The 144,179-nt window shown below is 43.3% G+C and overlaps 4 long non-coding RNA genes across 6 annotated transcripts; 2 read left to right on the top strand and 2 right to left on the bottom strand.

The window, feature by feature from the left end:
• Positions 1-52,211: 52,211 nt before the first annotated feature.
• Positions 52,212-66,193, top strand: LOC123380163. Its single transcript, XR_006585613.1, has 2 exons — positions 52,212-52,350; positions 65,721-66,193. It is a non-coding gene; the product is annotated as an uncharacterized LOC123380163 (long non-coding RNA).
• LOC109491564 lies at positions 53,274-96,399 on the bottom strand. 2 transcript variants are annotated; one of them, XR_002745490.2, is made up of 4 exons: positions 96,280-96,384; positions 80,011-80,833; positions 64,648-64,894; positions 53,274-53,952 (listed from the first exon to the last, which is right to left on the bottom strand). It is a non-coding gene; the product is annotated as an uncharacterized LOC109491564 (long non-coding RNA). The 2 variants fall into 2 exon arrangements; XR_002745489.2 differs by lacking the exons at positions 53,274-53,952; positions 64,648-64,894; positions 80,011-80,833 and adding an exon at positions 89,347-89,520 and having other exon boundaries at positions 96,280-96,399.
• A 121-nt stretch (positions 96,400-96,520) lies between these two features.
• On the top strand, positions 96,521-107,378 carry LOC123380161. 2 transcript variants are annotated; one of them, XR_006585604.1, is made up of 4 exons: positions 96,521-97,842; positions 98,469-98,555; positions 103,825-104,321; positions 106,581-107,378. It is a non-coding gene; the product is annotated as an uncharacterized LOC123380161 (long non-coding RNA). The 2 variants fall into 2 exon arrangements; XR_006585605.1 differs by lacking the exons at positions 103,825-104,321; positions 106,581-107,378 and adding an exon at positions 102,956-103,239.
• A 15-nt stretch (positions 107,379-107,393) lies between these two features.
• LOC123380162 lies at positions 107,394-113,019 on the bottom strand. The gene is made up of 3 exons (XR_006585606.1): positions 112,412-113,019; positions 111,006-111,266; positions 107,394-108,718 (listed from the first exon to the last, which is right to left on the bottom strand). It is a non-coding gene; the product is annotated as an uncharacterized LOC123380162 (long non-coding RNA).
• Between the last annotated feature and the right edge of the window lie 31,160 nt (positions 113,020-144,179).

Below are 144,179 nucleotides of genomic sequence, written 5' to 3'. Positions count from 1 at the left end.
AAAGAATAAAGCCAAAGACTGGGTCCGTGCTGTTTATTGTACATGAGGCTAGACTTGAGTGCCACTTCTAAAATAGCAAGGATGCTGCTGCTAACTGCATCCTGAGGAAGTTCTGGAGATAAGAAAGATCACCCAGAAGATTATGCCAAGCCGTGAGTAACTTCCTCAATGCTCCACCCTACCTTATGGTGTCATGTTAAGAATGCAAGCACAGTCCCTGGCATAAAGAAGGGGCTCATTCGTTGTTAACTGTTGTTCTTGTCATCATCATTATAGCCATTATTATGACTTTGACCATCAGTGTTTAGGAGCGAGGAGAGCATCATCAGATAGCCTCACCGCCCCTCTGCTTATTCTGGCTCCAGGATGTCAGAGTTGGAATGAGATCTCACAATGGTGGAGTTCTACCATCGTTCTCTGGCCTTCTCTCTTGATATGTGGAGGAACAAACGTAGCTTTCACGATCCTCAAACCAGAGGCAGATAAAGCATTATCACTCCCCCTTGCAGAAGCCTATGTGTTCAAGAGTGTTAGGACCCCCTGGGTCTGGCTCTATCAGTCAAGCACGCTAGTCTGTACTCATGCCCTTGGTATATTCTGTCACAGAGAAGTGGCTAATGGTATATCCTGACCCTTTGGTGTCTCTGAAAATTATTTCCTTACACAGCTAATATGATGGCTGCTTGACTTACAACAACATGCCTTGTTTTTCTTAATGGTGAACTCCATGTCAACATTTCTGGCTCTCTAATCTGCAGTGGGTAATGCTGACTTTGGCTCAGGAGCCAGATAAATTGCTCTAAACGATTTATACGCAGTCAGAGCAGATGCTACAATTTCATTATTTTGGACCATTATCAGCTCTACCCAGAACCCAATGCAGCCACTATCCCTTGCCAGATATGTCTCTATCTCATGGTGTCAAATTGGAGTGGCAGACACAGCTTTATTGATACTGCCTTCTGGAAATTTCCCACTTACCAATATGTTTGAGTCTTGGAAACATGATTTAGTTTATCCCAACAAAATCCCGTAACATCAAATGTGAGCAGAGGGCTTAAGATTAGGTTTTAAATGGCTCATTTCTGGTTCACTTTGAGATTGCTAAATGGATAATTCTGAAAAATTAACCATGGAAATCCATATTTTTTTTGACAAGCCAAGTTGGGAAGTCATACCCACCATATTCCCTGGTCTGTCCTATCCAAAACCATTACTTCAATGGCCACTTGTAGGCTATTCACTCCCCAAACTGTATCTCAAGCTCAGACTTCAAAGTGAACCCAAATCAGAATATGCAGCTGCATATACTATGTTTGGACTGGTCGGTGAAAGAAGAAGAAATGTAAATGTCTGATAAACATGAATATACTCAGCATCCAATGGTTAGAGAAATGCATGTCAAAATGAGATGTCATTTAAAAAAATGTATTAAAGTGATGAATATTTGTGGAAGAGTCAAGATCGAAGTCCCATATTCCTTAGCTGGTTTTGAGAATTAAAAAAAAAATGTTTATTTATTTAAGAGAAAGAGTAGACATGTGAGCAGGGGATGGGCAGAGACAGAGGGAGAAAGAATCCCAAGCAGGAGAATCCCAAGCTGTTAGCATGGAGCCTGACGCAGGGCTCGATCCCAAGAACCATGAGATCGTGACCTAAGCTGAAACCAAGAGTTGGACTTTTAACCAACTGAGCCACCCAGACACCCAGTTTTGAGAGATTTAAGCCTTGAATTACACTCTAGTGACTTGACAGAAGGTCCTAGAAGACATGGAAGTAATAGCGTATACTTTTCTGTGGGGTAAGTCCACTGGACAAGCATTGTGTTACGTGCAGGGGAGGGCGGGCAAGAGTCGTTTACGACACAATCCTTGACTTCAAGGACCTCAGAACGGAGCAACTGAATTCACAGACCAAAGGATTAGCAAACACTGAAGGTGAAACTTTGTGTCATGCTATACCTTCCGTAATGGAAGTTACGCAAAACAGATGGGATTAGATGAGATAATCAAAGGTATCTTCTTGAAGAACGGCATCCTTGAACTGGATCTTCAGTAAAGTTTGTGTAGACTTTCAGGGAGCAGAGGGGAGGCGCTGCAAGATAGGCTTCTACGTTAGCACAAGCAGAGAGGCAGGATGAGGAGAGCACGTTTGGACACGGCAAGAACAAAAGCTTAGCAAACATGGAGGCTCTTGAGAGGAAATGAAGAATAAGGTTATCCAGCTGAGGCTTGATTATGAAAACCCTCAAACGCCAGGAAGAGAAGTCCGGAATGAATAGAAGGCCATGAGCAAATGTTTTACCTCAGTAAACATATACTGCACACCTTTGTGTGTTCTCTAGAGGGTGCTGAGGAAACAGAAATGGATAGGATGTGGCCCCATCCTGAGGGGATGGACATGTAGTCTTAGCTTAGTTGGGCAGGAGTGTACAGGACGGATGAAGAATGAAAAGACCTTAATTCTACCTCATTATAAAATACCATTACAACAATCGTATCATAAATATTACATTATAAATAAATAATAGAATAAATATTACTCTAAATATCAGTAATGGTTACAATGAACTTTGATAAAACAAAGGCTGAGGCCAAATCAAACCAAAGCCAAGGGGGTGTTTAGCCACTCTTTTTAGGGATTGGGGGGAGTTTGTAACCCAATGGTTTCAGGTTTTGAGCTTCATTTGCGTCTTTGATAAAGGAGGAGAAGTTAAGGTTGCCATTATTTAGCAAATATATATTTTTGCAGTGTAAATATGTCCTGTGCAACATTTGTTGTTTATCTGAAATTCCGTCTAACTGGGCACCCTGCATTTTGTCTTGGCAAGCCAGGAAAAGTCCTGTTTAACATCCTGTTACAGTTTTAACTGCTCACTTCTTATGGCAAAGTCAGTACAAGTTGAGTGCACCAGCTGGACATTCAGCAGGGGACATGGCCAGCTTTGGTTTGAGTGTATGTGTTTGCAAAGTACTTGAAAAAGGCCCTCCACACCGCAGCAGCTGAATATCACACGAGAAAATATCTGATTGCAGAAAATACCGTTAATGGGGCAAAACTCTATATAGGAAATCTTTTACCAAATTGTAAGTTCCGATACGTGTTCTTAGCAATAGGATTGTTTTTCTGGCCCACACAGAAAGAACCAAGCGTAATAAAGAATAATCTCTGCCAGATTTGTTTATTCTATTTATTGTTCCTAAATGTCACTTATCCACTCCAATTGATGTACTTGATAGTGTATTGTTTTCATTTCCAGAGGAAAGAGGATACAGGATGTGTGTTCTTCACAATTTTCTTGTTTTGGCATCAAAGATTCCAGCCAATTGACATTTCCTATCTCTGACATCCAGCAAAATGTACTTAGCTCCCCAACTGCATGTCACAGTCAAACAAAATCATCAGAGATTCCAGAAGATGGAGAAAGGTGTGGGGGATAAGTATTAATGAGTAGTCGTGAGGGGGTCTTTGACCTCAGTTTCATCCTCCCAGTGAGTTCATGGAATTCTTCTTCTGCTTCTTTTACTACAGAGAGATTTGACTTTAGCTCTTTTTAGCTGTTTTGTTACTAACTCTTGAAACCTGGGGGTGTGATTTCTAGCCTTGTACTTTGTGTGGTAAGATTCCATAGTCACAAAACCATTTGGAGCTTGGGTCATTTGTAAGAACTGGATTTTTGTTGACATACATAATAAATGTACAAAGGTATGGTTTAACCCAGGAAAATGCAAACCACAATACAAGGACACGTGGAAGTTACATGACATCGACAGGCATCTCTTGGTGGCCAGCAACAGGAATCTTTTAAGAAAGCTCAAGTGAGAAGGGGTTTATTTCAGGGGACTCCAGAGGTATTTTGTAGGAGGTATAGCTGTTGCAACAAGAAACCTTTGAGATATTCTTCTCTTCTACCCTCTCCATCCTCCCCTGCCTCCTCCTCCTCCTCCCTCCCTCTCCTTCTCTCCCTATTTTTCTATTAATAGTGAGAGGATGCACGCACGCGCGCACACACACACACACACACACACACACCCCATATTACTGCAGCCATTTCAAAAGGAAGTCCCACCTTTGTTTACATGAACTAGAACGTTGGTATCTGAGTCTAACCTTCCATGAAAGAGACTCACCTTTTAATCAAGTGTCCATCAGTAGGATGTAGGAAGGATCTCATGGTTCCCTGTCTCCTCAGCAGGGTTCTGGGCATGGACATACACAGAGATATGGACAGAACAGCCACGTCAAGTGACATGATGACTGAGGTATTTTCTCTAGCATTTTTTCTTTTAATTACTCCTAACCTGAATGAGGGGCTGATATTGTAGCCTGATTTTGATGAACTTTTTTTTTTTTTTGTATTTTTTCTCTCAAGTTCTGAATTCACTGAGTAAATCCTTCAGAACATTTGGCTTTGTGTTTTGTTTCATGGCTTAGATTTCCGCTGGAGCTAATCATACCACAGACGATATTGGGATGGAAGTACTTCCCCTAAGATCATTTTTCAAATGTCTAAGCCTTTCTTGGATTTTCAAGGTCATTTGTTTCATATAAACTACAGACCTAATTTTTTTACAGCTGACCATTTACTGAAGGCACGGAAGGAGGGAAATATGTATTTTCTGATGTATGACTGCTTGGCCCCAGCCAAAAGGGACAATGTCACTGATATTGTCACTGGTGATTGTGGTGGCAGGGGGTGTGTCCAGCCATGGGTCAGCCATGCTGGTTGCCTCCTAGTCTCTTCTTTGAGGCAGATATGATTTAGTGGCAATTCCATTATACATCCAAGACCCCCTTCAGCCCTCGAATGCTCATATCACCAGGATAAGTTAAGACAGCACTTGATATAGCTCCACATTAAGTGGAAGAAGGAGAAATCTCTTTAAATTAAACTCGCTAATCAAAGGCTTGAGGCTTAACAAAGGACATCTCTCAGAATAATTGGTTATAGCAATTGGGTTTTCTAGAGATAATTTTTTTGGCCTTCTCTCAAGTTATATTGTGCATTGTGTAAGAATGGGAGTAGACAAGAGGGAGTAGAGATGGTCTTTTATAGGCTTCCAGTTAAGCTTTTAATTTACACTGGTTATCTATACCTGTGGATGCTCCCACATCATCATCTGGGAGACAGTGGAGGAAAAAAAATGGCATTCTATTTTCTGCACCCTCTTCTCCTTGAGATCTTGTATCTTCATTTAAAAGCAATCAGGCGGGCAGGTGAAGGGATTGGAAAAAGGATGGCTTTTAATAGCTTTTGAGACCAAGATTCCAGCTTCCTTCTTAAAGGCTGGCCCCACACTTCTGTGATACCCAATATGGTATTTTCAGTCCCACCTTGTGTGTGTTAAGAAGTTTTTTACTTTTCAGATTCAAAATGCTTTAAAGAAAGACAGCAGGGTAGCTGGAGGTGGCATAAAGAGGAGAGAATATTCTTCAAAATCCACCCAGTTCATTCTATTAGTCAGTTACAATGTAGCCCTAGACTTAGGTCCCAGTCTACAAAGTCTAGGATAAAGAGTTCCTTATGAACAGTCATCTACAGGAAGTATGCTGCCCACTTAGAAATTCTGGGTAGTTGTTTGAGTCTACCACTTCCCTGTCTTCCTCTTCCAAAGGGCCTTAGGCTGGGTGGATGCCAGGGGGCTGGAGTCTTAATCTGGAAGGTGGGCCGGTCAGAGTCATAGAGAGAAGCCAAGTGTTATACACTCAGAATACTGTGTGTAGACACCAAATCCATGGGAACAGAGGCAGGTTCAAGACAACGATGTCAGGGCCAAGATCAGAGTGGCAGAAATTAAGGCCAAAGTAAGTGGAAAACATAGAGGGAAGGGGCACAGGATGGTGTGTAGAGGTGGGATGGGCATGGTCTCAGGGAGCTGGAGTTAGGGAGCTCAGCACTTACGTGTCACATCAGAATATTCTAGGCCAGTGGTGCTCAGCTGCAGTGCCCTAATAATGTTGGCCTTTGACTCCTGGCAGCAAGCAGGATAGTGCAAGGAGCTATTAGGCATGCCCTGCGGAGGAGCCAAGAAGTTGACAGAGTCCCCTCTGCAGGGAGAGCATGGCCCTCCTTCACACTGTCCCACAATAGTTGGTTTACAAGAAAAAATTCCCTGGGATTGTGAGTGCTAGGTGTCCATGGGTTACTATACCTCTGGGATGCATCCGTGAATCTCTTCACCAGGAAAACAGAATGGGCTCCTTTTGTCTTGGCCGTGGCTCTTGGAGGCACCTATGGGGAAAGGATGGCTGAGTATCTCTGCTTTGACAGCCCTTCTTTCGCCCAGCAAAGCACACAACTGTGTGTGTCCTGAGCTGTGTGTGTCCTGCCCCAACATCATAGCCATGATTTAAGGGGACAAAAAAAAATAGTATAATGTTTCTTGAGTCTTGAGGACTCCAGAAATCATGGACGTTTATTAAAATGCCCGACTCCTCACGTCATGGGTGGGTGGAATTGGGGTGGTAACTGTGCCAGGCATGGACAACTGGGACAAAAAATTAGATTTTATGAGGCTGGTCCTACCAAAAGTAGAATGGGGGAGCAAGAAAGGAGGCCAAATCAGAGATGCCACGGGAAAGCCAAGGGCCAAACAGCAGAGATATCATACAGATCCACAAATGTGGAAGTCTAAGGAGGGACTGATGAGGTTAGGAACCAGGGAGAAGATCAGTTCATAAGTCAGAGCGAGACAAGGGTGGTGGTGGGGAAGCCAAGGGATAAGCTATCAGCTGCTAAGATAATCAGGAGTGTACTTTACTTAGTATACCATTCAGTCATTCAAGAAGCGTACATTCATACGTTTATTCAACAAATACTTAAGTGCCTGGTACGTTCCAAGTTCCATGCCTACATCTTGGAATGCAGTAGTGATGGGACCCAGACACCAACACGGTGTGATAAATACTATGACTTGGAAGAGGTTTACGAGAACATGTGGGGAGAGCACCTGCATGGTGTTTGGGGAGAAAAAGGAAAAATCTCTCCTACTGGTAGAGAAGGCTGGGCTGAGGCCAACTCCGAGGTGGAGTTGAGTGGAGGGTGCTTGCTCATTTGGGGCAAAGGGAACGGTGTATGCAAAGGCTGGGCAGCAAGAGAGAGCACAGTGCCTTGGGGAAGTCACATAATTTTTGGCCTGTTTAGAGCAGAGAGAGGGAGGGGCCGGGCGGGGGCAGGTAAGGGTTCAGGTAAAGGCAAGGGGAAGAACTCAAAGGGACTCCTAAGCCATGGTAAGGACTTTGGACCTTGGTCTAAAAGCCACGGAGAGCCACTGGAAGGGTTTGGAGCAAGACAAACGCCACCTGAGCTGTGCTGGGAAAGGCACTCTGGCTGCAGGCTGCATGATTCAGGGTCAAGATGGCAGTGTGCTGGACCTGGGAGGTGGCAGTGGAGCTGGAGAGAGGCCATGTGGAGAGGGACTTAGAATGTCAAAGAGGCAGGGCTTGTTGCCTGTCCTTGGCCCCAGATGTTAAGGGAGAGGAGGAGGCAAAGATGACTCGGAGGGGGAGGGGGTTCTGGATTGGACAGTGGAGGGCAGATGGTTACCAGTTGCCATTTGAGGCAAGTGAGAGGGGAAATGGGTGTGGCAGGGAGGGCGGGGGCTCAGTTTTGGATGTGTTGGGGTCAGGACCTGCAGTGTCTGTCCAGGTGAGTGGGAACGCTGCGCACAGGACCATGCAGGGACTCATTGTCAGTTAACGGTTCACGGGGTGATTTTTCTCTTTGGGGCGGCTGAGACATAAGGAGTCTGGGCTGGAATATGCCAGGGGGATATAGATAACCCTCAAGATCGAATCTCGAGGTACAGTCACAAGATTTAGCTTCTGAATGCCAAGAGACAAATGAGATCTACGTCTCTCAGCGCATGAATAAGAATTCCACTTGCACCAACAGATCTCGTTTGACGAATTCCTTGATATGCTTCCCTAACGAAGCAGTTGCTTCGCGCTGGCTGTGTTTCGTGGAAATGTCTGCAGGGCACGCCCAGAAAATGGTGTACTTCACAAAAGACAGGCCACCTCCCTGGGCTGGTGAACCCTTGCGCCTCTGACTTCCTTCTGCTTAGGAGGAGTTGCCCTGTTATCAGGGCGCCACCGCCCAACGCCTGCCTGCAACCCCAGAAGAGAGCCATCTGTTGAGCTGCGGAATGTTTTCAGCCACAAGTCATGGATCATTATTCTAGCCGGGGCTTGCTGCTGCTCGTAGAATTTTTTATAGGTGGGAGCCCAGCTTATGCTCTGAATTAGAGCCTCTTGTCTGCCTGTGGCAAATTGCGGCATATGGTAGTGGAACTTCCCTCCTGGGTGATACTTGAAACATTCAGGGTATTATTCGCTCAGGCATTCCACTACCCCTTTTAAACAACCCTTTCTCGATTACTTCAGCCTTCAAGTACAGAAATGTGTGTGTGTGTGTGTGTGTGTGTGTGTGTGTGTGTGTGCGCGCGCGCGTTTTGGATTGTCTCACACCAGAGGCATTTTCCGCTTTCTCATTAGAAATTTTCTCTTTGTCCAGAAGGAGAAAAACTTGTGAAGAACACACTTTATATTCAGTTAAAAAAAAAAATGACCTGTGTAGGTATGCTTTGAAGGTTGGATTCTGGCATAATATATTTGTAAGTTTAAACTGTTAAAAAGAGAGAATAGTTTTGAATTTAAGCCAGCACCAGTGATACCTGCTAAGGAATAACTCCATTTAATAGCTTCAAGTTATGTAAAAGGTCCAGCTGAAAGGGGGGGGGATAGTGAAAGGTAATGGGGGTGGTTTAGGAGAGAAACACTGTAGGAGGCAGATTAGTTTTGTGGGTTCATGCTCTAGGTGTCGAGCAATTATCGTCTTTCCTTCTAGCTCTGCATGGATCAGAAGAACTCTATTTATGGAGTCAGGAGGCAGGAAATGCTGTAGTAATGAATAGGTCGGGAGGGCTGAACATGCTAACTGGATGGGAAAGTTCTAGACATCAGGAGTTTCCTTTTCTAGACTAATTAAATTCTGTCGCAGGAGAAAAATGTTAGGAACTTTCACATGTGGTAAGACTAAGAGTTCTGGGTGGTTCTAGCAGTAAGAGAGTGGGGTGGAGTTATGCGGGCTCCTGGAAACAGAAGCGGAATTCAAATGATAGCTACTGAGGGAAGGCCTTCGAAGGTGTTCCATGAGCCTTTGGAGAAAGCCCAACCTTCTTAAAAAGACACACGAAGCTTTTATGGTTTGGCTCCTACTTGCATTTCCAGGCTTAATGCTTGCCTTCCTTGCCCATCCCTCACTCTAACACCTTATCCGTCTCCCCTTGTCCTCACCTCCGTGCTCTCACCACAACACAGTACTTGTTTTAAGAGTGACTTTCTTGGGATGCCTGGGTGGCTCAGCTGGTGAAGCGTCTGACTCTTGACTTCAGCTCTGGTCATGATCCCGGAGTTGTGGGATCGAGCCCCATGTTGGGCTCTGTGCCCAGCATGGAGCCTGCTTGGGACTCTTGCCCCTCTCTTCCCCTCACGCACTCTCGCTCTCTAAAAGAAAAAGAGAAAAGTGACTGTCTTAATCATGGGATGTCCTCAACTCTAGGACAGAACATGAGCTTCATCTTCCACTTCCTCCATGCAGGGTTAGCTCTGCCTCAGCCTCCACACCTCAGCATAGATGTCACTTTCTCTCAGAATCCCTCCTTTCCTTTGTATCCACCTTTGATCTCCTGATTTGCACCTTCTGTAGCACTGACAGTTCTGTATTGGAGTTGTATAATTACCCATCTCTCTGACAGTGTGGAAAGTTCCTTGAGGACCAGAGCCGTGTCCACCATCTTGATACTGTGTTTCCGATGTCGGGCACATAGAAGGTGCTAGAATAACCTTTGCTGAATTGAATTGTCCAGTGGACGAAACCTCTAGAGCAATGTGCTGGATTGTACAGAATCGTCCGGATTTCTTCGATGCTTGCTCCGTCAGTGTAGCCCATTCAAAGAAACTTTTGTGAAAATAATAGGCAATATTTATCCTTAGCTTTGAAAGTTAAAGTATACCATTATGAAAGAGAGAATAGAATTGAATAAAAAAACCATGTTATTTTCTGTATTTCAATGACTCATTCTAACTCACGTAAGACCAAGTCTGATTCCTGCTGACGTTGAGAAGCTTATGCTAATGAAACAAATAGGACTAGGAAATAAATGACCTTGCTGCTTTTTTGGGGGAAGTGATCTGATAGTTTGGTGACGAACCATAATTCTGGTTTTTTTTAAACCTGTAATATGAAGATATTATGACTTGCTAAATATAGTTCTTGGAAGAATCAAATGAGATAACGATTATAGAGAACTGGCTGTGACACCTGGCACATAGTCAAAACTAAATAAATAGTGACTTGTAATGTACAATGACAGATGTAGCTGCACTTGTGGTGAGTATAGCATAATGTGCAAACTCATTGAATCACTATGTTGTACGCCTGAAAGTGATATAACATTATGTGCCAACTATCCTCAAATAAAAAAATGGCGACTTCTCTGTTTATGGCACTGTCTCTAAGGGCCTGGCTTGATCCCTTCCAATAGGGGAGGTTTCTAAAGTAAAGCACGAGCTCACAACGTTCTGACTTCCTCACTCACACTTCTGAGGTTTTCTTCTGTGTGCACATGGACGGGCGTGCACGTGTGTGCACACATGTGTGTGTGTGTATGTGTGTGTACAATGCTCGTGCGTGTGCTTTCACTTCGTGGACTGTGTATAGTAGAGGTTAAACTTTCTAAAAACTTTTCCCTTGTAATTTGCATTTTCATCAACTTTCTGTTGACTTTACCATGCAGTTCAAGGCATCACTTAGGTGTTACTGACACCTTTGAGCACATCTGCTTGAAACTGTGCTCGGAGGGTTGAAAATTTTGAGGGGGTGTGCTTAATGATATAAAGCTCTAAATAATAAATTAAAAGATAGTTTAGAGCCTTCGTTACAGCCATCTGTGTTAACTTCCCATTACAAATTGAAATATCCATCTTGACACAAGTTTAATTTTTCCAAAGCACCTGTTCTAAAAGGCAATGTACTTTTTATGTAATCGGAATGACAACACTTGGAAAATATTTCACTTTAAAGTCAGTTATGTTGCAAAATAAATTTTCTCCATGGAGGGGGGAGATAGATTCCCATATGTAATGGGGAACATCAATACCCAAACAAAAACACCAGATAACATATATAGAGATCACATACAGATTTTCTTTCCTTTCCCTTTCATTATTATTATTTTTTAAATAGGCTCTATGCCCAACATGGGTCTTGAACTCATGACTCTGAGATCAAGAGTCATATGTTCTACTGACTGAGCCAGCCAGGTGCCCTGCATTGTTACGTTATTATTTTTTAAATTAGCACTGAGTCTCTTTGGTTTTCTTCTCACATTTACCAAAATCATTATTGAAGCAGAGGTGTGATCAGCTAACAACTATTAAATTCTGAAAAAAAAAAAAACCCCACAATAACAAAGCTTCCATCATAAATCTTCTACAGAAATTGGAGCAATTTCCAACACAACCTTGAGAATTAGGCAGCTTATTTGTACAATCCATTTTCTTCCACACTGGCTACCCATTTAGTAAATAATTTGTGTAGTGTGGTCGCATGATATACTGGTATTTCCTTAATTTTTCTGCCAAGCCAAATAGCGTCAGGCACGTAATGATGTAGGTTTCTTTGAAGACAGACTTCAGTACAGACTAGAATAAGAGAATTCTAGTTCATAATGGCTGTACCATTTCCTAGGCATCATTTACTGTAACTGGGTAGCAAAAGAAATACTAGTGTGTCCTTAAAATAAGACAATTTGCAGGACCTGCCACAAGAAGTAGAAAGATTTCTCTTTCTTTCTGGTTTCTTTTTAACTACCTCCATAAAACAAAGGAATTGCCAGAAACCTCTGGATGCTTCCTCTCTCTTCATGAAAAGGACTGCTTAATTGAAGTTACCGGCCTTCTTTCCTTTTCCATTCAAAGATCACCTCTTCCCCCTTGCAGGGATTTCAGGGGAAAGATTTCTGCCTTCCAGGAGCCTTAGGGAATTATAATCATCTGTCTCCATGTATTATATACTCTCCTTTGAGTACATTAAAAGGCCATAAGATGCAAAACCTATAGTATATGTACTTCACTACCTTTTAAATATAGATTCTTTGAAGACATGATGGGAGTGTTCAAGGGTGGCAACAGGAGAAGCTGGATTTAAATAAATTTTGAGCAATCCCAAGAACTCTGTAATGATGTCACTCGCACCATCTAAAGTATTGCTCTGAATGTCATGATTGCCAACTACCTTCCAACGTTTATTTCAGCTTCTCCCCCATTCTCAGGCAGTTTTTCATCCATTTAATGCCCTCCTCCTCGAAGGGGGGAAGTCCTGGAGGGCAGAGGGAGCTTGGTATTTTGCGGTGAACAAAGTTTGCTGTGGTCTGAATTTCAGATTGTTGAGTGGAGAGGTATGGGTGAGAAGAGGCTGGAAATCATGTCAACCCTGTGATCTGAAGAATGAGCCATTGAGCATTTGATGAATTAGTGATGTGTTAAGATTTTTTTTAATTTTAATTTTTTTTTATTTTTAACATTTACATCCAAATTAGTTAGCATATAGTGCAACAATGATTTCAGGAGTAGATTCCTTAATGCCCCTTACCCATTTAGCCCATCCCCCCTCCCACAACCTCTCCAGCAACCCTCTGTTCTCCATATTGAAGAGTCTCTTATGTTTTGTCCCCCTCCCTGTTTTTATATTATTTTTGCTTCCCTTCCCTTATGTTCCTCTGTTCTGTGTCTTAAAGTCTTCATATGAGTGAAATCATATGATATTTGTATTTCTCTGACTGACTAATTTTGCCAACATAATATCCTCTAGTTCCATCCATGTAGTTGCAAATGGCAAGATTTCATTCTTTTTGATTGCTGAGTAATACTCCATTGTGTATATATACACCCCATCTTCTTTATCCATTTATCCATCGATGTGTTTGGGCTCTTTCTATATTTTGGCTATTGTTGATAGTGCTGCTATAAATATTGGGGTGCATGTGCCCCTTCGAAACAGCACACCTGTATCTCCTGGATAAATACCTGTAGTGCAATTGCTGGGTCGTAGGGTGGTTCTATTTTTAATTTTATGAGGAACATCCATACTGTTTTCCAGAGTGGCTGCACCAGTTTGCGTTCTCACCAGCAGTGCAAAAGAGATCCTCTTTCTCTGTGTCCTCACCAAAATCTGTTGTTGCCTACATTGTTAATGTTAGCCATTCTGACGGGTGTCAGGTGATATCTCATTGTGGTTTTGATTTGTATTTCCCTGATGATGGGTGATGTTGAGCATTTTTTCATGTGTCAGTTGGCCATCTGGATGTCTTCTTTGGAGAAGTGTCTATTCATGTTTTTTGCTCATTTCTTCACTGGATTACTTGTAATTTGGGTGTTGAGTTTGATAAGTTCTTTATAGATTTTGGATACTAACCCTTTATCTGATCTGTCGTTTGCAAATATCTTCTCCCATTCCATCAGTTGCCTTTTAGTTTTGCTGATTGTTTCCTTCGCTGTGCAGAAGCTTTTTATTTTGATGACGTCCCAGTAGTTCATTTTTGCTTTTGTTTCCCTTGCCTCTGGAGACGTGTTGAATAAGAACTTGCCATGGCCAAGATCAAAAAGGTTTTTGCCTGCTTTCCCCTTGAGTATTTTGATGCCTTTCTGTCTTACCGTTAGGTCTTTCATCCATTTTGAGTTTATTTTTGTGGATGGTGTAAGAAAGTAAGTCCAGGTTCATTCTTCTGCATGTCGCTGTCCAGTTTTCCCAGCACCACTTGCTGAAGAGACTGTCTTTATTCCACTGGATATTCGTTCCTGCTTTGTCAAAGATTAGTTGGCCATACGTTTGTGGGTCCATTTCTTGGTTCTCTATTCTGTTCCATTGATCTGAATGTCTGTTCTTGTGCTAGTACCATACTGTCTTGATGATTACAGCTTTGTAAAACAGCTTGAAGTCCGGGATTGTGATGACTTCTGTCTGCTTTGGTTTTCTTTTTCAAGATTGCTTCGGCTATTCAGGGTCTTTTCTGGTTCCATACAAATTTTAGGATTATTTGTTCTAGCTCTATGAAGAATGCTGGTGTTATTTTGATAGGGATTGCATTGAATATGTAGATTGCTTTGGGTAGTATAGACATTTTTAACAATATTTGTTCTTCCTATCCAGGTGCATGGAATACTTTTCCATTTTTTTGTGTGTCTTCTTCAATTTCTTTCATAAGCTTTCTATAGTTGTCAGTGTATAGATTTTTCACCTCTTTGGTTAGATTTATTCCTAGGTATTTTATGGTTTTTGGTGCAATTGTAAATGGGATCGATTCCTTGATTTCTCTTTCTGTTGCTACATTGTTGGTGTATAGGAATGCAACCGATTTCTGTGCATTGATTTTATATCCTGCAACTTTGCTGAATTCATGGATCAGTTCTAGCAGTTTTTTGGTGAAATCTTTTGGGTTTTCCATATAGAGTATCATGTCATCTGTGAAGAGTGAAAGTTTGACTTCCTCCTGGACAATTTTGAGGCCTTTTATTTCTTTGTGTTGTCTGATTGCAGAGGCTAAGACTTCCAATACTGTGTTGAATAACAGTGGTGAGAGTGGACATCCCTGTCTTGTTTCTGATCTTAGGGGGAAAGCTCTCAGTTTTTCCCCATTGGGGATGATATTAGCGTTGGGTCTTTCATATATGGTTTTTATGATCTCAAGGTATGATCCTTCTATCCCTACTTTCTTGAGGGTTTTTATCAAGAAAGGATGCTGTATTGTGTCAAATGCTTTTTCTGCATCTATGGAGAAGATTATACGGTTCTTATCCTTTCTTTTATTGATGTGATGAATCACATCAATTGATTTTTTTGCAGATATTGTGGTGTTATCATTTTCATTGGTTTCCATGAGCTTTTTAATTTCCTCTTTAACTTCTTGGTTAGCCCATTCATTATTTAGTAGAATGGTCTTTAGTCTCCAAGTATTTGTTACCTTTCCAAATTTTTTCTTGTGGTTGATTTCGAGTTTCATAGTGTTGTGGTCTGAAACTATGCACAGTATGATCTCAATCTTTTTGTACTTGTTGAGGGCTGACTTGTGTCCTAGTATGTGGTCTATTCTGGAGAATGTTCCATGTGCACTGGAGAAGAATGTATATTCTGCTGCTTTAGTATGAAATGTTCTGAATGCATCTGTTAAGTCCATCTGGTCCAGTGTGTCATTCAAAGCCATTGTTTCCTTGTTGATTTTTTTATTAGATGATCTGTCCATTGCTGTGAGTGGGGTGTTGAAGTCCCCTACTATTATGGTATTATTATCAATGAGTTTATGTCTGTGATTAATTGATTTATATAATTGGGTCCTTCCACATTTGGCACATAAATATTTGCAATTGTTAGGTCTTCTTGGGGTATAGACCCCTTAATTATGATATAATGCCCTTCTTCATGTCTTGATATAGTCTTTACAGTGTAGATATTCTGATATAAGTATGGCTACTCCAGCTTTCTTTTGTTGATCATTAGCATGATAGATGGTTCTCTATTCCCTTACTTTCAATCTGAAGGTGTCTAGGTCTAAAGTGGGTCTCGTAAACAGCATATAGATGGATCTTGTTTTCTTATCCATTCTGTTACCCTATGTCTTTTGATTGGAGCATTGAGTCCATTGATGTTTAGAGTGAGTACCGAAAGATATGAATTTATTGCCATTATGTTGCTTGTCGAGTTGGAGTTTCTGGTGGTGTTCTCTGGTCCTTTCTAGTCTTTATTGCTTTTGGTCTTTATTTATTTGGGTTTTTTTCTTCATCTTTTCTCCCCTCAGGGTGTTCCCCTTAAAATTTCTTGCAGGGATGGTTTAGTGGTTAGAAACTCCTTTAATTTTTGTTTGTCTGGGAAACTTTTAATCTCTCCTTCTCTTTTGAATGACAGACTTGCTGGATAAAGAATTCTTGGCTGCATATTTTTCCAATTCAGCACATTGAATATATCCTGCCACTCCTTTCTGGCCTGCCAAAGTTCTGTGGTGGGTCTGCTGCACACCTGATCTGTCTTCCCTTGTAGCTTAGGGACTTTTTTCCCCTTGCTGCTTTCACGATTCTCTCCTTGCCTGAGTATTTTGTGAGTTTGACTTGCTGATGGTCGGCTTTTGTTGAATCTCATGGGGGTACTCTGTGCTTCCTGGATTTTCATGTCTGTGTCTTTCCCCAGGTTAGGACAGTTTTCCACTACGATTTGCTCACATAATCCTTCTACCCTTATTTCTCTCTCTTCCTTTTCTGGGACCCCTATGATTCTGATGTTGTTCCTTTTTAATGAGTCACTGATTTCTCGAATTCTTAAATCATGCTCTTTTGCCTTAGTCTCCCTTTTTTTTTCCTGCTTCATTATTCTCCATAAGTTTGTCCTCTGTATCACTATTTCTCTGTTCTGCCTCATCCACCCTTGCTGCCATGGCATCCATTTGAGATTGCAGCTCAGTTATACCATTTTTTATTTCAGCCTGACTAGCTTTTACTTCTTTTATCTCCGCAGAAAGGGATTCTGATCTTTTTGACTCCAGCTAGTATTCTTATTATTGTGATTCTAAATTCTGGTTCAGACATCTTGCTTATATCTGTTAGTTAAATCCCTGTCGTTTCTTCCTGCCCTTTCTTTTGGGGTGAATTCCTTTGTTTTGTCATTTTGAAGGGAGAAAATTAATTAATGAGGTAAAAAAATTAAAATAAAAAATTAAAATAAAAAATATTAGAATTAAAAAATTGAAAACAACCATATACAAAATCGAGTAAATGATGCTAGATCCTAGGTGTGTTTTGGTCTGGGTGTTGAGAGGGGCTTGATAGATTAGAGAAAAGAGGGGAAAGAAAGAAAAAAAAAGGAAATCATTTGAAAATTTGAAAAAATGAATACACTGAAGTAGAATAAAATGAAATGATGGAAGTAAAATAGAATTTGGAAAAATTTACACAAGTTAAAAAATATAGTTGAAAAAATTTAAAGAAAAATACTTTATTTTTATTTTTATTTTTTAACATTTATTTATTTTTTAGACAGAGAGGGAGCATGAACAGAGGAGGGTCAGAGAAAGAGGGAAACACAGAATCTGAAACAGGCTCCAGGCTCTGAGCTGTCAGCACAGAGCCCAACGCGGGGCTCGAACTCACGGAGGGTGAGATCATGACCTGATCCGAAGTCGGATGCTTAACCGACTGAGCCACCCATGCGCCCCAAGAAAAATACTTTTAATAAAAATTGAAAAAAACAGATTTTTTCTCTTTCTGTATTCAATAAAAAGAAACAAAAAAGAGAAAAAAGAAAAAAAAGAAAATTGGATAGACCAATCAGACTGAAATACGACTGAAATTTCTTCGTTTTCCCCTAGAAGTCAAACTGTGAAGCACTTTACAGTCCATAAACTAAGCAGTAGGAGAGACTTATGTTCCTGAAGAGCAAGGTTGGCCCAGTTGGGCGTGGCTTAGTGTCATGGCTCCATTTCCCACTAGATGGCGCTGCTTAGCTTACTGGGGTGGATTATTGTGGCGCTTGTAGGTGTGTATGCGCATGCGCAGGAGCAGTGAAAATGGCGGCACCCAGCTACCCAGTCTCTAGTATTGGAACTCTGTTCTCCCCACCAGCAATTGCTCACCCATCCTTTGTCTTCCCCTTCTGTCCACTCCCCGCTTTTACACCGTTTGTGACCAAGCCCCAGGCAGCACCTCTCTCCTGAGTTTTATCTCAGATGCGGCTGTGTTTCCCGACCCCTCACTTCTGAGGGACTGCGGCTTTGACCTGCTCCGCCCCTCTGGGCGGCCCCCAGCCGGCCCCACCCAGGAATGTTCCCAGAACCATGCTGCTGCTGAAGCCCAGAGACTGTGGCTGGGTGCCAGCCCCCCCCAGAGAAAGTTCCCGAGATCATGTAGCAGCAGCGGTTCAGGGATTGTGGCAAATCACAACACGCTGCTGGTGCCAGGCTTCACCCCCAGCGACCTTGTTCCAACACCAGTAAGGCTTTTAATTTTAGAAGTGTCACAGTTAATTCTGGGTAGGGGGAATACAAATGTTCTTTTTATCATTCTTTGTACGTTTCTATATTTTCAAAAGTCTAACTCAAATGAAGTAAACAGAACTTACTCTGGCTATAGAATAGAGAAAGGGTTGGAAAAGATGCACTGCCTATATCAGGTGAAAATTGGTGATGGTGATGCCTACAGGAGACAATGATATGTGTTAACTGTGGCAGTGCCCCAGTAGGCGTGGAGATTCACAAGGGGATTGAAGCACGTGTAGGAGGTAGAATTGGGATCAGATGTGGAGGGGGTGGAGTTGGGTGGGGTGAAGGAAACAGGTGTCCTTAATGTTTCTGGAAGTGTCAGCTGGGTGAGTGATGGTCCACACAGGAAGACAGGTGGAAAGTGATTATGTCCACTTGGGACAGCTTGAAGGGTCTGTCAGTTATCTCAGGAAAGACGCCTTCCAGGCATTGGATGTCTGAGTCTGCAGTGCTGGAGGAAGTCCAGATTTGGGCACCATTGGTGTGTGGATGCCACAGGAGTGCATGAGACACTAAGGGAGAATGAGGGCGGGGTGAGGGCTAAAAGTTGGGACAATTTACAGGCACGGCAGTGTTAGAGGAAAGAGACTAAGAAGAAGTGGATGGAGAGCTTGTTTGATAAAGAAACAAGTCACCAATTGTGCCAGAAAGATCAAGTGAGATAATTCTGATAAACCATCTTTGATTGAATTTAGCAATAAGAAGGTTTCTGGGGAGAACAGTGGTGGTGGGATGGCAGGGCAAGTAGGCAGATTACAACGTTTTCAAGATTTATTAATAATAACAGCGGCTCTTTTGAGAGCTTGTCCTGTGCTAAGGTCTTTCCCAATATTGCCGTATTTTATATAAATAAAAATCTAATGAGTAGTACCAATATGAACTCCATCTTCCCTGAGAAGAACATAGGTTAAATGCTGTGCCCAGGATCACACGAGTCAGGTGTCAGAAGAACATCTCTGACTCATTCCGCTTCAATCCCAAGCCTATTGAGCTTTTTGGCAAGGAGAAAGAGCGATGGGTGTAGGCTCTGCTTTCAGCAGCTGGAATATGATGTGGGAGAGAGAGGAAGAGAGAACTGGAAGGGCCAGCCCATGGAGAAGAGGGGACTTGCTTGTCTGCTTTCAAGATGGGATAACCAGAAGTATACGTAAATGACGATGGAGAGGAAACTGGCAGAAAGGGAGAAGTTGCCCATTTGAAGAGAGAAGAGTTGCTGATATGTATTGAGGAGAGTTTATCCACAGGGTGGGTGTCCTGAGAAGGTAGCACAGGGTGGGGTGGGATCTAGAATATTCCATTCTCACTAACACTTAGTGACAGCAGTAGTCGTGATCCCAGGCAGGTGTGTTGGAAATACTAGGTTGTTGAATACTAGGGCGTTCTTGCCCGATGGCTTCTATTTTCTCTGGAGGAGGAGGTAAGAAGGAAGACTTACATTCGCTGGTGCACAGAAGGGAGGGAGGGCAGATGAGGGCAATGGAGACAGGCAAGCCAATTGATGGAGGCAGGCAAGACTGCAGGCCCAGTGGGGGTGGGAGACCATGAGGCTGAAATGAAACAGATGTGGGGCAGAGGAAGGGTGAGAAAAGCCTAGCCTGGACCAGTGTTTGGGAAGCATTCGTTGAAAACAGGTAGGTAGATAGATAGATAGATGGTGTTGAGTTTACACTGACCTTGTGTCTTCCCCTGATATTAATTTATTTTTAAAATTTAATCTACCACACCAGTGAGCTGTTAGTCCTTTTCTCATAAAAGGAGAGGAAAAAAAACAAGCCCCTCATCGATGTGACTTGTGTGGAAGTTGAGATGTCAGATAAATAGAAGGCCTCTGATAAGCTTATGTTCTATATTACCTTCCTCTGCTCCTTCAGTTCTAGAAGTCTCTCGAAACTGGGGGAAAGAGATAAGCGAGAGGGAGGAGGAGGAGGAAATGAGGATGGGGGAGAGATGAGGAGAGGGGGACCCTGGTGTCGCTTTGGGGTCCTGGGACACCAGTATTATAAAGAATTCCAATATTCCTTGAGCTCGCTGGCATTTCTTTATCTGGATTTTCATTTTGTGGAAATCCTCCCGGGTCCTGGCCGGTTCACACGGTGACTTTGTAGTTCACAGCAGTGACTGACAGCTTCACAAACCAGGTCTGATGTCTGACAGACAGCTACACGTCTGCCGCTAAGTGTTGGATCTGAACTTCTGCGCGGCTTTGCAATCCCGGCATGGGGATGCCTCTTGGGCTCCTCAGTCTTTGCCTGACTCTCTTTCTTCCTGCTCTTCTCTGATTTCTGGACGGCGTTTCATGCATCATTTTCCTGACAGGACGTGTTGAAGCCCAGGTGAAAATCCAGGTGCGGTGATTGGCCTTGATTTGAATGAACTGTGTTTTAGAATCAGGGCTGGGATGGCTTTGAGGGTGACGGCTCGAATCTCTCTTCCATGGAGATCTGCCCCTGTCCCTGGGAGAACAGAATCACTTTGGTGGCCATGGACACATTACTTTTGGTGCTTTCAATCGAACACCTAATGGGTTATGTCACTATGCACAATTGGCCTTAAATCACGAGCTCTTTAACCAAGTCGCAGAGGAGCTGAAAGATGAACAAGATTTTTAGACTAAATTGCCCTTCTTTTTGGTGAATTCTCGTGAGTGAGGGATTCCAATGTCCTAACTGGAATTCTATGACACTGAGCCAGGTTTCATGATGCAAACATTTATCCTCTTTGACAGTTGCATACAAATCAGTCTTTCATGTTATTCAGTTATCAGATAGAATTGAGTGCCTACCATGTTCCAGGCACTATTGTAAAGGGACTCTTCTCGTTCATGCCTTCCGTGGTCACACCTTTCTTCCTGCGATTAAGACCAAGTACTTGGAGGGAGGAATCAGAGCCCCTATTTATTGAACACCTTCTATGCTCTACACTATCATCACGTCTAGGCTCACCAAGAACACATTGGGGTAAGAAGTGTTACATCCATTTTGCAGATCTGGAAGTTGAGGCTTAGACGTGCGAAGTAATTTACCAGCAAATGGCCGGACAAATGGCAAATTGAACTCTTGTATATCCATCTTCAAAATTCATACTCTGTCTACTAGTTGAACTGCCAGAGGAGAAAAACAGAAAGGAAGTAAAGATTTCAATTTTCAAGGACTAAGATTATTTCCTCGTACAATTGTATTTTAGCCTTGGGAGCAGCCATTTACTGTTTTATCCTAGATGGGGTCGCTCTAGGAGTTACTGTCTCAGCAGTGAGCCTGCATGTGAGGTCACAGACTGGCTATAAAAATATTTACTTGGAAAGGTAAATATGAAGACCTCATTCACAAGGCAGGGCTAACTGGAGAGACCTTTGCTGCCATGGAAAGCTATGTAGGCTATAAATCATCATTCGTTTTGTACTCATTTTCCCATCCACTTGATTATCGTTAGTTGATGTTGAACAAGGAGCCAACAGCAAGAAGGGAGGGGGATATCTTAGTTGAATGCTCCTGGGGTCCCTTTGCCTATGTCATCTGTTAAGCCTCACACTTACTCTACAAGGTAGAGATGCAGGGCAGGGGAGGGGGATGCAGGAATTTACACAAGAGAACATTCAGGATTTGGACTCAAGTGTGCTGGGCTCCAAAGTCTTTACTTGTACTGCTCTTTTACTGCAAGAAAGGGGGCATTTAAGGAATTTCTCGGGGCGGAGAAGGGAGTAAATGAGGGGCTCGATGTTGCCACAGCTGCAGACAGACCCCTTCCTCAATCTCCTGGACTTTTGCTGTCTTTCCTTTCATTTCAAAGGGGAGCTTATTTAGAACTGCGAACGCTGACTTCAGCTACATGCTACTTTCGTGAATTTCCTCAGTGGATATTGCAAGGCTCTTTAGGTCTTTCCCCAGGAACGTCAACATCTGGCAATGATACAAGGTGGAAGGAACACTGCATTGGGAGTTGGGAGGCTCAGTGGAGCCCTAGGTCTACTGAGTGGCTGTGCGTCCTTGGGAAAGACCCTCAAAGTATTTTATACAAACTTCTCAGACTCTTACTTTCTTTGCATTTTAAATGGATATCAGTGCAGATGCTGTATTCATTTACTCACTCAATCGTTTCGTCATCGGCTTATCTAATCTTTCATTCATCCATTTGTTCCTGTGCAGGACCATAGTCTAGCTGTGGGAGTTACAGAGGCACACAAGACAGACAGCATGCCTGGTCTTAAGCGGCTTACATTCTATTGAGGAGACTGACCATGAACGATAGTTCACTCTATGAATGAGACAGTTTCAGATCGTTTTAAGTACCGTAGAGAAAGGGAGAAAAAAACAAAACAAACAAACAAACAAACAAAAACTAAACAGGGTCTTCAATAGACAGGGATGGAGAGAGGAGACAGGGACAGAGAGGAGAGGAGGTTAGATTGGGTGGCTAGAGAGGGCTCTCCAAGAAGATTTCATATGAACTGGGATCATAATAAAAGAAGAGCCCAGTGGAGGTAAGGATGCCCAGGGAAGGAAGAGACCAAAGAAAAGAGAACTGGGGGCGCCTGGGTGGCTCACTTCATGAAGCATCTGACTTTTGATTTTGGCTCAGGTCATGATCTCATGGTTTGTGAGTTCTAGCCCCACACTGGGCTCTGTGCTGACAGTCCAGAGCCTGCCTGGGATCTTGCTGTCTCCTCTCTCTCTGCCCCTCCCTCCTCTCAAAATAAATGAATAAACATTAAAAATATATTTTAAAAAAAGGAAAAGGGAACTGAATGTAGTTGGAGTGTTTGAGGAACAGAGGGGACACCATGGATGACCAACCTCAGGACCCAGTGACAGAGTATGTGTGAAGATACCTCGTATATTCTAAATAATTATATGCAAACTTTTATTCCCTTTCCTCCCACTCAACTTCCTTCCCTCCCTCCCTCCCTTCCTTCTCTGTGTCTTCTATGCCAGTGCTTCCCAAACTCTGATTAAAGACAAAACAATAGCAGTCTCATTTTATTTTATTTCCAATCTGTTGTGGACTGGCACTTTTGTAAAATGTCCCAGTCCTATTAAATAATTACAGAGCTTGCTTTCTTTTCTTTTTTATTTATTGTGAGAGAGAGAGAGAGCCTGCATGAGTAGGGGCGAGGCAGAGAGAGGGGGAGAGAATCCCAAGCGGACTCCGCACTGTCCGTGCACAGTCCGACGTGGAGCTCAAACTCATGAACAGTGAGCCGAGATCAAGAGTCGGACGCTTGGCCAACAACTAAGCCCTCCAGGCTCCCCTCTAAACGCTGATCTTAACTCCTGCCCTTCCCTCTTAGCGGGATGGTGAGGGCTGGTAGTGCACGGTTCATGGACCACACCTTGAATAGCACTTTCCTACTTGGCGGGCTTTCGTGGCCCCGTCCTGCACTCACAGGCTTGGTTACTGGGGGTCGCTGACCACTGAACAAACTCTGTGACCCCATGTCATGACTGGCATTGGTGCCACGGAGCACAGAGGAGAGCGCGTTGTGTCCCGCCCAGTTGGGCCTGGCGAAGGTCCCCTGGAGGAAGGGGTGACGTTTACGAACAATTGAGTTTGAAGGTTGAGTGGGAGTTTGCCATGTAGATGAGGAAGAGAGCAGAGAAACGGCGTCCGTTACTTTGCCTATCTGTATTCTGCTACTTGTCGGTGTGTCATAGGAATAAGGAGCATTTCATTTCAGTGGGGCGTGGGGCTCAGAGGCATCCTCCAGGCACCGATGGCAGCAAATAATACTCTGGGCCTTAGCGTGTTATTCTCCGATCACGATAGACCCTCCAAACTCTCGGAGACGGGAGCCTGGAGGCCTGTGCAAAGAATCACTCTTCGTTTTTCCTGCTACTGCTATATAATAAAACAGCCCAATTAGCGCAGAGCCAGGGCGGCCCGGGGGGAGACTTCACAGGGACTCCAGGAGGAGAACAACCACAGGCGGGCATTTCCCACTAGGTCTCAATTCCTTTTACTGAGTTTGAAAAGCCAGGGGGGAAGTGTCCAACAAGGATAGGATCCTTGCCAAGGTGAATTTCAGGCCGACTCGAACAGGCTTGAGCGAGAATGGCTGAGTCTTAAGTGGGGAAAGGACAAGGTTATTAAAGCTATCAAAGCGAGCCTTGGGTTCTTTGTAACAGCCCAGGCTAGCTCCTCTGCACCCTGGAACGGAAGTGCCGAGAGTGGAGGGCCCTGTGCCCTGCCTGCTGGCATAACAGATAAATACGAGTGTCACGTTCCCAAGAGCAGTAACGTTTGTCAGCAGTGACCTAGGGATTTTTCTGATACCCCCACAGTTTGCTAGATTTTTCACCACTTGGGAAGTCTCAGTCCTGTTAGAAAGCAAAACAAAACAACTCCCCCCAAACCCCAAATCCCAGAGACTCTTGGATCCTAAGGACAGAAAATAAGTCTTGCTTTGCATTCATTTTCTGAACTACTGAAAATCAAACGGAGACTGTTGGGGAGACTTAACCAATGGAGTGTTCCTCTAGGTGAGGAAATGGGATTGCTCTGGGCTCTCTTTTGAATAGCTACTTTTGGTTTGGCAGACATAAGCTCATTATCCCTTCCTTGGATACTTTTCTTGCCCTGTGATAAAAAAAAAAAAAAAAAATTCTTGGAAATGTAAGATTTGAAAAGAGCCCAGCAGTCAATGAAAAGGGTTGTATCTTATCACTCGGTCTCAGGCTCCATGGGCACCACAAGTTTCCCTGAGCTAGAATTGTTTCCTACAGAGGAACGCCTCGTTCGTGGCAATTTGAAGCCGGGTGGTTCAGGGCTTTGGACTTTGGAGTCATAGAGACTCAGCGTTTAATTTCGACCCTGCCACTTCATCCCCGGTGGACATGATTTCATCTCTCTGAATCTCTATTCCTCAGGTGTAACACGGGATAACGGTAGCACTTAGGAAGGGTCCTTGTTAAGCTTTAAATGACGTAGGGCAAGGGGGGTCCTCAGCTCAGTATGTGATTCATGGTAGGGAATGCTTTCAATTCATGCTAGATGCTATCGGCAGGTAATTCATTATTACCTTTGTGGCGGACTCACCACAAAGAGGGGTGGGGACCTGTCACTGAGTCTCTTCTCCGCTGACACCATTGCTGCATGTGACAATCAGGCTACTTTCCTTCTGCTGATTGCCCTACTCCCCTCCATCAATCATACAACCAGTGTGTAGATGTTTTAACTCATTGGTCTGAGGCCGCCATGAGCTTATACCCTGGTGCTAGCTGCCGTGGCGGACATAGAAAATGGACTAAAAATGGCAGACCGCCGTTGATATTTACCGAACATCCGTGTCGGGCCCCCTCCACTTCACCTTACTCTGTTCTCTGCCCTGCAAAGTAGGTATATTATTCCCATTTCACAAATGAGGCAAGAGGTCCCGAGAGGTCGACCTGCCTAAGTTCACACAGCAAGTCAGAGGAAAAACTGGATTTGCACCCAGATCTTTGTACCTTCTGAAATAGCATTGTCTTATTGCACCACCCCGTTGCCTTTATTGAGCTCACCGGCTAGTTAGGTAAGAGAAAAGGCACATAATACGAGGCAGAGTGTAGACTAATAGAATGCTACAACATTTGAATTGGGAGAGCAGTGGCAGAACGCGTTGACCACTTTGCCTGCTTCATCTATGCCCTCTTGCCCGAGATTGCGTATCCATGGCTGCTGCTGGGTGAGCAGTGGGAAACGTGCCCGGGCCTAGTAGCCACAGCAGCCTAGATCAGTGGCAGGCCCTTGACCCAAGCTCAATCCATTATTTTAGGCATTAGTTGGAGTTGGGTGTTTGAATTAGGAGATCGTGTAGAGACAGGGATCATATACTAATATCCTCTTATTGTGTGACAAATTATCACAAAACTAGCAGATTCAAACAACACCCACTTAACTAGCTAGCAGTTATGTAGGTCACAAGTCCAAGCCGTGTGTGGTTGGGTTCCTACAAGGCTTACCATCTTACAGGGCTGAAACTGTTCGCTGAGCCTTCTATGGAGGCTCTGGGGGAAGAATCCACTTCCAAGTTTTTTGAGGCTGTTAGCCAAATTCAGTTTTCGTATGTGGTTGTAGAACTGAAGCTCTTGCTTCCTTGCTCATGGTTGACTGGGATTGGTTCCTGGTTCCTAGAGGCTACCTGCAATTCTTGCCATGTGGTACCGTCCACTTCCAAAGCCAGCAATGGCGAAGCTCCTTCATGTTCAATCCTTCTCGTACTTCTAATCGTTTTCTCAGGAAGAGCCCAGACCCTTTTAAGGTTCCCCTGATTAGGCTAGGTCCACCTGCATAGTACCCTTTACTTAAAGTCAACTGTGCCGTATAATATGACCTAATGATAGAGTTGAACTCTGTCACATTCATAGTCTTGGCGATTATGCAGGTATGTATGTCAGGGAGTGGAGAATCTTGGGGGTCGTGTTAGAATTTTGCCTAACAGATATGTAACTCTCATATGCAAAGAGAGTAAAAAAAAAACTGGAAGGAAAAAGAAACTGAGAGAAAGAGACAGAGACACAGAATGAAGAGACATGGAACAGCAGAGGCAGTGAGCAAAGGCAGGGCCAAAGCGGGGCCACCCTGGAAGGGCCACTCATGCATGCCATCTGGCGTCAGAGATTAGCTGTCCTTTTTTCCCCCGACACAATTCCAGTTTCCAGGCAGACCCTGGTAAATTTCAACCTCAAGCCCTTCGATTCTGTGAAAGATCCTAGTGTGCCTGTAATTAATTCTCCTTTATACTTTTTTTAAAAAAATTTTTTAATCTTTATTTATTTTTGAGAGACTGAGAGCAGGGGAGGAACAGAGAGAGAGGGAGACACAGAACCCGAAGCGGGCTCCAGGCTCCAAGCTGTCAGCACAGAGCCCGACGCGGGACTCGAACTCCCAAACCATGAGATCATGACCTGAGCTGAAGTCGGACACTTAACCGACTGAGCCACCCAGGCGCCCCAATTCTCCTTTATCCTTATCCAAACTTGAGTAAGTTTCTGTTTTCTATAACTGAGTGAATACAAATCTCTATCCATAATTAGAAACAATCTCAATCAATTCAGAGACATCTAGCTTCCTCTGGTTTTGGATACATGCTGCCTGTGCCCTTCTCAGACCAGGATAGTCTTCTCATCTCAAGATACTTGGTTACATCTACAAACTTCCTTTTGCCAGGTAAGGTACTGTATTCACAGGTTGCAGGGATTGGGACCCGAGCATCTCTGGTGGTGGTTAGGGTGATTCAGCTCACCAGAGTAGGTGTGCATTGTTGAGTCAGATGACTTGAGTTCAGATCTGGACCCTGACATTTCCTGGAGTCATGACCTCAGACAAATTAGTCTCTCTGCACCTCAACTATTAAATGGGGACAAAAATAAGAACGTATACATTGCATCATTATCATAAGGATCAAATGAGGTAATTAATGAAAAGTATTTATCCCAGAATACAGTAAACATTCAACAAATGTTGGTTACTATTGTTTACATTGATGTTATTTAGGGCCAGTTTCATCTGCTGCTAGGAGTTCTTCTGTGTTTCTCTGGGAGCTTCCTCCATCTCACCCTTTGTCCCTATGGTTTAGGTGGGGCTGAATTTACTCTTAGTCTCAGGGCTGGGTGTGGAACCTGGCCTACCTCACCAATATGATTTCCTTGCCTTGGTCCCTGGGATGAATTCAAGGATGGATATGGGAGCCAAACTGGTTCAGGCAGCATCAATCTCTGACTTTTCTAGGAATGACCAGGAAGGAAATATTTCCATGGCTTCCCTGAGAGCAGAATGTGTGAAGCACTAGCTAATGGCACTCTTTTTCTTCCTCCTCCTCCTTCTCCTCCTCTTTCTTCTTCTTCTCTATTCTTCTCTTCCTCCCTCTCCCTTCTTCTGCTTTGCCTTCTCCTCCTCCTCCTCCCTCACCCTACTCCTCTTCCTTCTTCTTCTTTTCCCTCTTCCCATTCCCCTTCTTCTTCACTTTCTCCTTCTGCTTCTTCCCCTTCTATTCCTCCTCTTCCTCATTCTCCTTCTCCTCCCTCCTCTTTCCTCCTCCTCCCCTCTTCCTCCTTCTCCTCCTTCTTCTTCCCCTTCTCCTTCCCTTTCTTCTCCTTCTTCCTCTTCTTCCCCTTCCTCCTCCTCCCCCTCCCCCACCCTCCTCCTCTTTCTCCTTTTCCTTCTTCCTTTCCTTCTTCCCATTCCCCTTCTCCTTCTTCCCCTTCCCCTTCTTTCCCTTTTCCTCCTCCTCCCCCTCTTCCCTCTCCTCCCCCTCCTCTTCTTCTCCTTCTTCCTTTTCTTCTTCCCATTTCCTTTCTTCGCCTACTCCTCCTTCTTTTCCTCCCCATTCCCCTTCTCCTTCTTCCCTTTCTCCTTCCCCTTCATCACCTTCTCCTTCCCCTTCTTCTTTTTCCCCTTCCTCCTCCTTCCTCTTCTTCTTCTTCCTCATCATCCTTCTCCTCCTCCTCCTCCATCTCTTCGTCCTCCTCCTTCTTCACTGTAGAGCCAGCCTGGAGGATGGAAAGCAGAATTAAAAAGAAGAATGTTGAAATCTGGGGTTGAGCCTCACATTCAACTGATCCTGAAACCAGTACTTTTGTGGCCTTTCCAGTTATGTGAGCCAGAAAGTCCCTTTCTTGCTGAAGCCAATTTAAATTAGGTTTTCTGTCATTTTTAATCTGAAAGATTTCCAGACAGAGTCATGGGTATTGGGGATCTTTTTTTTTCTCTTACAGGAATAGAAATTTGTTGGCCATTTGTTGATATGAGAAGACTCACAAGAACCCAGAAACCCCAGCCATTTGTCTGAGTCCCCAAAATATTCCTGGGGAATAGTGAGGGCCCCTAATGTTCTCCCTCATGATTCACCATTATGGTGATGACAATGATGGTAACTTACCAGATGCCTCCTGTATAACATCCATGAGGATAAATCATTTCTACTTCTTGCAACAATCGTGCAAGGGAAGGGTTATTTTCCAGACAAGGAAGTGGAACACAAGTAGGTAAGGTAAAATTTCCAAGGTCGAATCACTAGTGATAGGCAGAAGTAGGAGTTAAACATGGGTCCTCTGGATTCAAAGAATGTCTTCTTTATCCTCTGCTGCAATAGCTCCCAGAGGCAATCAGAGAGGAGACCCCACAATCAAGAATTAAGTGATTCTGTGGTGAGCACAGCATAAGGTGTAGATATGTTGAATCACTCTGTTGTACATCTGAAAGTAATGTAACATTGTGTGTCAGTTATACTTTGATTTTAAAAAGTTAGCGTAGATAAGTGGAAAAAAAAATAAGTGATTCTATTTGCTATAGCCACGGCCACTTGGCCTTTGTAGAGATTGGGATTCTCTTTCTCTTTTGTTATGCTCTGCTCTCAGAAGATGCCACCAACACCTGGATTCAGAGAACAACCCCACTTTGCCTGGGTTCATCCATCTCCCCTCCTTCCACATCTTCCCATGCTTCACTTAAATCTCCTTATGCACTGTATTTGTATCCAGGGGATATTTTTCAGTGTTCAAATTAGGCATTATATGGTGTTAGCATTCTTTTACCCCCTGGATTTATCATTCTTTTCTTTTTCTTACTGTATGTCTAAAGTGAGACATGAGGTATAATGTAAAGCAAACAGAAAGTAGTTACTGCTTTTTGAGTCTCTGCACCCTAATAGATAATGATAGCAATGGACCAGTGAATGACCAACGTAAAACAAACGCATCCACACGCACATAAGAATGAAATGTTGTGTTGTTATGACGAATCAAGGTTGGCCACCAGATATATCTGGATCTGAGCTTTACACCCACCGTTTTGTAACTCTGGGCAGGTTACTTAATCATCTACCTCCCAGGTTACTTAAAATTGAGAATGATAATAATTTCTCCTAGGGTCGCTGTGGAGATGGTAGTTATTATGTGGGAGGATTATAAATGTTGGGTGGCAATGATAAATGGTAAGCACTTAGCCCGGTGCCTGACTCATAATGAGAATGCACCAATATTATCTATTTTTATTAGTGTATGTATATATAAAGGAAAGTAAAATATTCATGATATATGTACATGCTAATATACACAAGATGTGGAATCAGATTTGCAAAAGAATGATAGTGGCTGAAATAGATGTGTCTGGTTATTGTGGTTTGGCCCTACAGACCAGACATCTCTTTAGAAAGGATGCTTTTCATGAGAAAAACTAAATCTAAGACATTCAGACCCGAGGGACCAGGAGCCACAGGTTTTGACATGTGGTCTCTGGATGTAATCAGGATGAAGCAGCATCTCATCAGGCCTTATTAGGACCACTCACTAACTCTCAGGGGCACCAACAGGACAGAGTCACTCTAAGAAGAGAAAGACCCATTCCTGGTCCAGGAATAAGAGCTGATGCCCAGGTGCCCCTGGTCTCAGTAAAGAGAACAAGGGAGGAAGTACTGTCATGTGTAAAGACAAAACCCACACAGATTTCACACCCACTCATTTGCTGACTTTTATGTCTCCCCTTGGTCTTTAAGATATTGGCATAATCCTGATTCTCCTTTTCTGAGAGTTGCCACTGAATTGGTGCACCCTTGAAGCCCTGTCTCTACTGACCTGGCCCCACCTCCTGGCTACCATTGATTGGACAGTGGGACCTATCAATCCTTCTCCCAGGATTATGGAATCTGGGATGTGTAGTTACTACTGAGTCTTCTGAACTGAGGACTTAGAAACTCAAGAGCTTGGAACAGCTGTATGTGGACAGTGAAGAAAACAAGGCTGGAGAGATGAGTGAGGTAGATGTAGAAAGAAGTAGAAATGAGAGACTGAGAGGCAGAGGGAAAGGGAGAGGGAGAGGGAGAGAAGAGTTCATTCCTGGCGAGTTTTCAGTGCTGGTTTCTGCTACCTCCATGCCCCCAAAAGTTCTTCAATATTTTTGAGTCCTAATAAATACTACCCCCCTTCCTCTCTCTCTCTCTCTCTCTCTCTCTCTCTCTCTCTCTCTCTCTCTCTCTTTCTCTCTCTCTCTTTCTCTCTCTTTGGCTAATACTAGTTTGAGAGCTGTTTTGTTATTTATTTTGAAAAGTATATAGAACAGATAATGCCCAACTTTCCCACTATCTCTTTATAGTTCCTTTTAAAAATGAAACTTATGGATATCATTAAGTATTTCTGTTCAATTAAGGATGCCATATACAAAGTTAACAAACACCTATCATATTGAAAGAAAATGTTTGTGGGGCACCTGGGTGGCTCAGTCGGTTAAGCATCTGACTTTGGCTTAGGTCATGATCTCACAGTTCATGAGTTTGAGCCCTGCATTAGGCTCTGTGCTGACAGCTCAGAGCCTGGAGCCTGCTTCGGATTCTGTGTCTCCCTCTCTCTCTCTCTCTGCCCCTCCCCTGCTCATGCTCTGTCTCTCTCTCTCTCCCTCTCTCTCTCACAAAAATAAATAAACATTAAAAAAATTTTTTAAAGAAAGAAAATGTTTATAATGTTTAAACTGACAAGTGACAATTTCTATACTATATAAGGAATTTACAAAATGAACCAGAAGAAACCCAATGCTCCCGTTAAAAAAAATAAGCAAAAGATATGAACAGGCAATTTATAGAAGAGGAAAATCCAAATGTCTATGAAGGCTATGAAGAATACTCAAACCCATTAGTAATCAAAGCAAGTAAAAGTTATTACTTGATGCCTGTTAGGTAGGAAAAATATAGAAAATCTGGACAAGAAGGACAGTTGGTGGGCATGTAGACCTGTGCAGCCATTTGAGAATATGCTGCATTTTTGAGTATATGAAATCTACACATACTCCATGTCCCAGCAGTCTGCTCTGGGGGATAGAGCCCAGAGAATTCCTACACTGGTCTGTAAGGGGGTTGTGGAGGCACTATTATCACCTCCATAGAACAGAACTGTTTGCAGAGATGAAGGCTTGGAAGCAAGTCCACCCCTTGGGGAAATGCACGGGCAAAACGTAATCTGTGCACACATATGACACTCAACAGTTAAAAGAAATGACTTCTGCTGCCCATGGCCATGAGGATGGACATTAAAAAGCTAGTGATTAGCAGAAATTGGAAGAAACAGAATGAGATGTGTAGCATAATCTATCAACATATAATAAAAACAGCAAACAACAGTGTCTATTCACATGTACCTTCAAAAGATGAAAGTAGTTGCTGATGGGGAAGGGGACAGGAAACAAAAAGACAATAACAGGTAATAAGTACATAAGGGAATGAAACAAGAGAAGAGCCTTATATAAACCAATCACGGTAATGTTCCAGTGACCAAGGGATATGTTTAACTCCAGTCTTTTCACAGAAACCAACATTTTTAAAGTGTGGGGTAATACCAGTGGCTCTTGCTTTACCTAAAAGCCATAGGTTGTGAAAGTGGAGAGAAAAATGATGTAAAGGCCCCTAAGCAGCATGCACTGTGTGTTCTTCACGACCCTGTTTTCTACCAGATGACTGTGGGTGATTCAGACGGATTTGGAGGTTTTGTTATGTTCTCGTCTTCTTCTCCCATCCACTGTTTCCTGGCTTTGAATTGGAAGGATTTATTACAGTTACAAGATTCTATCTTCTCCTTTTCTCTGTTCAATTCAATTCTGTTTAATTTAAGCCTCGCTTTCTCTTTCTCCGGGTTGTTTTGGATTCAAACTCACTGCCAAAGCGCTGCCAGATCACTTCCCCTTGGCAGGGCTCACAAAATCGGGCTTGGCACAGCTCTCCGTGTGGAGATGTTTAGTGTGGCATTGTCTCTCAGCTGACCACAGTGACGTCATGGGTGGCCTCGATGTGTTCCTGCAAGACAGATGTGCCGTGTAGCATGGATCTGAAATCACCATGCAAAGTCGAATGTGTCCACTGGGCATAGGATAGCAGTGGTATTGAGTGTGGTTCCTAGCTTGGGGCACAGCTGGTCCATGAGATTGTTCACAGCTCCCAAGCATGTTGGACAGTTCTCTTGGCTGATTACACAAAGCTCTATTCTATGTCGTGCTTAAGTTGTTTTCTCCTTGATTTTTTGAAAGGACTCCCACTCCCCTCATATTATGAGCTGATTTGATGACCCAGTCTTACTGATGGAAATAATAAGCAACTATCTGTTCTTCCTGGATTGCTCAACTGAAATGCTTAAATATTTGCCTGACAAACATGTTGAGATCAGTTGCCCCTTTTTTATTGGTATCTATTTACAGATAGTGATTTTAATGGTTGGATTTTATAGTCTTTGCTGTAGTTAGATGATTTTTCTGGTCTTGGCCAATAAAGTGCTGTTGGATAAGATCCTGTCTCATTGGAAACATTCCAAAAACCTCAATGAACAATTTGTAGACACACACACACACACACACACACACACACACACACCCCAGGAGAAGGGAGAGAGAGAGAGAGAGACAATGAAGGTCAAAGTAGACTGAGAACCACTTCACCTGTAGTCAGGGGAATATGTAACGATCATCATTTTCCTCAGGAGGATGACTCATGATCCACCCCAGGTTCTTTCTTGGCCCGTGTGATAAGGGATATGGCAGGTAGAAAATAAACCTTGCTCCTACTTCAATCAGTTTTGTCTCTATTTCTTGTAGGCACCAGACTTCCTGGGCTTGATTGCTGAAGAAACTAAAGCTATAAATTATGTCTAATGTTCTATTATTTCTATTTTTGTTGGGCCACGGTAAAGTTGGTAAGTGAAACCAATTTCCTTAGAAAACAAAATGAATCAATACATGCTAAAACATGGATGGATGTCAGAAACATGTTAAACAAAGGAAGCCAGATATAAAAGCCCGTATATTTATATGATTCCATTGATGTGAAATGTCCCAAAAAGGTAATCAATAAGGAGAGAAAGTAGATTAGTGGTGGCCTAGGGCTGGGGATAGGAACAAGGAATGCCTGTTGATAGATAGGAGAGATATTTTCTTGAGGTGATGGAAATGTCCTAATACCAGATTCTGGTGATGGTTGCACAATCCTGCAAATTTACTAAGAATCATTGAATTGCATACTTAAAACAGGTGAGATTTATGGTAAGTAAAGTACACCTCAGTGTACGTCTATTCAGAAAGAAGAGATCCATGCCAAAGGAAGCCATAGGCTATCATTTGTCATTGTACAGTTAGCTCTTCTTTTTTTTTGCTTTCTCGCCTGAAGGGAAGTGGATAGCTAGTATCAGGAGACAACCCCTTCCTGTTGGTCTATGTAGACACTACGCAAAATACCATCCATCAGCTACTTTAGAGCTGAAGGGATCGATAATCCTAGGTCTTGTCACGACACTGGTCAGAGATATGCCCACTTGGTGCTGGGTAACGTTCCCATGCCTGTATCACTGCCTCATCACGGGGCTCTTAATCTTCCCAACTCGTGGTCTGCTATCCATGGAAAATGGTCTCTCTAGGATGTTGGGATCACCACTTATTTGGTGTGCATTTTATTTTGTTTTTAAAATTTTAAACATTTATTGATTGATTGACTGAGAGAGAGACAGAGAGACAGAGCATGAGCGGGGGAGGGTCACAGAGAGAGGGAGAGAATCCCAAGCAGGCTCTGTGCTTCCAGTGTAGGGTCTGACATGGGGCTCAGTCTCACAAACTGCAGGATCGTGACCTGAGCTGAAATTGAGTGGGACGCTCAACCAACTGAGCCACCTAGGCGCCCCAGTACAGCGTGCGATTTTAACCTTATTCTTCACCACATTATGGTAAAGTGGTTCCTTAGATGTCTGTATCCCCCTCAGGACAGAAGCTCTTCCAGGATGGGACACCGTGTGGTGTTCATCTCTGCGCCCCTGAGGCTTGACGTATAGTGGCACATAATGGCTGCTTAATACCTTTGTACTGCTCTCAGATGACTTGGTTTGCCCCAGAGTTGCTACCTGGTGGGAGGGGATGGTAAAGCTGACTTACGTTTGGAGCCTTCGGGGATGGCACAAAGTCAAGTTGACCAACTTCTGCAGTATCAGCCTTCTTTCCCACAGCAACGCTGCTTAAAAAAGCACGCCAGCTCAGTGGTTGGAAAGAAGAGTCAGGTATTCTTGTTCGTGTGTCTGTGTGTTGGCTGAGGGTTGGCTGATCTAAGCTTTGTTCATATGAACTTGGCTCGAAACTGTGGGTAAGGCCGAGCTATTGCCCACATTTTTCGCATCCTCCTTGGACCAGTGAGGCTACCTGATACGTGTTCTTTCCGTGGCTGGATAGTAAGAGTATGAGTGGAAGCATGTGATGATGCGTTTAAGATCTGTGCTCGGGGCGCCTGGGTGGCGCAGTCGGTTAAGCGTCCGACTTCAGCTGGGTCGCGATCTCGCGGTCCGTGGGTTCGAGCCCCGCGTCGGGCTCTGGGCTGATGGCTGGGAGCCTGGAGCCTGTTTCCGATTCTGTGTCTCCCTCTCTGTCTGCCCCTCGCCCGTTCATGCTCTGTCTCTCTCTGTCCCAAAAATAAATAAACGTTGAAAAAAAAAAAAAAGGTCTGTGCTTGGAACTGTTATGACACCACCTATATCCCATGGTCTAAAATAAGTCACGTGGCTAGGTCTCACATCAGTGTATGGGACAGTGGACTCTGTCTTTAACGGGAGGAAATACAAAATCACCAGGCAGAAAGTATACGATGGAGAATTAGAAATAATCTTAATGCAATGGGCTCCTTTGTAAAAGCTTTTCCCAGTAAAGCCGGGTTGGGATACCGGCCCGCAGAAAATGCGCAAGAGTGTGTGGAGACCTGAGGAATGAGGAGCAACCGATGCTCCGTGTGCCCTGGGATTTCCCAAAAGGCCCACTTGTAGCTCCTAGTTGTGAACATCGCTGTTCTTTCATTTTAGCGGAATTTGGCTTGCTAATCCCTTCTGTAGGCACAAGGTCGAGAAACAGTTCTTCTAATCAGAGGCCCTACCGGAGCTTTGGGTGGCTTAAAAGGGAGAGGTTGAATGAAAAAGTCGAAGAGCCACACACTCAGCTCATCACTTTCATTTGAGAAATTATTGCTCTCACCTGCCAAAGACCCTGTAATCCAAAGGGAACACTTGAGAGGGAGGTGAAATTGTCCCCGGTGCTAGTGGGGACAGAATAATGATGAATTTTCTGAAAGGCTTCTGTTTCTTGAGGTCACCAACATAGTGGGATCATTTAGTTTTGACCAGCCGTGTTTACAGGTGGTGCCTGTTACTTTGTTTTCCAGCACCTTCCTTCCCCTGCAGTGAAATGCCTTGGGGAAGAGTTACTGACCGACTGACCACAGAAGCGACTCGGAACGCCTGAGGCCCGTTGTCAAATTGCACCAATTTACTGCGGTCCCCGACTTAACCGTGGTTCGACTTAGGATTTTTGTGGCTTTAGAATGGTACAGAAGCAATGTGCGTTCCTTAGAAAGTGTACTTGAACTGTGAACGGGGAGCCTCTCCTGGGTTGGCAACGTGTGGTGGGTGGGTCCCCTGTCGCGGTGCTGGGCAGTTAGCCGAAGCTCCAGGTCAACCACGGATGCTGAGGCCAGTACACGGACAACCCTTCTGTCCCCAGACAGCCATTCTGTGTGTCATTTTCAGTGCAGTGTCCAATCAATTGCACGAGCTAGTCAACGCTTGACTATGAAATAGGCTCTGTGGCAGATGAGCTTGCCCAACTATAGGCTAATATAAGTGTTCTGAGCACATGGAAGTTCAGCTAGGCTATGCTATGATGTCTGGAGGGTTAGGTGTATTCAATGCATTTTCAACGTACAATATTTTCAACTTATGATGGGTCTATTGAGACATGACCCCACTGCAAGTTGGGGAAGATCCACGTAACCAAATATAGCAAACACATGACAAACACCTCCCAGGTGCCAGGGCCCTCGATCCTGACGTCTTTTCCTTTCTTTCTATGTTGGCTTTGGAAAATAAGTGTAGTATTTCTGCTCCTTTTTTTTTTTTTTTCGTTCACCTAGACAACACTTATTTTCTTATTCGTTTGTTTGTTCAACACTTGTTAAGTGTTCACCATGTAGCAGCAGCAGGCTACGTTCTCACTAAGGAGACCAACCATCTCATTTTGCCTAGGACTGAGGGGTGCCCCAGGATGCAGGTCTTTGAGTTTTAAAACTGGGACAAATTAGTCATCTTGGTTCTGAGGTACTGTGGGGGGCGCCTCAGTCTGCACCCTCAGGCGGCTGACATTTTAACCAGAAGGAACACCTGCCCGAGTTACACAAAGAAAATAACGCAAGTTGTGATCAGTGCTCTGAAGAAAGAAGTCAAGGGGTTGAAAGTAGAAAATAACAGAGGGAAACCTATTTTTTGTGTGGTGGCCAAGAAGAGGAGACATCTAAGCTTAGGTGTGAAAGGAGCTTTGGAGACGGTCAGGTGAAGGGGTTGGGGGAGAACATTCAGAGGGAACGAGATGAGCAGGGTCCTGAGGTGGCTGTGAGCTTGGTGTATTTCAGAAGCTAATGAGGCATTGGGCTGAAGCAGGGGGAACCAGGAAAAGGAGCTTAGGGAGAGGTTGGAGAGAGGGTAGGGCCTTGTGGGCTGTGAGAGGAAGTTTGGATTTAAAAAGAAAATTTATTGAAGCTTAAGACACATACAAAAAAGTACACGAACCATAAACCTGACGTCTAATGGCATTCATTAGTTTGGCCTGCTTTTGAACTCAGTACAAACAAATCATACAGTTAGCTCTCTTTTGTTGCCTTGTGCTCAACAGTATGATCTTGAGATTTAACCATATTTTTCTGGTGACTGAAATCACTTTTATTGCTGTTGAATATTTTGTTGTGTGACTATACCAGACTTATTTATTCACCTACTATTAATGGACGTTTGGTTACTTTTCAATTTGGGCATGTTTAGGAAAAGTGCTAGCTAATGGGGCTAATAATCTAGTACAATTTTGTACCTGTCTTACGAGGTACAAAATTGTACTAGATTATTAGCCCCATTAGCTAGCGCATATATATGTGTGTGTGTATACACACACACATATGTATGTATGTATGTATGTATGTATGTATGTATGTATGTATGTATTTCTGAGGAGTGTGTGTGTATACCTCAGGGTAGGCTTGCTGGGGCATAGGGTAGGCATATGTTGGGCTTTAACAGATACTGCCAAGCACTTTTCCAGCCGTCTTGTACCAACCTACGCTCTCACCAGAAATGTGTGAGCATTCCAGTTGCTTCAATCCCCCTCCAGCACTTGGTATTATTATTCCACCTGCCTTGTTCATTTTAGCCATCCCAACGGGTGTTGTTGTGTTGCATTGCACCTGCAGTTAGTCGCTGGTGACTCATGAGGCTGAGCCCCTTCTCATATTTACATTGGCCGTCTGGAGATTTTCTTTTGTCCACCATTTGTTCAGGTATTTGGCTCATCCTTCTATCGAGTAGTCTCTGTTTTTCTTATCGATTTGTCTGAGGTCTTGCACAGTCCAGCTATGAGTCCTGTGTTCGATATATGTTTTGCAGATACCTTCGGTCCCTCAGTGGGTTGCCTTTTGACTTCTCTTTAGTGAATAAAAGCGACTCATTTCAAAGTAATGAAATTTATCTTCTTTTCCCTTGTGGGGTAGTGTTTATTTTTGTGTCCTTTAAAAGACATCTTTGCAGATTCCAAGTCAAGTGTTTGGAGTTGTATCTGATACGCAGTTAGGGTCCATTGATAGGTGTGAGCAGGAAAGTGATGTGACCCGGTTTCCATTTGTAGAAGTGCGTGTGTATTGTTACCTAGCAGTTAGAACAGAGGGGAAGGAGAGGACAAAGGGGTCAGTGCCGTCCGTGTGGGGTCAGCTGCGTCAGCTGGGACATAGTGATGTTTCAGAATTGACGGGATTCACGCGCGATTGCCTGGGTGGGGTTGTAGAGGAAAAGAGAGAAACCGGAGGTGATCCTGAGGTTGTGGTTTAGAACTGAAGTGGGTAGTAATGCCATCTACTGAGAGGTGGCAACTGAAGACACATGGGGATGATAGGGAAAGGAGTTTCTTCTAAAGCGAGATACATTTTCATGAGATGCCTTCTGTGCATGTTCACTTTGAGATGTCTCTGAAGCACCGTCTGGAGGTATCTTAGACACGTGAGTGTGATCTCAGACTCGTGTCAGAAGTGTGTTGCATGTGTGCAGGGAGTGGCACACTGTAGGCAGGGGATCCGAATTCAAAGGCCCTTTGGCCTTTCCTGATTTCTCCAGAGGGAGAATTGATCCCTCTTTCCTTTATATGCTTCTGTATTCGGTACAGATTTCTGTCATGTTATCTGTGTTTCCTTCTTTCCTTCCCTCCTTCCTCCCTTGCCTCCCTCCTTCCTCTCTCCCTTCCTCCTTCCTTTCTTTCTTTCCTCCTTTCTTTTCTTTTCTTTTCTTTTCTTTCTTTCTTTCTTTCTTTCTTTCTTTCTTTCTTTCTTTCTTTCTTTCTTTCTTTCTTTCTTCCAACTCCATCTCACTTAATTAGTCTGGGAGTTCATTGAGAGCAAGGTATCTGGTAAACTGTCTCTACTTTGCATGAGTCATTCATTTTTGTTAACCAGGTGAATGAGTTTCCTTAAAAAAGAAAAACACAAACCCCGCACCACCCCCCCCCACCAAAAAAAAAAGACTCTGAAACCAAAACCCGCCAATCAACCAGCATTCACAAAATGTTCTACAAATTCCAGTAATAAGTCAATAAGATAAAGAAAAGCCTCAATACTTGAGCAGATAGAACAAAGATCGTTTCCAGGATATTCAGGTTACCTCCTGACAGTGAGTAATGAAATGATTTTGAGCTTTGTGCCTCGATGCACTGGACCCATCTGATGGCATGGCTGTTGAAACAGACTGCCTGCTCCGTGTCAGGGTCAGTAAGAAGATGCAAATTTCCATCACAAAGCGGAGCTGAAAAAATGCAGAAATAATTGGGGCAGAGAAGGGAATTAACACCTTTTTTCCAACATCCTCCTTCCTATGCCTTCAGCAGCCCCCAGAGCTGGTTCTTTTTGGAGGCAAGAGGAAGTCGTAATGCTCTACATGAAAGCCATGCTTGTTCTCCAGGCTGGTGGTCAGTATTAGGATCCAAACTACCTCACAGCTCTGCTGAAGCTGGTTTCAGTGCTTCTCAGGGAAGCGCGAAGCTTAGAGGATGCAGAGAAGAGCAAAGTTGCAGTATGGTGAACTTATCTACCCAGAGTTTTGAAACTCTGCATCTTGGGGCGCCTGGGTGGCTCAGTCGGTTGGGCGGCCGACTACAGCTCAGGTCATGATCTCACGGTCTGTGAATTCGAGCCTCGCATTGGGCTCTGTGCTGGCAGCTCGGAGCCTGGAGCCTGCTTCCGATTCTGTGTCTCCCTCTCTCTCTGCCCCTTCCCTGCTCATGTTCTCTGTCTCTCTCTCTCAAAACAAATAATAAACATTAAAAAAAGGATTTAAAAAAATTTTTTTAAAAGGAATTCTGCATCTCTTTGTCTGGACAAGTGGTACCCAATAAACATGTAATATGAGCTACATATGTAATTTAAAAATTTTTAGTCATCATATTAAAATTGGCAACAAGAAACAGGGGAAATTAACTTTCACAGTGTATTTTATGTAACCCAAGATATTGTAATTGTTCACATTTTAACCTGCCATATAAAAATCACTAATGAACATCTAATCTTTTTTTTTTTGTATGAAGTCCTCAGAATCAAATATGTATCTTTGTTCCAAAAAGCCACCTTTCAAGGGTTCAATAGCCACATGTGGTGAGTAGGTACCATATTGGATGCCATAGATCCAGACTTAAAAACCAGGGGCACCTGGCTGGCACAGTCAGTGGAATGTCCAACTTTGGCTCAGGTCATGATCTCCCAGTTCGTGAGTTTGAGCCCCACACAGGGCTCACTGCTGTCAGTGTGGAGCCTGCTTTGGACCCTCTGTTTCCTTCTCTGTACCCCTGCCCCGCTTGTGCTCTCTCTCTCTCTCAAAAATAAATAGACACTAAAAAAGAGTCTGTTTCTCCATTTGTCTCTCTCTTTAAAAAAACCAAACAAACAACTGTTGGCGTTCTTATTGTTTCTCAGAGTTCTGGCTTTGGTCTGACTTCTGTAGAGCTTTCTGAGATCCGGGGCATCGTTCTCCGTTCGCCTCTTACTCCCCAAACCACCCTGCAGCTCCAACTTGACCTCCTCTCTCCTTAGAGCTGCTATCAATCACTCAGTTCCTTGCTTTCTGTTCCTCCTGAGACCATCTGTGGATGAGACCCAGGCCTGTTCTCTGCCTTTGTCCATTTCGGCCCCAGAAGTGCCTTCCACGTTGGGCTTTCTCGCTAATATGATGCAAAAACAGGAGATAAAATAAAAAATGTGGGGGAAATACGACATTGAGGGAAAGATTCAAAATCCTTCAAATCTTTCCCTGTGCAATGGCTGACTTTTCAGTGAGGCGGAAGCTGGAAACCCTAGCTGTTCTGTTTCCCTCCACGGAGGGCTTTCGGCATTTGTTTCGAAGGACGAGACCCACCAAGCCCCCGCTCCTACAGCTCCCACCATCAGCTAAGGCCAAAAGGTAGCTTCCTACTAATGGCCTGTCTTCCTGGCCATCTGCTCAGAGACACACAAAGCGAGATCGACAAGTAGACGATCTCTGAAGTTCTCTGAACCGACTGATAGCCCTCTCACTGAATCTCTGCCTCGACCAGGGGTTATGGGACACCTTTAGTTTTTTTCCTCCTACAGGACAAGTTGAACATGAATGATCGTGTGGCTTGAAAGGGGGCACGAGGTTATGATGAACTGCAGGGTGGATGTTGATGGCCCTGGGCTGGGGTGGCAAAAGGAATCGGCTCCATTAGCTTGTTAAAAAGGACTTTTTTTTTTATTAAAAAAAATTTTTTTTAATGTTTATTTATTTTTGAGACAGAGAGAGACAGAGCATGAGTAGGGGAGGGGCAGAGAGAGAGGGAGACACAGAATCGGAAGCAGGCTCCAGGCTCTGAGCCGTCAGCCCAGAGCCTGACGCAGGGCTCGAACTCACGAACCGTGAGATCGTGACCTGAGCTGAAGTCGGACGCTCAACCGACTGAGCCACCCAGGCGCCCCTAAAAAGGACTTTTAAAGAGGAAATAAAGAGTGAAACCAATGTATTTCCATGCCGACGAAGACGAAGGAGCACCCGCTGAAGACACTTCCCACGTCTCACGTACCGCTGGAGGCATTAGCGGCCGGGCTCACCTACGTGCCGGCATGCCCAGCGTGGTGACAGCTCTGTGTTCCGGAGGCCCACTCTGTCCTCTTCTCCCAGCTGCGGTGAAACGCTTGACAGGCCCAGCCCAGGGGGATTCTTTCTCGGTGACCCCCTCAGACAGGGCTCACCTTTGGGAGGCAATCTCTGTGAATTCTGCAGTTGCCCGGGATTTAGGAGCAATGAAGTAAGTGACGTGGCAGCTAAGGTCCCACACTGAGTCAAAAGGCCTGCCTGAAACCAGCTGCAGGTTGTCAAGAGAGGGCTGATGAGCAAACTTTGGTCATTTCATTAGACATTCATACACGGTAAGAATATACTCTAAAGTCTTTCTCTGAAGACCCTCGGTGGCCTGAGTTATCAATCATTACCTGTCTTGGCCACACAGACTGTCTGGGTATTAATGAATGATTTTTAGGCAGCCATTCTAGGCCCGTGTTAGGTATCTTAATGTGGAGGTATATTGGAATACTTTATCCTTCGCAGTGTGATCAAGGGCTGTTGGGAGGTCCATACTCCTAACTGGTTCGAATGAATGTCTGAGCACTCCGATAAATGAATGTGAATACCCTGGTCATTATGAAAAATGTTATTCCTATTGTAGGCAATTAAGATATATTAAGCCCTTGTCGTGTAAGAAATGTGCAGAGCAGAATCAAGGTAGGTTATTCACAGAGTTGGGTGCTAAAACTTCCCTTTTATTTTAAAGGAAGACGGGAGACTTGGAATTCATTGGATGATAAATCCAGTCTGTGATTTAGATGAAGGTTTTCACTGCCAACCCCGTGGTAGATGTTCTCATTGCCTCATGCCCAAATTACTGGAGAAGACTTTTTTTAGATGAGACTGTTGGAGCTCATCCAGAAGTCTTTCTTACTTCTTCCTTGGTAGCACATCTCTCCTTCTATTCAAGTATCTGCTGTCATTGTGCCCTGGGATGTGAGTCACGATTGGCCTACATGTGTGGCGTTAAGCTGATTCCACTTTGTGATTACTTTACGGTTAGTAAAGTAATGGACATGTGACCCCACCGTGGCCAATGCTCTGCAAGAAGATGCTGTGGGACCTCTGGAAAGTATTTTCTTCTTTGGTAAAGTGAGAACATGTCTGGAGCCTCCGTCTTGGGGAAGAAACCCTAGGCTGAAAGTCTGCACACTTTGCCTCCTTAAGAAACCCATCCTGAGAAAAATATGTAAGTTCAAGGAGTTTATTTGGGGAGCACCCTTAGGAGACATCAGTAGGAAAGTGGGGAAGGGATAGGGACAGGAAGGAGGTCAACAGAGTGTCTGCTGTGAGCCAACCCACCCCTCCTGGGCCCTCTGGGAGAATGTAGAGCACACGCTTCAGAGCTGTCCCAGCCAAGAGGTGAGGAAACCCAAGTGTTCGTTCATCAACTCCTATGAGGCATTGTTTGAGCAGTGCTACCAACCTGTTAGCTCCCTAGTACTTACTGCCTGCCCTGCCCACAGATGGGATCACTCCTGTGGCCAGAGAGAGCCTGCAGGCAGAGAGCAGTGGGTACTGGCCGTGGGAAGCCTTTGGATCCGGGTGCATTGGACACGTGTGTTCTCAGGGATATGGGCGGACTGTGGCAATTTCCGCTAGGCTGCATACTTAACTAACCCTAGCACCGTTTTCCTCCAGATATTTTTTTGCGTGAGTCAATAAACTCCTATTATTTAAGGCATTTTCAGAAAGGTGCTCTCTTACTTAGGAACAAGGCTGATATTCGGCCTGTACGCACTGGTATAGCAGTAGAAGTTATTTACAGCCAACATCCATTCTGATGGCTCTGTCACCTGCTTTAACTGGTCAGTGCCAATGCTGTGCCACTTAAAAACCATGTCAAGTGGCACCCCTGTTTTATAGAAGAAGCATCTAATCATATGCCTCCCACTCAGTCTTCTTTTGGCGAGGTTCTTCATTCCCTAATTTATCCACAGTTTAATGACCGACTAGCAATTCTTCTTAGAACACCATTGTCATTATATCACTCTCTTTCTTGAGAATCCATAACCCAAAGATAAAATTTCTTAATATGATATTCAGTCTTCTGGTTCCTACCTACCTGTCTAATTCTATTACCCACTACTCTCATACATAAATCTATAAAATAGTAATAAAGTAATAGTAATAATAATAGTGATATTAATAATACAACTTAATAATACATTTATACATAATACATTTATTGAGTGCTTGCTCTGTGCCAGCCATTATGTCAAGTGGTTCATATGCATCGTCTCATATAATTTCCAGAACAACCCCAAAGGGTGGCTAGTATCATCAAAACCACTTTATAGATGCGGCAACTGTGGTCTGAAGAAGTCACACGTTAAAAAGAAGCAGAATCTAAGCATTTCTAAATAGAGACGCCGTGCCACAATTCATCCCCATCTGGACTCTGTGCTTCTGTGGGCATATTCGCACATTTTAAAATGTGACCAGTGCCTTGTATACTTTCTCACACTAAGCAAGTACCCGAAGTGGTATTTGCTGAATAAATGTTTCCCAAGGCTTCATCTGAGAGACTGTCTGACGCTATGACTTTTTTCCTGAATCTCTCTCTGCCCATGTCTTCCGTGACATCAGTTTGCAAAAAAGGAGGAAGTTATCTCAAGACTGGTAAGGAAAATAATATAAATCAGAACTCACTGATTTAAATATTTATTGAGGGCATGTCGAGAAAAAGAGATTTCCATACATTGCTAGGAGGGATATGAACTGGTTCTGCCTTTTCAGAAAGCCGTTTTGGTAGGTTCTACTAAGATGAAAAAATGTTTATTTCCTTGGACCCAACAATTTACAAACTATAGGACTCTATCCAATAGAAACAAAAGCACCAGGAGGTATACGTAAAAATGCTTTTTCTGCAATATAGTTTTCAGTGGCAAAAACTGGGGAAAAATAGGTGCATGTCCGTCAATAATGGGGTGGTTGCATAAATGATGGTTCATAATCATACTGTGAAATCTTAGGCAGACATTTAAAAAGTCACGTTAAAGCTCTTCAAGATGATGTTGAGGAATCAGCTCAAGGTAATGTTGTGTGAGAAATGCTACACGCAGAAAAGATTCATATAGTCTTGTTTTTGTAAAGTAAATAGTCCCCCCAGACTGGTATGTATGTGTGTGTCTGTGTCTGAAAAGAGGTGAATAAGTACAGAGAAGAATAGGAAAGAGAAAGTGCTGGTAGCATGGATTACCCGGCAGCGGGATAAGGCTGCGGTGCAGAGCCACTTCGGAGAGAGGGGGAAAGAAGCTACTGATCACAAAAAGAAAGAAGGAAGGAAGGAAGGAAGGAAGGAAGGAAGGAAGGAAGGAAGGAAGGAAAGAAAGAGAGAGAGAAAGAAAGAGAGAAAGAAGGAAAGGAAAGAAAGAGAAAGAAAGAAAGAGAAAAAGAAAGAAAGAAAGAAAGAAAGAAAGAGAAAGGAAGAAAGAGAAAGAGAAAGAAAGAAAGAAAAGAGAAAGAAAGAAAGAAAGAAAGAGAAAAAGAAAGAAACAGAAAGAAAGAAAGAAAGAAAGAAAGAAAGAAAGAAAGAGAAAAAGGAAGGAAGGAAGAGAAAGAAGGAAAGAAAGAGAAAGAGAAAGAAAGAAAGAAAAGGAAGGAAGAAAGAAAGAAAAAAGAAAGAGAGAAAGAGAAAGAAAGAAAGAAAGAGGAAGGAAGGAATGAAGAGAAAGAAGGAAAGAAAGAAAGAAAGAGAAAGAAAGAAAAAGAAAGGAAGGAACGGAGAGAAAGAAGGAAAGAAAGAGAGAGAGAGAAAGAAAGAAAGAAAGAAAGAAAGAGAAAGGAAGGAACGAAGAGGAAGGAAAGAAAAAAGAAAGAGAAAGAGAAAGAAAGAAAGAAAAAGAAGGAAGGAAGGAATGAAGAGAAAGAAGGAAAGAAAGAAAGAAAGAAAGAAAGAAAAGAGAAAGAAAGAGAAAGAGAAAGAAGGAAAGAGAAAAAGAAAGAAAGAGAAAGAAAAAGAGAAAAAGAAAAAGGAAAGAAGGAAGAGAAAGAAGGAAAGAAAGAGAAAGAAAGGAAGAAAGAAAGAAAAAAGAAAGAGAGAGAGAAAGAGAGAAAGAAGGAAAGAAAGAAAGAAAGAAAGAAAGAAAGAAAGAAAGAAAGAAAGAGAAAGAAAAAGAAAGGAAGGAACGGAGAGAAAGAAGGAAAGAAAGAAAGAAAGAAAGAGAAAGAAAGAAAAGAAAGAAAAAGAAAAGCACAGCAGTGAAGAAAATGATCGCATGTATCTGTCTAGGCAAAATTAAGTACGTGTGGGTATGCATGTAAATACATTAAATTAGAAGTAAGAAAAGAAAAGAATAAAATAGGTGGCAACAGAATTCCTGCTTTAACCCCAACATATTCTGCAAACTCATTCAGATATTGTACCTGCAAACAAGGAAGATCTGCTCCCACCCTTTTAAGACTGGTGACGGCAGCTGCCTTTTTCCACAGAAAAGTCCAGATTTCCCGTCTTGGTCTTGTGATCACATCCATCTTCCTATCCTTCCAGAATGTTGACAGACTTGGCGGGCATCACTGTGCTTTCAGGAGGCTGGATGCCCTCCTATAATTTTGTTCTTCTCCCGGGAGGATGTCGCTCATCCGTAGGCAATCAGGTAGTCAGTAACTATTAACCTGAAGAGACAGGTTTTTTTTCTTTCTTTCTGGCTTTCATGTCCCTTCCCTGATCCCTCTAGGTCACTTTCAGTCACTTTACAATTTCACACACGTTCACATTCTGACTAATTGATGCTCACACTGAGATTTCTCCCTTGAATACAGCAAAGCCCACATTCCTGCCTTGGATTCCTACCTTGGATACCCTCCACTAGCAAAAAGGTAGTTGAAAAATATAGACCCCCAACTCCAGTTTCAGCAAAACCAAAAGAGACCGAAAATTTCAAACTGCAAAACTGATGGAAACAGCAGGTCCAAACAAAGTGGTGCCCAAGACGCCTAGAGCACCACCACATTTAAGAGCTGGGAATTCACCGGAAATAAGTCACCCGCGGGAGGCGAGAGGGGGCGAGAAATTCATATCGCTGCCGTTGCCAGAACTTCCCTGTTCTAGACACGTTTCGGGAGACAGAGAGGATGAGGGTAAATGAGCAGCTACATCGGCAGGCCATGCTTGCAGGAAGCTGTCTGTTCTTCCTGGCGGTGGAGGAGAGAAAAGTCTTTGCATTGCAAAAGACTCTCTGGTTGTCCATCCCCATTAGGATAATGGGGGAGGGAAAGAATAATCAAACACACATACACACGCACGCACACGGACATCACATTCAAGTACGCCTGGAACAGGAAATGTACACGACACAGACTTCTTTTTTTAATTTTTACTGATTTATTTATTTTGAGAGAGAGAGTGAATCCTAAGCAGGCTCTGTGTTGTCAGTGCAGAGCCCGATGCCGGGCTCGAACCCTCGAACCGTGAGATCATGACCTGAGCTGAAACCAATAGTCAGATGCTTAACTGACTGAGCCACCCCGGCGCCCCACGACACAGACTTCTTACACATGGTTGTTAGAGAAAGTACTCTTTCCACGGTGAGTAGTAAAATATGTAAAAGGATCCATGCAGGGAATAAGCCGGAAAAAGCGATGGAAAACAATACAAAATGGTGGCAGAGAAAGACACTTGTTCAGAAAAAGGAAGTTACTATCAAAAAAATAAAAACCACAACCATTTTTCTACCTCAGATTAAGTAAACGTAATCCTATCAACTTTATGGAGTCAGAACATAAAGCAGAAGTGTACAAGCTCAGGGGCACCTGGGGGGCTCAGTTGGTTGAGTGCCTGACTTCAGTTCAGGTCATGATCTCGTGGTTCTTGAGTTTGAGCCCCGCGTCCAGGCTGAGAGCCTGAAGCCTGCTTCGAATTCTGTGTCTCCCTCTTCCTCTCCCTCCCTCTCTCTCTTCCTTTACTCACTCTCTCTCTCAGAAACATTAAAAAAAAATTTAAAAATTTTTAAAAAAAAGGTATATAAGCTCAGAGAAAAGATAGTAAGAATATGGGAAGTTGTCAGATAGGACTTCAGTAAAAAACATGAAAAAAACTCCATTGAATATTAATCTATCACATAAATGAATAATACTAATGTATCTATTAAAGAAAAACAGTTGATTAAATCAGATGATGGAGGTATAGGAGGGGAGGAGAAAGAGAAAATATATTAAATCTATCATTGTTTACAGTATGGCATTAAATTTTTTTTTTAACATTTATTTATTTTTGAGACAGGGAGAGACAGAGCATGAACAGGGGAGGGTCAGAGAGAGGGAGACACAGAATCTGAAAACAGGCTCCAGGCTCGGAGCTGTCAGCACAGAGCCCGACGCGGGGCTCGAACTCACGGACTGCGAGATCATGACCTGAGCCGAAGTCAGCTGCTTAACTGACTGAGCCACCCAGGCACCCCGTTTACAGTATGGAATTAACAGATACTGTATAAGTTACGGTCATAAAAATAACCACTACAACAAAAATATGTATGCTACTAAAGTTTAGAGGAAACCCAAACTATAAAGCAAAAGATGATGTGGTAAAGAACGTTTTGAAACTAGAAAAGGAAAGCCTAACATAAAATAGTAGGACAAACATAGTTATCATGTCAGTTGTTATAAATAAGTTAAAATCTGCGGGGGGGAAGAAGTCTCTCATATCTGGATCATGGAGACATATCCTAATAAGATATATCCTGGACTTCAGCGATAAAAAGTGAATCCTCTGGGAAGTCACCTAAAAGAGGAAAAAAATCAACTGGCCACAGACTTTCCCCCAGCAACAGTCAATGCTCCAAGACAGTAGAGTAATAGCTAGGAAATACTCCAGGAACGAAATGCGATCCAAAGATTTGATCCTCCTATCAAAGTTGTTCAGGGATAAAGATCACAGACAAAAATGGCAACAGAAAACAACGCGGAAATTGTTTTTCCTGCCTGCCTTTCTTGAGGTGCCTACTACGAGGGCTTGCAAACTATGGCCTGTGGGCCAAACCCAGTGAGCCCCTGTTTTTTCAAATAAAATTTTCTTATGAGGTGCCTGGGGGGGGGGGGGGGGCTCAGTCGGTTAAGCGTCTGACTTCAGCTCAGGTCATGATCTCACAGTGGATGAGCTCAAGCCCTGCGTCAGGCTCTGCACTGACAGTGCGGAGCCTACTGGGGATTCTCTCTCTCCCTCTCTCTCTCTCTCTCTGTCTCTCTCTCTTTCTCGGTCTCTCAAAATAAATAAATAAACTTAAAATATATATAAAGGTTTGTTGTAATGCAACTGCACTCATTCATTTCCGTACTGTCTGTGGCTACTTTGGTGCTCCAACAGCAGAGTGGAGTAGAGCTAAAATATTGAAAGCTTCGCTGGCCTCGGGACTAGACTGTACGCTCTTTAAAGGCAGGTGTCTTCCTTCATTCTTGGTGCTTCCTCTTGGCGTATGGGAAATGCTCCGTATGGATTTGCCCAATGCACGAAGGCCTCAGTTCTCTTGTACTTTTCCCTGGAATGCACTCGTATCCTCTGTCTTCTGGGTCTTCCTATCATTCCCCAAACAGACCCTTGGTAATAGAGGCATAAGAAGGGTCAATAACGTTGCAGGAAAAGTCTGCCAGAAGCTGCCAAGAGTTAACAGACTGACAGTGAGTTAGTCTTTCTGCGGGTTTGCCTTCACTGAATTTCACGTAGCTTCGAGTCCTGCTAAGAAAGCCTTTTATTTGTGCAATGATCTACAGATAACAATCTACTTAATCTTTTGTCCTTTCTCTGCCCAACTCCCATTAAAATGTGTTCAGTTCTCTTATAAAAACAAAGTTCTAAGGGAAGAAGGGCTATATTTAGCAGGGATAGAAATTAAACCAAAGGATTGCTTGTGAAATCAATCCTATTTCTCTCTTCTCTCTTCTGAGAGCTTTTCTGTCCCTTTTCTCCACCCCCCCCCCCTTTTATTCATGCTGGGCTCGCTTAGAATCCTAAGAAGGTTCCAAGCACGGGGGAAAATGGGTATCGGCCAGGACACCTGAGTTTTCCAAGAGGCAGTCACAGTGGTGGTTGAGAATGGAGGTTCTAGACTCAAAAAGCTCAGTTTAAAGTCTTCCTTTGTCCCTTACAAGCCGTGTGGCCTTGGATGTGTTAACTCTCAGGCCTCGGCGACCACGTCTGCAAAATGCGTATCTGAATACGCGCCCCTGTGAACCTACTTCACAGGCTTAGGGGAAAATGAAATGTTTCAGTAGAGAAAACGCACTGCTACTCGTGCTTGGTACCCACGAAGCATTCATGAGTACCAGCTAGTGTTACTGCTGCTGGGTCCATCCTTCGGTCTTTGCTGTTAAGGGAACAATTAGCTAAGGGATTGGTGCTATCTGCTGTAGAGCCGCAAGGAAGACACTGGATGAGAGGAATGTGCGAGGCTCTCGGGCTCCTAGCATCGAGGGTTTTCTTTCCCTCGATCTCTGCGGGGCAAGGCCTGCCTGCTCCGGGCACCGCGATGGCTCCACGTGGTGCTGGCTCCGCGTGGTTTGGGGCCAGGGTTTCTTCAGGAATTCCACTCGCGGCCGACGGTTCAGTGACGATGGCAACGATGATCCCCTCCTGTTCCAGGAAGAAGGAGTTTCTGGGTTTTGTTATTTTTGGAAAGCTTGTGGGTGCGCCTCATTGCTGGTTAAACAGATAAGGCTGTCGCTTGCTAGGAGATTTCCCTTCGTGGGGGGCTGGGGGGGCTTCCAAGAAGGGATGCATAATGCCGCTTGAAATATGATGTGCCTTAAGGAATCGCTTTAGCGCGACTGCCCCAGCTAAGAGTCACCTCCGAAGCCACACTAAAATTGGAACGATGTTACAATGACTATATATATGCAGGCTTTAAAGCCCTGGAACAACACGCTACAAAAGACCAATCGTAAATTCGGATACAAATGTGAAATCTCTGCTTTCTAGGGAGAGGGTAGTAACTTTCAGACTCTGAGCCCCAAGCAAGTGGCCTTTATTTTGGTTTTGTCTGGTTTCTTCTATACGGGTGAAAAAGTTTTCCTGGGCTCCCTAAGTGTCCCTGGCTGGGTCCAGAAAGCAAAGCGGCAAGGACAGGCTAGCAAGAGAAACATATATCCATTTATTTAATAGAAGTGTGATGCCACGTGGAGCCTTCCCAAGGAAATGAGACCAATGGCAACCGTTAGAGCTGCGAATTGCTCAGCGGGCGTGCTGGAGGGTGGGCGGCCGTGGGGGGATGTGACAGGTCACAGAGGAGGAGGCGAGCGTAGTGACCAGGGGAGACTGAGCAGGGCCCTTTGTTATGATTCTTCATAGTGTCCCTTTGTCTTGAGAGATAAGGGTGCTCCTTTCCTCCGGACCCCTCACAGAGGGGCTTTCAGAGAAGAAGGGGGAGAAGAGAGGGCAGATCTTCCTGCTTCTGCTGTTTGCTCAGACTCCTTCAGCTTAAAATATTCCATATGTCAAGGTGCCTTATTTGGAGGTATCATGCCTGAGCCCCATCGTGTCCTCACATTCTATCCCTGTTCTGCTGGCCTTCCTTGGAGAATCCCAAGCCTCCCGAGCATGCTGGCCTGCCACTTCTTTTTGGTCTCCCAGCCTCTTGCGATTTGTCACAAATTTCTAGACTTGGATGATGCCCTTAGTTTGTGTTCCCTTTCTGCACAGCCCCTCCCCACCCCGCAGTGTATCTGGAGACGTTTGGGTCCAGCGAAATACTGGCCTTTACTTTGCTAATTACATATATGAATGACCATTGTCTCTTTCCTTGGGGTTGGAATATTTTTCTTTCAAGAAAAGGAAGATTTTTATCTTCCTCTTTTCCCCAGTAACTTGTTAGTAACGGCAGAAGTAAGACAATGAAGATGATGATGTTAATGCCAACATCACTTCCTCTCGTGTCATTCCCACAACCACCCTGTCAGAAGGTTTTTATGTTCTTTAATATTTAACTAATTTATATACATAAATAAATTATATATAAATTATATAAAGTATAATTTATTAATAAATATTACTTAATATTTAATGTTATTATACTCCTTTTACACACAAGGAGATCGGAACTAAGAGAATTGGAGTCACTTGCCCAAGATCACATCACTCATATGCCTTGGAGCTGGGACTGAAACCCAAAGCCAGCTATCTACAGAGCCCCAACTTCTAGCCACCAAGAAAATAAAAAGTAAATATTTACAAATATAATTTTAAAAGATCAGTTGGGCCATGGTCTAATGCAAATTATAATTGCTTAGAAGTGGGGCACGTGGGTGGCTCAGTCAGTTGAGCATCCGACTTCGGCTCAGGTCATGATCTCGCGGTCTTTGGGTTCGAGCCCCACATCGGGCTCTGTGCTGACAGCTCAGAGCCTGGAACCTGCTTCAGATTCTGTGTCTCCCTCTCTCTCTGCCCCCCCCCCCCCCACTCACGCTCTGTCTCTCTCTCCCCAAAATAAATAAACATTTAAAAAATAATGCTTAGAGGGGCTACAGACTGGAAAGAACTTTAGGGATTCCTTTAATCCACACCCTGAAACTACCCTTTCCTACAACTAGACCACGGGTTCTTTAATAATTACTTAGAATTCTTAAATGTGTGTCAGATTGAAGAATTTCATTAATCTTCGAATACTTGTTGTTTTCTATTAGATTTTTTATTAAAAAAACCAAAAACCCAAGTTTTATTTATTATTTAAAAAATTTTTTTAATGTTTATTTATTTTTGAGGGAGACAGAGCCAGAATGCAAGTGGGTTATGGGCAGAGAGAGAGGGAGACACAGAATCCAAAGCAGGCTCCAGGCTCTGAGCTGTTAGCACAGAGCCCGATGCGGGGCTTGAACTCACAAGCTGTGAGATCATTCCCTGAGCCGAAGTTGGACGCTCAACCGACTGAGCCATCCAGGCACCCCCAAAAACCCAAGTTTTAATTTTCATTTAACTGCAGTTAACGACCCCATTATAATTTCTACTCCTCTAAATTGTATTAGCAGTAACATTTTTAACTCTTTGATGGTTTTAGGATACTGGCCATATATGTGTGATTTGCATGAATGAGCACAAAAATAAGAATATTTAAAAGATGCATTTTCTGGCTTCTGTCTTGTCAACATTTGGAGTAATGGTTTATTTCCCACCACCTTGTAATATGTTTTGTATTCTGTACATTAGTTCATAAACATAGTAGAGGCAGCATGATTGATATGGACACAGTGTCTGGGAGACTCAGAAAGGAAAGAAGAATGAATCTCGTCTTTGCTTGGAACTTGGGGTCGTTATTGAGGATGGGGGTCTGGTACATGAGTCTTCCTAGGCATCCAGGAACAAACTGTTGAGGTGTTTTCCATAATTCACTTATACCCTGGAGCCAGGGGTCTTGATGAGTCAGCCACTCGTCTTGGAAAATGTTCATGATGACCCCACCCAGTCACTCCTTCGATGTTATCTGTTATGCTGGAAGACTGAAAAGAAATCATTAACTCCTTGACCTTGACAAGGAGGACTTACATCATCTGTTCTGTAAGGCTCTGTAAGGCACCGGTGTAGGTCCTGGGAAAAAGAGGAGCAGGAAAAGAAGTTTTTCGTGGGGTCCCTTTAGTTTCCCCATCTCAAGTCCTTTCCCGGGCCCTGTTTCCATGTTGGGGATTGGTGGTGGTGTGCACGGGGACTTCTCTTGGCCAGGCCACAGTAACATGTCTTGGCGATTGCTGATGTGTTCAGGTGCACATGTTTGTTGGTCTCGTTTTGTGTCGATAAAGGCTATTGCTAATGGAAATCTCGGAAGTCAGAGCTGCAAAATTGGTGGGCACAGGTCAAACACTTAAAAGCTGTTAGAGTGGTCAACAACTAATTCTGAAAATCTTGTGTTAAGGTAAGTTGGTCTTGAAATGGGTTAGGTTGACACCACATCACCCACCAACCTCCAGAAAATTTCCGTGCAACCCGAGTGCACTGTAGAACATCGCACAATCCCCAACCCAGCGGCACATCCCTTTTAGGTGTTCCTTGGGCTCCCAGAGACCCAAAGGTTTAGCTAGAAGAGATGGGATCCTGAAGTTAAGCTGTTAAGTTGTGCCACCTTCTGGCACACCTGCTTATGTCTAAGAACTATAATCCCAGAAGCTAGAAATATCGACAACAGTGGCAAAATCTTACTGAAAACAATCTATAATTATGGTTAATCATAGTGGCCATTATGGAGAATACTCCAATAAGATAAGATCATTTACGAAGTAGACCTGAAGGCAAGGGTTACCAAAGTAAGCAGAATGGGATATCTATTTTCTTTTCTTTTTTTTGTAATGTTTATTTGTATTTGAAAAAGAGAGGGAGAGACCGAGCATGAGTGGGGGAGGGGTAGAGAGACAGAGACAGAGATCGAATCCGAAGCAGGCTCCAGGCTCTGAGCACAGCGGGCTCAAACTCATGAGCAGTGAGATCATGACCTGAGCCGAAGTTGGACTTTAACCAACTGAACCACCCAGGTGCCCCAGGGTTCCCTATTTTAATTGGCATTCAGGGACCTCCAAGAGATTTCAAAATTCTACAGTAATTTCACTGAAAGACTCATTGCAAAGACTATTGAAACATGAAAGAAATAAAAGGTGCTTAAAACAAAAGACTATTAAGACTGAGGCACAAGACTGATGTAACTCCTTCTGTTCCCCTCTATTCTGTATTTGAGTACTCATGCCCGTAATTCTCTGAACTGCCTTTGCACTCTGAAGAGACTATTTTTAAAAAATATTTATTTTTTTATTTTGAGAGAAAGAGAGCAGGGGAGGGGTAGAGAGAGAGGGAGAGAGAGAATCCCAACCAGGCTCTGTGCTGTCAGTGCAGAGCCGAACTGGGTCTCCATCTCACGAACCGCAAGATCATGACCTGAGCTGAAACCAAGAGTCAGCGGCTTAAAGGACTGAGCCACCCAGTGCTCCTGAAGAGACTATTAAACAGTTACCTTTTAAAATAAGACTAACCAAAGCTTCAGGTGTGCCTCTTCAGCTATCTTCCCCTCTTGGGATAAAGGCTGAACCAAAGACCATAGTTAAACCATTTCCTAAACCGAGAGAAGATCCTCAAAGTTTTTGTAGGTGGATTACCTCCTGAGATGAGTGGTTTGATAGAAAAGGCAGAAAATAGAGTGGGAGGCCAGAATTCTGACTGAACACGTGATCATAGCAGAGCACTTTGAAAGGACTTTGGAACAAGACAAAATTATGAACAAATTCTGCCCGTGGCCTTACAGATGCCCCCATATCTACCCTCAAAAGAGGGCCTTTGTATGGGCCCCTCTAAGGGATGATGAAACTCAGGAATTTTCTGTTAAGCTGCTATGTTATTCCCTTAAACAGCCAAGGGTAAGTAAAGTTAAAATTAATGGTGAACCTTGCCAAATTTTGGTAAATACTGGAGCTAAACTCTCCCTGTTCAAAAAAAAAAAAAAAAATTGTTTTTAACATTCCTTTGTTTTTGAGAGAGAGAGAGAGAGAGAGAGACAGAACATGAGTTGGGAAGGGGCAGAGAGAGAGGGAGACAGAATCCGAAGCAGGTTCCAGGCTCCAAGCTGTCAGCACAGAGCCCAAGGCGGGGCTCGAATTCACCGGGTGTGTGAGCATGACTTGAGCTGACGCTGGACGCTTAACTGGACTGAACCACCCAGGCATACCTCCCTCTCTCTCTCTCTCGCTTTAATAGATTTATTTTGAGGGAGGGTAGGGGCAGAGAGAGGGAGAGAGAGAATCCCAAGCAGGCTCCATGCTGTCAGTGCAGAGCCTAGTCTCATGCAGGCTTCATCTCATGAATTGCAAGATGGGGACCTGAGCCCAAATCAAGAGTGGGACATTTAACTGACTGAGCCACCTAGGCACCCCTACACTCTCCACTTTAAACCCCAGTTGGAGCTTGCAGATGGGATCCTGGGAAAATTGGCAGAAGCCATCTAAGGGTGAGAATTCTTACCAAAGTCAACTCTCCCGCATCTCTGTAGTACCCAATGGAGAGAGAGAACTTTTTAGCACCTTCTTTGGGGATACCCCTTGAGACCCAGGGATTGTTCGATCTTGCCAGTGATACTTACTGTTTGTCCTGGCTGAAGCCTGACAGCATATTTAGAAGTATTTTTTAAGTAGCTCCATGGTCAGAGGTTGGCCAGATTAGAAGATAGTATATAGAGCCTGATGGGAACGTTTTTTTAAGACCTTCTTTTACTAAGCTACATTGAAACTATCAGAGGAAAAGAAAAACATTTTGAAACTTTCCTGAATAGATTTAGTAAAACATTCCAAAGACAAACAGCTCTAAATCCAGAGCGTAGACATTTTTTTTATTTCCATTTTAGTTGGAAATCCTCTTCCTGATATAAAAGAGCAAATTGAAGGCAAGGTGGTTGGATGAGTGGATTCACCTGTGATAGCATTTAAGTTGTAATTCTTTGAGAAATTAAAGTCAACTCTCCTTATCATGCATGTCTTTGCAAAACCAGAAATGTGGCTTCAGAAATAACCGAAAGTCCACCTCTCCTTTTTACCAATCCCCAAACCTTCCCCATTTATCCAAAATGGCTTGTAAATATTATAAAACTTCTGGCCTTAGGGAACAAAAGTGTTTCTTGGAGGAACTTGAATTTTTCCCCTGTGCCCTTGAGAGGTGAATGTTTTACTTGGTTTTCTCTAGGAACTCTTATCTAGACCATTCCCAATTCCTAAGACTGAAGGAAAAAAGGTTGGATGTGGGGAGCTTTTTAAAAATACAAACCTCTTGGAAGCTCCCTTACCCAAAATCTGGTTCTATAAGCTTCTATAAGATTACTTGTCAAGGTCAAATGTAATTTTTTTTCTTTTTTTCTTTTTTTTTTTTTAAGGATCAGACTTTGTGGTCTTACTGAAAGTTTACATTTTAGTATTCTAGATGTTTCCTACATGGTCTATCTCCTCAGTCATTGTCCATAGGACCCTGAGTAGCTGTAGGAACGTGCAGGTTGGCCCTATCTCTGACGTGGAAAAGGAATGTGCAGCATGAGGCAGAACCCTATATCCATGTTAGACAAATAGAAACCTTAAGTGTCTTCCCCACAAATATTAGTACAAAAAGCTTTTGACATCTGAGCAGGTAAACTTAACTTATTCCAGCTATTTTTTTTGTAAGCTAGTGAGTCTTACCCTTCTCATGGCTAAAACTTTAGAATGAAAACTAAAGGGTCTCTGTTTGCATTTGTATGTTTATTTGTGTGCGTGTGTGTGTGTGTATGTATGTGTGTGTGAGGGGGGTGGGTGTGTATGTGTGTTGTAGATGTATGGTACTTTCTATTTCTAGATAGTATTGCCAAAGTTAATTTGTAAAAAAAAAAAAAAAAAAAAAAAAAAGCTTAATTGGCGTAAAGAAAATTAAGTGTTTGTATGAATTAAGTATTCCTAAGACTCTCAGAAACATAATAGAAACTAGCCCAAATATTTTTCCAGTTCATGTGACCCAAGACTACCTTTGGTAAATAAAAGTTAAAGTTTTTTTTTGTTGTTGTTCAGTTAAAATAGGCATGTTTTCAGAGTTATCAGCATTTAATATAAGAGTTCTATTCTGGGTTTACTAGAGGTCAAATAAGTTCTCACTATCTTTTACAAAATTTGTCAGCAAAAAAAAAAAAAATAGCTTGGGAGGGTGGCTGACTTTGTCTAATGTCTCCTGGAGTTTTGCTCAGTAATCAAAACATAATTGTTAAGAAAAAGTGAATTAAATAGGTGTAAGGATCTATTTAATAAGAGGTAAAGAGTTGAAGCATACGAGTTTTCTAGGTGACCTTTTCAGCAATAATTATGTTGTATAGTATGCCTACTTAAAAAACAGATTCCAAAATCTTTTTGGTTACTTGACACTTAAAATTTTGCTAAATTAAATTAGATAATGAGTTAAACTCATTGACTATCTAGATCATTTCCAAATAAAAGAAAATAGTGACATATTAATTACTGAACATATGTTTACCTACTTTTGGCTTCACTTTACAAAGGAACTAAAGTATTTGGGTCTATTAGTAAAGGTGTTTTGTGCTGTACTGAAAAACTGTACTGCAAGGAAGCATATGCTTTGAGAAATTAAGAAATGTATTCATAAATTTACCAATGTGAAGAATACTGGTGTAACAGTTTGCAATCGTTAACTCCTTTATTTTCACCAAAAATTAAGGTTTTTAAGGGTTAAGAAATTTAAAATATGGGAACTATTAGAAATAATAAGGACAGCATCTTGATATGCAAGGAAAGTAGGATGTGTGTTTTTGGTGAAAGAAAGTATGACGAATGGAAATCCATTTTTGTTGAGGGAAAAGAAAGTAATTTTATCATATAAGTGAGGCTGGTTATTTCAGAATAGGAAAGAGGAAAAACATAGGACAAAATCTTAGTGTAAAAAAGAAAGTTGTAGCAGGTTTGTTGCAAAAGGAATCTTGAGGAAAGAATTTTATGCATGGGCAAGCTGGCTGAGATTAAAATAAATTTATTGGAGTAACAAAAATGAGTTTTTATATCAAATCTAAACTGATGCAGTATTAGAATTTGGTTTTCTGTCTGTTAAAAGGACAACATTTTTTTTTTTTTTTGACTATTGGTCTGCTCTTGATAAACAATTATAAAGGATTTTACCTTTTGTTGTTGTTTTACTTTTTAAAACTTTATTTAAATCCAAGTTAGTTAACATGTTGTGTAATAATGGTTTCAGGAGTAAAATTTGGTGATTCATCGCTTACATACAACACCCAGTGCTCATCCCAGCAAGTGCCCTTCTTAATGCCCATCACCCATTTAGCCCCTCCCCCACCCACCTCCCCTCCAGCATCCCTCAGTTTGTTCTCTGTATATAAGAGTCTCTTATGGTTTGCCTCCCTCTCTGTTTTTATATTATTTTTCCTTTTTTTTCCTTTTAAGTAATCTGCCTAGAAAACAAAGATTTTGTGTCTTATCAAAACAATTTCCTATATTCCACGCTGTCTTTATTAGTTTCTTTGGTTACTTAAGAAAACTGAAACTTGACTGTTAAAGCAACTAGGTTTTGTTTTGTTTCATTTTGTACAACTGTGTTAACTTTCTGTATTTGCCTGTGACGTCTTTGTCACTTCGGTCAAATGGATAATTAAGTATTGTTTCACAGTGACCCATGATCCTATTTGACCAAGAGTTTTAGACCTATATATATATATATATATATATATATATATATATATATATATATGTATAATTGTATTTTATTGTATATATATATATATTTATTGTATATATATAATTGTATTTTATAAAATATAAAATATATATTTTAGAGAGAGAACAAGCAGGGGAGAGGGGCGGGGGGGAGAGAGAGAGAGAGAGAGAGAGAGAGAGAGAGAGAGAGAGAGAATCTTAAGCAGACTCCATGCTCAGTGCAGAGCCCCACTAAAGGCTAGATCCCATGACCCTGGGATCATGACCTGAGCCACAATCAAGAGTCAGATGCTCAACTGACTGAGCCACCCAGGCACCCCAAAACCTTTTGATAGTATTGACAAAATTCCCAGATACCCCAATTCTAAGTGAAGTCCTTTTGGCTTGAAAGTAACTTTGGGATTTATGCCAGAGGGGGCCTAGAAAATCACAAAAGATTTGTCTTTTTCTTCCTATAAAAAGAGAAATGTTGGGATGCCTGGGTGGCTCAGTCAGTTAAGTGTCTGACTTTGGCTCAGGTCATGATCTCTGGTTTGTGGCTTCAAGCCTGGCATTGGGCTCCGTGCTGACAGCTCAGAGCCTGGAGCCTGCTTCGGATTCTGTGTCTCCCTCTCTCTCTGCCCCTCTCCTGCTCATGCTCTCTCTCTCTCAAAAATAAAATAAAGTAATAAATAATAAATAAACAAAAAGAGAAATGTTAAACAAAATAAGCATATTTGATATGTTAAGTTACATGGGAAGCATTGTCAAATGAAAAGTAACACTACACCTTCTTTATGTTGTATTTGTAGAGGTATACATAATAGATGTTCCAGAAATCATGTGGAATTCCTGGAAGTCTGATATGAATGTGATCAGTCAGAATTCCAGTTATTATTTTAAAATCTTATAGATCACAAAAATAACTACAATTCCCTATCAAATGAACTGTCATCAGATCTTTAACAATAGACATTTTTCAGTCTTTGTCATTTTAAGAGAGTTCTTGTTTAACTGTGATACTTTTGCAAAAGTGTTCCTGCAAAAGCATTTCATCTCCAAGGAAATTCATGGAAAGGACTTTGGCAAGTACCAGTTTCTGATAACTTTAAGATCATAAGAATAACTGGGTAAAAATTTCCAGAACTAGGGGAAAAATAGATTCAAGCAGAACAAGGGTCCATTATATGGGCCTGAATGAATTGAGGAGGATTATAATTTTTTTATGGCTTTTTGTTTGAAATATTGCTGGTTCCTTAATGTTTTTTTCTTCCCCAGGTTTTAGGAAACCTTTTCTCCTAAAAAAATCTATGACTTCCAGCCATGTGGGAAAGAACATCTTTGTAAACAAAGATGAAACATTTACTTTCTCTCCCTACCTGGTCCCTTCAGAATTCAGAAACTCTTAAGTATTCTTTTCATGGTGATATAGTTAGTTATTTGCATAAGTTCAATAAGAATCTATTCTCCTTGTAATAGGACACATTGGCTATATTGCCAAGGCTTTGACTGAAATCTTATATTTGAGAGAGATGTGTATAGATTCAGATATGACCAGGCAGCTTGTTAAACTGGTAAAAACAACAACAACAACAACAACAACAACAACAACAAAAAACATTGGTCTACTGTCCTGTTTATAGAGTTCCCAGCAGTCTTACTAGGTGAGCAAGGAAGATCACTTCCTGTCAGGCCCATGAACCTCAGGATATTTGGGGGACCACAGGAAAAGAGGAATTTACCCAAACTGTAGGTATTATAAATAAAATCTAATGGAGAATCCTTGGCTTGGCCTCCTGGCCCAGAGGCTTTTAAGAGTTCAAAATGAGATTCCTTATAAAAAGTTCCAGCAAAACAGTCTTAAAAAAGAGCTTGTATCATTATTCTTGTTGTACTTCTGTAAGTAATCTGAACAAGTTTAATAGAAACAAATTAGTTTTACTGTGATTATCTTGGTTAAAAAAATGGGGAGATGTAAGAGAGAAAAATTATGTGTGCACCATATAGATACTAGATTCTAGTCCTGTTAATTGTCTTTGAGGGGTTCTTAATCACCTGTGAACTGGACTAGATTCTGAATTCTTATCGTTTCCTTGAGTATCTGCCAACCGCTCTCCAAACTAACATTTCTAATTTTCTCCCACCCTTCTGATCTGGAATCACTGAGAACAAAGTCTGCCTTTGAATCTCCTTGGAAGGGACTATACAAGCCTTCTTCACTACCCAGATAGCAGCCAAACTTTAGGGACTTGAACCTTGGACCCACGTCTCCCAATTAAAAAGGGCACCTTCAGAGTCCAGGAACTACAGACCAGCTACAGTGCTCAAAATCAAACTGATGAGAAAGACAAGTAGCTGACATCAAGGGAGATCGCTTCTGCCCAAGACACTGGATCAAGACTTCTAGTTTAATCCAACGGGAAACGCTTTCTTCTTTTCTATCTTTCTTTCACTCTGGCCCGGGCATGGAATGATACCACCATCATCTGTATCTCCCAGGCCATTGCTAAGCGGGTGGGGTGGGGGTGTGGTAACCTTGCAGACTGCTGATTTGTCATCAAAAGCTCTGACCTGTCCATGGTGCTAGAAGTAGAATAACCTTAGCAGGACTGGTTTGTGCTTTGACAGGATTTATCTTTGTCCGTGGTGGCTGTCACCTCCTTGGGCCTTTGGATGCCCAGATAGCTGGCACACAGCTGGGCAGTGTCCCTAGTTGTTCACAGACACCTCATTGGTTGACTTTCCTGAATTTACATTAAGTTAGAAAGGATGTACCAGGAGGCTTTCATCATTCAGGATTTGCTTCCTTTGGAGGTCCCTGTTTCCCCAGGTAGGAATGAATACAAATGAGGCTCTGATAAAGAAACTCTGGAAAGTATTGCAGAATCTGCTGCCATAGCAATAGTTACCAACAAAGATCCTTAGACTCACTGGCTAAAGCTGTTTTTGTTAATAGGATGGCCTTTGATTATCTTTTATCTGAGCAATGAGGTGTCTGTGCTGCAGCCAACACCACAGCTGTACCTGGATTAGCATTTCTGGGAAAGTTGAAACTCAGCTAAATAAGATCACTGAACAAGCCACTTGGCTTAAGAAAGTTACTCCTTCAATAGGGTATTTCTTTGACTTATTTGCTTTTGATTGGTTTGGTTCTTGGGGACCATGGCTCTGAAGTGCACTCCAGACATTGGGAATTACCCAATTATCCCGCTTACAGTAATCATAACAGTCTCCTTGGCATGCTGTGTTTTCTTGAAAGCTTTAAACGCATGTTTGCAACCACTAACACCAAGCAAATGACCTCCCTACAACTAGACTGTCAAAAAAGGAACAAAGAGAAAGACCAACTTAAAATGTGAACCTGAAGTCATGATCTGTAAACACCACAGAGATTTAACAAAAAAAATCATGACCTGTGAATACCATATAGAACCAACAAAAATTGTGAGAACTACAGTGTGGTGGCTGAAAGCAGCACTAATGCTTTACATTTTGATCCCATCTCTTGGTTGAGCTTAGAGTCTGATCAAAAGGGGACAATTGTTAGAGAGAGGGAGGGAGGGAGGGAGAGGGAGCGAGAGAGACGGAGACAGAGAGAGAATAGGTCCAAAATGGAGTCAATTGTGCCAAGCTCTCCTCACCAAACCGAGACTTAATAACTAACCTAATTTCAGTTTCAGCTTCTCCGAGGTTGGTGAATCTTAACCAGTCAGTCTGGAATTACCTGGTCAGCACTAGTGAAGTAATCTGCTTGGTAGACCCCCACCAGCGCCTAAAGGATGACCTTGCCTGAAACAATCCACTCTTTACTAGTGACTAGTGATTTCCTTGTCCTGCCCCTTCTGGCTTCCATTTTGCACAACTCTCTTGGAGCTCCTTTTTATTTGTCAGATGGGACGCTGCTCCATTTATTAATCATTGAAAAGAGCCAATTAGATCTTTAAATTTACTTATTTGAATTTTGGTTTTTTTTAAGAAGCTAAAGACAAATGCACATGTTTGGGGGGGGGGGAATCCAGTTATGGAGGTTATTAGTGAAAACACAGTCAACAAAGGTAAGGTTTGTTACGCAGATTTCAGTCCCTGCCTTCTCCACTGACAATAGTTCCATAATTCCTTGTGATTTCCAGTCATTCTTTTCTTCTAGCTAGGGGGACTCTCAAACATGGAGATTCGCTTTATAAAGGTAACTTTCCCACGAGAAGGGTAACTCTACCACGTTTTCAGAGCTCCTTCTGTGTCTGCAGTCTCTTGAAAATAATCAGCCCCAAGTAATCTTTACGTCAAGGAGGAAATATTTTAGGGTAGCAGTTCTGCCTCTGCTGCCTTCAATTCATAAATGGAATCATATAGTATAGACTTTTGTGTGTGTGTTGCTTTTTCTGTTTATTGAATTTGTAAGATTCATCTATGTCGTCCTGGGTAGCAAGAGTTTGTTCTTTTACTTGCTGAGTAGTCTGCTACTCATAATATACCATTATGAGAATATTTCAACCATATCACTCTACTGGTGATGGACAGACAAGTGGTTTATTTCCAATTTGTATCCATTTTGAATAAAGCTGCTGTCTGCATTATTGTATAAATCTTCTGTTGGACATATACACTCATTTCTCTAGGGTATGTAGGTACATACTCAGAGCTGAAACTGCTGGGTCATAGTGGTAGTTTTAGGAAGAGCCACCGTGTCATCTTCCAAACTGATGGTGCCAATTGACAGTCCCCCCCACCCACCCCCGCCGACAGCAATCAGAGTTCCATTCGTTCCAGATCCTCACCAACACATGGTATTCTTTGATTAAATGTAAAGGCTATTATTTATTTTTTCAGTCTTCCATTCACTCTTTTTTTAAACATATTTTTTTAAGTTTATTTATTTTTGAGAGAGAGAGAGAGCATAAGTGGGGGAGGGTCAGAGAGAGGGGAGCACAGAATCGGAAGCAGGCTCCAGGCTCTGAGCTATCAGCACAGAGCCTGACGCGGGGCTCGAACTCGCAGACGGCGAGATCATGACCTGAGTAGAAGTCGGACGCTTAACCGACTGAGCCACCCAGGTGCCCCTTCCATTTACTCTTAATAAAAATATTTATTGAGCCCTTATAGCATAGCAGGCATTACGTGCAGTAGTATGGTATGTGTGGAGTGGTATGGTGGAGTATAGCCCTTAGGTTAAAGCAGCGTGTGCTATGGACAAGACACTGTTTCTCCTGTCACAGGCCTCATACTCAAGTTAGGGGCCCACAGACTGGTGCAACACATATTATATGCACATGGACAATGTAGCCAGCCTTTGCAATGAAGACGATTATTGTTTCACGCACCTGACATCCAGAGACAACAAAGCCTCCTTGATTGGTGGATCCAGCAGCTTGATGGTCGCACCGAGGTCTCGGTTTCTTTCTAGATCCCTACTCTGGTTCCTAAGGTATCATTTTCTTCCCAAGTCTGGTTCCCCTCATGGTTTAAAGATGGCCGTTATAGGCATTGTGATTCTGGGGCTCCTGTTCAGTTCCGGTGCAACAGAGAGGATTTGTGTCCCAGCATTCTGATCAGGTCCTGAGATGGAGCCTGCGTTTGAAAGAGGGGAGGACAGGGGCGCCTGGGTGGCGCAGTCGGTTAAGCGTCCGACTTCAGCCAGGTCACAATCTCGCGGTCCGTGAGTTCGAGCCCCGCGTCAGGCTCTGGGCTGATGGCTCAGAGCCTGGAGCCTGTTTCCGATTCTGTGTCTCCCTCTCTCTCTGCCCCTCCCCCGTTCATGCTCTGTCTCTCTCTGTCCCAAAAATAAATAAAACGTTGAAAAAAAAATTTAAAAAAAAATGAAAGGGGAGGATTGAGTTTACTCTGGGGTGGGGAAGGGGGAGTTGGGGGAAGGAGGCAAGAAGAGAGGTGGCTACCCAAATAAAATCTGGGTGCTATTAAAAAGGGAAAGATGGGAAGTGTATTGGGTGGGCAATCAATTGTGTCCATTATAAGCAAGAAGTCTTGACTTCTGAGTTTCTGGACTTTGAGACACCCCTTGCCCAGGTTCTAGACCAGCACTAGGGATTCTGATTCAGTGGATCTGCATTTCAACACATCTCCCCTGCTGATTCTGGTAATGAGCCCCTTTTGAGAACCACAAGAGTGTATGACATTAGAAATTTTAAAAATATTGTTTGTGAATTCTTTTCCCTGATAGCAATAGTACATGTTCATAACGTAAAATTTAGAAAATACAAAAAATATAATAACAAATTCAAAAGAATTTTTTCCCCCTCGCACGGGGAATATGTGTATTTCCTAACTAAGTGTATTGTTTGTTAAGTGCAAGTATTGAGCCTGAGCTTTGAAAAATCTATTGTGCTCCTTTATGATGAATGCTTTACATTTCATTAGAATTCTTCTACATCTTCAGAGCAATTTTGGGATCCTCGCCAACAGCTAATGGTCCCTCTGTACTGTTAGCACACGGGGACAGAAGAGCTTTGTCATGTCATCACCAAGACTGGCTTTATGGAGAGAGTCGTTAATCAAGGCAAGCAGGACACTTTGCAAATATCCAGGCCTGCGGAAGATGACCATATCAATTGAAGACACTTGGGTCTGGGAGAATCTGGATGTGACTCAGCCTTCCCCTGCAAGTGACTGGGCTTCAGCAATGACACTACTTGAAGGACTTCTCGTTTAGGCTTTATCTTTGTATTTGCATGCCTTGTTGAAGATGGGCTTCTGGTCCCACAGTTGCAGGTTCAACTGCACACCTGACCTTTGGTCTGGAGGGACATTTGCCACTCCCAGCTCTGTGGACAACCCACCACTCTTGCCTTTCCAGGACTGTGTTCACACCCTGTTGGAAGGGAGTTTAATAAATGCAGGGAAGAATTTGTAGTTGTGTTGGTTTTTCAAAGGAGCAGATAATGGTAACATAAAATGTTCCAAAGTCCTACAACTTTCAAAGTCTTAAGAAAGATTTCTGGAAGTCATTTACAGTCATAGAGTAGATCTTTCTTTCTTTCTTTCTTTCTTTCTTTCTTTCTTTCTTTCTTTCTTTCTTTCTTTCTTTCTTTCTTTCCATTTTGTTTGTGCTGTAGATTCTTCTGAGAATCCTAGGAACACTAGGAATCCTTTGCCTATCTATCTATCTATCTATCTATCTATCTATCTATCTAATATCAATGTAATTTTTGGCCTATCTCTGGACAGGTTAATAGAGCCCAGGCTGAGAAATGTCATCCCTTGGATAGGTAGATAAAAAAGTGGACTCCTGTGTTAGGCTACCATAATTTATTTGCCTGCTCTGTTACTTGTATGATCTTTAGCAAGCTACTTAATCTCTGTTCCTCAATGTCATTGCCTACGAAACGGGGATAATATGACAACCTACTTCTTTTTTTTTAATGTTTATTTATTTTTGAGAGAGCCCAAGCAGAGGAGGGGCAGAGAGAGGGGGACAGAGGATCCAAAGCGGGCTCCGCACTGACAGTAACAAGCCTGATGTGGGGCTCGAACTCATGAACTGTGAGATCATGACCAGAGCTGAAGTTGGATGCTCAACCGACTGAGCCACCCAGGTGACCCAAGGACCTACTTCTTAAAGCTGTTGTGAACAATAAGTGAGACAAAGGTATAATCGGCCATAGAGGAAGGTGCTGGAGATAGATACAAGGTGGAGGGAGGAACTGGATTTGAAACTCACTACAATACTTGATGTCATTCACTGGTTTTGGTGGCAGCAGGCTGGCTCCGAGGACCCGGAGGGGGTCCTGCACAACCAGCCAAGAGGGTTACTGGCTGCACGTGAGCAGAATGGAAACCAAATGCCAGCCAGCAGGAGGTGAAAGCAGAGTTTATAGAAGGTATAGAGAGAATGACAGAGTGTCTAGAAGACTCAGGAAGGAAAGGAGAAAGCTTCATCTGTATTTGGGGTCTGGGGTTTTGATTGAGGGTGGTGGTCTCGTGTACGTGTCCTCTCAGGCATCCAGGAACCGGGTAGAACAAAGGCAAGGGGCCAGGTGTTATTCCTCAGAGCCAGGAGGTCTTGACATCAGGCTGTCTAGTGCCGCGATCTGAAACACACACATGGTGGCTTCATGCGGTCGTTGTCAGCCGGTCCTTCCTTAGATGTGATCTATTCTAAAGATATCGTTCATTCCTTGTCCCTTACAAGGAGGACATAGCCTATTTGCATTACGAGGCATGTGTAAAGTGGGGTGGGGGTGCAGGTCCTAGCAAGAAGACAGGCAGGAAAAAGAGCAAAAAGCGGATTTTTATGGAGTCCTTCGGTTTCCCTGTCTCAGTTTAAAGGAGGCTGTTGCAGGTACTGTCTACTAGCTCACCTAACATCCTCTTTAGATGAAGTTTGGTTTACTGCTATGCGGTGGGGAACCATGGCAGGGTTTGAGGTAGGGAAGTGGTTTGTTCAGCTTTTTAGTATTTCATTTCCTTTGCATTAGGTGCAGACATTGCACAGAATGGAAACAGAGAGGCCACCTAGGGGGAGAGCTCTAATCCAGGAAGGTATTTTGGGCACATACCAGGGGGCGCACTGGGGGACGTGAGCAAGAATGTTAAAGAAAGAGCCACGTCACTGACGGATACGGAAGGTAAAGGAGAGAGAGGTGTAGAGGATACTACTGAAGTTTCTGTCTTGGGTGAGCGTAAGGTTTAATACCATCTGTCCAGAAAGCCACAAGTGCTTTGCTTTTATTCTGATTTAGAATAATAATAACAAGAACTTTGATTCTGGATGCCAGAATGTGAGGGACCTATCGATGGTAACTTAGAGATGCCTGGAGGGAAAAGGACATATACAGGGGATTGGGATCTCTTTATGTGTGGGGGTTATTGACATAAGACAGTACTTGAAGCCTTTGAGAACTTGGAACAGGAGAATAGGAACAAGAGGAGAGGCCAGAAACGCATCAGAATTTATTGGGCAAAGCAGAGCAATTGGTAAAAGAAGAGGAGATAAGCCAGAGGCAAGGAGGAAATCTGTGATATAGGTCACAGACTCCAAAAAAAGGGAGACAGGCAGGGCACGTGCGGTAAAATCACATGACCCTAAATGGTCGTGTGCGCCCAGGACCAGAAGGCACTGGATATTTGGTTTTATGAGCGTGTTGGGGAAACCTCACCATTGTGAGCTGACGATGGAGAGGGGTTCGGCAACTGAAAGTCATGGACGCAGATGATTTTCCCGGTCTTTGGGTTCACAACTCAAGGTGGGGTGGTGTTCAGAGGAGAATTGGGGGGAGGGGATTGTTCAGGGATGAGGAAAATATTAATGGGTAAAGTCTTGGATTTCTCCTGATGATTCGACCTACAATTCCTTCCATTGTTTAGGCAGAGTTGGGTTGTTTCTTATATGTAGCTAAAAACATTTTGTCCAATGCACCCTCCCATTTCTTTGAACACATCTGAGAGATAAAAGTTAAAATATCCCCCCTCTCCTTTTTTTTTTTTACTCCGCAGTTTACAGGGATGTTTCACATCCATGGTCTCATCTGATCCTGACAAATACTGTGCATTTTATAATTGAAGGTCTTGAGTGAACAAGTGGGAAGTAGAATTCACTTCTCTGACTCTTATTCATGACATCACCATGTAAATCCCTTTTAAATATAGTCAGCTGAATATACAATTAGTAGTTTCTTATTTCTCTGCTAGTTCTGCCTCAGTGGTGTGTTTATACTTTATGTATTATTCTAAATCACTGAAGCCCTTTACAAAGGCTGTGGCCTTTGCTGAATAATCCATGCCTTTGTATGAAAAGGTATAAAATATTAATGAGTTAGTAAAAATCACAAAGCTTCTTTAAATGCTTTAACCCAAACAGGCTCAGTTGGGTTATAGTCCAGAGTCTTGAAGGAACTCACAGGTTTTTATTTCACATTTTAAAAGTATTGCTATAATCATTGTCTTTACTTCTGAAAATTTTTGGAGAATGGGAGAGGCACAAGAAGGGGAAAGCTGGGGAAAATATGACCTGGTTTTCAAAAGGGAGATACAAGGAATTACATACTTACTGGTTAAAATAAAAAACCTTAAACAATTCTAGAGGATAATCAAGAAGTGCTCCCTTTGTGGGGACTTGGCAAAGAATTTGACAATTACTGGTGTAAGTCCTGTCAAGCTAACTTGGTCACTGATAATAGGTCAGTCATATCAATATCAATACCTTCTTAACTGTATGGTTGCTGTTCTTTTTTTATGACTATTACAATTGTTTTTCAATGTTTATTTTTGAGAGACAGAGAGAAACAGAGTTTGAGTGGGCGAGGGGCAGGGAAAGAGGGAGACACAGAATCCAAAGCAGGCTTCAGGCTCTGAGCCGTCAGCACAGAGCCCGACACAGGGCTCGAACTCACGAACCGTGAGATCATGACCTGAGGCAATGACAGACACCCAAGCGACTGATCCACTCAGGCACTCCTCAATGTTATGTTTTTAAGAACTATTTATGTATACTTGGTAATCTACCTTATTGCTCCTGACTATTACAGTTTTCATAGCGTTCTATCATGTGCATTTGTTGCCTTTTACTTACATGTTCTTCTAGAGATGAATCTTGCTTTCCCATGTAATGCAGAAATAAACATCCCTGCACATGTCTCCATATGGATTTGCACGACAGGTTCTCTGGAATGTATTCCCAGAAATGAATACCGTCCAATTGTTCATTACTTTGTCTGGACTAGGTAACCTTTATGCATTTGAGAGGAGCCAGCTTTCTATTATTGTCAATACTAGACAATTCAATACAAAATTGAATCTTACTATCTTTTAGCATTTCTCTGATTAATAGTGAGATTGAGTATCTCTTCATTTTTCTCTAAGTCATTTGCGTATCCCAGTTTTTGAAGTTCTGAATCATTGTTATGGACTGAATGCTTATGTCCCCCAAGAATTCATATGTTGAGATCTAATCCCCTGTGTGATGGTATTTAGAGGTGGAGACTTTGGGAGATAATTAGGTCATAATGGTTCACAGCCCTCACCAATGGGATTAGTGGCCTTACAAGAGGTCGGGGAGCTAGCCTGTTCTCTTTCCACCATGTGAAGATATAATCCTGAGGAGGATTATATCTTTGCACCAGAGCCTAACCACACTGACATTCTGATCTCGGACTTCCAGCCTCCAGAACTGAGAGCAAGAATTTTCTGTTGTTTATGAGCCACCCCGTTTACGGCACTTTGTTATAGCAGCCCGAACTAAGACACATATCCGTAGCCCATTTTTCTTTTCTTTCTTTTGCTGATTTTCAAAAATTCCTTAGTTGTTCTAGATATTAATCTCCTGTGGGTTATGGATGGCTCAAATATCTTCTCAGTCCATCACCTGTCTGACAATTTTGTGTCCTTTGTTAGAGAAATTTTTCTAATTTTGATGTGGTCAAATCAATCAATTCTCCCTCTTACACTTTATACTTTTGGGATCATGTATAAGAAATCCTTTCTAACCCCAAGTTCTCAGAGATATTTTCATATATTTTCTCCTCTTACCTTTATCGTTTTACCTTTTTCAATTTAGGTATATGTATATGTATATGTATATGTATATGTATATGTATATGTATATGTTGTGATATGGGTTTCAACTTCATTTTTCTCCAACTGATGAGAAAATTTTCTTAAGTCCATTTACTAAATAATCCAATCATTTCCTAATTTGAGATGCCAACTCTGTTGTATACACACACACACACACACACACACACACACACATCTGAAAATATACATATTCATCTTTGGTCCCATTTTTTGGACTCTTACATATTTTATTGATCTGTTTTTCTCTTGAGCTCATAACACATCTTAATAATAATGTGGTTTTGAACTATATCTTGCTGTTGGGGTAAGTCGGCCATCTTTGCACTTATTTGTAAAAATTGTCTCTTTTTTCTAGAAATTTCTGTCATAAAATTTAAAATTCAGCTTGTCAAACTTTTTCAAAGGTACTATTGAGTACTAAAATTAACTCAAAATGGACCATAAAAGTCAAATTCAGAGCTAAAATCAAAATAAAAAACTTTTGTGCATCAATGACACCAATAAAAAAATTAATAGATAAGCATCAGACTGGAAGAAAATATTCACAAAATAGATATTTGACAAAGGACTTGTGTTTAGGGTATAATTGTTCCTAAAATTTAGTAACAAAAGGCAAACAATTTTAAAAATGGGCAAAAATTTGAATAGACGCACCACAAAAAAAGAGATTGAACTGCCAATAAGCACATGGAAAAATGTTCAACATAATTGTTTACTAGAGAAATGCAAAAAAATGACCATGAAATACCATTATACACCACTGGAATGGCTAAAATTAAAATAACTGACCATAACAAGTGTTGGCAAGGACATGGAGTAACCGCAAATTGTTCGTGGGAGTGTAAAATCACCATTTTAGACAAGATCTGAGAATTTCTTACAAAACTAAACTCTTAACTAAAAATAACCTTAGGGCACAAAAATTTCACTCTGTGGTATTTACCCAAGAGAAATGAAACATGTTCACACAAAACTTATATAAGAATGTTCAGTTTGGGACATAATTGCCCCAAACTGAAAACAGTCCCCCATCAATAAGAGAATGGATAAGCAAATTGTGGTGTAATTATGCAATGGAATGCAATTCAACAATAAAAAGGAATACACTATTGACAGGCAACAGCATGGATGATTCTGAGAACAAAGGAATGTATTTTGCATGGTTCTATTTATATAAAGTTGTAGAACAGAGAATTCTTTTTTTTTTTTTTTGATGGGAAAAAATGAGAAGAGCTGTTGACTGTGGTGGGGAGTAGGGGTTGACAAGGGAGGGTGATGCTCTATATCTTGGTAAGCATCTGGTTACAGACGTGTATATATTTGTCAAATTAGTGCATGTGCATTTAAGATTTGTGCATTCATTGCATGCATCAAATGTAATAATGTGCATTTTACCCTGAAAGGGAAAGAACTAGAAGGAAATATTGAACTTTAGTTAATGATGTGCACTTGAACATATTAAGGGGGGGGAAGTACACTGATGTTTGCAATGACTAAGATGGGTTGATGGATAGAGATAGATGGATAGATGTGTCTTAAAGCAATTCTCGTGGAATGTTAACATTAGAATCTAGGTGGTGGGTATATATGGGCTTGCTGTAAAATTTTTTCAACGTGGCAGTTCTAATAATTTGGTCATCGTATTAGGGTTCTCTAGAGAAACAGAACCAATAGGAGATTAGGATATTTTCTTGTAAGGAATTGGCTCAGATGATTGTAGAGGTTGAAAAGTCCTGAAATCTGCTGTCTACAAGCTGGAGACTGAGGAAAGCCAGTGGTACAGTACTGGTCCAAGTCTGAAGGCCTTAGAACAATGAGTGCTGATAATGTCATTCCCATTCCAAGGGCAAGAGAACACGAATATCTCAATTCAGTTAGGCAGAGGGAAAAAAGGAGAGAGAAACAAACTTTTCCTACACCTTCTGGTCCTATTTGGGCCCTCCATGGGTTGGAAGATGCCAACCCACACAGAGGATGGCGATTTGCTTTACTCACTCCACCAGTTCACATGCTAATCTCTTCCAGAAAACACCTTTACAGACACACCAGAAATAACGTGTAACCAGATATCTGGGCATTCCGTGGCTCAATCAAGCTGACACATGAAATTAACCATCACAATTACTCTCTTGGGTTTTCTATGTCATTGATCACATAATTTTCAAACAATGACTACTTGCTTTCTTCCTTCCCCATCTTCGAACACCTCTAATACTATGTTGAATCATAATGATGATAGCATACGGGGTGGATGCTGTGGACTAGCTTGCCAAACATCTTTCCAACCTCATTTTGGTGTGTTTAATGGAGGAGAGTGCAAGGAATGAAGCATTCATTTTTCTGTTGTGTATTGTAGACAGATTGCATGGTCCTGGAGACAGTATTGCTGCAGAAGCTTCCTGGTTCAATAGGTAGCTTCCAAATAATTTCTCTCTCTCATTTTATTTATTAAAAAAACTTTTAATGCTTATTTCCTTATTTTTGAGAGAGAGCAATTATGAGCAAGGGAGGGACAGAGAGAGGGAGACAGAGAATCCAAAGCAGGCTCTGTCCCTACAGCAGAGAACTGTGAGATCATGACCTGAACTGAAGTTGGACACTTTACGGACTGAGCCACCCAAGCTCCCCTTATCTCTCATTTTAAATAAAAAATTATAATCTAATATTTGGTATACACATAATAAAAATGTATAACATATATGTAAGTTATAATGCATAACAATAAATGGAACACCTGTAGTATACCCACAGCCCAGCTTAAGAATTAGAATATTATTTTTTTTTCAACGTTTATTTATTTTTGGGACAGAGAGAGACAGAGCATGAACGGGGGAGGGGCAGAGAGAGAGGGAGACACAGAATCGGAAACAGGCTCCAGACTCTGAGCCATCAGCCCAGAGCCCGACGCGGGGCTCGAACTCACGGACCGCGAGATCGTGACCTGGCTGAAGTCGGACGCTTAACCGACTGCGCCACCCAGGCGCCCCAAGAATTAGAATATTATTAACAGTATGGAGTCTGCCTGTATATACTTCCATGTCCCTTCACTGTGCCACATCACCCACCTCAGAGGTAACCATTCTCTTGATTTTTTTTTTCATAAAACCCTTTGCTCTTTAGATACTCTCATCACAGTTAGGTATGAGCTGTTTGTCTCTTTCTAGTTCTTGCTTTTTTTCTCTCTCAATACTATGTTTCTAAGATTCATTCCAAGTTAGAGCTATAGTTCACTCAATGGGTGATGCTTTAAAATATTCATTGGTGTGAATATTCCATAATTTATTTACCCATTCTCCTCTTGACAGACATTGCCAACTATTCTCTTCTTTGCTACAAACTTGTTATGAGCATTCTAGTAACTGTATCCCGGTACATTTTGGCAAGAGTTTCCCTAAGGTGTACTGAAGCAAGGAATAACTGTCTTTGGATACGTGAATGCTCAAATTTATAAGAGAGGGCCAAGTTGCTTGCAACAGTTGCTCTGACAGTTTACCCTCCCAGCAGAAGTACAGAAAATTTTCCATCAACTCACATCCCTCAGGGCACAGTATTATCAGAGTATATCAGAGTATTCTGATTTTTTGCTTATCTAGTGTATTTAATATGATACTTTAGTATGATCTTAATTTGTATTTCCTTTATTGGTAATATAGTAGGTCATCTTTTCTTGTGGTTATTTGCTATCTGTAATCTTTTCTGTGTGAAACACCAGTTCATGTCTTTTGCCCATTTTTAATTTTTTCACCTGTTTTTTGAATCGATTTGAAGAATTCTTCTATATTTTAGGAATTAATCCTTTGTTATATGTATTTTGAACTATATTTTCCTATTTTGTGATGTCTTGATGCACTTTATCATGTTTTTCAATGAACAGATATAAATTTTAATGTAGGATTTATCAATCCTATTATGTTTAGTGATTTTTGTCATTTGTTTAAGAAATTCTTTTCTACCCTTGGGTTATAAAGATACTCCATGAATAAAATGGACTGAACATTTTCATGTTCTTTTTCAATTTTGGATCAGAGTTACTCTCCTTAAGTAGATAGGCTGTTAAAAATATTTTGTTTTATTCTCTGGAAGAGTTTGTATATTTTGGAATGAAATGTTTTTTTGAAAATTTGATAGAATCTTCCTGAAAATAAGACCTTGCCTGTGGGAAGATCTTCAATTACTGATTCTATTTCCTTAATGGTTTTGGACTGGGCAAGCTCTTTTTCTTCTTGAATCAATACTGTAAAATCATACTTTTCTAGGAAGTTGTCCATTTTATCTGTTGTCAAGTTCATGAGCATCAAGTTTGCTCACAATGTTTTATTCTTTTTAATCTGGTGAATCTGCTTATATGTCTTTCTTTTCATTCTTCTTATTTATTTTTGCCCCTCCCCCTTTTCCCTGGTGCTTGATGTCACTAGGCTTTTGTCCACCTCAAAAGCCTCTTCCAAGAACCAACCTTCAGCTTTTGATCCTGTTCTTTGGTCTATTCTTGTTTTATCTTCCTCTTCCTCTTATTTTTTGGATTTGTTTTGTTGTCCTTTTCTAAATTCTTAAGTTGGATGTCTAGCAAATTATCCTCCAGGCTTTTCCCTCACTGTAAGCATTTAGAACTATGCATTTCCGGAGCGCCTGGGTGGCGCAGTCGGTTAAGCGTCCGACTTCAGCCAGGTCACAATCTCGCGGTCCGTGAGTTCGAGCCCCGCGTCAGGCTCTGGGCTGATGGCTCAGAGCCTGGAGCCTGTTTCCGATTCTGTGTCTCCCTCTCTCTCTGCCCCTCCCCCGTTCATGCTCTGTCTCTCTCTGTCCCAAAAATAAATAAACGTTGAAAAAAAAATTAAAAAAAAAAAAAACAAACAAAAAAAAACCTATGCATTTCCTCGCAAGTATCAGTTTTGTTTCGATCCACAAGTTTTGATAGTATTGCCTTGTAATTTAGCTATACATATTTTTAAAATTTCCATTATGATTTTGTTATCCTCTGCATTTATCTTTGATTTCTGTTTCATAAATGTCTGCTCTTTTCTTCATCCTTTTCTTCCTCTATTTGGATTTATTCTGCATTTTCTTTCTAAATTCTCACGCTGACAATTAGGTCCATAAATTTCACTCTCTACTTCTATTATAAGCATTCAAGGCTATATATTTCTCTCTAAATACCACTTTTGCAGGTTCCCATAAATTCTGCCCAGGATTTCTTTACATTCCAAATTCTTACTGTATGAATTCTTGCTATGTGAATGCAATAAGCATTTATACGTATATTTTAAGATAGATCTGGAGATCTTCATGTTTCTTCACCTGCAAAAAGGGGTTTGTACCAGCTTCTTTCAGTTCCAAAAGACAAACTCACTCCCAACCTATCTCACAAAAAGGGATTGTGTTTGCTAATGAGATTAAAAAGGCCAGGGATATGAATATTTTAAGAGTGTCTTTGGGATGGCTTAACCAAGGAAAATAAAGTGTCCAGGTTCTACTTTATGTTCTCATGTCTTGGCTGTGATTCCTCTTTGCTGTCTGCGATCTCAAACAGACTTCCTCTAGGAAGATCACCGTAGTAGCTTCAATCCAAAAGCAAAAGAGCCAACTTGCAATATCGCAGTGACAAACATGAGGATGAAAACCACAAAATAAGGACATTCAAAATGAAAGCACCGTAGGCACCTAATTGTATCATGGGACTGTGAGATGACTGTGCTTCTTGGTGAATTTAAATACTTTTTTTTGGGGGGCGCCTGGGTGGCGCAGTCGGTTAAGCGTCCGACTTGAGCCAGGTCACCATCTCGCGGTCTGGGAGTTCGAGCCCCGCGTCAGGCTCTGGGCTGATGGCTCGGAGCCTGGAGCCTGTTTCCGATTCTGTGTCTCCCTCTCTCTCTGCCCCTCCCCCGTTCAAGCTCTGTCTCTCTCTGTCCCAAAAATAAATAAACGTTAAAAAAAAATTTAAATAAATACTTTTTTTTTTTGAGAGAGATAGAGAGAGAGCGAGTAAGCATGAGTGGGGGAAGGGCAGAAAGAGGGGAGAGAGAGAATACCTAGTAGGCTCCGTGCTGTCAGTGCAGAGCCCCACACAGGCTCAATCTCATGAACCATGAGATCATGACCTGAAATCATGGAAATCAAGAGTCGGTGGCTTAACCAACCGAGCCACCCTGGTGCCCCTAAAATGCTCACTTTCTAAAAGTTACTACATGTAAGATTTTCTCTTACTTATTGCCAAATACAGTCCTAACTGAAAGAATTTGAGAGGCACATAATACAGAGACTGAGTCAAACAAACTGTCTCAATCATGGCTCACTGGATCATAGCTATTGCCGCTTCATTGCTCCCCAGGAGGTGATATTTGCTTGAAGCAAAAGGACTAGGATTATCAAACCATACTGAGTGGGTGCTATCGATATTTTATTTTTAAGAATTCCAGAAGGTCAGATATTTTTTTTCCTGAAATCAGGTAGCTGCCTGGGAAAGGGAAACAGGATTTAGGAATATAATTGATGAATGCTGTTTAGAACTTCCTCCCTGCTGAAGTGGCCGTGTCCCATGGAGCCCTGTGTGAGTGGGCATAAATGGGATTGGGGAAAATCAATGGCTAATTCTGCCTGTCTGGCCTCTAGGTCATTTCAATTGTGGTCCATAAGGCAGAGGGAAGACAGCCTAAAGAGAATTCAGGGTGGCCATGGCTTACAGAGTTTCCTGCTCTACAGCTAATTAACGATTCTGCAGTTCATACGAATGAGAGATTCTATACTGATCACACAGCTGTAATTGAGTACTTCACTGTCTTTTCTGTGCAAAAATGGCTATGTTCATCTCATCAAGTGGAATAAGATGATTACCTTGCACTGTTGTTGCATAATAGTTATCCCATCAATAAAACATGATTTCACATCTTTCAAGGGGAGCTAAAGCACTAACGTTTATTTCAAAATGAATGGGAGGTACTTATAAAGCCTTTCGATATAAAATCCTCTAAGCCATTTAAATGAGAAGAGTGGCATTTCTAAATTTACCTTTTGATAAGTTATAGCTAACATAAGGCCGAGACAAATAATAGCTTAGTTAAAAGGAGCAGAAAAAATATTGAACTAGAAATCTCCCCCCCTCCTTGCTTCCATTGATTGTGAAATGGCTGCAACTTCTCACCTCTTCCAGTCTCTATGCCTTTTGTCCAGTACAAGGTGACCTTATCACCTCTCTCAGCAGGGTGGAGTCTGGAGCCTGCCTACAGCACTGTTAAATATAGCCCCCAAATTCTTTAACATTCCTTTCACTGAGAGATTGACCTAGGCTTCCTCCCCTTGAATCTGAGTGGTAACTTCTTTTTTTCTTAATTTTTGTTTATTTATTTTTGAGAGAGACAGGATGTGAGCAGGGAAGGCAGAGAGAGAGGGAGATGCAGAATCCTAAGTAGGCTCCAGGCTCTGAGCTGTGAGCACAGACAACTCATCAACCGTGAGATCATGACCTAAGCTGAAGTCAGATGCTTAACTGACTGATCCACCTGGGTGCCCCATGAATCTGAGGGGTAACTTCTTGAAATAAGGAACAATGTACAAGTAGTGTTGTACCAGTTTCTGGACCGAGCCTCGAGACACTTGCAGTTTCCTATTTCTTGGGATGCTTGCTCTTGGGAACCGGTCACCATGTTGTAAGGGAGCTAATCTGCCCTCTAAGAGTCTCATAGGGAGAACTGCCAGCCATGTGACTGAGCCATCTTGGACGTGGGTCCTCCAGCCCTTGTCGAGCTGGCTGGTTGACATCTGATAGAGCAGACGTAAATTGTCCCCACTGCGCCCTGACCAGATGGCAGATATGGGAGCAAAATAATGATTGTTTTAAGCTGCTAAGTTTTGAGGTGGTTTGTTAAATAGAAATAGATAGCTGGAATATTGCCCTTGAAGGTGAACTGCCTACATTGTTCTGCTTTGGCAAATAAAATGTAGAGGAAGCAATGTGCCAGTTCAGACCATACAGCTCTATGTAAAAGGTGTTGGGAGCTTCTGTTCCCTCTTGGTACTCTGCCTTTGGAGCCTATTGGAAGAAGAGAGGCATGGCCAGCTGCTGTTGCCCCAGGCCAGCAGCCAGCCTACCTCCAGAAATGTGAGACCATCCTAAACTAGTCAGCCTCTCATTAACTGACCACAGATGCATGAGCAAGCTAGTCAAGATCCACCAAGCCTGGCCCAGACTAGAATATCCTGAATGTTTCTCTTATTATAATAATCTTGGCCTTTATCATGAATGGGATGTTGTGGAGAAGCAGCAGATCACCCCTGTGGGTCCTTCTCTGTACCTAACAAGTTGGGAACAAACTCCAACCATGATACACGTCTCTTAGGGAGTGATATTAGGATACCTTCAAGAATAGAAGACAAGGTAAGGAAAAAGGATGTTTGGGGATGGCAAACTGAAGTAATTGAAAACAAACTTCATTAATACAAGGATGAATTTCAAAAACGGAATACACAGTCAATGGAATACAATTTGGCATTGAACATGAATGGACTAAAACTACGTGTATTAATGCAAAATCTCACAAACATAATGTTGACTGAAAAAAGCAGCTTGAGTTGCAAACCAAAGTATTTCTCTACGAGGCATCTGAAGTTTTACAGCAACTGGCCGTGAACTTGGACACTGATATTTTGAGTAAGCCACGCTGGAAAACATGATGATCATAGCTTACGTGATAGCTGAAATAAGGATCTCTTCAGTTATGTAAGAGCATTTTCAAAGTTTGATTAAATTTATTCATGTAAAAATAAAATCTAACAAAGCCTGATGAATAATCTATCACCATCAATGAGCTATTGATATTTTAGTAGACAAGAGTTCTTGCCTACTATGGCAAGACAAGTATGGCATGCACATACATACACCTATCCATGCTGTTAGACTTCAGCTTCCATTTCATGGGCTTTATGAATATTATGCAGAATTTGGTCACATAGTAAGATGTACAGAAATCGTACTTAGTGTACTTATTTAGTATATTCAGAATATACTTGTCCCTTACTCCCAAGGACCCAGGCTTTGCTTGCAGGCAATGTTTACTTCTAACTCAATCAGTGCCTCTGGGAACTGGAGCACAACAGGGCAAATGCCTAATTATTCTGACACAGTCTGAAATTTGCATTACAGAGGCAGCTTGAGTCATACTTACCTGCAAATAGCTCCTGAAATTGTGACTTTTTCTCTGCCTGAAAGCTCCAAAGATCTTCAAGGTCTGTGATTACATCAGCTCAGGGCCCATCACTGTGGGAACCGAGTCCCATTCCTGCTTGCCACCTTCCACATCTGGTCTGTGACTGGATGCCAGCCTTTCTGAGAACGGATCAGCAATGCCCTTTCCTCCTCCGCAGTGCCGCATTTGCTGTCGATTGGATCAAATTACTGCTTCCCTGTTGGAGGTGTGTACTTGCACCATATTTGACACACGACTTTGCAGTGGTTCCCCTGTAGAAGGACTACTGGACTGCTGGACTATGGAACTAGGTGAAGACCAAGCAAGCAAGCAAGCAAGCAAAGGTTATTGTTCAGAACTTGTTGGAGCAAAGGAGTCAGCCCACATTACTTGCATTTTGGCAGGTGAAAATTCTACCACCGAACCACCCACGCCATCACTTGCATTTTGGAAAAGACTTAAAGCAGACAAGAGAGTAGGAAAGCTTAGCAGGGAGGCTTCAGGTATGCTCTGATTGGAGGCAGTTGGCATGAAGAAGCAGGATATTGCATTTGACTGGTTGGGGGTGTGTATTTGGCTTTCTCCAGTTGGTCCTAAGTTGGAGACAAGGATGATAATCTGGGAAGTTGGCAGTTATTGATCCAGTCCTAGACATTTCAGGCTGATCGTTTACGGAAAGTGTTTGGCTTCCTGGATCATTACCGGAGATGGTGGTCTGACTTCCTACAAGTCTGACTTATAAACTGGCTGGCTTCCCCGGGATGGTTACTATAGACAATGGGTTGGTTTCCTGGGCTGGTTCCTGCAAGTCACGGATAAGTGTTATTTTTATTTATGGTCTGGCCACTGTCCATTTGTATATTTAGTTTCTCAGTACAGAATGTTGCACATGAACATGTACTCCACAGAGGTTGAGCTCTATTCAAATAATAAATTGCAAGTCAAGTACAAGTACATTATCTCAGAAAATTAAATAATCCTTTGTGTAGGCCTATTAAACAAAATCCTGGTATAACACTGAAAAGAGTCCCACTTCCCCTTTACTCTATTTCTAAGTTTTGGATAATTTTTCCTTAACATTGTATAATAGGGAAGGACAGATACAGGAAGTTATGAGTAATCCTACAGTTTTGGAAAAGGTAGGAACTATACAAGAATTGAACAGAGGCGTGGTAATTATATCAGCAAAAATTTAATCCAGGAGGGAAAGGCAATAATAGATCTGTGTCAGTTATGGGTTGAACAGCATTCTCTAATCTGCTTTACCTAGTATAAAACTTGTATTTAAAAACCTTTGGTAGGCCTGACTGGCTCAGCTGGTTAAACTTCCAACTCTTGATTTCAGCGCAGGTCATGATCTCACGGTTCCTGAGATCAAGCCTGTGGTAGAGGCTCTGTGCTGTGCCGTCAGCACAGAGCCTGCTTGGGGTTCTTTCTCTCTCCCTGTCCCCCACTTGTGCATGCCCATGTGACACCTCTCTCTCAATTAATTAATTAACAGACATTTTATTTTATTTTATTTTTTAATTTTTTTTCAACGTTTATTTATTTTGGGGACAGAGAGAGACAGAGCATGAATGGGGGAGGGGCAGAGAGAGAGGGAGACACAGAATCGGAAACAGGCTCCAGGCTCTGAGCCATCAGCCCAGAGCCTGACGCGGGGCTCGAACTCACGGACCGCGAGATCGAGACCTGGCTGAAGTCGGACGCTTAACCGACTGCGCCACCCAGGAGCCCCGTTTTTAACAGACATTTTAAAAACTAATAAAAATAAAAAGTTTTGTCCAGGGATGTCTGGGTGGCTCAGTCACTTAAGCTTCTGATTCTTGACTTCAGCTCAGGTCATGATCTCATGGTTCATGGCATCGAGCCCCATGTTGGGCTCTGTTCTAGGTGTGGAGCTGCTTGAGATTCTTTCCCTCCCTCTCTCTCTACCCCACTCCTCATGTTCTCTCTTTTTCTCAAAACAAAATGAATAAACAAACATAAATATTAAACACTTTTGTCTGACTTACTCGTGTACTCTATTTCTCAGTTGGTTCACAATCCAGGAGTTGAAGACACAGATATTGTCTACTTTCCTCCTCACATCTCAACATTAATTACTTTTTGCAAAATATCATTCGATAAACTAGATAAATAAGATCTATCTCACGGACCCTCTTGATCAACGATGCAAAAGAAACTGGGTATACACATTTGTTTGGACTTGAAATGCCCCTTTACCCCCTAACAGAGCAGCATCTGGGGTATTTGTACTTTGCTCTGGAATTTTTTAAATCAAACTTCCAGAATTCTCAAATTCCTGACCAGCAGGCAGCTAGAACCTACTAATTCATGTGTGTTTGATAATGAGACACATTTCTCCCCAACCCCCCCAAACCTCTAAAATAGACAGCATTCCATGCCCTCTTTTGGGTGTCTCTGTCTTTACTTCCTTATAAACTTGTTAATTCTGGTATGCATCCAATTATGCACCAGTATTTCATAAGAGAGTGAGGTGGTGTTATTAATAAGAAAAATTCTTCCAAATATAAATATTGACTTAAATACGAATTCAGTGGACTAACTGGCTTCAACCATGAGAAAAAAAATCTACATTTATACTTTGAATTTTATTTGAACTGAATTTTCTCAAATATTTTAAATTACTCTGCAGTTTACTTAAGTTATTATGTAGTTTACTAATCCCTACAGTGTGATTTGTGGCCAAAAGATCGGTCACCTGATTGTCCACTAGATGTCAGTGCATTCCCATCCTGAAATTATTGGGAGAGTATCCATCTGGTGACAAAAAAAAAAAAAAAAAAAAAAAAAATCTGTTTACATGAGAGATCATCACATCCTGCCTCTCTCTTACTAGTATGAGAGATGCCACAGCCGGGTCAACTTTCCATTCTTTTTCATAGAGGACAGGCTCAGATCCCTTTCATCTTTGGGTATTGACATCTGCAAGCTCTGTTTTCAGTAGTCATTTTCTTTTCCCCTTGTTAAACATGGCCATCTTCCATCGAAGGGAGTAAACAATGCTTTGTTTTGCTGTGTTAAATTAATGACACAGGATGGAACTGAATGCCAGGATCAGATGACATACAAATAGATGTTTCTCTCCATCATCTGACTCATTCGTAATGACCCCCAGAGTGGACAGCTGTACACGCAGTTATTACAGCCATACTGCCTACTGTCGCTTTATCTGTAAACCACTGAGACTCAAGGGAATCCTCCTAACACAGGCTCTGAGTTTCTTTAAAATGCACAATATGGGTAGTAGAAGAGAATCATATGCCCTTGGCTTCACACGAGCAAGTATTTTAATCAGGATGCTCTTGGTGAAGTCTCAGATGCATTCATTTAGTTGATAACTATGGTTTCAGAAGCTCTTTGCGTGGGAACAATTCAGATTGGCAGTCTCTGAATCCCATCCAGTTGAGTTAAAGCTGCATTTGCTCAAGTATGTTCTGAAGCACGCTGGTCCCGTAGGACGTGAATAGATGGTGTAAAAGGTCTAAGAGAGCGTACTAAGAAGATTCTGAGAAATACTCTGGGAACACCCAAATTAAACACATTTCTCGGATGCAGGACTTCCTAGCACCATTAGTATTCTTGGGGTAGATTATGACTATCCAAGAAGAGGCCATAGGTATTCAGGGTTTGACTCCTTTTTTAACCTTAGAATAATTATGTTACAGATTATTTTACCAAACAAGTTGATCCTCAAATGTGAAAAAAAGACTAAAAGTCTTTTGCACTACAGTTAGACAACTTGTCTCATATTCACCTTCCATTCTTTCTTTGGCTTTCCTTTCTCATCTTACATTGCCGACACAGAGTACGTCAGACACCGCGTGAAAACAACGTGATAGTGTGGATGCCACACAAAAGACAAAGGGATTACTAGGGCTTAATGTTTTCAGTAATGTGTAGTAATCTTCGCATCTTGATACGTTTTACACCTAGAACGTGTCAAAGTCAGCAAACCGTCTGAAGAAGGCACTGGGCATGGCCATTGGCCCCATGTTTCATGAGGGAAGGAAGTATTTTTCTCTGCGTTCGAAAGAATCCTTTCAATTTGTTTTGAAGTCTTTCAGTGAGGGATTGACAAGAAAGGTTTAGCCAACAGCAATTTATTAGGCAGATTTGGAGTTGTTGGACTGGCAGAGGCAAGCATTGGAACAGAATTAAGTATGTAAAGAGAGTGCCTTAAAAACACACACACACACACACACACACACATGCGGAGGGATATTAGAGGCAAGATCCCGGGGCACAAATGCAGAGAAAATTGAAAGCATGCAGTGGGAAGTACAGTGTCCATTGAAAAGCGGGGCCTGAATGCTGAGAAGGGGGCTCTCAGTTTGATACTTCCTTGCATGAGCAATAGGAAACTTCTTAAAATGCTCCCTGACATTTGAACAAGGCAAACCTCAGGCTGCCAAATATGGATGAAACAATGCCAAAGCTGGGCTTCATCTCCCCTGGGAAATACTTGCATGGTGGGGACCATCTGCTCTCTGATCTGTCAATTTGCTCCTCGAGTCATGTCCTGGGGATTGAGGACTCCTTCCTTTCCAGACGTCCTTGCTCATCTCTTCTAACAGATTTCTAGTGTTTTCTCATAAAATTGCAGAGAAGGCCGGGGGTGGGGTGTGGAGAAGGAGAAAGTCACAATATTGTCTTTGAGAGAATGTTTAGAAGATGTTTAACTCAAGAGAGTGAACCGTATCAGGTAGAGGAACAAATGGGTCATGGGCTGTGATTGATAAAAGTAAGGCTTTAATATCATTAATGTGCGGCTTCACTGAAGCACCTTGAGATGCAAAATAAAATCACTTTTTAAAAAAAATTCTGGAAATTACACATATAGAAAGTTGAATGTAAGTGTAAATCTTAAAAAAAAATTTTTTTTAACATTTATTTATTTTTGGAAGAGAGAGAGAGAGAGACAGAGACAGAGAGACAGAGTGTGAGCGGGGGAAGGGCAGAGAGAGAGGGAGACACAGAATCTGAAGCAGCCTCCATCCAGGCTCCGAGCTGTCAGCACAGAGCCCGACGCGGGGCTCGAATCCAAGAACTGTGAGATCATGACCTGAGCCGAAGTCAGGTGCTTAACCAACGGAGCCAACCAGGTGCCCCGAACGTAAGTGTAAATATGGATGAAATTTCACAAAGTGAATGTACCTTTTTAACCAGCACCCAAATCAGGAAACAAAACTTTACCAGGTTCCCCAAGTGCTTCCGACTCCCCTTCTACTCATTACCCCCTGCAAAGAGCAGCCACCAGCCAATTTGTAACAGCAGAGATTCGGTTTGCCTGTTTTCGAACTTCGTTAATCTGCACTTAATTTAAATTTTTTTTTTCAACGTTTATTTATTTTTGGGACAGAGAGAGACAGAGCATGAACGGGGGAGGGGCAGAGAGAGAGGGAGACACAGAATTGGAAACAGGCTCCAGGCTCTGAGCTATCATCAGCCCAGAGCCCGACGCGGGGCTCGAACTCCCGGACCGCGAGATCGTGACCTGGCTGAAGTCGGACGCTTAACCGACTGCGCCACCCAGGCGCCCCAATCTGCACTTAATTTAAATGAAATCTTACAATATGTGCTCCTTTGTATATGTTCTCTTTCACGCCACGCTGTATCTGTAAGGTTCATCCGTATCGTTCATATGGTTGTACAATGCTCTTTCCCATTAGTGTAGAGAATTTCATCCTGTGAGTCATTATTATTATTATTTTTTTTACCACTGATTTATTTTTCTACTGTTGAAGGACGTTGCAATAGTTTTCAGTCTTGGGTGATTGAGACAGTGCTGCTGTGATCGTTTTTGAACATGATTTTTGGAGAATGTAAGGATAGGTCACATTTCACTACACGTTTACATCTATCGGCACAGAACCGACAGAGTCGGATTTAAAAAATCTGTCCTTGCTTCTCTGAGATACCATTGCCCAGGTAAGTTCAAAGACATCAACACTCAGTCCTATCACCTCGCAAAGGAACAGCAGAATGTGTAGCGTGTCCATATAATCCTGCTCAGGACAGCTTTTTGAGATGCTGTCTGCTGCCGTGTGTCCCACATGGTCCATCTGGCCACAGGAGACAAGATCTTTCCATTACCGGGTCACAGATACACAGGCTGATCACAAGGGAGTTTGCTCGCAGGAGTACCTCTTGCCATATGTATACAACTCCCTCAGCCCCCAGCCCCACCTCCACGTCCTGCCCATGAGCCAGGACTTTGGAATCCCGAGCCTGCTTTGGAATCTGAATCTCAGGTTAGATTCCTCACTCTTATGGTGACTCCTCTCAGAGTTTCTGATTTTTCCCCGCTACCTGGCCTCTGCCAGGCCTACTGAGGGCCATTAAATGAGTCTATATAACTTGGAGCTTAAAAGGAAGGGGGTCTTGAGCTTGTTTGTATTTCTTCCAGAAGGCTTCGCAAGTTCCCCGTCAGTTACTGGATTCAAATAGACACATGGTAGGCAGACGCCACCTGAGTCCTTCTGCCATTATCTCTAAGCTCTGGGACTTTGCAAAGCTAAAACATTTTCTCTCTCTTTTTTTTTTTTTGGAAAAAATTTATTGTCAAATTGGCTCACATACAGTGTGTGAAACGTGCTCTTGGTTTCTGGGGTAGATTCCTGTGGTTCATCGCTTACATACAACACCCGGTGTTCATCCCAACAAGTGCCCCCTCAACGCCCATCACCCACTTTCCCGTCTCCCCCACCCCCCATCCACCTCAGTTTATTCTCTGTGTTTAAGAGTCTCTATGGTTTGCCTCTCTCCCTCTCTGTAACTGTTTTTCCCCTTCCCTTCCCCCATGGTCTTCTGTGAAGTTTCTCAAGATCCACATATGAGTGAAAACATGATATCTGTCCGTCTCCGACTGACTTATTTCATTCAGCACAATACCTTCCAGTTGCTAAAATATTTTCTAGCCAAACAATGGGTACCTTCTTTCATTTGTACAACAAAATGGAAAAAAGAATGTCTTCTCTGTGATGACCTAATATTGGTCATAAAAGCAATTTGCAAAAGGATATAGACAATGTAATATCATTTGTGTAAAATTTAAAACCCCAAGAAACATTGCCCCAGCTTATTGGAAAAAAAGTTAAAAATAGGTCTAAGAATGAAACAGAATGAAACCGTCTCAGGATGGTGGTGACCTTTGGATAGGGAGGGTCATGGTGAGGTCTGGGGAAAGGAGAGGAGACCTTAACTGCATCTGGGACTTTTTTTTTTCCAGAATGATCCAAAGCAAATATAGCAAAATGTTCATGTCTCTTAAATCCTGACAGTAGACTCATGGGTGGCTGTTCTATTATTTTCTGAACTTTAGTTTATGTTTGAAAAATATCACAATTTTTAAATTAAGTTTTAAAAAGTTTTTCTTCTGGGGCGCCTGGGTGGCTCAGTCGGTTAAGCATCCGACTTCGGCTCAGGTCACGATCTCGCGGTTCCTGGGTTTGAGCCCTGCATCGGGCTCTGTGCTGACAGCTTGGAGCCTGGAACCTGCTTCTGATTCTGTGTCTCCCTCTCTCTCTGCCCCTCCCCTGCTCATGCTGTCTCTCTCAGTCTCTCAAAAATAAATAAATATAAAAAAAATTTTTTTTAAGTTTTTCCTCATCCACACTTCTCAGATGGTAAACTGAAAATGTGAAGTTGAAAAGCAAGACACAAAACCATATAGGCAGTATGATCTCTATCATGTGCCCAAAAATTTAGAGAAAGGAAAGTGAAAAACAAATCGTAATAAAATGTTAACAGTTGTTTTCCAGTTGGTGTGGAGAGTGGGTGGTGTGTGTGTGTGTGTGTGTGTGTGTGTGTGTTAAGGATAGTAGATGTATGTGTTCTTTATATGTCCCCTCATTTTCCTAATCATTGAAGGGACCCAGAGTACCCCAATGTGGCATAAAAATTATTTTGAGCTGAAGACATTTGAGAATCAACAGACACAGAAGGAAGTTCTGACCCCCTCTTATCTGCCTAAAAGCAGAACCTTCCAAAAAAATTCAACTGCCGTCACTTTCAGAGGAGTTTTCCCACAATCTCAAGGAGATGAGAAGTTGGAAGATGAGAAATTGCAAAAGCAGACATTGTCACAAAACTGTCATACCTCCCAACTACCCCCCTAAAGGCCCATCTATCTTTCTGAAAGTCATTCATTTTTCCATAAGTGCCCTCCCCTCCCCCTTCTCCTGTTGAGATGGTAGATAAGCCCCACATTCTAACCTCTTCTTTGAACCATGCTTCGTAGGCTCCTGGGCACTTACACAAATAAACTTGGTCTTTTCTCCTGTTCATTTGTCTTTTGCCAGTCTAATTTGCAAGCCCTCAATTACTGAACGTTGTGTGGGTAAAGGAAATTTTTTTCCTCCTGACATTATCTACCGAATTATTTACCTAATTATCTGACTTGGATAAATGAGGGGCTGGAGAGGAGTGGAATGTGATAAAGAGAGACAGAAAATCTGGGCCAGAACCAGTGCGTACTTGGGCTGGATATCGATTCCCTGCGGCCCCTTGCCCTGCCCGTGGGAACTGGAAGTTCACCGCTGTTTCCTTCCACCTTGCTTGGGAGGCGGGGGGTGGGGGGCACCAGCTTTGCTCTCTCAGGCGGTAGGTTCTAACAATTTTCTTGCATGAAAGCCGGGTCTCAACTCTGCTTGTTCCAAGCTGCAATGGTGTTTCAAGAGATCAAAAAGCAGCCCGGCCGTCTCAACAAAGGAATTTCCTTGAACAATTTTCCGGGGCTGGTAGGGGCTGATAATCCTGTTTAAAGAAGGCCTGCCATTATTTGGGTCTTGGCATCAGACCTGTGCCTCCTAAATTGCAAAAAGTTGCTTGTCAGAAGAGGGAGCCAGGTTGAGAATAGGACCGGCAGGCTGAGAGTAGTCGCTGCTACCATTGCATTTGAGGGTCTCTCCACCAGGTTTCTGCTTTCCGGAATCTTCCTTCCATCTGTCAATGAAATCATTCCCACCAGGATTCGGCTTTCTGGAATCTCCCTTCCATCTGTCAGTGAGATCATTCCCATTTCTTATCCCCTAGCAATGCTTCTCTCACCTTTTGTGCCTACAGATTGCCTGGGGATATAGTTAAAATGTAAATTCTGCCACAGCAGGTCTGGGGTGAAGCCCTAGAATCTGCAGTTCTAACCAGCTCTCGGGTGATCCTGAAGTTTCTGGTTCATGAACCACACCTGGAGCTAAGCGCCTATAGATGTTCTCAGTTTTGGCAAAGAATACTTAACGGCATCATTTTGGTTAACTGCCAGACAAAGAAAATCTCTACTGGAACCTATGCTATGCCAGGCACTATTAGCACATTTAATGCTCATATCTGTTTCTTGCCCCAGTCTTTGCTTAAGCAGAGCCGCGTGTGATTACCTTCTACCCCAGCTTTCAATTTCTCTTTACTGGATGGTGAATCGTCTTTCAAGACCCAGTCCAGCAATCCTGGTATTCAACAGATCCTTTCCTGTAAGGAAGTAAATATAACCTCATTCATTCTGTCCCCTGACTCCCTACCAGTGTCGCACAGTTATACGTAGGCATTGGAGATGAAGGATAAACTTTTCCTTCACTCTCTTAGGTTAAGTGACTGGGGGTTGCAGATTAAACTTGCAAAAGACCGATTAACAGGAGAAAAAGCGTCAGCATTTTATTAAATGTTATGGGCAGGGGGGTCCCCCCCCAAAAAATCTTAATTAATTTGATTTGGTAATCATTTCACAACGTATATGCATAGCAAATCATCACACTTTATGCCTTAAGTGTAGACAATTTTTATTTGGCAATTATTCTTCAATGAAGCTTTGAAAAAGATGCTCTCAAGGAAATACTGTTCATTTTGGTAGTTGTGATATTGATATTGGGGTTAATGTAAAAAGTGTCCATATGTATTAGAGATGTGAGGGGGCCCAGAATGTCCACCCTGAAATGTGCCACTTTAGCAGACTGATTATCGTGAATTAGAGATACTTGGGAAACAGCCATTGCAAGAACGCTCTGACCCTCCTTTGTCCCCCTGAAAGCAGGAGATAAATCTCCCATGTGAAAGGTCCCCTCCCTGCACAGGGAGGTAGAACTACTTTTCACCATCAGAGACAGGAAATTTAGAGCCGAGAAGGCTCTATAAACACATCTTGTTACTTCTTCATCAATATCTTGCACAAAGCCCAAACTCTTTTGTCTTGTCAACTCTTCATAGATGAATTATTTCTTTGTCTATAAGACAGCTTCCTGCTCTGGGCATTTCTTCGAGTTTCATATTTTTATGGGGCTCCCATACATACAAAATTAAATCTGTTTCTTTCCTGTTAATCTGTCTTTTTATTATGGGGGTCTCAGCCAAAAACCTAGACAGGATGAGGAAAAATTATCTTCTCTTCCCACAGCTGCATATGGAAATCTTTAGAATAAAAAGGCATAATATCAGAGATTTTCTTTAAAATAGTGCAACAGAACAGGGGCACCTGGGTGGCTCAGTAGGTGAAGTGTCTGACTTCGGCTCAGGTCATGATCTCGCGGTTCATGAGTTCAAGCCCCGCATCAGGCTCTGTGCTGACAGCTCAGAGCCTAGAGCCTGCTTCCGATTCTGTGTCCCTCTCTCTCTCTCTGCCCCTCCCCTGCTCATTCTCTCATTCTCTCTCTCTCTCTCTCTCTCTCAAGAATAAATAAAACATTAAAAATTTTTTTAAATAAAATAGTGCAACAGAACAAAGGAGAATGAAAGCACAGAAATATTAATAATTCGAAGTTTTGGCAGATGGCCATATGAGGGTTCATCACACCATTTTCTGTACTTTTGTGTATTTTTGAAAACTGTCATGATAAGAAGTTGAAGAAACAAAGCGAAACGAAACTGCTCAACCCTAACAATCCAGCTCCTGAGCATAAAACCCAAAGAAGTTCTCACTCAGGACTTCTATACGGTTATTCCCTGCAACCTGGTTCGTAGTAGCAGGAGCTAGAGTTGAACACAAGCTACCTGCCCATCTCGGGGGGAACGTGTGAGGAAAAGGGAGGGCAGTATTTGGGGATACACCAATCAGCAGCAGCAACAGTCTGTGGGATGCACCTACAGCAATCTGGACAGACCTTAAAAATAGAGTGCTAAGATAAAAAGTAAGAAGCAGAAATATAATATATATAATAAATATCATATAATATATAATAAATATCATATAATATATAGTAAATATCATATAATAAATATATAATAAATATCATATAATAAATATATAATAAATATCATATAATAAATATATAATAAATATCATATAATAAATATATAATAAATATCATATAATAAATATATAATAAATATCATATATAATAAATATCATATATAATAAATATCATATATTATATAATAAATATCATATATTATATAATAAATATCATATATTATATAATAAATATTATATAATATATACATAATATATTAGATACATTATAAATTAAATATATTTTTATTTAGTATATATAATGTATACATAAATTCATACAAAATCTCATGACGTATTTTCCAAAGACACTTTAAAATTCTAGAAAATATATCCAATGCATTGACATGGCTGCTTAGAGTGGGGAGGGGGTTGGTGATGGCTCTGGGAATGAAAGAGAGCCACTGAATAAAACAGGAAAATGGCCTCCGTGGAGTAATAATGTTAGTGTGCTGAGCTTAGGAGTATAACCACTTCCATGTTTCATGCTTCAGGTCCAAAAGACACAAAAACATCCCATGCAGGACGTTCCCTAAATCAAATGGGAAATAAGGGGAGAGGGTAGGAATTTCCATGTGTTTTCCAAGTCTTTTCAAGTGATTCTGAAACACTAAAAAATCTCATCTGTCTTAAGAGGGACTAGGGCACCTTGGTGGTTCAGTCAGTTAAGTGTCCGACTGTTGATTTTGGCTAAGGTCATGGTCTCATGGTTCACAGGATTAAGATGCACGCTGGGCTCTGCGTGGACACCTTGGAACCTGCTTGGAATTCTCTCTTTCCCTCTCTTTATGCCCTCCCCTGCTTGTGCTTTCTCTCTCTCTCTTTCAAAATAAATAAGTAAACTTTAAAAAAAAATACCATTTGTTTTGTTTTGTTTTTTTAAAAAAAGAGGGACCACCTGATTCTAGGTCACCAGGCTAGGCCAGGAACAGCAGAACACAAACTCCCGAGCAGGGCAAGCAAAATTCCCCCTACTGCCAAATCTGTGTGTGTGTGTGTAACTACGAATCAGCTCAAGTACTATGTAAACGGTAATTACTCCTGGCCAACTAATTTCCTATTTACCTCTTAGTAAATGTCCTTTTCAATCCACCTGTGAAGGGAGGGAAAGAACCTGTTGTTCTTCTCACCTTTGTTAGGTATAATAAGCATTAGGCCTATCACAAATATAAAAGAAGAAAAGATAATATCCAGTGTTGGTAAGGTACAGAGGAACAGGAAGCTTCAGAAACCGTAGGTGGGCATGTGACCCAATAGAGATAATAAATCCCATCTGAAAATCTCACCTTAGGAATTTATCCTCCAGAAAGAGTCTTATGAATGGGCAAGAAACATGTATAAGAATGGCCATTTCCACACTGATTGTCATTGAAAACAGAAAGGGAGCAACCCAAACATCCTGAACATGCGATTATTATGGTGTATCAATAACTATTCAAAAGAATGAGAATCTATACATACTAGTGTAGAAACATCTAAGGTGTAATATTTCCAAGAGACAATGCCGAAAGAAAAAAATTGGGGAGACTAGTATGTCTAATACGAACATGTGTTCTGTTTTCTTTTTTTTTTTTAAGTTTATTTACTTATTTTGAGAGAGCGGGAGCACAGCGGGGGAGAGGCAGAGAAAGAGGGAGAGAGAGAGAGAGAGAGAGAGAATCCCAAGCAGGCTCTGTGCTGTCAGCATGTAGCCCAACGTGGGGCTCAAACTCACAAACTGTGAGATCGTGACCTGAACCGAAATCAGGAGTCGGCCTCTCAACTGACCGAGCCACCCAGGTGCCCCAACAAGTTTTGTTTTCTAAAGAAGGAAATGAAAATAAAGTACTTCAGCATATGTAAAGAAAAACCAGATTGAATGCATATACTCTGAACAGCGTACAACAATAATCTTTATGGTATGAGAATGGAGAAGAAGTTCTATTATTTTGCAAGTATTCCAAGTTCCAAGTAGTATGTATTTATGAAGTAGCTGTATGTCAACAGCTGTATTGTATTTATGATTTGAAAAATACAACAATGAAGGGGCTGGAAGTCTAAAACTAAAATGGTCTCCATTCTCCTGTACTAAGTATTATAGGACTTGAGGCAACAGGCTCTAAGAACAGCATGTTTTGATTAATTAGACATTTTGTGGTCAAGGAGGTTTACTCATAGGAACCAACTGGCTTATCATACAATCGAAATGAAACTGTTTCCCCTAAAAGCAAGGAAAAACTATACCAGCAAGAAATCCCAGCCAGACCACGGTTTATACGTAGAAGGTCTTCAAGAGACTAGAAGCAGCTCTGAAACCCAAAAGCAACTGGTTTTCATAATAAGATCTATAATCTTTTGAGCTAATTATTTTCTTCAATGTACCCTCCACTGAAGAGCAGTATAGATTTCTTGAATAAACTATGAAATGGCTCTTAAAGCAATCCCCTCCCCTCTCCCCCAGCAGAACACCGATAAGCCAGAAGGGAAATCAAAGCCCGAAGGGAAATCCCCTTCCGGTGGGAAGGCATTGTGGACACTTCAATTGCAATTACGTGGGGGTGGGGAAGGAGGGCGGGGAGGGGCACGTCAACACACAAACTGTGACTAGTTGGATTCCCTGGCCTCCACTAGTTGGAGACTAGTTGCACCCCTTCTGTAGGAAACTACAGAGCATGTGTCATCCGGGTCAGGCGGTACAGTGAGGGAAGGTGCGTTCACCGCCCGGGGCTTGGTTCCCTTGAGTTTTCAGGGAACCAACAAGCATTATGAGGTCTTGGAAAGCTCTGCCAGAGAGGCGTAAGAGGGTAGCCATGAAGGGAGCCGACATCTGGGATTCTGGAGACGTAGAGCAAGTCTTGACTGCCTTGCCAACTAGCTGGTCACTTGAGCAAGTCAGTTGCCTTTTTAGGCCTCAGTTTCCTTATTTGAAAAATAAGACACATAATTGTATAAACGCAGTTCCATCATTTGTCAAGTAAGACGGTTACGAGGATTAAATAAGTGTTCAGCATAACACCCAATAGGTAGTTAGTATTTGATGTCTAACCATCGTTGATGGTTGATGTTAACCATCGTTGTTGATGAAACGAGATATATTCTGCAGACAGTATTCTTTTAGATGGTATATTACTTCTCTATTTCTGTGTAACAGATTGTAATTGTTGAACAATGACGGGTTAAGGACATCGTAAGTTGAAAAGTCTGAACAGTTGAAAAGTCACATATAACTTTGACACCCCTAAATCTTAACTACTAATAGCCTGCTGTTGAGCAGAAGCCTTACTGATAGCATAAACGGTCAATGAACACATATTTTTTATGTTCTGTGTATCATATGCTATATTCTTACAATAAGGTAAGCTAGAGAAAAAACTTTATTAAGAAAATCATATGAGAAAATACATTTATAGGACTGTACTGTGTTTATTGAAAAACATCCATGTGTAAGTGGACCGGTGCAGTTGAAACCTGTGTTGTTCAAGCGTCAGCTGTAATCAAAATCATAATATTAACCAACAATTATTGAGTGTTGTCTGTGTGCTGGGATTGTATTAAATCTTTTATTCATAGTAGGTCATTTAATCCAGCCCTGCAGGGGCAGAGGAGTGCTATTATCATCCCATTTTCCAGATGAGGCAACTGAGACACCGAGAAATTAAGCAATAGCTCAAAGATCACAGAGAACAAAATTAGAGATTGGATTTCTGCATGAGCAGAAATCTAGAGCCCATGTTGATGACTTCTACATGTGTAAGTCTGGGCTCAATCAGGGGAGCAGAACCATCCTGAGGATTAGGAAATCAAGGATTTATTTTAAAAACAATTAGACTTTGCCCGGTTGTGGGAAGAGCTGGAGAAGTAAAGGTCCACAAATAAAAGTTGAAGGATCAGACTAGGACCCACCCGCATGACCTCATTTTAACCTTAATAACCTCTTTAGAGGCCCTATCTCCAAATATTCTGAGATACTGGGGCTTAGGCATTCATCATATAAATTTTAAGGGGACACAATCAGTCCATCACAGAGCTTGGTGTGGGTGAATGAGTCAGAGTTTTCGGGAAAATGCAGCACACGCTCATCCAGCTGCTGGAGTGGAGCCACAAGGGAGCTGACGTAGAAGCTCACGGAAGTTGTCGGCTCTCAATGACCCTCATCTTGTAAGCAACCAGTGGCCGTGAGCCTGAGCTCACTGTTGCTCATCAGCACCGGCAGGACAAAAGGAAAGCTGGATGTGTAGCAAAGAAATTCAAGGACGAACTGGACCCCAAGAGGACCTCAGTATCCCCCTCTTAATACCTCCTGCCAACACTGAACTTCAGAGCACAATGGCTGCTGCTTCACTTTCACGTCCATTTCCCAGGCAATTTCACTTTTGGCAACTTGAACCCAGACCGTACAAGAAAAGAGGTTCTGGGAAATATGGTTCCACGTAACTAAGTTGCTGAAAGAACCATAGGGCACACTCTAGAACACTGTATCTCTGGGTGTCAAGCTGCCTCTGCAAAGAGAGAGTCTCTAAAATCGCTTTTGTTTGGAAATGCTCTGTATTTGAGTTTCCACTGGCCAGCCTCTTAAATACTCCGTGGCCCATTAAACCCGCAAATAAGCCCTTTGCAACCAGAACCAGAAAGAATTATCAATTCGTGTTTGCATACAGCAAGGGGAAATCAGTTTTATTAAGTGTTTATTGTATGTCAGGCACAGTGCTAAGATCTTTTTATGTATTGTGCCATTTAATTTAATTGCTAGTCTACACAGTGTTATTGGCGTGCCTGATTTGCAGAAGAGGGAACACAGACCCAGAGGGACAAAGCATTTTTCTCATAATCATATAGTTAGTAATAATAAAAATAATAACTTATTTTTGCTGAACGCTCACTATGTGCCTGGCGCTGTAATTTAGAGGCAAATTAGCATTTCATATGACCACAACACTTGAGTCGGAGGCTGTTGTTATTCCTGCTTTACCTTGGAAGATAATGAGGCACAGAATATTTCAATCCCTGTCCAAGGTCATCTAGCTACTCACCGGTAAGGCCACCCGTGGCAGAGATAGGAGTGCTCGGTAAACATTTCATTTGCTCTCTGATACCTCCCAGGGTTGGTTAGTTCGTTGTGGACATGTGACTCCCCATGGGCTCCATGTGACAGTGGGCTCTAAGCAGCAGTGATGTGTGAATGGCGAGGCATTGTGACATAGCATTAAGGCTACCGCTGACCTCCTGACCACATGCAGAAGGAGGGTCACGTGCTTTGAGACCTCAGCTTACCCTGGGTAGCTGAAACCGGGGAAAATAAATCCAAGGAGAAGGGAGAACTCTTGTAAAATCGGGACCCTTGGAAAAATGAGAAAGGCCCTTCGGTGTCCATAAGGGAAAGCCCCTGACCTCCTGGTCATTCTTTAATGACCTCCTGGTCATTCTTTTAGGTCAGGGATTGGCAAACTTTGTAAAAGGGCCAGTGAGCAAATATTTTAGGCACTGTGGAAACAGGGTGTATGTGAAGTTTTCATATTCTCTCTTCTCTTACTTCAGGACCTAAGGGTGTTCCATAGGGTGGAGGCTCTATCAGCATGGGTCCCTGAGTACCTGTGTGGAGCAGGGTCACCTCCTCAAACATACAACATAAGCAAGAAGTTGATCTTTTTCTTTTACGTGGAGATTGGTTCATTTGTGGGCCGTGTGGTCTCTGTTGCAAATACTCAATTCTGCTGTGGTTTGTTGGTTACCCTAGCATAACTGGCCCATCTTGACCGAAACAACCCATGCTGGTCTAACTGTGGAGCTCCTGATCTTCTTTTAGCCACCAAGCTATGCCATCTCTGCCGAGTGGCAGAGCTGGGAACGAAGACCCGAGTGCAAAATAATGTACGCGATTGCCCTTCAGAAGTAAGGAAGCAAAGACGGACATAAGATATCTAGGTATCGTGGTGAATCCCACCTGCCCGCAAGCATTGGGCTTAACCAAAGTCAGTCATGGCAATTGATGATAATTCCCCTTGGCAGGATCTCAAGGGATCTTTGTAATACTTCACCAAAGAAGCAGGGCTATCTTCTCTAAGAGGAGGGGAAAGAGGAAGGGAGAGCAAATTAAAATATAGCAGGTGACTGGAACACAGACACACTCTCAGTCACTCATTTGCTCATCCAACTGTGTTTTGTTAATGGCTGCTCTGGCCCTACAACAGCTGAGCTGAGGATTTGCAACAGAGACCACATGGCCTACAGTGCCTAAAATATTTGCTCACTGGCCCTTTTACAGACAAAGTTTGCCAATCCCTGACCTAAAAGAATGACCAGGGGGTCATTAAAGAATGACCAGGAGGTCAGGGGCTTTCCCTTATGGACACCGAAGGGCCTTTCTCATTTTTCCAAGGGTCCCGATTTTACAAGAGTTCTCCCTTCTCCTTGGATTTATTTTCCCCGGTTTCAGCTCCCCAGGGTAAGCCGAGGTCTCAAAGCACGTGACCCTCCTTCTGCATGTGGTCAGGAGGTCAGCGGTAGCCTTAATGCTATGTCGCAATGCCTACGCCATTCACCTCACTTTGTCTCGTCACACTGGCATTTTATCAACTCGCATCACCACAAGAAGGGTGAGTACGGCATAAAAAGGTATTGAGAGAGAGAGAGAGAGAGAGAGTAAGAGAGAGACCACCGTCACATTAACTTTCATTACAGTACATTGTTATAATTGTTGTATTTTATTATTGTTAATCACTTGCTGTGTCTAATTTATAAATTTTACCCCAGGTATGTATGCATAGGAAAATACAGTCTATATGGGGTTGGCTACTAGCCGTGGTCTGAGGCATCCACCAGGGGTCTTGGAACATAACCCCTGTAGATAAGGGGGGGAGTGTTGTAGTCTGAAAATTCCCTCCTTAATCACATTTTCAAGTGAAATTAAGGCCTCAAAGGGCCCCATAAAAATGCAAATGAATGATCTAACTCATTACCCCAGTTAACACCTTGGCACTAATTCCTTTTTGCAGTCTTATATGTCTCCAGCACATCTCTGAACTGTGAAGGAGGGAGGGCGGGGAGGCAAGAGATGGGGATGGGCCAGGGGCAAGGTTGAGAGGCTTCCGTCCAACCCCTGGTCAGTGTGGCAAATGGAGTCAATCAACATCCCTTGCGTCAGAGTTTGGGCTCCATTTAGAGCATTCATAATCACTCTTCTGTGAGCGGATCCAACTAAATTGCCAATCTCTGCTCTTAGGGTTTGGGGGATGAAGGGCAACAGCATCGCTCTGATTTGGGGAAACGCAAAGGCACAGCCCTCATGAACAATTTAACATCAGCTCTTGTGAGTACTTCTCTGCTCTTAAGTTCCGGTCACGCATTGTTGCCCCACCTGGAGTCTCCTACTGTATTTTCTGATTGGCTAAACATTATGCGTCTGTCAAGGCTCAGGTTAGGCTGGTCTCCTCTAGGAAGCCTTCCCTTATTGGCCAAGAATGGGCTGCGTCTTCCCTTAGCCCCATATACTATTCTCATTACCCGTACTTCCCAGGCAAATGAGGGTCCTGCCTTGGGTCCTATGCTCTTGAGGATTCCTCTCAGGTTTCTTGTGGCCTGTGCTCCTTCCGTGAAGTGAAGAGTCTTGGCCCTGTTTCTAGATCGTTCTCTGAATAGCCAGGACCCTGAAATTTCTATCCCAAATGGCCTTAGTCCATTGCCATTTGCCTACAGAACGTCTTCCCCAGATTCTTTTTACAGAGGATGGATAGCTTAGCACCCCTGGTTCTAGAAAATGGCCACAGGGCAGTTACTCGGGTAGGGGGTGATGGTGGATCCAGTTTGGACACATTGGTGTTGAATCCTTAATGTGTAGGATGGAGCCTGGGGTGAGGAGGGAAGGGAGGCAGGTTTCATAGTCTCTGCAAATGGTAGCAGTGGGCCTGGCCATCACAGCACTTACTCTGTGATATGACTGTGATTCTTGTGCCATTAGATTGTCAACAAATCGGGGGCAGACACTGGTCTCAGTTCTCAGCTGGGTAAATTGCCAGGTGCCTTGTTCATTGTTGCAGTGGAGAGAAGCACCTGGAAATGGGGCTATGCTGCAGCTCTTGTGTCTTCCCGTCTGGAGAAATAGTTTTGTGAAGGCTGAAAGTTCACCCAGATTCTCTCCCTCCATGCGCCATCTGCAGAACTCCCCTGCTTGGAGGTGCCTGGGCTTGAAATGAATAAGGAATCCTTCCTGGCAGGGTCTCCTCTACCACCTGACCTATTTCTAAAGAGTGGAGCTTTGTTTAGAGAATTGGTGAACTAAATTGACCTTGCAAAACTGTAATGAGACCACGCGGCCTAAGAAGACTTGAACTGTGAAGTCTTAGTGGTGAGTTGGGGAGAGACATGGATGAACTACGAATGAATCAGGCGGAGACCTGCCCCAGCCAGCAGGGATGTTTCCATTGCACGGAAACAGAATGCTGATTTGACTTGTTTATCTATTCAGGACCTTGGCAGTTCGGTGCTGTTCAACACCTGATTTTAAAAATTGATTTATTGAACCCCCATTATGTTAAATATTCCAGGATTTTGTGAGCCACTTGAAATTAAACATAGTGGAAATTGACAAAGGCTACAAATTAGGGCTCCCTTCCCCATTCTCCCCACCCCCGACCCCCGACCCAGCTGATTCACCAGCACACCACTGCCGACCCTGCAGAAAACCTCTTCTTCTCAGGAGTGCAAGAGTCAGATACAAAAACACACGATTTCTTTACATCTTTATTTTTTAAATCATAAAAGTATATACATGCTTGTTACAACAAATTCAAAAGAACTGAGTGTATGAAATATAAAATAACAGTTCTCTCTCTTCCAATCCCAAATCCCCTCTCCTACAGAAGTAACTTTGGAGTGTAGCCTTCTAGAAGTTTTCTACAGTTACACAAACACATAGAAACAACATTTTTTTTTTTTGGATAAATGGATTGAAGCCGCACACACATGTTTTTTAATACGATTTTTTTTTTTCTACAGGAATATATTGTGGATATTTGTTCAAGTTAGATCATACAGATCTATATCATTCATTTTAGTGACTAAGGGTACACCACAGTCCTGTCTTCTTAATGGCCAGTTAGCTCTTTTCCATTTGTTTTCCATTTTATTTTTTGCTTCTACAAATAATGCTCTATTAATCATGATGTGCATGTATGTGTATGTGTGTGTATTTCTATGCACATGAGGGATTCTTTCTTTTTTTTTTTTATTAAGTTTATGTATTTATTTTGAGAGAGAGAATGCAAGTGGAGGGAGGGGCAGAGAGAGAGAGAGAGAGAGGGAGAGAGAAAATCCCTGCACTAACAGTGAGGAGCCTGCTTGGGATTCTCCGTCTGTCTCTCTCTCTCTGGCCCTCCCCTGCTTGCTCTCTCTCTCTCTCTCTCTCTCTCTCTTAAAAATAAATAAATAAACATTTTTTAAAAGTTATATTTTGTTGTTTTAACTTGCATTTCCTTATTCGCAAGACCAAGTGTCTGGTTTTACGTTTGTATTTCTTCTTTTGTGGGTTACCAATTCATCTTTGCTCACTTTTCTATTGAGTTATTCATTTTATGAAATTTTTTTTTCAACATTTTTTATTTATTTTTGGGACAGAGAGAGACAGAGCATGAACGGAGGAGGGGCAGAGAGAGAGGGAGACACAGAATCGGAAACAGGCTCCAGGCTCCGAGCCATCAGCCCAGAGCCCGACGCGGGGCTCGAACTCACGGACCGCGAGATCGTGACCTGGCTGAAGTCGGACGCTTAACCGACTGCACCACCCAGGCGCCCCCGAGTTATTCATTTTAGAAATCAATGTGTAGGAGCTTTCTAAATAAAATGCATTTTAGCCTTTAGTCTGTAACACGCACTGCAAACATTAGCTTCAAGTTTATGTCTTTTGACTTTGTATTATGTTTATATACACAGAAGGTCTATAAAATTAGACCCCCCAGGGGGCTGTTTTGTGTTTATACTCATGAGGGCTGTCCATACCCCAAAGTAGGAAAACACCATCTTATGTTTTTCCTAATACTATTTTTCTTTTACATCTAAGTTTTATTTGATTGCTTGTTTTTATCTATTCAGAATTTTTTGTGTGTCTGATGTGAGATAAGGATGGAAAAGATATATGAAGAAGTATGCTTTTTACAGTAGTGCTTGCAACAGCAAAAACAAAACAAAACAAAACAAAACAAAACCGGAAGTAGGTCTATGTCTCTAACCAGAAGAGTAATTACAGATATAGGCCATTAGACACCTCCTAAGAAGGAATAATTAGGTCTGTGTCTGTTGACATGGAAGGATGTCTTGTTGTGTTAGGAGAGGACACGTTTCAGAAAACTGTACCTGGTATGCACTGTGAGTGTTTATGCTTTAAGGCCACGTAGATTTTGTTCTGCTAACTCCATAGACTGTAGCGTGATTGGCATCCCTGAGATTGTGCGATGCAGAAGTCCTGTTGGCTACACTGATATAGGTGATGCATATTCTGCTGATCTCTGGTGAGTCCCCCTTTCCTCTTTTTTTTTTTTTTAATTTTTTTTTTCAACGTTTATTTATTTTTGGGACAGAGAGAGACAGAGCATGAACGGGGGAGGGGCAGAGAGAGAGGGAGACACAGAATCGGAAACAGGCTCCAGGCTCCGAGCCATCAGCCCAGAGCCTGATGCGGGGCTCGAACTCAGGGACCGCAAGATCGTGACCTGGCTGAAGTCGGACGCTTAACCGACGGCGCCACCCAGGCGCCCCGCCCCTTTCCTCTTTTGATATACCCTTGGACTAACTTACTTTCTTTCTCTCTCTCTCTCTCTCTTTTTTCCTCTCTCTCTTTCTTTCTCTCTCCCTCTCTCCCTCCCTCCCTTCCCCTCCCTCCCTCCTTCCCTTTTTCTTTTTCTTTCTTTCTTTCTTTCTTTCTTTCTTTCTTTCTTTCTTTCTTTCTTTCTTTCTTTCTTTCTTTCTTTCCTTCTTCTTTCAGAGAGAGCAAGTGAGCAGAGAGAGGGGCAAAGGAAGGAGAGAGACAATCCCAAGCAGGCACTATGCTCAGCACAGAGCCCGATGCAGGGCTTGATCCCATGAACCTGGGATCATAACCTGAGCCAAAATTAAGAGTCGGACCCTCAACCAACTGCGTCACCCAGGCACTTTGAGGGTTCTCTTCCTTGGTGGTCCCCCAAATGGATTTTCAAGACAGCTCTAGGTAGGTCATCTAGTAGGAGCACAGGAGGAAGGCAGCCTTCCCCACTAAACACCAGTAGTACAGACCACATCCGCTAGAGCCTCTGTCCCCACTTTGCCAGTCTGGGATCCCACAGCCAGGTTTCTGTTCCTGATATCTTCCGCCAGAATCACTCACTATTCTGTAAATCCTGATTCATCCAGGAGGCACAGATGAGAAAGAAATGCTTGTGGTTAGTCATTGAGTTTTGGGGTGGTTTCTTATGCAGCATTGTTGTGAAAATAGCTGATTGATTTTCTCCTTATTCGATGAAAATAAAATCCTAATTTTATTGGGGCAAGATTGAGCCTAACTAAAAAGAATACATTTTTAAGCTTTCTTAAGTGCTTGATGCATCTGTGTGACTAAGTTTGGCCAATGAGATAAAGTGCTGAATCAGATTTCTGGGAAAAAAAAAAAAACAACAAAAACTCCTAACTTCGCTGAGAGACACACCCCTTTTGCCCTTCCCTCTTTCTTCTTCCTGCTTCCAGTTTCACAGAGGAAAACCAAAGATTCAGTGGCCCCCTTTGGATCATGAAGTGCTTTGGGATAGAAGCCAAGTTCTAGGGTAGTGAAGGAGAAAGGCAAGAGCCTGGTCCCCGATGCCTGTGAAGCCACCATAACAGTCCAGATTGCCTGCCTCCAGATTTCTCTTGCTTGAGAGAAAAGAAGCTTCGGGGCGCCTGGGTGGCGCAGTCGGTTGAGCGTCCGACTTCAGCTCAGGTCACGATCTCGTGGTCTGGGAGTTCGAGCCCCGCCTCGGGCTCTGGGCTGATGGCTCGGAGCCTGGAGCCTGTTTCCGATTCTGTGTCTCCCTCTCTCTCTGCCCCTCCCCCGTTCACGCTCTGTCTCTCTCTGTCCCAAAAATAAATAAACGTTGAAAAAAGAAGCTTCTGTCTTCGTTAAGCCGCTCCTAATCCTAACAGATTATGTCGTATAATGTTGAATGGGAATGCCAATTATAACTGTCTACCTACACTTTCATTGTAAATATATTAAAATAGAATATACATAATAGCAAAGACTAGAAAGGACTAGAGCTAAATGATAAGTTTGACTTGATTATGTGAAGGGAAATGTTTGCCAAGTGATGAATGGTTAGAGTCAGCCTGGATGAAAAGGCTGTATGCCAGGCAGGAAAAATAGCTTCGGCTTCTGGTTCTAGCTGGGAGCAAACACTAGACGTGTCACCATGGGCACATCACTTAATTTCTCCAAGCCTCAGTTTCCTCTTTTGCAGAATGGGGTTTGCGACAGAGGGACGTTTAAGTCCAGTGTTTGGTGCACTCTTTCTCGTAATAATCAGCCTACTTCCTTCACATCTAATACATGAGGACATCTTTTCTTTTTTTCCCCAAAGGTAACTGGAAGAACAGTTAAAAAATTATATATTCACTAACTTCACAATGATGCGATTCTGTGTTTTATGTCATCGAATTATTTGGCCCCATGTATCCCACAGTGTAGAGTTATCCTGTGACAATACCTACAGATGACCGTCTCTCAGGGTTGCCCCAAGAATCACGTGAGCATCTATGACTACTTCGAAAACTATAAAAGCTTCTGGGAACGCTAGGTGTGTTCACTGATGGAGGAAAAATGTGAAATGACAGCCATCAGGGTGACAGAAATAACCCTGGGACACAAAAGCCAGTGGCCAAGAGATGATGCAGGCAGACATAACTGGTGGACAAACAAGACCATAATTACATGTCCTCTCTAGACCTTACCTCCTGAATATGGTCTTTGGGAAAACTGTGAAGGAGACATCTTTAGTCCAAAACCAAGAAATGGAAACAAAAGCAAAGAAAGAAAGAAACAAACAAAAAAACCCCCAAACAACAACAAAAAAGACGGGTATGTACACAGGATTACCCAAATTTAATTCTTTTGCCAGCTAAACCCATTAAAGTGTAATTGTTATTGTCACTGACTCCAATGTATTATTAAGAACAAGGAATTATTATGATGATTGTTACTGTTGCAATTATACAGTGAATTGGCTCTTTTAAAGCAATTTGAGAGCGTTAAATAATTTTCCTGTAGGAGCAGCCCCCAAGGCGGGGTGCAGTCGCGTTGCTGTGCCTGACCACGTACACATGGGAAACTCTGCCTCAGCTGTATTCTACACTTGCCCCGCCCCCTGTATGAAACCAGGCTGACAGTACTGGGCTGATCATTCCCGTTCGCTGACTCACATTCGTTAATTCATTTCTGTATACTTGGTTGAGTGCTTACCATCTGCTAGGTGCTCACTCCAGCAGCGAACAGGACTGTCAGGGCCATTGGCTTCTTGCCCACATTTCCTGAAACTTCAGCCTAGCCTGTGAGCTTTCCAACCACCAGCACCAGTGTGTCTTTTCCTGAGGGTATTCTCCAAGGTGATGAGAAATCACGTACCCCCACCAGCCACCCTCGAACAATGACTGATAGGGGTTAGTGTATAAATACCCCTCTTCTCTCCCCTTTCTGAGGGGAAACCCCTGTAGCATGTGTTTTACAGTTTCCCAGAGTTACCCCCTGGGGTTAAAAATCATTTGCCCAGGGTGGCAGTGATTTGATAAATACAACCCTTAGTCATTGCTTTCCCTCCTCTGTCCCATTGCCCTACTGGGACTACCAGGGATCCCTTTGCAAAATAAAAGGCTTACTTCTAATCCTTGTCTTAGAGTCTGCTTTTGGGGGAATCCTTGAAGACATAACCCTTGACTTCAAGGTGGTATGGAAGAAGGAGTGCAGATTCAGGTGCCTATAGGGGCCAGGCAGGTGTGGTAAATGATGTTCCTCCCCTGAGTGTACCCTATACCAATATATGCAGTATTCAAGAGCTCTGCCTAAAGACTTTAGCTTACTAGCTATTCTTTCCTCCCAAGATATAGTCCTTGCGTCCCAGGGGGCCTCAGGAGGAATGATTGCCACCAGGTAGTGACCGAATGCATGACAGTACCTTCAATAACCCATTCACTCATTCATTTGCCACCCATCAACTTATCTAGTAACCACCTGTGGATCCGTCAAGTCATTGACTTACCACACATCCACATACCTGCCATCCACTCAGTATTCTCTTATTCATCATTCTATCTATATCTATATCTATATCTATATCTATATCTATATCTATATCTATATCTATATCTATATCTATATCTATATCTATTCATCAATCCCTCAAAGCCATCTTGAGAGTGAAGACCTCTGATGGATGCTGTGGTTTGCCACAGAGAGCCCCCAGTGCAGGACCAAGGCACTAATTTACTGCACTACTAGGGGGTATTGGTGGCTGATGACCCATAGCACCCACTCCTCAGGGGCCTGACGGGTGAGGCTGAAGGTACAGAGTCCCAACTCTTTTTACCACAAATTGGATCTCTCTTAAGGTCCATCCCAGCTCCAGAGCCTCCTGTGGGGTTAGTTGAGATCTCAGCTGCAGTTATAATACAGTTTACATTTTCCCTGGTCCAATTTGTTCTCACTCTTAGGGAACGTTTCTCAATCAACCTTCTACATGCAAATATCAGAGATGCAGGGTCTAAGATAACCTTATCCAGCTTTGGCAAGTCTTCTCAGATCCTCCCAGCCCCTGCCCTGACAGGTTAGAATGAAACGGACTCAATCAGGTTATCACCTCCTCCTCTATGTACCCAAGGTACTCTGTTCATACGGTGCATCTGTTGGGTTCGGTTAGGAAAACAAAGCTACTATTAATGTTATGGAATATCTTAGTCTGTTGAGGCTGCTGTAACAAAATACCACACACCGGGTGACTTACAAACAACAGAAATCTATTTCTCACAGTTCCGGAGGCTGGGAAGTCCAAGATCAAGATGCCAGCGTGGTTAGGTGAGGGCCCTCTTCTAGGTCACAGAATTCTTGTTGTATCTTCACATCGGGGAAAGGGGTTGGGAGCTAGGTGGTAGCTCTTTTGTAAGAGCATTGATCCCACTCATGAGGGCTCTGCTCTAATGACCTAATCACCTTCCAAAGGCCTCACCTTCTAACACCATCCCTTTGGGTATAAGGGTTCCAACATATGAATTTTGGGGGTGAGGAGGACACAAGCATTTGGATCATAGCGTGAAAATATGGGATTCAATACAGAACTTTTTCTTACAGAAAAATGGAAGGCGTCAAGGAGGTGAAGGTCTGGAAGCGAGGAGACAGAGCAACAGATGGATAGTAACTTCTCAGGTTTGCCTGAAGCACAGGCTTGAGTAGAGAGCTGGAATTTGCAGGGAAATCTGAGATGCTCTGTGTGGCTGGCTGCTGACGTGTGACCCCAAAGGAGATACTCGTGGAGAGCAGCGTAGAACTTGCTACCTGTGTGAAAGCTATTGTCCTCACGGAATCTGTCATTTTGATAAGATGCAATCTGTTGCCTGTGGTCAACTGGGGGTCATGGTGGTCAACAGGACTGGCAGTTGGGAATAGGAGGTGGGTGCAGTTAAGGGGCCCTCTGGGCCTATCTCTGTTTCTCTTCATGTTTGACATCACAACCTCCAAACGTAATGGCCTCTGCTTTTCTTTCGCTTTCCAATTCTCGTATGGGTTCCTTCTAGTCAACTCTAACGGAGAGGCATAAGGAAAGGAGATTCTAAGAGATGTGGTTCCCAACCACAGATGAAAGTGGTCCTGCCAACTTGCCAACATACATTCTAAGCACATATAAAATTAAGACATGTACCATATTGCCTCATTGTTGGATTTTTCTGCCTTGAGGCTCCGTCTGGATCAAGAGGTAGACCGACTAAGACTATGAGCCGAATCCTTCCCACTGCCTGTTCTTGTAAATAAAGTTTTATTGGAACAAAGATACACCCGTTCACTGTTCATGGCTGCTTTCTCTCTAGCATGGCAGAGTTGAGTAGTAGTGCCCAAGAGGATATGGCTACCAAGTCTAAAGCATTTACTAACTGGCCCTTTATACGAAATGTTTGCCAACCCCTGCTCTGGGCTGTGGGACCGGTGAAGGCAGGGGTTGTCCTACTTATTTTTGTGTCCCTATTGTCAGTGTCTCACACACTGTATGGAAGAGTCTGATGAATATTTGTGAAGTGATTGAGTGAATTTTGGAGATAAAACATAAAATCATGCAACTATTAACATAGGAGTTGATACATTAAGAAATACAAGTAGAGACAGCTGTTGGAGAAACCAAAAATTTTGTTCTTTGGGGCTGAATATGTGAGTTGTTATCACATAGTATACAGGAGGTATCAGAAAATTCTGGGTGGATTTGATGAAGGTACTAAGTTCCCCAGAAGAGTAAGGAAATAAATTAGAAATGAGAAGCCTTGGGTTTTAGACCTGGATCTGCCATTTTGTAGCCTGTGATCTAAACAAGTTACTGAGGGCTTTCTGATCCCCTTTCTCAGCTATGGGTTAAGTATAAGAATACTGGCTTAGCCAGACTCAGAGGGTTTTTGTGGCAAGCTAATGACATGATGGTGTGGAATGCTCTGGAAACTGTAAAGCAATACCCAACTAAAAGGGATTACTTTGCAGTCAGAAATAATTTTCAAAATTGACATGGAACACTGCGTTTGTGAAGCTCAAGTTCTATTTGTGTTTTCCCTGGGGTCTCACACCTTGAAGGCTTGGTTGAGTCTACAGGACCTATGACCGTGCCCCTACGTGGGCTACGATGTCTCAGAGGCCAGAATATAGGGTGGGATGTGGATGGAAAATGGCCTTTTCCTTCTAAAAATTCTCCAGGTCTTCAAATTCTCTCTGGCAATGGGCTGCATCTTTTTATAGAACAGCATCTGACGTGTCAGCAATCTCTAGGTAGTTTATTGATTTAACATTTCTTCAGAGATGCTAAGAAATATGTGGTCTGCTGACAGCAACAGGGAGCTGTGTCTTAAAAGGGGGATCCGATGGCTTGCTCCCAGCTGTCCTGGCTCAGAGCCTCTGCAATCACTGATTTTCAGAAAATTGTTTTAAATAGAGTTTCTGTTCCATTTTGAGCAGCCTCTCTCTGCTTCCTCATTTCCCAACAGTCCACGGGGATTGTGGTGATTTTGCGTGGTATCTCACACGCTGTTGCTGAATGGAGTCATTTCATGTTGAAATGACCTAAGTGGCAGAGAAATCCGCGTTGGTCGAAAGCTGAAGTTCACTGTGTCAAAACAACCAGGTACCAGAAAGGATTGGCAAAAATCCACTTCTTTGTTGTTTTGGAGCACAGAGACAATGGGATCTGTGGAGCAGGTCCCCGAACAAGAGTCTCAGAGGCCAGGCGGGAAGGGATTCTAGAAAGTGAAAGGAAAGAACTCACCTCAGAATGAATTCCCCTGGGGTGGAGGGCCCACTCCTGCCCAGGAGTCTCCTGCCTCCCTCCTTACTCCCCTCGTAACTCCTCACTTCCAAGGGAGGGCACTTTCCCGATCTGGTTGGGTTGGGTTTAACTTGTGGTTGGGCCACGGTGACTTAAAGGTCAACGAAGGCTTCTGGATTTGTTTCTTTCCTTTTATCTTGAGTCTCCAATAGCATGGGTTTGGTCAAGGTGTTTATTCTCCCAAGCATCCCTTCTCTCCCCTCTTGTCTGATCCCAAATATTTAGGTTTGGGGGAGAAGTAGGAGGTTAGGATGACCAACTTGTCCTGGTTGGCCCCGGAAATCCTGGTTTTAGCACCAAAGTCTAATACCTCGAGAACCCCCTCAGTCTCAAGTAAACAGACACAGTTGTTCACCCTGGACCCCATTTCATCCTCCAAACTAAGCTGCATATTCCAATTCAACTGTTACTGGGGTGCCTTGTGTTGGGGATTTTGGAGGCTGCCTCAGGTATTAATTAAGTACTACTTAAGAAAAAAAATTTTTTTGAAATTCTCATTTGGCTTTTTTCCCTTGTACCTGTTCTCTTTTTCTGGACTCCCCTGAAGAGAAGAGGTGAAGGGAAGGATGGGTCCCCTGCTATAATGGCTCTAAAAATGACTCTCAACATCTACAATGGCAGTGTTTTATAGACACAGACAAGGAGCCTGCAGTAAGAGGCCTGGGGAGGAAGAAAAGCAAAGAAGTTTGTGGGGACCAAGGAAGAGGGAAAGGGAAATAAAGATTTAAAAAAAACACACTTTTTAAAATGTTTATTTGTTTTCGAGAGAGAGAGACACACACACACACAGAGTGCAAGTGGGGAAGGGGCAGACAGAGAGGGAGACACAGAATCTGAAGCAGGATCCAGACTCTGAGCTGTCAGGACAGAGCCCGATGCGGGGCTTGAACTCACGGACCATGAGATCATGACCTAAGGATGCTTAACCAACTGAGTCACCCAGGTGCCCTAAGAAAATAAAGATTTTTAAGAAAATGGGCCACTTCTCTAAAAGGGTCTCATTTTGAAGGCCATATATTTAGGTCAACACTACTGAGATTCCACATTGTGTGGGGCCCCAAGACACTTGGGTGAGTGAGACACAGCCCTGCTTCTAGGAACGCCTCATCCTGCTTTCCTGGCCACTGTCTGGGGTGTGAGTTCCACTCCATCCTTGGGCAACTGGGAGGGTAGCATTGGGGTAGCTCCAACTGGAAATCCACACTGAGGCCTCTTGTCCCAACTGTGACCATGTCAGGAGAGACCCACTGGGTTTCTAGAGTTCTAGTGAAGCGAAAATGCCACACGGTTTCTTGGCCTGGTATGAACGATGTTTGTCATTCAGCACAAACGGGCATTGATCTCTTGTAGAAGCCAGATCTCAGGGAGGTTCAATGTCCTTGGCAGGCTACTAAATCTAGGATGATCTGCTTGCCTTATGGCCAACGGCCCAAATTTCGGATCCTCCATTCACAGGAGAATTCTGGAAAATTGCTTAATCCTGCCTGGTCTCTTCCGGGGTCACCTTAGGTAGCAAACAGAATGCTGTCTTTTTCATTAGGAGTTTGGTTATCAATACTTGCTAGGTATATCTTAAAAAATCCAAACATTTTATCCTCTTGAAAAACTAACAACTTTGGCAAACTCCGGGCCCCATTCTTTGAGTAACAACAGGTAGCTGGAGTTGGGTGGGGACTATCTCCTTTAGAGAGAGCATGGGGTTCCGAGTCCCCAAAGCCACCTCACCCACTGCTGTCTCACTCATATCGTACACTGGCCATTTCTCATTTATATGGTCCCATGGAACCCATGCATCATTGATTCTCTGAGCCCTTAGTTAGAGTCTATAAGCATGGTACCCTCTTCCATAGTGACCACATCCTTCCTCCTCTTTGCCTCTCCCTCTTCCTTCCTTCCATTTCTACCCTGGCCTCTCTCCTCCCTCATCATCTCCCTGCCTGGCAATAGAACTTTACATAGAAGCGTGCATCGCCCGCCATGCACATAGACCAAGCACCTAAATATAATGTCCAACCATCTAAATCGGCAGATCTCAAAGTGCGGCGTCCTGAGCGGCAGCAGCTCTTGGACATTCATTATAAATCCGAATTCTGAGGCCCCTGCTAGATCTCCTAAATCAAAAACTCTGGCAATGAAACCCAGGAGTCTCTGTCTTAACCAGCTTTCCAGGTGAATCTGTGACACGTGCATCTCATACTCACTGGTCTACACGTGAAGGCGCCCATTTGCTGAAAATAAAATCTGAGCCGGTGGAAGGCAGTTTACTTCTCTGGCTCTCAGCTGAGCGTAACGTAAAACCCCCTCCTCGCTCTTTCTCCATATGCAGTGTGGGGAAGTGAAAGAAATGTCTGTTTGCAGTCCCAAAATCACCATTTTGTGAGGTGTCTGAAGGCCTTTTAGCTGCAGTCCTGCTCACTCTCAGTTTTATGAGGCGTCTGTTGGTGTCTAGGACACTCCCTTCCCTGTCACGGGCAAAAAGAAAGGAAGAGGTAAAAGTCCTCCCTCATGCATGGTCCTCCAAACGCAGGGTTCAGTCCCTGAGGGTTCTGCAGGTGCCCCTCTGAGACCAAAGCCCAGGAAGCGATTTCCCCTCAACACGCTGACCATGGCACCAGGGAAAAGTGGGGCTCGGATTCTGGGATAGTGGAGAAGAGGCGATGCGTCACGGGTGATGATGTGATCATGCAAGACCTTGACCTGACATGACACGAGTGGACCGTGCCATTGATTCAACACCTGGGTTGAGTCAGCTGAACTGCGTCAGTTCCTTCACACTTCTTCTTACACGCCGGAAATGGAGTCACAGGGCAGGTAAGGACTATGTCATAGAGCCACTAGGGGCCCATTCATTCATTCACCCTATTATTTGATATGCCCTATTAAGCTACATCTGAGTGCCAGACAATGTGTGTGTGTGTGGGGGGGTGGTGGTGGTGGTGTGGGTGTATGTTATGAGTTTCTTTTCTGTCATGTTCCAAATAATAAATAGTTTTGCTACTTCTGCAATTTAATTCACTAATTAAGTTAATTTTATTCATAATGTTGGGGACGTAAGAAATGGATGCAAATGAATGCTAATTTCTGAGTTAATATTGAGAGCTAAGGTCCTTGCTAATTTTTAAGGGAAGGATTGCCGTAGTGGTTTTGGAATTCAGAAACAGAAGCTTCTGTTCTCCCCCCTTTCTCGTTTAAGCAGGGTAGGCTCCCACCCTGAGAATGAAGTTTCCGAAGTCTCGACAACTTCTGTCCTAGTTTTATTCTGTCTCTTGAGAAGTATTCATTAGGTGCTGGAAATGTTGCCTGTTGCTTTCCTCCCTTATGACTCTTTCCTCGGTCCTAGATCTGAGAATTGATGATAATGGATTCTCTTCTTTCTCTTCCAATTCAGTTTTCGTTCTTTGCTCTTTTGCTTTGCGCTCATACCTGGTAACACAGGATGGCACTCCGAGAGAGGGAAAGGTGCCTGGGGGAATGTGTGTGTTTCGGACCTCGCCTTCTGCTGACTTCATCCGTCACACATGCTAGCTCTTCATCTGTCACTCTGTTCGCTTCAGGCCCAAGGGGAGGAATTCTGATGGAGAACGGTGAAGTGGAAAACTTTACTTACCTACAGACAGCAATGACCTCCTATAATGTGCTCTTTTGGGATCTGGCAATGAGGTGTTTGTTTCAATGGAGGAGTTTCACTCCAGATGAAATTCCACCTGCTTCCTCTGAATGCCTCCACACAATAGTAGCCTTTTGCCTTCATTTGGGTGGTGGGGGGTGGGAGGTGTTCTATTTTTGCCGGGGAGCAAACGCTCCTGAATCCAGTTCTTTGGTGAGTTCACAGCCTCCGCTGTGAAACAGGAAGCATGGTCAAACAGGTTGCTGGTGGCTATATCCAGGAATTTCTATTCTGGACCAGACTCCTTGGCCAAACCCACAAGATGTTTGGGGATCTAGCCTTTGCAGCCCTACCAGTCCTGTCTCTTACAGTGCCTGCCTCCCCTTTCAGACTTCCCCCTGGCCCGGCCATACAGAAGCTCCTCGCCATTCCCCAAACACTCCATGCTGGTTGGTCCCTTTGGGCCTTTGCACGCTTGCTCTCTGGGCCCGTTTACGTGGGGAAACATGTGACCATCTTTCAATACCCAGGTCGAGCCTCAACCCCTGTATCAAGCCCAGCAGAGGCTTGTCCCTTCCATCTCATACCACCCCTAGATAGAGCTGCCGTTGTTTCCTTAAGTTCTATTTGTACCTACGTTGCCGTGGTTATGATACCATTTTGCAGTTCTTGTTTTCTTACATAATAGGATACTCTCAGTGCTTAAGCGCAGAGATTCTGAAGAAAGACTGCCTAGGCTCAGTCCCACTTCTATCACTTACTAGCTGTGTAATCTTGGGCAAGTTACCTGGTCTCTAAACGTGAGTTTCCCCATCTCTGAAATGAGGGGAATAATGATCCTACGTGCTTCGCACGTTGGTGTTGAGGAGCAAGTGAATTGTCATTATTCCTCTTTCTCCTCTTGCCTTTTTACACCTCATTTCTTTTTTTTTATGTTTATTTATTTATTTTGAGTGGGGGGGGCAGAGAAAGACAGAGGGAGGGAATCCCAAGCGGGCTTCATGCTTAGCACAGAGTCTAATGTGGGGCTCAATCTCATGACTGTGAGATCATCACCTGAGCCCAAATCGAGAGTTGGATATGCTCCACCAACTGAGCCACCCAAGTGCCCCTCTATACCTCATTTCTATGCCTAGTATTTTTCCCCTGTATACAAACTGCCCTCGGGGATGGTAGAAGCAGAGTAGGATCATTGATTTTTTTCATTTTATGTTTCTTTTTTTCTTTCTGTATTGAGGTAGAGAGAGGGAGAGAGTGAGCTGGGGAGGAGGGGAGGGAGGAGAGAGAATCTTAGGCAGGTTCCATGCCCAGTGCAGCGTCTGACATGTGGCCTGATCTCAGACTGTGAGATCATGACCTGAGCTGGAATCAAGAGTCTGAAGGTTAATCGACTGAACCCCCCCAGGTGCCCCTAGTTTTAAATTTCTTAAATAAGCTTCTGTAAATTTATAGCAGAAATAATAGTGCTGAATGCTGACTTCTCAAAATGCTACCCAAGACAACCTGTTGATGAAGCACGTCTGAATTTATTGCTTACTACAATAGAGAGATAATTACCTGGACAATCTTTTTTTTTAAATGTTTGTTTGTTTATCTGGGGGGGGGGGAGAGAGAAAGGGAGAGGGAATCCCAAGCAGGCTCTGTGCTGTCAGCGTAGAACTTGACATGGGGCTCAGTCTCACGAACCGTGAGATTATGATCTGAGCGGAAATCGAGAGTCAGACGCTTAACCACCTGAGCCACCCAGGTGTGCTACCTTGACAGGGTCTCAATACCATCTCAGAAAGGTGTGGGTAAAGTCAGAATATGTACGATTCCGTGATAACTAGGCAAAGTTCATGATGAAGTAGTTTGGGACTGGTTGACACAACAAGGTGAGAATTTCAAGGCAAGGGGTTCAAAACTGGTCTTCATTACTGATGAGCCTAGTTGACTTATCTATTGCTGTCTGTTGAGAACTTTCAGGAAATCTCTGAAATGAACAATAAAAGGTATTCAGCATTTCATCTTCCTGGGCAAGAGAATCCTGGAATAGCCATGTTAACATAGACAGTAAGTTGGATGGGCATAGGTGATTTTGGTTCTCAGTACTTTGAAAGATACAATAGATTTTATTTTCAACAGACAGACTTTGTTGGGGTAGGTGTCATGAAATCCCACATGGCTAAGCGGCAAGCCTAAACCATAATGGTTGGAGGATTTTGAGAATACAGTACTTACACAATAGAGGCGGGAAAATATGGGGTGACATAGGAGTCTTGGAATGCCACACAAGAGGAGAAGCCATCTAGCAAGAGGAAGAAATGAGAAAGGAATGATACTGAGCTTAAGCACTGTTGTCTCTCAAAGATGCCTAGTGCATCTTCCTTAGGAGGTGGGAATGATGGAGACCCTCAGCTATTTGGGAATCTGAGGGTTCAGGGGACTAGAATTCTATTTCTCACCTGGAACTAGGCAGCTTTTTGTCTCATGTCACAAGAGGCAACCACCTGTCGGGAAGAAGGGCTGGGAGGTAGCTTCCTACCTCCCATGTCGGTGGGGTGGGGGGGACAACGAAGCTGGCAGAGAGCTGAGAGCTGGCAGGATAGCCAGGGCATCGCTGTGGCACTAAGTGAGGGCACTTCATAAGGGAAGCTGTGGATTGCTTATCCCCGGCCGGACACTGAGTGGCGAACACAGCCAAGTGTCAGAGCATCGTCCACGGAGAGAGGACGTGAAGCTTCTGGATCGATTGCCGAGCGTTGCTTCTGCCGGGAGAGTTAAGTGGTGAGGTGCAGCAGCAAATGTTGTGTTCCAGTTATCTGTTAACTACACACAAAAAATCCGCCTTGAAATGTTGGCTTAACTGTAAACCCATAACGACCATTAGTTTCGCTCACAAATCTGGGGCAGTGCGTAGCTGGGCTCGGCTCAGCCATTCTCGCTCGGGGTCTCTGACACGGCTTGCAGATGGTAGCTGGGACCAGGGTTGCCTTAAATATGAATTGGCTTGTTTTAAACTCCTGGGCTGCAAAGGCAAACAGCTGAGAGCAGGCCCAGTGAGGACTGCCCAAGCTTCTATCTCTTTCCATGGAGCTGTCCCCGGTCCCAGACTTCTTACACGGTGGCAGTTCCTCAGAGGAAAGAAGGTGCTGGAGAACACTTTCACGAACGCAAGTGGAAAAGGTGGTAAGAACACGAGAGGTGTTTTGATCACAGCACAGAGAAAATTCTCTGGGATAAAACCCATGATCTTTTCATCTAAACGTGTTATCGATGAATGGGGAAGAGGCTGGTGGCTACTGAGGCAGGAACCTAACCCATACTTCAAGGGCAGGAATTTGGAACCAAATTGCAAAGTGAACGCAATCACAGAGGGAGCGCCCGAGTGAGTTTGTGTACAGATTCATGGGACCGAACGTGTGATCAACAGCAGCTCTGGAAGGCACAGGAACACGTGAGGGAGGGCTTGTTTGGAAACACAGAATAGAAAGAAATCTATGTGAGCCGATGAGAGAATTGAAGTGAAAAGAAAACCCTTAGTCTGCAGAGTAAAAATGTTCTGAGTAACAAGCAGCATTAAGGAAAAATGCAGGATAATTCAGTATATCCCGGCATAATTCCTGAACTTAAAGGGTAGAGAGAAAAAATCCTCTATGCTGCAAGATAGAAAAAAAAAAAGTTATGCAGGAAAAAGAATCACTGTCATTTGACTGTATTTTGGCAACACTGCATATGAGAAGAGAGTAGAATGATGTCTATATACATTTCTAAGAGGAAAGATCTGTGCCTGCAGAATCTTCTATGAAGCCGGGATATTATTCACCTGTCAGGGGGGAAAGATTGAAATCTCTGGATTTGCAATAAGTCTGAAAAAGTACCTACGAGTTAAACAACTGACAAAGAGCTCTAAATGAGCAGCCCCCAGAGTGATAAGCAACGGACAATGATAGAATGAACGGGAATATGTGACGTGAATTCTACGTGGAGATTCTGAGGTAGAGAATGCCTTCTGCCTGGGTGATAATCTGTAAGTCAAAATATCAAAATGTCCTCATCAACCTGGGAAAAGGGAAAAAGAAGGAACAGTTGACAGGTCTTAACTTAAGGGGTATAAGGAGGAAGCGAGAGAAGAATCCGGGCTGGCTTCGCGGCCGGCGATTTGTATGAGGTCCCCTGCTCAGAAGGGCTGATGCTTGATTCAATACTCTGCTGTTGGTGTCTTGCAATTATTCATAATTTGGAGCAAGGGGCCCTGCGTGATCATTTCACAGTAGGGCCCGAAAATGACACAGCCGGTCCTGAATAGAGATGGTTAACGGACTAGATTTAAATCCCGAATTGACCATGTTCAAATCCAGGAGATTCAGAGTCACTTTTGAGTGGAAAAGAAGAAGTTATTTTTCCTGGTCGGCAGTGATGGCTTGGAAACTTGGTTAAATTAAGAAACAGAGAAGAAAAGTTAGACGTTTGTACCCCAGCTCCTATGACGTTTATAGCCGATCACGTGCAGGCTCTTTGAGGGCAGAGGCGCCAACGTCAGCATCTGTGTGGCCTCACGGGCCTTCTCCCGGAGAAGCCAGATAAGGGCGGTCTGCAGGAGCCGCCTGCCATCTTGCACCACAAACCACCCAGACTGCACTGTGTGATCGATTTTGAAAAATGAAAGTCTTCTCAAGTTAAAGCGTTCTCTGTATCGAGGGCCAATCATTTCTGAGGTTTTATCTGCAGTGAAAAGATTTCAAAACTTCCAGGCACTCTGCTGAAGGTGGCCAGGAGGCACAGGGTAAATAAGCCAGGGCGGTAGACCATTCACAACTTAGTAAGAGCTAGTCATCTCTCTTGGGGCCCCTCTTTTCCATCTCTAGGACGGAATGGCTTCGGCGTGTCCTCCCTCAGCAGCTTTCTAAGTTTCGCCTTGTCGTAAATATTCCCGTCCAACTTGAAGGAATCTGTTGCATCGCACCTGCCGAAGTGGGCACCTGTGGATTTCTCTATCCAGCTTCCATGTGCTTTTCTGGTTCCGATCCTGATTTTGTTCTGGGAATCCGTCCTCACCCGGGGCCAATGGAACCTGTTCTCTGCTCCCCTAGCCCTGTGACTGTCCGGTAACTGGGTGGCCATACTCTCTGTCACCCAAACTGAAGTGCTTTCAGTGAAAGGGGGCACTGTTCACGATTATGCTGGGACAACAGGGAGACAGGGACTCTTCCAGAAACACCTGGATATGTGGTTCCCCTAGTTCAGAGGGGCCACCTAAGCCAAGGCCTTCTGAGCAGAATGAGCTTCTGGGAATGCCTGGAAAAGGGGCAGCATTCTCCCCAGAGACTCTTCGAAGAGATGAGCACTCTCCCTGCCTGATGCCACGTGAGGGCGTCGGGCTGGAAATTGCTACAGTCTGTGTTGTCGTCTGCTCCCTACGGGTGACAAAGCCAACACACAGAGGAAGGGGGCATTCCCAGGGAACCAGAGCTGGAGCCGCCATGACACTGGCCCCCAATTTCCTCCACACCCCGTCCACAGGAGAGGACATTTCCGCCCTACCTTCTCCTCCACACCGAAGCCTTCCCGTAGCCCTGCCCCACCCTGACCCCTGAGCTGAGCTCTTAGGCGATGTATTGCTTTTCCCATGGAATATTTCCTTTGGAAAGTCCCAGCATTATGTCCGAATAGATCACAAAGCTGCCCATACACCAGCTCTGTGCCCTAAAATTCTATTTTTATCATTTTGTCATCTGTCGGGTACTCGTTTAACCCCATTCATTCAATTTAGGACTCGGTGTCCTCATTCTCACAGATCTTCCTCTACTGCCTGAGTTGCACAGGTTCATTTTCTCCGTGACGTCCATCTGAAATTCTTCCAAAACTTCTTGGAGATATTTCTTCCCTCCCGAGCTTCCTCCTGACTCGAAGCTTTGGATTGTGTTGGATTGTGTCAGAGCCTCACCGCCAGCCTTCTGGCTTCCGGACTGTCCTCCTCTAATGCAAGGACTCGTCATACTTTTTGTGGCATTTCCTTTTTGGTGTCCCCTCGGCACCACTTAAGGGTTCCACCAAATGAGGATTTTAGATGCCCAAAGTAGAATACTTAGGATTACAAAGTCAACCAGTTATATTAAAATATAGCCACTGAAACATAACCCCTCCCCCCCGCCCCCCGCCATGCAAACATCTACTATAGTACTATCTGTGTTTCTCTAATGCCTCAGACAATAAGAGTGGCAGGTTCAGGAACAACTGTAATTTAAAATTTTTTTTTTAACGTTTATTTATTTTTGAGACAGAGACAGCACATGAACGGGGGAGGGGCAAAGAGAGAGGGAGACACAGAATCGGAAGCAGGCTCCAGGCTCTGAGCCATCAGCCCAGAGCCCGACGCGGGGCTCGAACTCACGGACCGTGAGATCGTGACCTGAGCCGAAGTCGGACACCCAACCGACTGAGCCACCCAGGCGCCCCATGTAATTTTAAAGCTGTAAGGAGCATAAATGATATTTTTATATATCTGCAACAGTTGTACTGGGATATGAAGTTATCCGTAACTTTTACGCTGGCGAATATACAAGTAATAATGATACGCCTGCCATCTGGTACCTACCTTCAAAGTAGAAGAAAATGCCACATTCCCGTCAAAGATTAGTATAAGCAAAAGGGTTAATTTTTTTTTCCACCTAGGTACGGGGATCCCAGGTTAGAAGCCTCCGCTTTAATCAGTCCTGCGTGGCGCTGCCAGGCCAGTTTTCTGCACACAATCTTTTCACTGTGTCACTTCTTCCTTCGACCTGCTCTGATGGTCTGTTGCTTATTGGACCACAATCAAATTACTGAGCTTGGCGTTCAGGAGAATTTCATAATACTTGCTACCCTACCTGTCCAGACTTTTCTGGTGTCATCCCTCACCTTGGATTCTGCTCCCTGGCTGGGTGACTTCTTTGCTATCTTGAAACACAGGACGGACACACCTCTATGTTTTACCCAGGAAAGAAATATCATTTGCTTAAGCAAAAAAGGATTCAAGCATGGATAGAAGCACAAATAATGCTTCCTGGTGGCTTTCAGAGTCTCTTGACTCTTCTTGGCACTGGTCTTTAATTTCAGGTAAGATCTCTCGTTTTACGGAAAGATAGGGTTGGAAATCCAGGCTTTCTTACGTTTTTTTTTTTCAGCCTACCAATCCTAATTGAAAGGAGAGTCTCATTCTACATGGTACCAAGAAAAGCCCTCAGAGTTCCCAGATGGGATGAAGTTTGGGTCCCTTCGCTTTCCTTGAATTGACGACCGCAGTCACGGAGCTAGAATATTCTGACGGAACGGGCCTGGGTAATGTGCCAGTCTTGGGGCTGGTGATGATGTCAGCAGACTCAAATCACGTGGAAAGAACAGGGAAGGGCATTCACCTCAAAGAAAACTCACGTTACTGTTATCAGCAGGATGGTTCTTATAACGGGCAGACAAAAACAACATATAACCTGCTCCTTTTTTAAAGACTGGGTTCTAACTCTTTCCGTAAAAATATGTTCTTCCCCCTCATGTCTCCCTAGGCAAATCCCTTCCTTCATTCAAGAAGGGTAGGTAGGTGGGATAATTAATATCACTGAGCAGCTACTGTGTGCCAAGGGCTTTATATCCGTGTTACAGGATTTAAAATGCATAGTCACAGCTTGCAAGAACAGCAGCGGAATTCAATTTATTGCTCCATAATCAAACTCAACTTGTTCTTTGTGGCGGGGGGAAATATTTGTCACATCAAGATCATTCAGACTCTTCTGGCTTAAAATTTAATTTCTTGTGGAGTCAGTCCTCAATCAATTCGGGCTTTAAACTAGGTTAATGTGAAGTCGAAATTCCCTTTCAAGGTTGATCTCCCTTCTTAGGGGTTCGGTCTCCCCCCTCTGTCTCCAGGATGCTGCCCGAGTGCAAGGGAAAGCTTGGACAGTAGCATCACAGCCTCAGGGCAAGGGTGGAATCCATTGGCTGCCCCCACGGGCCTCCGCTGAGCCCACACATTCTCGATCATGGGGAGTGGCCCTTAATTCCTGCTGCGTGCTGGCTGTGTTGACTGCCGTCCGTGGACCGAGTCGTGGACTGCAGTCATGATGTCTGTGGACTTGACCTCCTCCTCCTCCTCCTGACCCCAGACCCCTCTCAGCACACGGATTCTTCAGCCTTGTGCCGGGTCCCTCCGCGGGAGCACGAAGAATTATGGATCTCTATGGAAACTGCAAATACTGTCTCAGGTGTTCTTGCTGACTCTCCTGTGGGGTCCCAAGGGGTTTTCCCCCCAGAACTATTGAAGTGAGTTGAGGTAGAAGCCTCTTCATGTTTAACATGCCCGGAATTCACCACATCTGGCTTTTCTAGTATCTCACGCACATCTCTGAACCACTCTCCCTTTGGGACGGGAGGACCACACCTTACGTGTCATCTTGCCCTCTTCCCCGTACCCCGAGGCTTTTATCTCCTCCCTGTGGGGTGGCTGAGCTTCTCTTAGGACCCATCCTCCACCTTCATCTTCAAAAGTTTATAAGCTTTTGACCTTCAGAGGCAGCGATCTCTTTTTTCCTTTTGCTCTCCAAAAGTCACAAATTTTACAAAATGAAAGTCCGAGCTTTCACATATCTCCCAATATGCTTGGGGAGTCTATTCGGAACGTCCAAAGCCGGCCACCTGGCGTTCTGTCCTTATCTGAGTTCTGTTGTCCTCCTGAAGCAGTGGACGCGTCACCCTCCAGGCGGCAGAGCGACAGCTCTACAAAAACCACCCGTATGAGTCTCTTGCTGCTGCTCTAATAAGCGGCCACAAGTGTCGCGACTTAATCATGCCTATTCGTTGTCTTGCAGGTCTGAAGACAAGGAGCCTGAAGTGGGTTTTATTAGACTAGAGCCTCGGCTGTCTGCAGGGCTGTATTCCTTCTAGAGGCTGTAGGGGAGCATCTTTTTCCCTAACTTCATCAGCTTCTACGGGCTGTCTGGACTCCCTAGTTTGTGGCCCTGCATTCCTCCAACCTCTGTTTCTGTCTTCACATCTCCTTCTCAGACTCTGCCCTCCTGCCTCCCCCTTATGGGGACCTCTGTGATTACATTGGGCTCACATGGAACACTCAGGATAATTTCCCGGCTCAAGACCCTTAACTCGATTACCTCTTTAAAGCTCCTTTTATCATTTAAGGTAACATAGTCACAGATTTCAGGGAGTAGGATGTGGGCCTCTTTGGGGGGGGGTTATCATTATTCAGCCTTCCACACTACCCAAAATGAAAAAAATATATTAAAAATATCGCAAGATATTACCTCGCTCTATGTTCTAATTCCTTATATTGCTAAGAACCCTAGGAGTCGAGTGCTATTATTCTCATTTGACAGAAGAGGAAATTAAAGTTAGGTTTGGGCCAGTATTTTCTCCACTACCTCACAAAGAGTCTTTCTTCCCTAATAAGGCTACCCCAGCCCACACCAAATTTTCCTTTAACTCAAACTACCATAGCACGTTTCATTCCACTTGATTGTATACTATTTAGAGTATTCAGAGTATAGTGTAGTGTGTGTGTGTGTGTGTGTGTGTGTGTGTGTGTGTGCACGTGTCTTGCCAGACAAAATTATAAATACCTACGCTGGGATGAGATCTATTGCCTCTTTCGAGCCACCATGGGGGAGCCACACAGTAGATATGTCATAAAACCCTGGTGATTTGATGGTTGCTGCTGGAATCTGTATCAGCTATCCAGTCAGTGAGCTCAAGTTTATTGAGTTCCCATGGTATGGGATGCCCTGGGCCTACTTGAGAGACGGAAGTAAAAACATATTCCCTGGACTGAAGATATTCTCAGTCTGATTCTAAAAACAGTACCGGGCTCCTGGGTGGCTCAGTTGGTTGAGCATCTGGCTCTTGATTTCAGCTCAGGTCATGATCCCAGGGTTGTGGGATCGAGCCCCGCGTTGGACTTTGCACTGAGCATGGGGCCTGCTTGAGATTCTCTCTGTCTCTCTGCCCCTCTCCCCTCCTTGAGTGTGCGCGCACTCTCTCTCTCTCTCTCTAAAATAAAAAATAATTTTTTAAAGTTTAAAAATAGTTAACTATTAACCATTTATAAATTTAAATTTAAAAATACATTCCAGACCATGGGCCACATCCTGACAGACACTATATATCAATTATTAAATCCTTACCAAATCCTGAAATTTAGAGGCGAGCTTTTTACTTTTTGGCCCTTTTGCTTCTCTTTCTGTGATTTTCTCCTTGTTTCTCAGGCCATCTCATGGACAGTGGCACCCTAGGTTTGGATTAGCAAAATGGCTGTGACGTATCCGTAACATCCACACCCTTCCTCTCTCCCCAAATAACAGGTTCTGTGGTCAAATAACTTTTGGAAAAGCCACTTTTAGTAGCCCGGTCTTGGAGAGTTATCATGCATTAGCATATGGAAGACCTAAAAACCTCCAACAATGAAGACTACTTAGGTCAAGCCCACCTTTTCCACATGTATTTCACACTCATAACGTTGTCTTTACGAGAAACGTTGCTTCAGCTTCCGGGGGAACACCACCTTGGCACCCGGGCAGTGCCCAGCTTTGAAGGGGATGCCAGAGAGGTAGAAAGAGGAAGAGACAAAGCCAAAGAGAAAAAAACCATTTACTGTTTCCTCCTTTGGAAACAGGCAGAGGCCCAAAGGCCGTGAAAACGTCCCACTATTTCCTGCACACTCCTTAGGGCCGAAGCACGCGGGTCCCTCACTGCTGACGGAATCCTTAGGGCGATTGCGGCCACTAAGGAGTGACCTCTCCGTCGGTCAGCTGATGCCACTAAGACACCGCAGTAACACCACTAGCCTGATTTTCTGGGTCGAGCAGAGCCAAGGAGTTGGGGAGCAGCCTCTCCCCTGACTCTCTGGATCCCTGTGCGTTCGCCTTCAGCGAATACACCTCGAGATCCAATTTCAAATTACAAAACAAGAAAGGGTGTTGGATTAATGCATCATGGCTGCTTTTCTACCTGCAGCAAAACCAACTTTCCAAGGTACCCATCTGATCTTGCACAGGAAATGGCACAAAACCCCGGGCCGGAGTTCTCACGACTCGGTGAGGCAGTCTGAAGTCAAGGGCTGAGGAGTCTGCGTAGGAGCAAGCAAAGGCTGGGCTTCTAAGAGGCACCTGCCCCTCATCTCCTGAGCTAACAGGCTGCCCTGTCCCTGCAGGACTGTTCTATCTGCTGATTTCATTGTGCCTTGCTGGAGGATTTTGAGTTGAAGATGCTAGGCGGTTAATTACACAGCTAATGAGCTCTGGGGAGTTGGCTTTCAGACTCCCTCACTCTAGGTGACAAGTGGAAAAAGGGCCACCTAACATCTTCTGCCCTTGGGGAGCGAGTTAAACAGAGCCAGCGTCGGATTTTGAAATGCAGCACGTTCATGAGAGGAGCGTCTGGAGTTCTTGGATTTCTTGCATCAGGTGTATCGGTAGTGCCTTTCTCTCTTGCTGGGAAGGTCTCTGTGGAGAGTGGGTTTCCCTGCCTTGCTTATATTCTTTTACAGGCTGCTGTGCGGCAGTACAGCTATACCTGAAGGGGAGAAAAGAGGTGACATTTTGCTAGCGTCCCTTCCTCCCGGGCTTCTGATGGGTCCTGCAAGCCCTGCAGAAAGTCCAAGGCCACCCGTTGGGTCCCTATCCCACCAAGCAGATGTTCAGTGTAATTTACTTTTCAGCATCCTTTCTTAGGAAGCTACCAGAAGCAATTTCCACGAGGAATGAGAAACCAAGGCAGGGGAAGGTTTGGCAGTAAGGAAACTGAGAATCCCACAGAGGACTGTGGTGCCAGAGAGCCCCTGCGTCAGCGTGAAGGGAAGCCCTGGGGATGACAGCTGTACGGCGACCTAGGGCCCTGGACTCTAACATGAGAGCTTAAAAAATAGTTTAAAAAAATAAAAATAGAACTGCTAGATCACTGGATATGTTTCCCTGGGGAAACATGAATTGAGATGCTATAGGACGGTGTAGAACACCTAGCAATAGCTATAGAGAAAAGGAACTAAGTGGAAAAAAAAAGGCAACAATTAAATCCAGATAAAATGGAAAGTTTTACAAGAAGGGAAACGTTACTGGTATACGACTCAGCTTGGCAGTGACTAAGTATTACATAGTTATCATGTTATAATAGAAGTATAATGAGATGTAGGACCTGTAAGCAGAGGGATAAGTTTATAAGAAAGCTAAATAATTACCTATTATTATAAGTCATCGGTAGATAATTTCTAAAACTGTCAAGTGAAGAAATAGCAATAAAATATACGCTTTGCATAGCTTCGGAAAACAGAAACATGAAGTAACAATGAGTTAAACTGGGCAAACATTTTTATTTCTCTCTCACTCAGTGTAACTAAACAGTCCGGGATTGTGGTGATAGCTTGTTCCATAATAGCCTCAGTGTAACCCAGTGTCCTACACTGTGGTTCTGATGAGGCCGGCTTCCATTCCCAAGTTAACCTCATGGTTCAGTGTGGCTGCCTAGGTTCCAGCCGTGATGTCTGCATTCTAGCCATCCAGAAGAAAGAAAGAATGAAGGAGAAAGCAGTCAAAGGATATGTGTCAGCTGTATTTTAAGGAAGATTCCTGAAAGTTGCAAATAATCCTTTTACATCCCTTCGACCTGGATTTAATTGCATTACTATAGATCATTGAAAGGGGGGACTTGAAAAAATACTTTTTATTCTGGAAATCATGAACTCAGCTAAGAATTGGGGTTTGTGTTTCTATGGGAGAATGGGAGAACAGATATGGAAAAACGGGCTGTTTCTTCCACACATATTGTTTAGAAACGTGGGAGTAAATTCCAGGAGAAATATCTAAATTTATTGAAATTAGTTACTGGTTGGAGAATGAAGCTTTTGAATGCAGAGGGGTGATGCATAATCTTGCAATGTTTTGTTACAAAATTTTGGTCCCTTTTTCTTTTAACTCTTTAAGAAATTATATGAATGTATTATATTGATAAAAAAGTTAAACCATAGGGGGTCCGGCATGGGGTCTGATAGCAGGCTGTGCAGGTTGGGAGTATATTTCTCTCCATTTTCCCCTCATGTTTATTTCCTCATTTCTAAACATAAAGTGAATCTGGCATTCTTTTTTTATTTTAATGTTTATTTTTGAGAGAGAGAGAGAGACAGACAAACAGAGGGAGACAGAGCGTGGGTAGGGGAGGGTCAGAGAGAGAGGGAGACACGGAATCCGAAGCAGGCTCCAGGCTCCGAGCTGTCAGCACAGAGCCCGACGCGGGGCTCGAACTCACGGACCGCGAGATCGTGACCTGAGCCGAAGTCGGTCGCTTAACCGACTGAGCCACCCAGGCACCCAGGCCTCATTGCAAATTGAAAAATTATGATTCCAAATTACAGAGAGAGAATAATTGGGCTTACGCAGTCTTCCCTGTATCTACTCTACTTTTCTTGCTTTCCTATGAATACAAAGAACATCTTCCCAGTAGACATCAAAAGCAATCATAATGGCAATAAACCAGTGACACATCTCAGAAGCTTAAATAAGATCTGTTTGCTTCCAGGGTGTTAGACACCTCCTTTTGGGAAGCTAGGCGTCTTTCTACTGTGACTTTCCTCTTAATTCATAGTCTCTTAAACTGTAAAAAACGGTGATGTTTAATCTGGAGATTCTGATTTCACCGGTCCGGGTAATAGCTCCTGCCAGATTTATCCTCTCAACTTCTTTGCTGGTAAATATTGCCCCCTTTCCAAATTCATATCCACCCCTGCCTTAGAGAATGTCCCTTCGATTCCAGCTTTCTTGTCTCAGTGAATGGAAGTGCATGATGTGAATGCTCAATTCATCTACTGTGTGAAAATAATCCACAGCCACAGAGAAGAAAATAGAATGTTAGATGGGAGAAAGAAACACAGTGCAAGTCCCAAGCTAGTGCCTGGGGCGTAATGATCGAGATGATACCAATAAAATTATTATTAGCTCGTGTAATCATCATTTAATTGACGCTCAATCTACTGTAGCTGGATTTACTAAATACCAGGTTGGATTTTTTTGGTAGGCCATCTCTGATATTCGCCAACTCTGCACGGCGGGTATTACCATCACCCTGACGTTACACGTAAAGAAATAGCTCAGAGATGCGTCATATCTACGCCAAGGTTTAGCAATGGGTCATGGGGCTTGGGGGTTAACTCAGGACTGTCTGACTTCAGAGTCCTTGCTCTCTACAGAGCACCAGACTGTGAATTTCTGGTTGGCTGCCCCATCCTAGGTCTGGGAGCCCAGTATTTTGCGAACGTGTCTTAAGGGCTGAGCTAGCTTCAACCAAGAACACACAACTGGACCGCATCGAATTCATAGTAGTCACTTTCCCTCTCAGAAGTGCCCTGATTTGGATGGGAAACTATTTGGTTATTGTAGTGGATGCTGGCAGAGCCCCATTCACATCCTCTCAGTTGCCATCTCAGGGTGCACGATCAGAGGCCCCTGCGTTTCTTTCCTTTGGAGCTTTCTCTTGTCATTGACCTTGCCAACAGCTGGGGAGTTCATGTCACCTGGCAGCTCTCTCTCGCAACGAAGACCGACAGCTGGTGTATCAATACCCCAACTCCCTCGCCCCTTGGGTGGGATCATTGATAAGTGTGTGTCCCATCCTGGCTCCACCACTCTCCACGGGATCAGGCTACAGTTGTCCACAGGGATAACTGGTGGGGAGGGGAAGACAGGGCGGGCGAAGGTGGGCAGATATGCGGAGGGGCTGGGCGACGAAATGAGGGGTGGACTTTGGTCCCTGGTGGTAAGATCAGGCCAACGCAGGAAAAGGATCACAGTCAGCGGGGAACGGAGCGCCATCCCGGGTGTTTGAGCAGGGCAGGGAACCGTCGGATGCACTATTTTCGGAGGCTGTGTCTGGCCGGGAGCAGGCAGATAGGACGGGGAAGGAGGGTGCTGAGTCAGAGAAGCCAGTGGGAAGACGTCCATGTGATCAAAATAGGAAGAGAGGACGGCTGAACCTAACGTGGGGGGAAAAACGCAGTGAGGATGATGGACCGTGAGTCATTTCAAAGGAGGATCGGTTCTATTTAGTGGCTGACTGGCAACAAAGGACGGGTGAGATGAGTCAGTGGTGACTTGCTCTCTTCAGCCCACAAGCCCTCCGCCTCGAGCGGTGAGCAGCACTAATGACAGGCTGCTGAGGCTGACAGAAACCAATTCCCTCCAATGCTAAAGTGCACTCGGTTTCTGGCTCTCTCCGCTTCTCCTTCCGAAGGCCACGCCGAGCTCCTTTTGAATGGCAGCTCCTCTCCCGAGTGCACTTTTCTTTAATTACCTGAACCGATGGTGAAGAGCTGAGGCTGGGGTCAGACTGAGCAGGGCTCAATCTTACTACTGAGGCCCTGAGCAAGGTTTGTGTTGTCCCGAGCCTCGGTTTCCTCAGCTTCTCAACGTGGATAATAGGAGTTTTTCCTTTATGAGGGTGCTTGGAGGACTGAACCAGAGGATGCGTGGACGGGGTCATCACGGCGCATGGCACCCCGGTCAGTGCTCAGAAAATGATGTTGATTGTTCCTATCAAAGTAGGATGAATTGTCTCACCCTGCAGTGGCCATAAGAAAAGAGGACTATTAAAGAAACAAAATCGGTATCGATATCAATGTCTGTATCTCTGTTGTGAAAAGTAATTTTCCCCCCACTCTTTTAGGTTCTTGGCTGAGAACCCCATGTAATACAAGGTGGATTGGCAGGAGAAAACAAAACAGAACTTTAAGAGCATGTGTACTGCCTGTCTACCTGGGAAAGACCCAGGAAAACTGAGTGGCTCCCTGAAGTGGCCCAAGCCACCGCCTTAAATACCACCTCCAGCTAAAGGCAAAACAAGATGGGGGCCTGGGGAGGCCAGTTATGGGAGGTGACCAGGAAAAGCACAGTAAACAAGGGTAAGTTTGTTATGCAGATTGAAGTCCTTGCTTCTCTACCGATAAGAGTTTCTAGAGATTCAGTGTCCTCCTTCCCTTCCTGGTACAGAGACGGAGACACTCTTGCACAAAGCGATTTCCCTTGTAGGTATGCATGGCCATCACAAAAGAATGACTTCTATTTGGTTTTCAGATCCTCATCTAGGTCTGCTGTTTCTTAAAAATAATCAGCCTAAAATAATTTTCACAGCAAGGAGGCACGTTTGGGAATGGTACGTTCTGTTCCCCTTCACTATCTATCCGTCTGAGGCCTAGAAACAGGTAATAGGAAGCTTGGCATTAGGATTGTGGATGAAGAAATAATCTTCTCAGCTCCGGACAAATTTTTTTTCATCTCTCGATAGCTACAATATTGGGGGAGTTTCTATTCTATTCTTTGTGCCAGAGATCATATCCCATTTCATGGATGGCTTTAGGTCAATAAGTAGGTCTATTTTTCGCTCTTCAAAAGGCTCCCAAACACAATTGATTTCAAACAAAAGTCACCACCCACTTCGCCTCCCTTTCATGCTCCTGACTGTGAAAATGGTCCTGCACACACAGGACTCCTGCCCTGCTCAGCCGCTCAGTGGGGAGGATGGCGATGTGAATCCTTAAACACAGACCTGAGCTAAATAGGCACCATTGTCTTGTCTCGCAAGGATGACAAAAGGGAACACACCCTCTTTCATTCCGTTCTGAAGTCGGTGCTGGCTGATTCCTCAGCTGGCCAGTTCACAATGCAGTGTTTCAGAGAGTGGTTATTTAGTTTGAAAAAGCCTCTGAATTGACTAGGATGTCTTCATGTGGCATTTTTCTTGGGCTCTCTGGGTATGCCTGAGGCTTTCTTGTTAATCCGGGACCGATTCAGAGGTAAGCCGTTTACGGGGCCTTCACACCTGTCCTCACACCTGCCTCCACACTGTGCACACCCCCCCAGGGCTGCTAGTGAGGCTGGACGGGTGTGCACAGCCCCTCGGTTTTCCTCTCCTCATCAGAGGCAGCCATAGGGCTGAGGCTCTCAAACTTGACCTCCTGGGACTAAACGTCTCCCATAGGCTCAAACCGCGTGATTTCAGATACTTAACAGAAATCCCCAAACGCTGGAAAGGCCTCTCCTAAATCTCCTCCGTATCAAAATGGCAAAGCCCTGGGACTGCTCATCTCTCTCTTCAGGGACTTAGGCCCTCAGGTGAACTGGGGAAGAGCAGATTTCATTAATCCACCCCGTGTGCTTTCTTCAGAGCAGGGCTCCAACCACTGAGGGCAAAACCATACCGCACACGTAGCCGCCCGGGTGAGGTTTCCAGTGGGCGGAGATGAGGACTTTGGAGAGGACGAGCTACACATCTTTTAATAAAGGCTGAAATGTTACACTGCAAAAGAGGGAAAAAAAAATCATTTTGTTTCAGTTGGGTGCTAGCACTGGGTAATTATAGAACAGAACGATTTGAGGATTTGGTTTCCTTCTCTAGAAAATTACTGGAAAACGCCAGTGTAGCTTAGGGAGTCGCCTTACAGGGTACTTCCTCTGGGACACCATGGTTTTGAGGTAACCTCGTGTGGTAGGCATCCCTGGTCTCCCCAGCTCCTTCCTTTAGGAGACCAGCCTACCTCACCCCCGCAGCTGCTGTGGGTGTGGGTGGCACAGCCGTCCTCTTCTCCACAGAAGGTCTCTCCTTGGTTGTTGCCGCCATTATGATAGGGAAAAGATAGGATCACAGAGGCAGAGAGGGAAAGATCAGGACCTCAGGTCGCTGGGTGGGGGGAAACACAGATTTGGGAACAATGCTGGGAGCGTCTGACCACAGCAAACTCCCTGGGGTTTAAGGTTCCTCTTAAGAATATAACAGACACCTCGTACTCCCCCTCAGGGTCCCCTCAGGCATTGGACAATCAAAATACCTAACTAAAATCAGTAAACCATAAAACTTATGTTACACGAGGGACAGTATGATCGTAGTCTGACTCCTCACACAATGGAGTGGAGCCAGTCGGGAACGGACAACCCAGCATTCAAGCCAATGAAGGTAGAACCCGGAAGGAACAAGGAGGGAGGGAAGGGGGAGGGCAAAACCTTATAAAACAGAGGCCCTTGCCTACTGTCACGGGCATTCACCTTCGAATGCTCCTTCTCCGTAAAGAGAGCTTTCATACTATTCTCCCTTTCGAATCTTAGGCTCTAATAAAGTTTTGCCCACTCCTCATTTTATTTTGTGTCTACCCCTTCTTTCTTCAAAGCGGTGAGACTATCAGTCCCGGCGGTTGAGTTGAAACAGTAACCTGCAGCAGCATGCCCAGTGATGATGGGTGATCAGACCCACCACCCCACCCCCTCCCCACCAGGGAGCCCCTGGCAACAAATGACTGTCACTGAGGGTAACAATCCCAGCTTCTCGATAGGACAGCCATGGTGCAGTTTCCTTCCCAGAGCTCGCCGTGGGATTGGCTGGGACTACACTTCGTCTAAAACCACACTTTTGCTTAGACTTTTCATCTGCCTTATCCCGTGTCCCTCATTTCCCTACGAGTTTCACCTGAGAGAGCTCCCTCACTAAATCCAGGCCTAAGAATCCCTGCCTCAGGCTCTGCATTTGCAGAACCCCACGTAAGACACCTGGCTTATCCAGGAGGCAACCTGAGAGCTGACTGGCTTCTTCGTCAGAGGTCATGTGAAGTACCACCGTCCATTCTCTCTCCCGCGAGGCCTTCTGCGTAGATTTCAGCTAAATTGTGGCCACATAGAGGCTCCTCATAGGATGGCTCTCTTGGTTGCCCGAGTATGATCTTCTTCAGTAAAAAATTAAAAGCAACAAACCTTCACTGCCTATGCACTAGATTTCAGTTGGACTTTTTCATAAGAATGCTTAGTCAGTATGTCACGGGATTCTTAGAATTTTTCTACTAATTAGAAAGTGACTCTCCTCCCCCAATATACTTCCACAATTATGTAACTACTCTAGAAAATTACAATTTTGATGTTCGCCCCATGCGTTTCAGTTCTTTCTGCCAAAATCATGTCTTTGAAACTCTTGAGTTTCCTCTTAGAACTCATTATCCTAGTTTCTGTAAGCGTATTAGAGCACCCTTTCCTTTCCAAAAAAATCTATCCACACAAACGTTTCAAAAAATGAACATGTTTTATTTCGTTTCCTGTAAGGCTTTTATTCCAAGTGGTTTAATTTAACACGAGTGAGAGGGAACTTGAGTGCACGAGTGGAAAATCCTGGTGGAAATGTAAACATTCCGAGGGGCAGTGGCTTTCTCCAGTTTTATGCCTTCCGTATTATTCCGTCGCTTGCTCAAAAGGAAATGTTTAGATTGGGCTCCTTCTGAAGGAGCACGCCTTGAGAGAAGAACTTATATGCAAATGACTTATTAAGGAAGTCCTATGATGAGAAACAGTAAGGCAGTGGGAACAGAAGTGCAGGGAGGAGAAGTCAAACAGGTGACAGGAAGTTAAGTCCCACAGAGGGCAGCTTCATCTCAATGCTCAGGGGACCTCAGAGTTTTATATTTAGGAGTGAACAGGGCTGAGCTCCAGTCTCCTCACCCACCAGTCACTGATCGAGGGCTTCCCCATAGCCAAGGGCAGAGTGGAAACTGACATTTCTGCTTTTTTTTTGTACGTGGGCAAAACAGCTCCAGCAGCCTCAGTAGGCGTCCGAAATCAGTCATAGGTTCGGTGTGTTCAAAGTCAACTGAATCAGAACCCGGGAGAGAGACACAGAGAAACAATAAAAGGACTCGAGGAGATCCGGGCGCAGGCATGAGAGAGTCCATCTCAGGGAGGAAAATATACAGAAAGGTAGGGTGTTTGGCCCAAGAAGATCTTAACTTGAGGCGTTTAGGCCAAAGAACGTGCTCTGTGCTGCACGCCAGCTTCTGGGTGTCCCAGCCCGCCCTGCTTGCTTTATGGTGACGATGGCCAAACTCCTTTGGGGCCCGTTGTCAGACAGCTCTCAGTTAATCGGGTTTCTCTACAGTCAGTTGCGGGTGGACAAATCGCACCTACTGTAGGCATGGATGCTCGTGACCGTGGTTGAGTGTCCCTGCGGGAGGCTGAAGATTCACGAAGCTGTGAACCAAAGGAACCAGGTCATGCCATCCTTAAATGTGCCCCTTTGGCATATTGATTCTTTTAAGCTGAAGGCACTTGAGAAACAGCAGATACAGGAAGGGCTCTCTGCCCTCACCTTTTCTACTGAAAAGCAGACATAGAATTTCCTGTGAGGAAGCTGCCCTTCCTGTACCAGGAAGGTGAGAACACTCTTATCACCAGATATTGGGGCCAAGACCAAAATGGGCCTGTACAAGCAAATTTACCAAAATAACCCTCCCCTTCCCTTAATTGCCCCCATATACTTCCTGGTCACCACCCCACAATTTACTGCCCCAGCCTGAGCCCCTCTGTCTGGTGACATCCCCTCAACTTAACTCTTCTTAATGTAAAAAGGGCTATAAGCTTTTGAGTCTAATGGCGTCTTAAATTCTTCATTTTCCTTCTGAATGCTCCCCTGGACACATAAAATATTAAGTCAATTTGTAGGATATCCGGGGTGCCTGGGTGGCTCAGTCGGTTGGGTGTCCAGCTCCTGATTTCTTCAGCTCAGGTCATGATCTCAAGGTTCGCGGAATCCAGCCCACATCATGCTCTCTCTCCCTCTCTCAAAATACATAAATAAACATTAAAGAGTATATAAGATATCTGATTAAATGTTTTTTAATGTTTACTTATTTTGAGAGAGAGATGGAGGGTGGGGCTGGGGGAGGGACAGAGAGAAAGGGAGAGAGAGAACCCCAAAAAGGCCTTGTGCGGAAGGCCCGATGCGGTGCTGGACCAGATTTAAATTCCAAATAATAAATCACTTGTCGTATAAATAGGTCCTAAATATTGCGGCATACAAATAATTATTTATTAATTAAGTATGTCCCGTGCAATACTTAGGACACAATCTTACAAAAACAATTTGTCTTTTATCTGAAAGGTAACTTTTTTTTAAATTTTTTTTTCAACGTTTATTTATTTTTGGGACAGAGAGAGACAGAGCATGAACGGGGGAGGGGCAGAGAGAGAGGGAGACACAGAATCGGAAACAGGCTCCAGGCTCTGAGCCATCAGCCCAGAGCCCGACGCGGGGCTCGAACTCACGCACCACGAGATCGTGACCTGGCTGAAGTCGGACGCTTAACCGACTGCGCCACCCAGGCGCCCCCGAAAGGTAACTTTAACTGGGAGTCCTGTATTTTATATGGCAACCTCAGGTCTAACACTTCCCATTGGGGCAGCTTACATGGGTGGTATGCCTTTGCCCTAAGTGGAATGAGTCCTGCTCTGAAGAAGGCAGATGGGGTGGAGATCTGTTCTCACCTGTTAGCAGCACAGCCCCACTGCCTCTCCCTTCTACATACTCAGAAGGCTGGGGGAGGAGAGAGTCTTTGGGGGCAGTCTTGTGGAGAGAGCATTCTGGGGAGCGAGGCTGTCTCCTTCCCTCCCCACAGAGGAGGGAGGGAGGGTTGTGCTTTTCTGTCTAAAGCAAGAAGGATGCAAATCCTCCAGTGCACTTGCAAAGATTGGAGGTACATGCCCCGCAAGGACAGGAGATGTTGGTTTTCAGGTTGGGTAGAGTCTCGCTGATGAGCCCCGTGCCCACTGAGCAGGGGAAAGGGAGTAGGGAGCAGAGGGCGGGGCTTCCACCATTTGGCAAAGACGAGCCCACGCAGCCAGGGGATGCTGCACAAGGTAGCTGGGCTTGAGCTGGTGTTCTGATACACCCCCCTTGCGGGACGCGTGCTAGGCAAGGGGACATGGTAACAGCAGGGGCCATGCGGAATGCCACTGGGCAGAGGCTGGGGCGTTGTGGTAGGGTGGAGAGGGAGCTGGACTCCCCCGCTTCAGGGGACTGTGGGGGAGGGAGGAGTCACAAGGTTCCGTGATAACCCACCCCTGTGCCAGCCAGCACTTGGAGCCCTAACACACTCAGCTCCCGAGGGCTAGAAGGTGAAGGCCGGAGAGGCAGCCACAGCCAGCGGGAAGAGCGGACCTCAATGGCCAAGAAGGTAATGGAGTTTCTGTTCTCCCTGCCTCCTCTTGCTCCCTGTGTTCCTCCTTGGAAGAGGTGGAGCCTAGGACAGAGGGGGAGTGGCGTGTGTAAACCACACCCACACCCACACCCACACCCAGGGTGTCTTCATTCAAAAGTCCAACTGGGCGTGGGGGTGGAGAGCTTTGAATGGCACATAAGATTGAAATTTAAAACTCATCCAAACCAATTTTAGTAATGAAACTTGACTACATACTTTGGAATCTCCCCAAGATGTTAAGAGAAAATGTGGATTTGATAAAGTGGGGATAAAAGCAGAGATAAGAAAAAAAAAAAACTCTTTTAGGCCTAACTCCAATGAGTATAAAAATGCTCCTAAACCAATGCCATCTAGCAAAGCAGAATCCCCAGAAAGGCAGATTCACCTGGTGATGTGACAGCTGGGCCTCTGGGAGGGTAGAGCCTCGATGAGCATGCTGGGCGAGCAGGACAGGGAGAAGGGCACCCTTGCCAGGCTGGAGACACGCGGAGAGTTCTCCTTCCGGAAGGCACACTGCCAGGCCCAGCCTCATGCACTAACCAGGGAGGGGAAGATCTCCCTGAGACCACCCCTCAGACTGAGCCTGGGTCTGGCTTTGGAAGTGTGTGAATAACGGAACGAACGTGGTTGACTTTTTTTAATTTTTTTTTTTCAACGTTTATTTATTTTGGGGACAGAGAGAGACAGAGCATGAACGGGGGAGGGGCAGAGAGAGAGGGAGACACAGAATCGGAAACAGGCTCCAGGCTCCAAGCCATCAGCCCAGAGCCCGACGCGGGGCTCGAACTCCCGGACCCCGAGATCGTGACCTGGCTGAAGTCGGACGCTTAACCGACTGCGCCACCCAGGCGCCCCGAACGTGGTTGACTTTTAAATGAGGGTTCTAGACAATAAAAGTGTAAATTGGTAAACTGGACCAGTTATCCTTTAAACCATCTCTCTTTGGTACTGGAATAATTTCTGCTTATATTCAATACCACGGAGTATATGCACATAAAAATACATTCACGTAAAAATGCCTTCAGTGTGATGGATTCCATGATTCTCTTCCAGTTCTGATTGCATTCTTACGAATAAAAGTTCCTCGGTGGACACTCAGCCGACAGTTGTGCTGATGATGTACGAGGGAGGGAGGGTGGGACCCCGTTCACATTTCCACACTTGCATCTGCCCCGCAGGGTTTAGCGAGGTAAGAACTTGCATATGTCGGTGAAATGCGAGGCCTGACGCATGGGTTGCTGCTTGTCGCGGATCTGATAAAGAAGGGAGGGCTCATTTTTTCCATAGTCGATTCCAGCTGACAATCTTTGCTCTAAGCTCTACTTTCTTTGGTCCCTTTCACCATGTCAGACACAGTGCGTTGCCTCTTTTCTCCCCCCCGAAGAAGCTGCCAGAACTATTTTCCAGCTTGCTAATCCACGATGTTTAAAATGATGGATAATACACTCCCATCGATCTTGCAAATAGTAGTTCGCAATAACTAGCCCTTTCCCATACACTGTAATCACTCAGGTCAAAATGGACGATCACAAGTGTGCAAAGTCTGAAGGAAAAGAGGCGCGATTTAAAAATCAGAGTTGTACTGAGTGTCGGGGTTGAGCAGTTAGCAAAATTTTCTTTTTTTTCCTGGCTGCCTTGTTAGGTCGGGTGATTTTTAGGAGAGGATTATCGTTAAATAACCTCTATTTCGTGTAGCGTGGTGCCCTCGAGAAAATTATTTAACCTCTTTGCAACTTAGTTGTATCCTGTTTAATGAGGATAATAATAGCATTTACCTCTTAGAGTCGTAAAGGTTAAACGGCCTTTTATAAATCTTTATCTAGGTACAAGTGTAAGTCTAGATGCAGATATAGTTACATAGATATAGATAGAATCTTAGACCTGTTCCCAGCACATAGGAAACTCTTCCCTTTTTAAATGTCTGTTTATTTTTGAGAGAGAGATAGAGTGGATGTAAGTGGGGGGGGGCAGAAAGAGAGGGGGACAGAGGATCCAAAGCGGGCTCCATGCTGACCGCAGAGAGCTGGATATGGGGCTCAAACTCCCAAACCATGAGATCATGACCTGAGCTGAAGTTGGAAGTTTTTAATTTTTTTTTTCAACGTTTATTTATTTTTGGGACAGAGAGAGACAGAGCATGAATGGGGGAGGGGCAGAGAGAGAGGGAGACACAGAATCGGAAACAGGCTCCAGGCTCCGAGCCATCAGCCCAGAGCCCGACGCGGGGCTCGAACTCACGGACCGCGAGATCGTGACCTGGCTGAAGTCGGACGCTTAACCGACTGCGCCACCCAGGCGCCCCTGAAGTTGGAAGTTTAACCAACTGAGCCACCCAGGTGCCCTCCTAGGAAACTTTTAATAAATATTATTTTTGGTCGGACTGCTACCATGACTATTACTGTTTTCAGTTTTCAAGATAGTTAGAGGGCCTTATGGCATAGTAGTAAGAGCGCACACAAGTTTTAGAGAAAGTGAATTCTGAAGCTAAGGCTCTGTGCCACTTACTGCGAGACCTTGGGTGAGGTAAAGGAGTCCAGGAGTTGTATCACCAGATGGGTGAAACAATACTCCCGGTACAGGATCTTTGAGAAGGAAAGTGAGGACTGAATAAGATAATGTATACAATGTATACAATGCAGGTCTCAGTACCTATCAGCTTCTTCCTCCATTTTTAGAGGGCCAGTAAGAGACACTGGGTTTTGCATCTTTACAGCTGTTTCTTTGTCCTTGACACATTTCACTCTCCTCCTCCCCTGTTTTGATAAAATGAGATCAAATCCATGATTCCCTTGGACCCCATCCTACCTAATTCTTCTGGGGAAGGATTCACATATCACTAACCCTCAAATCATGGAGTTGAAGTGACCATCTTTGCTCTCCGGACCACTGAGTCTGGCTAATTAATTTCAGTGAACATTATGTGCCCAGGTAAACATGTGGGGGTGACTCTCAGAACCTTGTCCTGGAATAGGATAGTCCCAGCCACCGCCTCATCTGACCCCACATGGTTTGAACTCAGGGGCCTCCTCGACCTTAGGAAGCACATGTGACACCTGCTAAGTAAGCTCAGCCATAGCGCCACCTTCTCTGCTGGAGGAGTCCTGAGCATTTGAAGGGGGATCAGATGACCTCGGTGGGTCTTCCACCATGGCTCCACACTGGAATCACCCTGGGAGATTTGAAAAATTCCTGTGCCCAGGCTGCGTGCCAGAACAATTAAATCAGAGTTAAAAAAAAAAAATCCATGTGCTTTTGATGTGCGGTTAAGACTGAGAACAACGATCTTAGGCAACTCCACTCAGACCTTCACGTGACAGGGGAATGCTTTTGTAGATAAAATGACCATTACTTCTCAAATATAATGGAACTTCATAATTCTAGTTAACACGTGCTATCATGTTCTGGCTTTTTGTGCCACTCAAGTGTTTTTAAATTCTAACAAATTTTATGGCGGCATTAGTTTTCATAGAATAAGAATGCATGTCTTTTAAATGCATCATTCGATGACTTTCAACAAATACATCTACACACTGACGAGTGGCAGAATATGCCACCCCAAAATATGTCACTTTGGTCCAAGTGTTATTTTGAGTTAGAGGCACTTGAAAAACGGCAAATACAGGAAAAACGCCCTAATCTTCTTCCTGTGTCTTAAAAGCAAGAGATGAGATTCCCACGTGAGAGGTGTTCTCCCAGCTCCGGAAGCAAAGTAAATTTTTCTTACCAAGATGAGATGGGGAGGCCTAGAGAATGCTATACAAGCAGACGTTGTTAAAATTACTCTTATCTTCCTCTGGCCTCCCCACGTAGTTTAGTTACTTTTCCATAATTGCTTCTCTTTGTTCAACCTACTGTAAAAGCCTACAGATTTTGCCGCTTCTTTGGGTCTTCGTTCCTTATGAGGGTTCCCGTGTCAGGTAAAGCTTCTATAAATGTGTACGCTTTTCTCCTGTTAATCTGTCTTATGTCAATGTAATTCTCATGTCTAACCGATAAACCCTAAGGTGGTAGGTAGAGGTAATGAGTTGCCTCCCTTACAATGCGGATGTAACTACCACCACAATCAAGACATAGGACGTTTCCAGAAAGTTCTCTTGTGCCCTCCTTTGGAGTCAACCCTCCTGCTCGTCCAACCCTCGGTCTCAGGAAGCCAATGATTTGCTTCCTGTGGTCATAGATCAGTTTTGGGATTATACTCTATGCACCCTTTCGTGTCTGGCTTTTTTTGCCCGAATAACGTGTTTGAGATTCATCCATGTTGTTGTATGTATCAATAGTTCATTCTTTTTATTGCTAAGCAGTAATCCGGTCTTTGAATATACTACCACTTGTTTATCCGTTCACCTAATTCTGGTACCAATTTTTATGGTACTTCTTTCTGCATTTTTTTCTCCTATAGCTAGTTTATAGTGAAAACAGGGAAGATGATATTTCACCAGAACCCCAATTTTTCTATGAGTTCCTGGGTTGGGTTCACGTAACATACTTAGTAGTGATTGGGCACCTAGTCAAATTGTTCTTCCTGACATAAAAGGGAAAGACCCAGCCATACCATCTGTTTTCCTAAGCTCCCAGAGCTGTTGGTTTATGTGAACTCATAGACACTGCTCACCCCAGGCGGTTTCATTGATTCTGGGTTGCTATCTATTGCGTTATAGTCAAGCTCAGTTATTCACTCAAAGCTTAAGTGACTCATTTAATAATCTTTCTTTGGCTACCTACACTTAACTTTTGTGTTTTACGATATCATAACGAAATGGATAAGTTCAGCTAAGTAGCTGATTCATAAAGCCCTTAAAATATCACCAAGCTGCCAGTTATTCCCCAGAGTTATTTTGTAAAGCAAGCTCATCACACACACACACACACACACACACACACACACACACACACTAGATGTGTACGTAGGAAATATATCTTATATGTATACATGTATATATGTATCCTTTTCACTTTATATTAGAAAATAAAGACTATGCTATGCCAATAAAGCCTCTTGTAACTACTTTTTACTGGCTGCATACTAATTGTTTGTGTGGATGTACCATAATTAAGTTAATTATTTCCCTATAATTAAAATTTTAGGTTGTTTCCAATTTCTTCTCTACTATAAAAATACTTCAAAGACCATGTGTGGACACATACAATTTTCTGTATTGCCTTCTTTGTCTTCTTAACTACTGGTTTTTGAGTTTTTAAAAAAGCACTTCATGCCATGACCTTGAATTTTCTTCCTTTCCCTCCACAGTGAATAGATGTCTGTGCTAGGTCACTGATACAAATATTCATTTCTAGGAAGGTTTCTGGTGTCTAGGAACTCTGAAGAAAGTCCATTGGCCTTTCAGTGCTCTTGGATTTAATGTTACAAAGACCATTACTTTTCAAATTTCTTAGCAAGCCCTCTGCCGTTAACCTGAAGCTCATCAATGCTAAGGGTAATATCCCATATCACAAATATCAATGTTGTCTAAGGGAGTTCTAGTTCAGGTCATAGTATAATAAGATGTGGAACTGGGTGCTGGGAAAAAAACCAACATTCTAGAAAAATCCACAAGGATATTCAATAAAAAGTGATTTTTCATTCTATAAAATTCCAAAGATCTGACCATTTTGTTTGGAGTAGGTGAATTTATTTTACCCATATTTAGAAGCACAGTATTTGTTTTATAGTATTAAGCAAACAGGAAACTGAAAACAATGCATAGGATATTTGCGCTCCTTGTTTTAGCTGATCATGAGCAGACCTCTCCAATGATAATATAAATTTGTTCACAGGTCTTGTTCAGTTGCCTCTAGCAGAGTGTTTCTGAGGGCCTTGGGCAGGTGGAGACAATAACTGTGTCACAAATGAATTTGCCTACTATGTTTATGGTCTAGGAAACATTCTCTGGCAGTGGTCAAGGTAAAATAGCATTTTTTTTTCTAATCTGGAATTATCATTTATTCTTATATCCTTCCCTTTTTTGTCACACTCTGCTGGGATGAATCATTTCTGTGGAGATGAGGAGAAATGTGGGGCTAGGGGCTAGGAAACCACTAGAAATATTTATTCTCTTGGCTTGTAATTATTTATATATTATGAAATGTAGGGAGATTAACCATGTTCCCCAGGCCCAAAGGATGTCCCTTGGAGACCTAGAGGGTGGGAAATTCCTTCCAGGAAACTGCTAGAGAAGGCAATTCCCTAATTCTGCTTATGAACTGACATAAATCCTAGGTTCCTCCTCAAGGAGTAAGTACATGGGTAGAATAGACCCAAAGAAGCAAAGCAAAGCCTCTCAGGCCTGGACGCAGTATAAATCCCCGAGTCCCAGATCAATCACGAATGAGTCAGACCCCAAAAACACAATGAAGTCTTTGAAAAGTCAGCCGACACTGCAACCGCCATGCACAGAAGGTGAGGAAGAACCTGCAGTCTAAACCTGAGTTGGATTGCTTTGCTATAACAGCTGTCCCCTTCCGCTGTCCCCTGAAAATATGAATAGGGCCCACAGTCTTAAACATAACATTCAAAATGTCCAGATGTGATCCAATCCAAAATGACTCCACAAAAAGGGGCCAGAAAGATTTGCCAAACTTTAAAGAAGACGATCAGATGTCAAACATAAAATTACCCAGAAATTAGAATCATCAGACTTTCAAACAGTTATAACCATACTCAATGAGGTAAAGCCAAACACACTCGAAATGAGTGGCAAGAAAAAAGATCTCAGCATAAAATAAGAAGCTACACAAAGAAGCTAACATAAAGTTGCGACGTGAAAGGCATAGTATTTGAAATTAAAAACATTCACCTGGGGCGCCTGGGGGGCTCAGTCAGTTGAGCATCCGACTTCAGCTCAGGTCATGATCTTGTGGTCTGTGAGTTCGAGCCCCGCGTCGGGCTCTGTGCTGACAGCTCAGAGCCTGGAGCTTGCTTCGGATTCTGTGTCTCCCTCGCTCTCCGCTCCTCCCCCACTCATGCTCTGTCTCTCTCTCTGTCAAAAATAAACATTAAAATTTTTTTTTAATTAAAAATTAAAAAAGAGAATGTCCTTCAAAAATGGAGGCAAAATAAAGACATTTTCAAATGAAGAAGAGGAAAATTTGTTGCCAGAGACTTGGCCATAGGAATACTAGAAGAAGTTCTTTAGATGAAAAGGAAATGATACAGAGGGAAGCTTGGAATTTCAGGAATGAAAGAAGAACAACAAAAGTAGTAAATATCTGGGGAAATATAAGACTATTTTTGTCTCCTTAATTATCGACAGCAAATGTTACAACATCTGGTTTATGTACAAGGTATATGGATGCAATACATACATATGACTCCTATAGCATAGAAGAGAGAGGATAAAGTGAACTTTATGTTGTAAAGATTATTTTATGGAGGTTGTTAAATATTCATACTAAATTCACTGTGAGAAAATATGTATGTATACTTTAATCTTTAGGCCACTGTAACAAAAAATAATTCAAAGAGGTGTAGGTGAAGAGCAAATAGATGAATAAAAATGTACGTTAAAATATGGCAATAATCTCTTAAAAAGGCAGGAAAAGGGAAACAGAGATACAAAAAAACATAAGGGACAAACAGAAAATAATAATAAAAATGTAGCTCCAAATCAAACCCTGTCAATAATCACATTAACCACAAATGGTCTAAGCACATTTAATAGATAATAATTGTCAGATTGGACAAGCAAAAAGCCAACAGAAGATGAAGACTCAGCTTTCAGCTATGCACGAGTGTCCTACTGCAAATAGGATGATATGAAATCGGTTAAAAGTAAATCATGGAGAAAATATACTATGAAAATATTAATAAAAAGAAAGCTAGAGTGACTGTATTAATATCAAACATCATAGACTTCACAACCAGAAAAATTACTAGGGATAAAGAGGGACATTACGTGATGATAAAACGACAAATTTACTAAAAAGAAGCAACCCTAAATACATACGTCTTTAAAATCAGAGCTTCAAAATACATGAGACAAAAACGAATGGAACTGAGATGAAAAGCAGACAAATCCATACAAACCACTGAGAGGTTACCCTGAAGGACTTCAACTTGACCTCAATTACAGGTGAGCTATAGCACACATGAAAAGATCTTAACATCGCTAGTAATTTTAATTTAAGAAAATTAAAATCATGGGATACCACTATACACTTATACAAATTTCTAAAATCAAAAAAAAAAAAAAATAGGACTGACAATATTATCAAGTATAAGGTGCCGGTAAGGATACGGAGCACCTGAAATCCTAAGACATTGCTGGTAGGAATGAAAAGTCGTGCAGCTACTTTAGAAAGTAGTTTGGTTGGCAGTTTCTTCTAAGGCAAACTTATCTTTACGTTTGACCTAAAACTCCGCGCCCCACCCCCTGCAAATCTGCGAATGAATGATCATAGCAGTTTTGTTCAAAATTTACAAAACTTGGGAACAACCCGGATGCACTTCAGCTGGTGAATGGGTAAACAAATGTGATCTAATCATATTCAGCAGCAAGAAGGAGCAAAATACTGAAACAATCACCAGCGTCGATGAATCTTGAATGTATTATGCAAAGCGGACGAAGCCTGACAAAAGGCTACATACAATCTCATTTATGTAATATTCCAGGGTAAACCTACAGGACCAGAGAACAAATTATTAGTTGCTAGGGATTAAAGGAGGGGAGGATTTGCGTATAGAGGAGAAGCATGGAGGAATATTTGGAGGTAATGAAGCTCTTCTGAACCTGAGTGTCTTGATGTTTATACAACTCTAGGTATTTGTCAAAACCATAGAACTGTATGTTCCACAAAAAGTGAATTTAACTGTGTGCAAATTAAAAAAAATTTCTGCTGCCCTCAACCATATCCCCAGCCCTCCTCTCCACCCATGTTTTCTTGCGAATCCTGTGTAAGCAGGAAACTGGGACAGGGACAGGAAGAGTCGTTGAAGCCACGCATGAGTCACTGGCCTCATCACGCAACTGCTGTGTGTTCGCATACCCGCAGGACACTTTATTAGGGTGATGTGCAGTTGAAAGTCTGTCTGCAGCCCATTTGCTGATTTTGCTATCCTGTGTTATTTTGAGGAAGCAGAAAAGAGAGTTAGAGGTTGCAGGGTGAAGAGAGAGGGCAGCCACAGAATGTCCTGCACCTCTACTTTTGATGCGACAAGGAGAAATGAGTTGGCCATGAGCATGGCTGAATTGTTTTTCTGCTACTCATGCGCACGAAGGAATACTGGCCAGATAAGAATATCCTAGTAGAAAGAGGCTATGTGTACTGGCTATATGAAAGGGACTTTGAATAAGAAGAAGAAGTAAGTAGCAATCCAATGGTTTCTAGCTCCTATCAACTGGCGATACAATGGCAGGGTGACAAAAATCAATCAATCAGAGGTGCACGGATGAAGGAAAGTCAAGGGGTTTATTCTGCTATTTGTCTAGGTACCCATAAAACACCCAAGTCAAGAAGCTCTATAGGCAATTACCATCCGGATTTTGGATTTTAAGAAGGATTGGGCAAGAGCAGAGATGAAGGATGACTTAACTTTCAGCACCATGCCACTATGGCAGCCTTCAGACAGGAGTGAGCCTCCCTCAGCCACACTGATCCTAATCCTTTCCGGGTTCCCCTCCTCCACCTTGGTCCCTCTTAGTGCCGGATGAGAAAACTCAGAAGGCTGGTCAAGGGGCTGGGACACAAGACACTTGTATCACCACTCTCCTTTCCTCATAGTTCTATCTATGCCCACATTTTTTTTTCTTTTTATTTTAAAAAAAAAAT

Source organism: Felis catus, chromosome C2, assembly GCF_018350175.1.
Source record: "Felis catus isolate Fca126 chromosome C2, F.catus_Fca126_mat1.0, whole genome shotgun sequence".
Classification (NCBI taxonomy): domain Eukaryota; kingdom Metazoa; phylum Chordata; class Mammalia; order Carnivora; family Felidae; genus Felis; species Felis catus.
The sequence above is the reverse complement of the archived record's forward strand: the minus strand, read 5'-3'. Positions and strand labels throughout refer to the sequence as shown.